Source organism: Nicotiana tabacum, chromosome 6, assembly GCF_000715075.1.
Source record: "Nicotiana tabacum cultivar K326 chromosome 6, ASM71507v2, whole genome shotgun sequence".
NCBI classification, from domain to species: Eukaryota; Viridiplantae; Streptophyta; class Magnoliopsida; order Solanales; family Solanaceae; genus Nicotiana; species Nicotiana tabacum.
This window is the reverse complement of record NC_134085.1, coordinates 169,653,507-169,797,685: the sequence shown is the minus strand read 5'-3', so window position 1 is coordinate 169,797,685 and position 144,179 is coordinate 169,653,507. Positions and strand designations below refer to the sequence as shown.

Genomic DNA, 144,179 nt, shown 5'->3' with positions numbered 1-144,179 from the left:
TCTTGCTCTACTTGACCTCTCCGGCTCCAAGCACTCTGTTGTGAAGGAAAATGATGATGCTTCAAGCGATGGATCCTCCCCACTTACACCACATAGCGTGAGCCAGTCAAGGATCAATCTGTGTGAAAATCCATGCTACTCTCCGTCATCGACGACAATCATGCAAGCCATGGTGACAAGCACTTCATCTATGGAGGAGCAGTTGGCAAAGTTGACGGAAGCAATCGTTGGCTTGACCAAATGCATGCAAAATCAAGAGGCTAGAATTGACAAACTAACAGACAGGGTGGGAATCTTGATGGAAGAAGAATCTACCCATGCACCCGGCAAGCTCCCAGAAGTTCTAGAGAGTGACTCTCCCCCAAGACAAGAAGCATCCACTAAGGCTATCTCTGTCTCATCTGAAGGGATGATTCCAATCGATCAACTGAAGGAGTTCATCGAAGGAACCATTAAGAATAAATATGAAGTTTCTATCAAATCCTCCCTTACATATGCAAAGTCGTACACTGCAATGGTCGATATGTTGAAGATGCCTGCTGGCTATCAACCTCTGAAGTTTCAACAGTTTGATGGTAAAGGTAACCCAAAGCAACATATTGCGCACTTCGTTGAGACGTGCAACAATGTTGGGACTTATGGAGATTACCTCATCAAGCAGTTTGTTCGCTCGTTAAAAGGAAATGCTTTTGACTGGTGTAAGCACGTGATTTTTGCCTATATGAGAATTACTCCGAAAAAATTCAAAATAAAACAATTTTCCTTTGTGTGTAATTTTTGAATTTTCGTGGCATTTTTGGATAATTATTTGTATTTTTTTGCGCATGTTTATTTGTTATATTAATAAAAAATATAAAAATATGTCGCATTTGCATTTAATATTTAATTCTACAGTTAGGAGTAATTAAGTTTTGTTTTACAAAATGAAAAAATCATAAAAAATATGTATTTTTGCATTTTTAGCATTTAACGTCCAAATTGTGTGATTTTATCGTTAATTGCTATTTAATTGTGTGTTAATTGTTATTAGGAGCTAATTAGTATTTTTAGATAATTTTGGGTTTTTATAATTTAATCTTAGCATTTTTAGCTTTATTATTTAGGAAATTGAATAAATAGAAAAGAACAAAAATAGAAGAAATCGGATTGGGCTTTTTCTTTAAATCTTAAACCAAATACCCACCCTTCCCCTACGACCCGGTCCATTTCAAACCGGGTCGACCCAGTCCATAACCCCAAAGACCCAACACCCCTATCTCCCTATCTTTCATTTCACAAAACAAACCCTAAACCTAAAAGAAACCATCCGCCCACCCCTTTCTTTATTTTCTTCTTCAAGCTTCCAAAAGACCCCTCCAATGGTTGCCTCACCATCATCCCCAAACGACCCCTTCAACACCCAAAACAAACCCACCGCTGTTGCTTCAACCATCCACGTCCAAACGACCATCTTCTTCATCGTCCTCACGACCTCCAGCTCGAACACCCAGACCACCCTCATCATCGCTATAGACTCCTTCTGTTCGTCACTACATCCGTCAACCGGACGAGCTCAACCTCACTATCCCAACCAGATCATCCTCGTCATCCTTCTTCCAGTCGACAACCAATCAACCAGCCCCACGACCACCGGAGCCCTGTCGAGCAGCAGTTGTTGTTGTTGCTGTTGCTTCACGTTCTTCTCCTTAGAACACCCAAACCACCATCGTTCAACTCCAAGCCATGAACGACCACAGTCGCGAGCTCCAGCCACTACTCCTCCAGTCGCAAGCTCCAGCTCCACCACGCCTGAGCTTCGTCCTTCACCTCCAGCCAAACCCAGCAACATCACACGCCCAGTCTGTCTCCCAAACACCAGCCATCCGAGGTCTGCTCAGTTCCGTCGAGGTTCAAGCTTTGGTCCGGTAAACTTTTGATCGAGTCTCTTGTACGTCGACTCGGGTTGGTCATTCAATGAAAGGTTCCGTTTCTCTATTCTTAATTCCTGCTACTTGCGCTTCCATGACAAATGTGTTAATTTGTAAATGTTTTACATAAAAATGATATTCTTGTTGCACCCCCGATCTGTTTGGATTTGTTGGATATGTTGATGAAGGTGACAGATTCGTGCTCATTTTGTTTGGAGTTTGTTAGTTTTTCATCAAATGATTTAATGTCGCGTGTTTATGTGTTGGTCCCAAGTGTTTATTTTAGTTCAAATCATTTATCTTTATTATGATGTTGTTTGATTTAGTTTGAGTTCAACTGATGTTGAGTTTAGTGATTTAAATCTACTTGTTTGTCCTGTTAAGTTTGTTGATATGAATCTGACTCTGCTAGTAATTCATGAATGTTTGTTAATTTGGCAAGTTTATTATGCAGAAGTTGATTATTTGTTGTTGAAATTTGATTAGGAATTAGTTATAGCTACTATAGTTTGGTTAATTGATTTAGGAGGATTGGATATAGCTGATGGGGGTAGAATGGTAAATTGCAGTATTTTCAGGGGTAGAATGGTAATTTCAGTATTTTCAAGGGCATTTTCGGGATTTTAAAGGAGTCTTAAAAATAACTAATGAGTGCTCTGTCCACTAAGTATTAAATAATATTAAAATAATATGTAGTGGGGGACAAGACATAAGTTAGTGGGGAGGTGATATATTTATTTAATATAATGGGGGACAAGACACAAGATAGTGGGGGAATAATTCTTTAGTTTAATATAGTGGGGGACAAGACACAAAATAGTAGGGAATAATTCATTTGTTTAAGGTAGTGGGGAACAAAGCATGCAATGATGGGAATATTTCGGGGAGTGGTTCAAGACAAGAGTCTTGTTATAAATAGAGTCATTTTGTGACACAAAAGGGGGGGACTTAGAGAGAGACTTTTGGGGAGAGACTTGGAGGACTTTGAAGAAGAAAAAAGAAAGTTGAGAGAGTTGACTGAATTTTGAGAAATCAGAATTTGAGAGAAAAAGATAAAAACAAGTTGAACTTTTACTTGAATAATTTCTGTTTGCCTTTCCTTGAGTGTTATTCAAAATCAGTAAACTACTGCATCTTGTATCTGTCTCTCTTCTGCTTTGACTGTGATTGCATTCTGGTACTGCTGGTTTTCAATCTGTTACTGGGTTATTCTACTGGTCGTTACTGGTTTTGCTGTGTTGCTGAACCTGTTTGTTGTTGTGTATTTACACTACTGCTGCTTCTACTGATCTTCATCTTCTTTCCTTGCTTTCCAAATACCAGGTACACAAACTGATACACTGGTACATCTTGTAAGTTACTCGAAGCATGAATGCAAAAAAAATGGAAAAGATTTGAAGTTGTAGTTTAATGTAGTCTTTTTTTTCTTTTACTGTCTGTATTTAGAACATTCTATGCGTTGCCCATGTAAACTCTTTAAACAACTCACTTTCGAAACTCAACTATAATAACCCGTGAGCATGTAAATAAGTTAGAATTCTTTTTCTTTCATTATAGAGACAAACGAAATAGAAAACATATTCATTATAGGTCGATCCTTTTAAAACAAAAATGAGGCATGCCTTGCCAAACAAAAATGCAAATTGCGGGGCCCTCAATAATTGGTCATAATAAAATACTTAGAATTTGGGATGGGCCGTTTAGCGAATTTTTATGGCCTTCCTCAAAGATAATAACGCGTTAGACTTTTAGGCGCTATTTTTAATTAAATTACATTCTTCAATTCGGGTGCGCATTTATGCGACCCAAATCCAAATCTCAACGAAATCGGAATGTATTAACAACCACGGGTGCATTGATTGCGACGTGGTTTGAGATGCATTTTCATGACGTTGCAATTCCATAAAAAAATAATAATAATAATAATAAAAGCGGTTTAAACCTAATAAAAGCACACAAGTTATAACATGTATTAAAATCAGATATTTAGCCATTATAACAATTTAAGTGACCGTGCTAGAACCACGGGATCCGTGGGTGCCTAACACCTTCCCTCGGGTCAACAGAATTCCTTACTTAGAATTTCTGGTTCGCAAACTTCATTTGGAAAGTCGAAAATTTCCTCGATTTGGGATTCAAGATAAACCGGTGACTTGGGACACCAAAAGCCAAACCTTTCCAAGTGGCGACTCTGAATTAAATAAATAATCTCATTTCAAATATTGTCACTTAAATTGGAAAAACTCCCTCTGCGCCCTTGCGGCGCGGGCGAAAAAGGAGGTGTTACAGTTCTGGCGACTCTGCTGGGGATCCAAACCCAGAACTTCGGTTCAGGGTTCAAGAATTCGAGCTTAGAATAACTGTTATAGTTGGCTAGTTTTATCTGATTTTTGCATGTTGAGCCTAATGTGCTAACTAACTGCTTTTACCTCTTTGATATTTTGTGAACTGTATATAAACTGTGCCGAAACCCATCTCCTCTTTGAGTCTTCTAAATCATGAAGAAGGGTGCACTTCGTGTGACTTCTTTTCTGTTTAGAGTCAATCCCATTTTTGAAACGAGTTTCGGAAAAGTTGCAAAGCTGGGTTGAGCTTCTGTATTCCCGGTACGCTGCCCCCCCTCGGCTCGAGCTGTCCGCTCGGGTAAGCCAGGTCTAGAACAAACACCCAGGTTCTGAACCTAGAATAACTCAACTTCATGCCGGATCCCTAGTAGGAACGCTTATCTGCATCATGTGCATTTTTGACTTAGGGGACTCAACACAGGGGTTGGGTCCGTCTAGGAATAGCAACCTGAAACAGAAAAGACCATCCTGATGCATCCTACTTACTGCTTGTGCATTTTATTTGCTTTGGACTTGCATGTTGACCGGTTTTGAATATTGGGAAAATTTGAAAAAAAAAAGAGAAAGAAAAATAGCAGTGTATAGGGTTAATCTTCTGCTTTGAAAAATAACAATGTCCAAATAGTGTCGAAACTCTGCCGAAATTTAAAAAAATATTTTATTTTTAATAGTTTTTTTTACTAAAAGCAAAGGAAAAATAGAAAAAGAGTCTTTATTTTTGGAAATTGTTCGCAGAAAAAGAAAAAGAAAAGAGTCTTTATTTTAGTTTGGGAATAGGTTGTTTTATTGTTTGTTGAAAATGAAAAGAAAAAAAAAGAGTCGTTATTCTGTCTTGTTTTCAAAAAATAGAAAAGGAAAATAGTCTGTCTTGCCATGAAAAAAGAATATGAAAAAGCCTTTTTTTTTTAAAAAATAATTTTTCTTAATTGTTTATGAAATGCCCAAAAAGAAAATGAAAAGAGTCGTGCTTTGAAAGTGGTTTGTTATTTGCTTATGAAATGCCAAAAATGAAAATGAAAAAGAGTCTTGTATATTTTTTTTAAAAAAAATATAGTTTGTTTTATTACCGAACTATGCGGGTCTGATTCTCACCTAATGTGAGATACGTAGGCAAACCTCATCGGTTCCGACCCCAATTTTTAAAAAATCCAAAAATATTTTCATTTAGTTCCTTCTTTAGAAATATTTCCTTAGAAAATTCAAAAAAAAAAGAAGACGTTTTTAAACTAAAAAAAAATAGTTTCCTTCTTACTAAAGTCTTTCATACGGAAAAAAAATCAAAAAAAAAATCAAAATCCAAAATACGTATTTCCTTTATTTTGATGTATTTTTTTCAAAAATTAAAAAAAAAAGGAAATGAAAAAAAAATCTTTTCCTTGTTTAAAAGACTTTCTTCAAAAAAAATGAAAAATTGAATTCCAAAAATATTTTCGCTTTTCTTTAGAAGTGCTTTTGTAAATAAATAAAAACTCAGAAATCCAAATCATTTTCTTAAAAGTCCCTCTTTCAAAAATTAAGAGGCAACATCCAAAATCCAAAAAAAATATATTCTTTCTTCCTTAGAAAAGGGTAAAACAAATAAAAAATCAAACAAAAATATTTTCTTTTCATTTTTAAAAATTCCCAAAGTTCAAGGCAAAAGCAAATAAATTTTTAGAAGTCTTTCTTTAAAAAAAATAAAACAAAATCAAAATAAAAAAATATTTTCTTTCTTATTTTAAAGCATTTCTTTCAAAAATTCCAACAAAAAAAAGGGTTAGTTTATTTACTCCATTTTCGATCTTCCCGAACTACGCAAGATCTGATTCATGCGGGGTCATGATACGTAGGCAATCCCCATCAGATTCGATCATAGCCATAAAATAATTGAGTAAAAAATGAAAAAAAAAGAGAATTTTTTTTTTAAAAAAAAGACTGTGGTGTCATTGCAAAATCAGTAGAAGGATCGAAGCGACCCAAAGTTTCAACCCTCTAGGAAAATCTTCTCTCTAGGAAGAAAAGCAATAGTAATTTCGTCATTACTTTCCGGTCATAACTCCGGCAGCCGGTGGTGGAATTAACCAAACTTGGTGTCAAAAGATACATAATCTCCTTACGAATAATACCCAATTGGTTTCAACTTCAGATCTATAGTCAATTTTTGTAAATCTTAATTTCATTTTCACGAGCTACTGTAGCAGAAAGTGTTCTTAATTCAATTTCAGCGATTCAGCTAATTCCAGCGCTACTTTTCAGCACAACAGCCTGTTTTGATAACGTGAAAGTGTTCTCTTCTCTTCTAAGATTGGTTTGAATTCTAAGCTTCATTTTAAATCGAATTTACTGTAGCATAAGCAATAAATAACTTGAAGCTAATTCGAAGTACAATTTACTGTTCTTTACAATTTGGACTGTGAAATTGGATTCACAGCCATAAGCAGTAAATAACTTGAAGCTAATTCGAATTACAGTAGCATTGTTTTCTTGCAAAGCTGTTGCACCTGTGTCATGTAAGTAATCTGCTAAACAATTTCAACTGTAATGGACACACAGTCAGGTGGCCAGCCACATTTGGAGGCTGCGCTACCTAAACAACCTCCTCCAGTCATTACACAAACATCAGGGAACACAAATACCAACAAACAGCCGATGGATTACTCCAAACTACTGAAACCTTGCACTTTAAATGCTGTAATACAGGAGCAACAGGAAGTTGAGCCAATTCCTATTCGTCCACCTACAATATTAAATGGAGAACATGTTATTCAGTTCACAGAAGCAGAAGTAGAAAGAATGGATATCATCGAAGAATTACAATATGCAATAGTTGGTAAATGTTCTTATGGAAGCCCAGAAATTCAACAACTGCGTAAGTTAATACCAATTCAATGCGGAATTAAAAGTGAGTGTAACATTGGATTTCTAAGGGATAGGCACATTTTAATTAGAATGACTTTAAGGCAGGACTATCTACATTTCTCATCAAAAACTCATTACATAAAGGATATGGATGACTATCAATATCAGCTTAGGCTATTGATTTACGACTCAAAGTTTAGAGCAAATGAAGAAACACCAAAGGCAATGGCTTGGATTTCATTCCCAGGTCTATTGCCAACCTTTTTTGTGAAGGAATGTCTATTTTCTCTAGCTTCAGCAGTAGGTAAACCTATGCATCTAGACATGGCAACAATTAATAAAACTAGACCTAGTTGTGCTAGGGTGAAGGTACTAGTTGACTTACTTGCAGATCTGCCTAAAAAAGTGAGGATGGACATAGTCAATGAAGCTAAAGGAACAACAAGAACTGAATGGGTGAGAATACAATATGACATGCTGCCTAAATATTGCAGACATTGTAAACTGCAAGGGCATGATCAATTTGAATGCTGGAGGATACACCCTGAACTATATGTGGAGAAGGAGGAGAATGATAACCAAGCAGATACAGCTAAGAAACAGGTCAAAGGGAACTCACACCCTATAATGATGTTATCTAGTGGAAAGGTCGTGAGTAATGTGAATGTTACAGCAAAAGAGCAATGGAAGGAAGTGAAGGACAACAAAGTTAGAAATGTAGTAAATCCAAATACTAGTCTCACTAATAATGGATTGGAGATGGCACCAGCTAAGCAGTTGGAAAACAATAAGAACAAGGAGGGTACAAGCACTGTAGAGAGACAAGTAGAAGCACATAGCAACAGTGGTAAGGATTTGGTGGCAGTAGACAATGAAGATAACGATCATGTTCAAGTAGCTAACAAGTTTGCATTATTACAAGGGATGGATGAAGAGGAAGAACCTGTTAATCAATTGGCAATGGTGGCAGCTAATGTAGCAACAAACAGTTCAGCACTTCATAACCAAGCATCTACAAACCAAAAACCAAAAAATATGGTCAATAATGAGGGAAAGTTAAATCCAGCAGCATAAGCTTTTCATCTTAACTCATCGGGGATTAGTTCGACTAATGGTCTAGTCAATGGAAAGGAGGCATCAAAAGAAAAAAACGATACCGCACAATGGGTAGAAAGAAGCTTCAAGGATAAAACAGGAGAAGGAATAGTTAAGATCAATAAACCATGCAAGGAAATCCCATCACAAGGTACATTAGTGAACAAGGTACTTAATAAAAATCCGAAGTCTCAAGAAGAAGGGTCAAAATCGTCTACATTTAAAGAAAGAGTGCAAAAATGTCGAGGCAGGCTATGGGAGGCACAAAGGGAATAGGATTCAGAGGAGAACGAAGTACCACTAGGAGCACAAGCTGATGAGGAACCAAATGAGAATGACAAAGAAGAAGATGAGCAAAGTGTAAATGGAGAGATCCATGCCAATGACACCAATACAACTGGTAATTATTTAATAATGAAAGGATCATAAAATGTTGAGCACATCAATAATTTGCAGACAGCAGAAGTCGCAGAAATTAGTAACTATGAAGGAAGAGGCCCAGAGGTAAATGATCCTGGAGGAACAGAAGATGATCAACTTCAGAAATCACAAGAAGACCCACAAGGACACAACACAACAGAGAAGGAGAAACAACCAAAACAAAAAACAGAAATAGTAAATAGTACTGTTACATTGGAGAAAAACCAGTTGCAGCTATTTAAAAGAGGCGAAGAGAAAGCATTGGTCCCTAAAAAGAATTCATTTGGAGCTACATCAGGAGGGAATGAAGACAATGAAGAAGGAGAAGAACCTGGTAAATCAGGATACGACATGGATCAAGAATCAACTACCCAACACCTTATGAATGCTGCAAGGAAAGGTGACTTATCACCTACGCAAGTGGAAAAGGCAAAATCAGCAGCAAAAGGAAAGAAGAAGCAACAAAAAGATAATTTTACAGCACCAAAAGATGGGGTGCACACAAGGAGAACGATAACTAAATCAAACAATCAGTGATGAATGCTCTCATTTGGAATATAAGGTCAGTCAATACACAGCAGGCCTTTGAAAGGTTGACAAAAATACATAAGCAAAAGCACTATGATTTTGTAGGATTAATGGAGCCAAAGCAACAAGCAAAAAAATTGGAAAGGTACAGAAACAAGATAGGACTTGCACAGGCAATTTCAAATGTATCCAATAAGATCTGGGCTTTTATAGATGAGGTATTTAAGGTAACTGTTATGTACAATACGGTGCAACAATTAACACTAAGGTTGTTTCATACTGAATCGCATGTGGAGTTTGTCCTAACATTGATATACGCAAAATATGATGCAATTGAGAGGATAGAATTATGGGATTCATTATATGCAATGGCAAGGGATATGGAAGCACCATGGCTTGTAGGAGGTGATTTCAATGTAATATGGGAAGAAGAAGAGAAGTTTGGTGGGTTACCTGTGTCATTGAATGAAATTGATGATTTTCGACACTGCACTAACACTTGCAATCTTTTCGACCTTGGATTTAAAGGCAACATATTTACATGGTGGAATGGGAGAGCAGAGGAAGACTGTATATTCAAAAGACTAGATAGATGTTTGGCAAATGTTGAGTTCCAACAAACATTTCCAGGAATAGAGGTGCAGCATTTGTCAAAGACTGGTTCTGATCATAGTCCGATGGATTTGAAGTGTGATATTGAGACTCCACCTATAAAAAAACCTTTTAAGTTATTGAATTTTTGGGTGGAACATGCGACTTTTAAAGATGTGGTGAAAGAGAACTGGTCTGCTGATTTCAGTGCAAATCCTTATATTTTTTTTAATCACAAATTAAAAAAATTAAAGAAAGCCCTTTCATTGTGGAGTAAGGCTATATTTGGAGATATTTTCCAAAAGATAGCAAGTATGGAGGAGGTAGTGATGGTTCATGAAGCAGTATTTGAAGCAAATCCTACAGGGATGAACAGGGAAAGACTCCAAAAGGTTCAGGCAGAATTGATTAAATGTCTTGCACTAGAGGAGAAATATTGGCAACAAAAGGCAGGCATGACTTGGTTCAAGGAAGGGGATAGGAACACAAAGTTCTTCCATGCACAAGTGAGAGGTAGGAGGAAGAGACTTCAGCTTACAAGAATTCAAAACAGTGGAGGAACCTGGATTGAAGAAGAACAAGAAATTGCAGAAGAGGCTATCAAATTCTACAAGGAACAGTTCATAGAAGCATCTAATCCTTCATCATTTGATATCGTAGAGCATGTTCCTAATCTGATTAACACTGGTCAGAATGCAGATTTGATTAAGCAACCAACAAAAGAGGAGGTTCAAATGGCAGTACTTGGACTTAATGGTGATAGTGAAGGAGGGCCAGATGGTATGACAGGAAAATTTTATCATTCTTGTTGGGACTTAATAGAGGATGACATGTACGACATGGTGATTGTTTTTTTCAATGGTCATGAGCTACCAAAGTGTGTAACACACACAAACCTAGTTCTGATACCAAAGAAAAAAGAAGTTACCACCTTTTCTGATTTAAGACCAATAAGCCTCAGTAATTTTTCTAACAAGGTTATATCAAGGGTGGTACATGAAAGGCTAGTAAAATTTCTCCCAAGTCTGATATCGGAGGAACATGCGGGTTTTGTTAAGGGAAGGAATTTAGTAGAAAACATCCTTCTAACTCAGGAGATAGTTACTGACATTAGGCTTAGAACTAAGGCTGGACCTAATGTCACCCTGAAGCTAGATATGACCAAATATTATGATAGAATATCTTGGCTATTCCTAACCAAAGTACTAAGAAAGATGGAATTCACAGAAAGGTTGATAGGGATTGTTTTTGGTTTAGTTTCAAACAACTGGTATTCTATTCTAATAAATGGTCAAGCTCATGGTTTCTTTAAGTCCTCAAGGGGAATAAAACAAGGTGATCCTGTATCTCCAACTTTGTTTATATTGGCAGCAAAAGTATTATCTAGGGGTCTCAATGCACTACATACTAACCTGTATTTTTATGGATTTGGGATGCCAAAGTGGAGTCCAAAGATCAATCATTTGGCGTATGCAGATGACATGATTATTTTCTCATCCTCAGACGAAACATCTTTGATGTTGATTATGCAAGTGTTGAAGGCATATGAAGATGCATCTGGGCAGCTTGTTAACAAGAACAAATCAGCTGTGTACCTGCATCATTTAACAAACATGGAAGTGGTCAACAAGGTAGAAAGGATCACAGGCATTCATAGGAATGATTTCCCTATCATATATCTAGGTTGCCCGATATTTTATGCAAGAAGAAAGCTGGAATTCTATCAGCCCCTAATTACAAAGGTAATGGACAAACTGCAATCATGGCAGGGCAAGTTATTATCAGTAGGGGCAGGGCAGTTCTCATTTCCCATGTATTGCAAAGCATGCCTATGCATCTACTATCAGCTGTAAACCCTCCAAAGTATGTCATAAATAGGTTGCACAAATTGTTTGCTCAGTTTTTCTGGAGCAGCACTGTAGGAGGAACTAGTAGGCATTGGGCTTCATGGAATACTTTATGCATGCCAGTTGAGGAAGGAGGAATAGGTTTCAGGTCACTACATGATGTAGCAAAGGCATTATTCAGCAAGTTATGGTGGAATTTCAGAAAAAACCAAGCCTATGGAGCTCTTTCGTATGTCAGAAATACTGTAAAAAATTAAACTCTGTTATTGTTCCGTGGAAAAGGGGTCTCACATATGGAGAAAAATGTTGGAATGCAGAGATCTGATTGAACATCAAATCCTTTGGCAAACAAAAATGGGATCCTCACTATTCTGGTATGAAAACTGGACAGGTCTTGGGGCACTATATTTTTTAGTTCCTCAGGAATTTGGCATTGATGAAAATATACATAATGTACATGATGTTACCTTAGATGGTGAGTGGGATGTGGACAGGCTATTTGAAATACTTCCTGAAGACTTAGCAGTACACATTCTGGAGAAAATCAAACCACCTTCAACCATGCAGGTTCTTGACAGGCCTTTTTGGATGCTGGAAACAAGAGGATATTTCAGTGTTAAGTCAGCATGGGAGTATACGAGAAGAAGAGATAAACCAAGAATAGCTTATAGAAAGATTTGGGTAAAGGGACTGCCTTTTAAAATATCGTTTTTCATGTGGAAAGTGTGGAAAGCAAAGTTACCTTTAGATGATTTCTTGAAAAGGGTAGGTTACTGCATGCCCTCAAAATGTTGGTGTTGCGTACAGCCTGACGAAGAATCGCTTCAGCACTTATTTTTTAGATCAGAAACTGCAAAGACAACTTGGAAGTATTTTCTATCGAGGGCAGGAATAGATGTGGAGGGACTTACATTGCACCAAGAAATCACAAAATGTTGGACTGCAAATGTATGCTTAAGGTTAAAACCAGTAATGCAAGCACTCCCCTCATGCGTAGTATGGGAACTTTGGAAAAGAAGAAATAGTATGAAGTATGGGGAGGCGGTGACAACTAGCATGGTGATTTATCAAGTTTCATCAAATCTACAAGCACTGGTGAAAGTGAGAAAGCCTGGGATGGATATGGTCCCTCACAAATGGCAAGATCTATTAGCTATGATGGAAAATTTCACTCCTAAACTTAAGGTTACAAAAGTCATGTGGGAATTTCCAAGTGCAGGATGGCTAAAAGTTAATACGGATGGTGCATCAAGGGGAAATCCAGGCAGGAGCTCAATAGGTTTTTGTATAAGAAATGAAAATGGTGATATAGTCAAGTCAGTAGGCAAAGAGATTGAGGAGACAACAAACACAGTAGCTGAAGCGAAGGCCATGGTAGAAGCACTAAGGTTCTGCAGATTTCAACAATACTCTCATGTATGGCTTCAAACTGACTCAATGTTATTAAAAAGATAATGGATGGGATCTGGAAACCACCATGGATCATATCAGAGGAGGTAGAGGAAATGATGCAACTAATGAATGGGGGAAATTACATAGTTACTCATATTCATAGGGAGGCCAACAAGCTGGCAGATCACTTGGCTAATTATGCATTAGATAATGGAGAAATAGATTGCCAACAATTCTGGCATCTAGATGCACATGGAAGGAGGTTAGTTAATGAAGATAAGCTGCAATGTCCAAATCTAATGGTGAGGGTGAACAGGAGATAGGAAGCAAAGAGATAAGGAAGAGCAGGAGGCATAACTTAATCGACCAATATTTTCAAATCCTAAGGGAGGAGGATATAAGGACAACCCAACTAGCATGGGGTGAAAGCGTGCTTTTAGTTCATTGGATATATAACCAGAATGATGCAAAAGTTTTGGAATATCACACGCATGGTTCAGTTACAAACAGAATCTGGGAATATAAAATTGATTACTCCTCATTTCGAGCAAAACAAGAAGCAAATGGTATTGGAATCACAACTAGCATGTGCAACAAATATGTCTTTCGAGAAAAGCAGGCAACAAAGGACAATGTGTTATTAACACATGCATCAATCCTCTTTTGGTTTAAATAATATTTTAATGTGCACACAAGGTTTAATGTGGAAGACATGGTAGACAACTCATGCTGGTGAGCAAAGGAATCAAATGGAAAAGTGGAATGCACATGGAAAGTTATCTAGGATACATAAAAGCATGCAATACTCTAGGATGAAGGCAATATGGGATATACTTCTTTATATTACTTTATGATGATGTTGTAGGTGGAGCTCACGTGCTTCCACAAAGCTGTCTTCATGTCAATGAAGAAAATTGAACGCAGCAAGGGGAAACAGGAAAGCAGAAACGGGAAAACTGATCGCAGCAAAATTAACGCAGCAAGTCGTCAAATTGTGTGCTGATTTTGAGATTTTGGGAGTGGAAATTACAGCAGGAACAACAACAACAAGAATGGGAATAGGTGCATAATGCTATCGACACTAACAGAAGTAATGCACACGCAAAGGAAAGGAAACACAGCAGCTGGAAGTGTTAAGCACGAAAATAAGGCAGCTACTTCGAAATGTGCTTTGTAGCTTTTTCTGATTTATAATAATATTAATATGGAAGGCATGGCAGACATGTAGCTCACTTGCTTCAAAGCAGTCTTGAACTAGGCATCTTCGATGTCGTACTACAGCAGATGTGGGTAACGAGCAGATGTCGTGCAATGCAACCAGCATGGACGAACGGATAATAGCAGCTGAAACGTGATCAAACATGGAGGAACGATAGTTGCGAATGGATTTGCATGCCAAGACAAGTTGATAAACGTACCTCGAGGAGAGCATGTGAGTCTACTATGGAGAATGGAGGGAACTCGATATGGAATCAAAGTACAGAATGATTTAAAGAAGGAACGCTGCGTTGTGCTTTGCTTAATAGCATTAATATGACGTCAATGTTGAGGGCAAAACTCAATTTTGATAATAGGATACTTGTTAAGTTCAAACTTTATTTCTTTCTTTCCGTTCATAGGATATCATAACATTGTATTTCGTATTTTATATGGTTATAAATAAAAATAGCCCTAGGCGATTGCCTAGCGGATTGGAAAAAAAAAGAGCGGCAAAAACAAGATCAAGAGTGGTTAAAGAGAGGCAGGAATAAAAGAAAAGAGGTACATAGTGAAAAGGGCTAGTTTAAGGCCGGGATGAAACATGCAACCCGTTCAAACACATGGTAGAAGCGTTTAACTGTTTAGGTGCATTGCATCCCAACGTGCGATTTCCTATATGTTAAATGCCTCAAAACTAACAAGGTTGTGTGTGTGAGTAAATTAGCTAGGTTCTGTTCAGGTGATTGGTTTTGTTGGTATGCGTTAATGAATGCACAGCCTTACACGCGGCCACAAATATTATCCACAAAATTGAGCTCCAATTCCCAGAAATGTCCATCCTTACCAAGCTCCATATAATCCTCAATCAGATGTTCCCCGGTACAATCCTCGCCCAAGAGAGCCTTTCAGAAAGAATCAGTTCACCCCTATTGGTGAATCGTATTCAAGCTTGTTCCAAAAGCTGATTAGGCTAGATCTATTGCAGCCAGTGGATCGAATTCGGCTGAACCCCGAGTCCCCGCCGCACTAAGATGACACTATATGTGAATACCACTCTGGAGCAGTGAGACACTGTACAAAGGACTGTTGGTCATTGGACCCTCAAAATGGCAGTTGAAGACTAGATTGAAGCTGAAAGAATCGTTCTCCGGGATGAAAAGGTTCCTAATATGATGAACATTCCCCTGCCCACTCTCACAAACGGGACAATAGACGGAATGATCTATGAAGCTGAGGAATTTGATCCGGCACTGAAGGCTATTGCAGCCATTGCCAAGACAGAAGAAAAGCCAAAAAACAATTGCCAAGCCTGAAAGTTCCCCATCATACGGGAGTCTCGGTAGCCAGTCTTGCTATCCTTTCTACATCTGGATTATCTCAGAGTATGATCCAGATGTTTTACTTTATTGTCTTACTTTCCGATGTAAACCCTTCTATCTTCAAAAATTAAAAAAAAACAAAAAAAAAATCAAATGAAATTGATATTTCATTTTCCCGGAATGTCTCTTTTCTTAAATCTTGTCAATTTTCTCATTCTCTTTTAGTTCTGTTAAATGCAGATTTCAATAATATGATATGCTTGCAGACTTCATGCCCGAATCTTAAAACTCTGTCAGATCTCGAAATAATGAATCAAGAATTAGGTCGCAATGAAGAATAGCTTAAGGAAACAAGACAAAGAGTTGGAACAACTAAAGGAAAATTGGTTCCCAAAATTGGAAAGGTCTATACATTACAACAAGAGTACTGCCAAAAGAGTGCGTTGTACTTGGGACACATCGAAGGAAATGCCCTTGAAATAACTGTCGATGCAAATACAGTCAAAAGGTACTATGTTGGATCCTACATATAGTTCTAGTATTTTCCGGTTGAGATGATGAAGGCTTTCATTCTCGCTACCCAAACACTATCAACCCTTTGCAAACCCATTTGAGCTGGTTACTCTTCTTTGATTACCCTCTTTGGAACCTGAAAGTATTATTGAAAAATAAAATGAAAAAAAAGAAATTGAAATGAAAAAGAAAAATGAAGAAAAAAAGAAGAAGAAAGAATTGGAAAAATAAGAAAATATATATACAAAAAAAAGGAAGAAAAGACAATGAAAAAATGAAAAAAAAGGGAAACAAAAGGGAAGAAGAAAGTGAAAAACAAAACAAATAAGAAAATCAAAAACAAAATGTTTGCCTGAACTACGTCTGACTTGATTCCGAAAGGATATGTAGGCAACCTCTCTCTGGGGTTCAGTCGCACCAAAATAAAAATTCAATTTCCCCTGAAGTTGAAACTGGGGCAGATGTTATAATGTTTCGACCACGGGCACACCAAATGATTCTGAAAGTTGTAATTCCATCCAAGCTCATTTTACCCCAAATCCTGTTCAAGTCCTTCCGATCAATCGGTAAGAATGTTCAAGGATCAGAGAATGCAGTTACTTATATCCTCACAAGCAAAATAAGAGAAATAAAATGAGAGAGTCTTATTGGTGAAAACCCACACGAGCATCGTAAGGCGACGGTAAGTAAAAAAAATGAAAATGAGAGAGTCTTGTTAGTGAAAACCCACACGGGCACTATAGGGCGATGGTAAGAAATGAAATGAAAAATGTCAGCTCGTGAAAACCCACAAAGGGCGCCCATGATCGAAAATAAGATCCTCACAGACATCGGCATCAACAGAGTCCTGGCAAGGTTCCTCGGTATTCAAGGCAAAGTTGTGATGAATTTTTGAGAGTCGGACGGTTTACACAGATCAGGCATCCATTCCAAAAGGCATGTCATGTTCATTGAAGTCCGCATGTACTCCAGATAAGTCCTTCTCTCCTTTCCCCGAAAGGGACACTTCTAGTTTTAAACTCATTCCATTCAATTATTTGTTTTCTTTGAATCCCTTTCGGTCTAACACTCTTTCGAAACTGAGACAAAGAAAGGATGACAAGATTGATTTATAGGGTTCTCATTTGGTGCGGGCTAATGTGCAAAAGATACCCGGCCTCAGTAGGTGCATCAAGTCGACCTCGATTGGCCATGGCGACCGATGCTCAGGAATCAAAACTCTTGGAAGGAGAAAATCAAATTAAAGCGCCTATAAAGGCAATTGAAGTTGAAAGGGTTGAGTTTCACATGGCTAATTGCCTCAGCGAAGTTGAAGAAACCAAGGTACCCCCAAATGCTCTAAAATTGAAGTTGGAAGAAAGAAGACAGAAAAGAGAGGCCTACAAAGGCAAAATAAAGTTGGAAAGGTTAATTCCCACGCGACTAGACATTGCAGTTAGGTTTGAGGATCAAAAATTCCCTGATGCTCCGAAAAAAGAAAAAAAAAAGAAAGACCCACATAGGCAAAGTAAAGTCAAAAAGGTTGAGTTCCACCAACCAACCATCATGGCAAGTCTGGAAAAACCATAAGTTCTCAGGGCCTGAAATGAAATCGGTCCCCAGGAAACAAGCAGTTGCAATTGAGTTCTTCATCAAAGAAGTCGGGCCGGGATCAAAACAGTGAAGGCCACAAAACTAACCACCGTTTCATACTAACAATTGTTCTTTATTTGAAAACAGGAAACGGGTGCAATCCAAAGGCGACCTTGCAAGAAGCAGGTACAACCAAAAGGGAAAAGAAATGTCCAAGTGCAAGAAACAGCTTTGCAGCAAAGAATCAATCCTAAAAGGGAAGTTTCCTCCAAATTCTTTCCTGCATTTTTACTAAACAAAAAAAAAAAAAATGAAAAGAGAAATAAGAAGAAAATTCCAAAAAAAAGGGTTTTGTTCAGAATCCCCGATATCAACATTTTTTTGCCAACATTAGGGCTCCAATCCCAAAGTTGAGATTTTAGACATAGGGCCTCCATTCCCTAGTCACCTTATTGTCGACATTAGGGCTTCAATCCCTAAGTTGAGATTTTTAGACATAGGGCCTCCATAACCTAGTCGCCTTTTGTCAACATTAGGGCTCCAATCCCTAAGTTGAAATTTTAGACATTAGGGCTCCAATCCCTAAGTTGAGATTTTAGACATAGGGCCTCCATTCCCTAGTCGCCTTTTTGCCGACATTAGGGCTCCAATCCCTAAGTTGAGATTTTTAGACATAGGGCCTCCATTCCCTAGTCGCCTTTTGTCAACATTAGGGCTCCAATCCCTGAGTTGAGATTTTTAGACATAGGGCCTCCATTCCCTAGTCGCCTTTTGCCAACTTTAGGGCTCCAATCCCTAGTTGAGATTTTAGACATAGGGCCTCCATTCCCTAGTCGAAATTTTTAGACATAGGGCCTCCATTCCCTAGTCGCCTTTAACAATATTAGGGCTCCAATCCCTAAGTTGAGATTTTAGACATAGGGCCTCCATTCCCTAGTCGCCTTTACCAATATTAGGGCTCCAATTCCTAAGTTGAGATTTTAGACATAGGGCCTCCATTCCCTAGTAGCTTTTACCAATATTAGGGCTCCAATCCCTGAGTTGAGATTTTAGACATAGGACCTCCATTCCCTAGTCACCTTCGCCAATATTAGGGCTCAAATCCCTAAGTTGAGATTTTAGACATAGGGCCTCCATTCCCTAGTCGCTTTTGCCAACATTAGGGCTCCAATCCCTAAGTTGAGATTTTAGACATAGGGCCTCCATTCCCTAGTCGCCTTTTGCCAACATTAGGGCTCCAATCCCTAAGTTGAGATTTTAGACATAGGGCCTCCATTCCCTAGTCGCCTTTACCAATATTAGGGCTCCAATCCCTAAGTTGAGATTTTAGACATAGGGCCTCCATTCCCTAGTCTCCTTTACCAACATTAGGGCTCCAATCCCTGAGTTGAGATTTTAGACATAGGGCCTCCATTCCCTAGTCACCTTTGCCAACATTAGGGCTCCAATCCCTAAGTTGAGATTTAAACATAGGGCCTCCATTCCCTAGTCGCCTTTTTCCAACATTAGGGCTCCAATCCCTGAGTTGAGATTTTAGACATAGGGCCTCCATTCCCTAGTCGTCTTTAGCCGACATTAGGGCTCCAATCCCTGAGTTGATTGATTTTTCTTTTAGCCAACATTACGGCTACAATCCCTGAGTTGAGAAATTTTCCTTTAGCCGACATTAGGGCTCCAATTCCTGAGTTGAGCGATTTTTCCTTTAGCCGACATTAGGGCTCCAATTCCTGAGTTGAGCGATTTTTCTTTTAGCTGGCATTAGGGCTCCAATCCCTGAGTCGAGAAATTTTTCTTTAGTCGACATTAGTTTTCCTTTAGCCGACATTAGGGATCCAATCCCTGAGTTAAGCAAGTTTCCTTCAGCCGACATTAGGGCTCCAATCCCTGAGTTGAGCAAGTTTCCTTTAGCCGACATTAGGGCTCCAATCCCTGAGTTGAGCAATTTTTCTTTAGCCGACATTAGGGCTCCAATCCCTGAGTTGAGCAATTTTTCTTTAGCCGACATTAGGGCTCCAATCCCTGAGTTGAGCAATTTTTCTTTAGCCGACATTAGGGCTCCAATCCCTGAGTCGAGCAATTTTTCTTTAGCCGACATTAGGGCTCCAATCCCTGAGTTGAGCAAGTTTCCTTTAGCCGACATTAGGGCTCAAATCCCTGAGTTGAGCAATTTTCTTTTAGCCGACATTAGGGCTCCAATCCCTGAGTTGAGAAATTTTCTTTTAGCCGACATTAAGGCTCCAATCCCTGAGTTGAGCAATTTTTCTTTAGCCGACATTAGGGCTCCAATCCCTGAGTTGAGCGATTTTTCTTTAGCCGACATTAGAGCTCCAATCCCTTGAGGTTTCCAATCCCCTCATCAATTCTGTAGATTTTTATGGCAATTAACTCACGAAATTTTCCTAGTGAAACTGGGGCAGAAAAATTTCGTTCGTTTGTTTGTTTTGTTGTCTGAGCAGGCTTGACCTCGAGGCACAGGGATCGAGATGACCTACGGAGGGAGTTTCAATCCAGAATAAAGGAAGTAAGAAAAGAACAAAAAGAAGATGAGCCCAAATACTGGAGCAAACAAAGTGCGGATCGCTCAAGATCTGATTGAAGTCACGAGCTCCGCCAATCCCGCTTCACTCAATGCTGCAGAAATAAACAAGCGCCTACAACTTGTGAGCATCAAGATTCAGATCGAAGTCTACAAGCAGAATCAGCTAAGACTCAAGATCAATTTGCGAAAGAATTATAGATAGGAATCTTGTAACTAGTAGTTGATAGGCATAGCTAGCTTAGTTTTAATTTTCCTTTGGTGTAATAAGGAGGTAGGTAAAGCAGTAGTAACAGCATGCAATAGCAGTAACAGCAACATTACAGTCCCATGGTAGTCTCAGCTACCAAAACTTCCCGAACTACATTGACCTGATTCCTGTTTAGCCCATGATATGTAGGAAACCTTTGAAGCAAAGGTTCGGTCAAATCTTTTTCAAAAAAAAAATGCTTCACACGGAGCACTCGGATGGGCAAAAATCGCTCACTTTATCTTTGCACGAAAACTCTTCGTGTTTTCGGACAAAGAGGGGCAGCTGTAAGCATGTGATTTTTACCCTACATGAGAATTACTCCCAAAAAGTTCAAAATAAAATAATTTTCCTTTGTGTGCAATTTTTGAATTTTCGTGGCATTTTTGGATAATTATTAGTATTTTTTTGTGCATGTTTATTTGTTATATTAATAAAAATATAAAAATATGTTGCATTTGCATTTAATATTTAATTCTACAGTTAGGAGTAATTAAGTTTTGTTTTACAAAATGAAAAAATCATAAAAAATATGTATTTTTGCATTTTTAGCATTTAACGTCCAAATTGTGTGATTTTATCGTTAATTGCTATTTAATTGTGTGTTAATTGTAATTAGGAGCTAATTAGTATTTTTAGATAATTTTGGATTTTTATAATTTAATCTTAGCATTTTTAGCTTTATTATTTAGGAAATTGAATAAATAGAAAAGAACAAAAATAGAAGAAATCGGATTGGGCTTTTTCTTCAAATCTTAAACCAAATACCCAGCCTTCCCCTACGACCCGGTCCATTTCAAACTGGGTCGACTCAGTCCATAACCCCAAAGACCCAACACCCCTATCTCCCTATCTTTCATTTCACAAAACAAATCCTAAACCTAAAAGAAACCATCCGCCCCCCCTCTCTTTCTTTTCTTCCTCAAGCTTCCAAAAGACCCCTCCAATGGCTGCCTCACCATCGTCCCCAAATGACCCGTTTAACACCCAAAACAAACCCACCGCTGCTGCTTCAACCATCCACGTCCAAACGATCATCTTCTTCATCGTCCTCACGACCTCAAGCTCGAACACCCAGACCACCCTCATCGTCGCTATAGACTCCCTCCGTTCGTCGCTACATCCGTCAACCGGACGAGCTTAACCTCACTATCCTAACCAGATCATCCCCGTCATTCTTCTTCCAGTCGACAACCAATCAACCAGCCCCACGACCACTGGAGCCTCGTCGAGCAGCAGCTGTTGTTGTTGTTGTTGCTTCACGTTCTTCTCCTTCGAACACCCAAACCACCATCGTCCAGCTCCAAGCCATGAACGACCACAGTCGCGAGCTCCATCCACTGCTCCTCCAGTCGCAAGCTCCAGCTCCACCACGCCTGAGCTTCGTCGTTCACCTCCAGCCAAACCCAGCAACATCATACGCCTAGTTCGTCTCCCAAACACCAGCTATCCGAGGTCTGCTCAGTTCTGTCGAGGTTCAAGCTTTGGTCCGGTAAAGTTTTGATCGAGTCTCTTGTACGTCGACTCGGGTTGGTCATTCAATGAAAGATTCCGTTTCTCTATTCTTAATTTCTGCTGCTTGCGCTTCCATGACAAATGTGTTAATTTGTAAATGTTTTACATAGAAATGATATTCTTGTTGCACCCCCGATTTGTTTGGATTTGTTGGATATGTTGATGAAGGTGACAGATTCGTGCTCATTTTGTTTGGAGTTTGTTAGTTTTTTCATCAAGTGATTTAATGTCGCGTGTTTATGTGTTGGTCCCAAGTGTTTATTTTAGTTCGAATCATTTATCTTTGTTATGATGTTGTTTGATTTAGTTTGAGTTCAACTGATGTTGAGTTTAGTGATTTAAATCTACTTGTTTGTCCTGTTAAGTTTATTGATATGAATCTGACTCTGTTAGTAATTCATGAATGTTTGTTAATTTGGCAAGTTTATTATGCAGAAGTTGATTATTTGTTGTTGAAATTTGATTAGGAATTAGTTATAGCTGCTATAGTTTGGTTAATTGATTTAGGAGGATTGGATATAGTTGATGGGGGTAGAATGATAAATTGCAATATTTTCAGGGGTAGAATGGTAATTTCAGTATTTTCAAGGGCATTTTCGGGATTTTAAAGGAGTCTTAAAAATAATTAATGAGTGCTCTTTCCACTAAGTATTAAATAATATTAAAATAATACGTAGTGGGGGACAAGACATAAGTTAGTGGGGAGGTGATATATTTATTTAATATAATGAGGGACAAGACACAAGATAGTGGAGAATAATTCTTTAGTTTAATATAGTGGGGGACAAGACACAAAATAGTAGGGAATAATTCATTTGTTTAAGGTAGTGGGGAATACAGCATGCAATGATGAGAATATTTCGGGGAGTGGTTCAAGACAAGAGTCTTGTTATAAATAGAGTCATTTTGTGACACAAAAGGGGGGACTTAGAGAGAGACTTTTGGGGAGAGACTTGGAGGACTTTGAAGAAGAAAAAAGAAAGTTGAGAGAGTTGACTGAATTTTGAGAAATCAGAATTTGAGAGCAAAAGAGAAAAACAAGTTGAACTTTTACTTGAATAATTTCTGTTTGCCTTTCCTTGAGTGTTATTCAAAATCAGTAAACTACTGCATCTTGTATCCGTCTCTCTTCTGCTTTGACTGCGATTACATTCTGGCACTGCTGGTTTTCAATCTGTTATTGGGTTATTCTACTGGTCGTTACTGATTTTGTTGTGTTGTTGAACCTGTTTGTTGTTGTGTATTTACACTACTGCTGCTTCCACTGATCTTCATCTTCTTTCCTTGCTTTCCAAATACCAGGTACACAAACTGATACACTGGTACATCTTGTAAGCTACTCGAAGCATGAATGCAAAAAAATGGAAAAGATTTGAAGTTGTAGTTTAATGTAGTCTTTTCTTTCTTGTACTATCTGTATTTAGAACATTCTATGCGCTGCCCATGTAAACTCTTTAAACAACTCACTTTCGAAACTCAACTATAATAACTCGTGAGCATGTAAATAAGTTAGAATTCTTTTTCTTTCATTATAGAGACAAACGAAATAGAAAATATAGTCATTATAGGTCGATCCTTTTAAAACAAAAATGAGGCATGTCTTGCCAAACAAAAATGCAAATTGCGGGGCCCTAAAAAATAGGTCATAATAAAATACTTAGAATTTGGGATGGGCCGTTTAGCGAATTTTTATGGCTTTCCTCAAAGATAATAACGCGTTAGACTTTTAGGCGCGATTTTTAATTAAATTACATTCTTCAATTCGGGTGCGCATTTATGCGACCCAAATCCAAATCTCAACGAAATCGGAATGTATTAACAACCACGGGTGCATTGATTGCGACGTGGTTCGAGATGCATTTTCATGACGTTGCAATTCCATAAAAAACGGTTTAAACCTAATAAAAGCACACAAGTTATAACATGTATTAAAATCAGATATTTAGCCATTATAATAATTTAAGCGACCGTGCTAGAACCACGGGATCCGTGGGTGCCTAACACCTTCCCTCGGGTCAACAGAATTCCTTACTTAGAATTTCTGGTTCGCAGACTTCATTTGGAAAGTCGAAAATTTCCTCGATTTGGGATTCAAGATAAACCGGTGACTTGGGACACCAAAAGCCAAACCTTTCCAAGTGGAGACTCTGAATTAAATAAATAATCCCATTTCGAATATTGTCACTTAAATTGGAAAAACTCCCTCTGCGCCCTTGCGGCGCAGGCGAAAAAGGAGGTGTGACAACTGGTACACGGACCTCGAGGCTGGATCTATTGACAGTTGGGATCAACTAGATCAAGAGTTCCTCAATCGCTTTTATAGCACAAAATGCACAGTGAGTATGATAGAGCTTACAAATACTCGTCAACAAAAGGGGGAACCAGTTATCGACTTTATCAATCGTTGGAGGAATACAAGCCTCAACTGCAAAGACAGGCTTAGTGAAGCTTCAGGCATAGAGATGTACATCCAAGGCATGCATTGGGGATTGCACTACATCTTGCAAGGTATCAAGCCTACCACATTTGAAGAACTTGCAACTCGTGCCCATGACATGGAATTGAGCATGGCTTCCGCTGGAAATGAAAGGCTACCCATCTATGAAACTCGCAAAGTGAATGACAAGCAAGAAGTCAGGAAGTGGGGCAAGTTCGTACCCAAGTCTAAAAGAAAAGAAGCTATGAATGTCAATACGTCACTTGTGAAGTTCACGATGAAGGAGAGCAAGAAGCAGAGTATGAAATCCACTTCGTTTCAAGATAAGCCAAGTGGGAAGATGACTCTAAAAGAAATGCAAGAGAAAGAGTACCCATTCCTGGATTCTGATGTGCCAGCCATTTCCGAAGAACTCCTCGAGTTAAATCTTATCGAGCTTCTGGAGATGAAGCGACCAAATGAAGATGGGAAAACAAATGACCCAAACTACTGCAAATATCACCGACTTGTAAGCCACCCTCTAGAGAAGTGCTTTATATTCAAGGATAAAGTCATGGACTTGGCTCGCGAAAAAGAAGATTGTGCTTGAAGAAGAGAAAACAAGCGCAAACCAAGTCTCTATCACCTTTGGCACATTCAGCCCCGATGAATTATGTAATTTTAAAGAAAGTAAAAATGAAGAATTATTGGAGAGAGACAAAGCTGAAGTCAACCAACCTGATGATGATGAAGGTTGGACGTTGGTGACTCGTCGTAGGCGCCACAAAAGGAGCCCACAAAAAGAATTAGTGGAACAACCAACAAGGAAGATGATGGTAAAAAGACCAATAAAAAAGAATCTAGTTAGGCATTTGAAGAAAGCAAAAGTGGAGATGTACCAACCTCAAAAGCCACGAAATCCAGTGACCTTGGAAGAGTTTTTACCAAGTTGGTTTCGCACGAAGATTTCCCATGAGGGCATTGATGCCTCTTGTTGCCATGCTGACAAAGGGGAAGAAAAGAGTGATGACCTACCGTTGGCACCATCTTCGGAAAAGCCCATCGAGTCCACTCCTCAAGAAGTTAATGCTTGTGAGGATAAGGTCATGTTCACAAATGATGATCTTTTGCTAGGTGACACTCCTCATAACCGCCCATTGTACCTGGTTGGCTATATGTGCGATGAAAGGGTAAATCGGATTTTGGTTGATGGAGGATCCTCAGTGAACATTTTGCCAATCCATACTGTGAAAGAACTTGGTATTCCCATGAACGAACTCTCAGAAAGTCGTGTGATGATCCAAGGATTTAACCAAGGGGGGCAAAGAGCCATAGGCGCGATCAGGCTGGGAATCACTATTGAAGATATGCAATCAAGTGCATGGCTGCATGTGATCGACGTGAAGACTTCATACAATGTTTTCCTTGGGAGGCCTTGGATACATGAGAATAAAATTGTTCCATTTACCTACCATCAATGTTTAAAATACTATGAGGGTGAAGTCGAGAAGACGGTAGTTGCCGATGATGAGCCATTCACCGAGGCTGAGTCACACTTTGCCGATGCAAAGTTCTACTTGAAAAACCGCATTGTGAAAGAGCTGAAAGTTGATGATGGTACGAAAAGCAAGAATGACGAACCCATAACTAAAAGAGCTAATGTGACTATTGGTAAAGCCAAAACTGTTACTGAGGAGGTACCTGCCAATGTGAGTAAATCTCATAAAGGGGGTATTGCGTCTTATAGAAAGAAAGTAAGTCCCGCGCTCCAATATGTCCCTAAAAGGAAGAAAGATGAGGGCGGATCACATAATCTCCAAACCAAGATGCTAAGGGAGTTAACTCTTCCGGTAAAACAAATTGAGGCAGTAAAGTTGTCCTCAAAGCCACTTGCAGGGTTTGTAGCCCAAAATCGTTTGCAGAATGTGGCACTCCCTACAAAACGAACAGATGAAGGTTTCGATCCTAACGCTTACAAGCTATTTGCAAAAGCTGGATACAATCCTAACGAGCCATCAAAGTTAGGGAAACTCCCATCAGAAGCTGCAACTAGGCAACCCCATGAAGGTCTGGGGTACAAGCAACCGTCACCAGTGCGCATCTCAATAAAAAGGGCAAGTAGCAATTATATCTCAATAAGAAGCCCAAAATTCAGGAGATCTCTAAGGATTTCCAAAGTTTGGTTCCTTCCAGAATGAGGCAACAAACAAAACTGGTGGTTTTATGTGAAGAAGTACTGAAGGTAAAGCCATATACTGTGGTCTACACTAAGAAACGTAACGAAGATGAAGAAAGTGTAGGTTCTTCGTATCATATAACTTTACAAGGCGAGAATGGTGTTTCGTCTTCGACGGAAGATAATATGTAATTGGAGGATGTTTCGCCGTGTTATCACATATCCTTCAATAATGGGGACCCTCAAGAAGATGAAGATGCGAAAGATGCTCCACCTGAACTTGAAGAAGGAGTGAAGACGACAGTTGATGCCTTAAAAGAAGTTAACCTTGGCACCGATGAGGAACCAAGACCCACCTACCTAAGTGCTTTACTAGAAGTTGATGAAGAGAGCACTTATATTGAGTTACTCAAAGAATTCAAGGATTTCTTTGCTTGGAGTTACAAAGAGATGTCTGGCTTGGACCCGAAAGTAGCAGTCCATCACCTTGCATTCAGAAATGGTGCTCGCCCTGTCAAACAAGCTCAAAAGTGTTTTAGACCAGACTTGGTTCCCCTGATTGAAACTGAAGTTAACAAACTCATTGAAGCTGGATTTATTCGGGAAGTTAAATACACAACATGGGTTTCAAGTATTGTCCCTGTAAGGAAGAAGAATGGCCAGATTCGAGTATGCGTTGACTTCAGGGACCTCAATAATGCATGTCCCAAAGATGAATTCCCGCTTCCTATTCCAGAGCTGATGATCGATGCTACTACTGGTTATGAGGCAATGTCTTTCATGGATGGTTCGTCGGGCTATAACCAAATTCGCATGGCACTAAAAGAAGAAGAGCTTACTGCATTTTGCACCCCCAAGGGTATTTATTGCTACAAGGTAATGCCTTTTGGCTTGAAGAATGTTGTTGCTACTTACCAAATGGCTATGCAGAATATATTCGATGATCTTCTCCAAACGAATGTCGAATGATATGTTGATGACTTGGTGGTGAAATCAAGAGAGAAGAGCGACCACAGGAAAGACTTGAGGATGGTATTTGAATTGCTCCGGAGGTACTAACTTAGGATGAATTCGTTGGAATGTGCCTTTGGAGTTACTTCTAGAAAGTTCCTTGGTTTCATTGTCCGACATCGAGGGATCGAAATTGATCAAGCCAAAATGGATGCCATTTTGAAAATGCTTGAGCCTCGAGATATCCATGAATTGAAAAGTCTGTAAGGAAAGCTAGCATACCTTAGAAGATTCATATCAAACCTGGTCAGGTGCTAACCATTTAGTCACCTCATGAAGAAAGGTGTTCCTTTCAAGTGGGATCAAGCTTGTAGCAATGCCTTCGAAAGTATCAAAACCTACTTGATGAAGCCTCCAGTTTTAACAGCTCCTATACAAGGAAAGCCATTGATACTATACATTGCGGCGCAGGAAAGGTCTATTGGAGCACTGTTGGCCTAAGAAAATAGTGAGGGGAAAGAAAACTCTTTTTACTACGTGAGCAGGATGATGACACCTAACGAGTTGAACTATTCGCCAATTGAAAAGTTGTGTTTGGTGCTAGTCTTCTCAATTCAAAAGTTGAAGCACTACTTTCAAGCTCATGTTGTGCATCTTGTTTCTAAAGCAAATCCCATCAAGTTCGTGATGTCAAAACCTATTCTTAGTGATCGACTAGAGAGATGGTACCTCCAATTTCAATAATTTGAGAATTTGTACATCCCTCAAAAGGCTGTAAAAGGACAAGCATTGACAGACTTCTTGGCAGATCATCTGATATCTGATGACTGGGAGCTAACTGATGACTACCTGATGAGGACGCAATGGTCGTTGAAGTTCAACCTCCATGGAAGATGTACTTCGATGGTGCTGTGCATCGTGGGGGGGCCGGGGCTGGCATAGTATTTGTCACTCCTCAAGGTGAAGTCTTGCCCTACTCTTTCACCTTGACACAACTGTTCCAACAATATTGCTGAATATCAAACATTAATACTTGGGTTTGAAATAGCCGTTAATATGAAGCAATTGCAAGTCTTTGGTGACTCCCAGTTAGTGGTCAATCAGCTTTTGGGTAGTTACGAGGTCAAGAAGCCTGAACTACGCCCATATCATGATTATGCAAAAAATTTGATGGGGTGGCTCAGCGATGTGACTATTCAGTATGTACCAAGGAAAGAAAATAAGAAGGTTGATGTTTTAGCTGCTCTAACTTCATCATTAGCCCTGCCTGACCAAACACAAGTTACTGTCTGCCAAAAATGGGTAGTACCGCCGCCAAATGAGGTTGAAGGTGAAGATAACGAACTCAAGCATCTTGTTGTTGTTTCTGAAGTTGAGAAAGAAGAATGGCAACAACCCATTATCGACTACTTATGCTATGGGATACTTCCAGAAAATCCGAGGAGAAGGACTAAAATCCGTCGTCGTACACCTCACTTCCTTTACTATAAGGATACTCTATACAGAAGGTCGTTCGAGGGAGTACTCTTGCGATGCCTAGAAGAAGAAGAAGCTCTCCAAGCTTTGCAAGAGGCATATTCTGGGGTATGTGGGTCACACCAGTCCAGACCAAAGCTCCACTTCCATATAAAAAGGATGGGATATTATTGGCCAATGATGGTAAAAGATTGCTTGGACTACGCTAAAGATGCAAGGCTTGTCAATTCTATGCGAATTTTATTCATCAACCTCCTGAAGTGTTGCACCCGACTGTTGCATCCTGTCCATTTGACGCTTGGGGATTGGATGTTGTTGGACCACTGCCAAAGTCCTCTAGTGGGCACCTATACATCTTGGTTGCAACTGACTACTTCTCAAAATGGGCTGAAGTTGTTGCTCTTAAGGAAATAAAAAAGGAAAATGTTGCAAGTTTCATCCGAGTAAACATTATTTATCACTTTGGCATTTCTCGTTACATAATAACGGATAATGGAAAGCCATTCGATAATAGGTTGATGAACAGAATTTGTGATCTCTTTGGCTTCAAGGAACGTAACTCTTTGATGTACAATGTTGCCACCAATGGTCTAGTTGAGGCATCCAATAAGACTCTATGCAACTTGTTAAAGAAAGTTGCCTCTAAATCCAAACGAGATTGGAATGACCGTATGGAAGAAGCTCTATGGGCATATAGAATGACTCATCGCACGCCAACACATGCGACTCCTTATTCACTCGTTTATGGAGTCGAAGCCGTCTTGCCACTTGAGCATCAAATACATTCGTTACGACTGACTATTCAAGAAGGGATCACTGATGAAGAAAATGCTCAACTTTGATTAGTAGAGTTGGAAGCTCTTGATGAAAAGAGATTGGAAGCTCAATAGAGTCTTGAATGTTATCAAGCTCGATTGTCTCGCGCCTTCAATAAAAGAGTTCGTCCGAGATCCTTTCAAGTAGGAGATCAAGTCCTTGTTGTACGAAGACCCATAATTGCTTCCTATAAACCTGTAGGGAAGTTCACTTCAAAATAGGATGGGCAATATGTCATACAAGAAGCTTATTCAAGTGGGGCTTACAAGATGGTGGATGCAGATGGTATGAGAATCGGCCCTATCAACGGCAAGTTTTTGAAGAAGTATTATCCATGAAGTTGCAAGTCATAATGCTCCTCGACATACGAGCCTAAACTGCAAGTCATGATGTTCCTCGACATACGAGCCTAAACTGCAAGTCATGACGCTCCTTGACGCATGAGCCTAAACTGCATATCACCACACTCCTGGACCGCAAGAGTATAAATTGTGTACGACCCCAAAAAAAAGTCCGCTAGGTTGAAAATCTCGAAAGAGGCAGCCTAGGAAAAAGTTAGGACGTAAAAAATAACTACCCAATCTAAACTACGGTATGACTTGATCCTCTTCACCGAGGTACGTAGGCAGCTTAGAGTTTCATTCTAAGTTCAGTCGCATAAGTTCAAAAGATACATATTGCCCCAAGTGTTGTTCGAATGAAGTATGAAAGAATGTAAGATCAAGATGAATGCCATCCTCCTACTGAACTTTGACCTCATTTGATTTAAAGGGGGAAACCCTCCATGGTAAATTGATATCTTCGATGGGCCGATTTTAGGAGGATGTCAAGTATTTGCATTGAAGTCTATGGATTCTCTATGTCTTCAGGTTCGCCAAACCTTCAAGTTTGTTGGTCTCTAAGTCCGCCCTCTGCCTTAAAAAAAAGGGAAGAGTAGAGAGACATCAAAAGGAAACACAAGTCTAAGGAAAGGATTACTTGGCACAACGTTTCAAATTCAGTGAGACTTAAGTCTAGTTTTCTTGAAATCAACAAAGTTGAAGTCTTCAAATCCGTTGATCATCAAGTTGAAATATTTAGGCCCTCAAAGTCTCAAAGTTGAAGTCTTCAAGTCCGTCAGTCTTCAAGTTGAAGTCTTCAAATTCGATGATCTTCAAGTTGAAATATTTAGGCCTTCCAAGTCTCAAAGTTGAAGTCTTCAAGTTCGTCGGTCTTCAAGTTTCAGTCTTCAAATTCGTCGGTCTTAAAGTTGAATTGTTCAAGCCCTCCGAATCTTCGAGTTGAAGTCTGCAAAGTCCACCAAATCTTCAAAGTTTTCCAAGTGTTCAAGTCGATGTCGTCTTCGAGTTGAAGCTTTATAACTTTCCAATCTTAAGGTGGACATATAAGTCCCTTTGCACTTTAAGTTGGCCTCGCCGATAGTCGAGCCACATTAAGAGGGGTCGTCAAAGTCCAAATCAAGAATATTAGAATGGGTACAAAGGTCTAAATGGATGAAATGCTCTCCAAGAATCGGGCCATTTTGAGAGTAATCTCTCCAAGAATTGGGCCACATTGAGAGTAATCTCTCCGGTAGTCGGGCCACTTTGAGAGTAATCTCTCCAAGAATTGGGCCACATTGAGAGTAATCTCTCCAAGAATCGGGCCATTTTGAGAGTAATCTCTCCAAGAATCGGGCCATTTTGAGAGTAATCTCTCCAAGAATTGGGCCACATTGAGAGTAATCTCTCCAAGAATCGGGCCATTTTGAGAGTAATCTCTCCGGTAGTCGGGCCATGAAAGTAATCCCTCCGATATTTGGGCAGGAATGAGTGCCCATCACCTCACACCCCAAGATTATCTTCTTCATGCGTGGATCATCTTGTTGAACAAGAATATATCTTTCTCGCTTGACTTACAAAAAAAAGAAGAAAAAAAAGACAACAAAACAAGGAAAGCACAAGAAAAGAAGAAGAAATTACCTTCGCGTCAATGCTTCCAAGTCGTCAAAAGTAGACTCAAAGTGGTTTGCAAACGCTGAAAGTGATGCTAATACAATAAAGGATGTATGGTATTTATAGATGTCAAAAGGTGGTCGTGAAAGGAATAAATACCGATGTGGGAGGTAGATTATACAATTGGTCTCCTAGAAGGATTCGGCTACATGCAAAAGTCTTAACTAATTTGAACATTGTCGGATTATGACAAAATAATGTCGGACGTGGTAAAGGGCGTGAATTTAAGGTCTTAGAAGTCTACTTGAATTAGAAAAGTTGGAAAGTGAGTCATTGGTGAAATCCCACGTTAATACCTAACTTAGTTTAGAGTTTAACATTAAAGTGTGAAGGAGTTTTGCTTTTTATGGAATGTACTTGCAAGCCAAGTTGCATATTTGTTCTAGTGTACTAACGTGATTCGAGGGCTTTCAATATCTTGCGACTGGTAAAAGAAAGAGCCATAAATGATGTAAACATCTATATTTTTTTGAGCTGAAATGTAACTGAAAGTGTAAATGATGTAAACATCCATCGTGTAGCCTGTACTTTTCTGGCCCTGATATGGGCCTTGATGAAAGAATCTACGAGCATTTAAAAAGAATCTATGGAATGCTCGGGTAATAGCGAATACCACATCAAAGCTCCCATCATGAGATTTTCTCCAAATTTCTTTAACAACACAGATTTAATTTCGTGAGGAGCTAGATCATTTCTTTTTACCGCCATTGTGTAGGTGGTAATATGCTCCTGAGGGTCTGAAATTTCGTCAAACTTTGGCACTTCGGGCATTTTAAATCGCTTCGGGATTAATTGTGGTGCAGCGCTCAGCATATACAACAATTGAGTATACCTTTTAGATTCCGGGCCCTTCAGTACTGGTGGCACAACTGGGATTTGGTCCATGTGAGAGTTTACTTCCCTCATAAACCGTAAAAGTTCATTATTGAAAGGATCGTTCTCATTATTGAGACCGGATCCACTCCCTCCAGCCCCGTCGAAGCCAGTTTCACCCCTGGGAGTGTTGATGTCGATCCTCTGCGTTCTTTGGTTTGCAGGGACACCGGGAGGAATTGGATTTTGTCTATTTGCATTATTTAAAGCCCCCGACAGCGCCTGCTTCAACTCTATCATAACCTTTGGCCTAGAATGATCGCATGTTGCACTTGCAAGACCCTTACCACATCGACGACATGCTCCTCATCAACATCATCGGGAGTCATCTACCGAACATGTCAAGGATATTGCCTGTCATGCATCAGAGTGGCGTCATTCCCCTCATTGTGGGTATCACTGATTGAGTCCTCGAAGTGAGGTTGATCTCCTCGAACCTCGGGGTTGTGCGTGTTGTTCGCAGTGTTATCTGTCATTTCTTATGATCTTTTCTAAGATAAAATACTCAAAGGATGTTAGTAAAAAGGAAAGGATCAATTTAATTGCACGACTGTCTAGGCCCTACGGTAGACACTAAACTATTTACCCGTAAAATGGTACAGTTGAATTTATTCGTGATTTTCAAACAAGTGAACTATTTTGATCTTGAAATAAAGAAATAACTGAAGAATTATGCAATACTTAGCCTTGAAATATAAATGAAACAACAGAGATGACAGTTCCGGAAACAGGGTTTCCGGGGACAGTGATGATGGAATCAAAAAGTAAGAAAACAAGATTGTACTAAGCTTGTATAAAATGTAGTGTAAGTTTGCTAGAAAATTCATGTCATTTACAATGATAGCTAAGCTCACTATTTATAGGTGTGTCTAGGAAAGGAGGTCCTAGGATTGTGCCCTCCTTTAATGTCAATTATGAGGGTCTATATTATAGCCAGTTAACCCATTTTTTTGCCCATATTAAATATACGTTGGATAAGATATTTTATCCATTTTTGCATTAATAAATTTCGACACGCTCATATCCGATCGATCCCGCCTGTTTGCCAGCTTAAGCGCAACTAACCAGGTGTTACATCCTGTGAGTTTAACAATATTGACATCATTATATATGGTATTTTGAGTGGAACATTTTTATAAAATAGGTTTGAAAAATATGATTTTATATAGTTATTAATATTACTACTTTCAAATATGCTTTAAATTATACACATAATATGAGAAAGTTTATGAGATTTTCTTTATTGTAAAGATAGAAATTATTTTCTCAAAAGAAAAGAAGGATATCTTTTTACCATTTTAAGAATTAAGCGTACGGATTTTTTTACTCTTTATATGAGATTAGAAAAATTAGAAGTAGAGAAAAAATATATATCTTTACATGGATGTTTTAATGTAAGTATTTTATTTATTTATTTTTAGTACCACATGACCATGATAGTAAGTTATATAATGTGTATTAAAAGTGAGTAGTATTTTAAGTAATTTGAGATAATTCTTAATTATACAGGTAAATTTATAATTATCTAAAATGGTTGGAATAAGAACATCACGTGGAAGCATGTGTTAAATTTTAATTCATCCTAAGGTGACTAATCATGTTGTGAGTCTTGGTGGCATCTTTAGAGGAATCTTGGCTAAAGCCATAAAAGATTTAAATTCTTAAAAAATGGAAAAAGGCAACGTTAACTTCAACAAAGTCATGAAAGAGTTCTCTAATTACACAAAGTCATATGAGATTTGGATAAAATTCACAAAAGAGATATATGCATAGCAACGTAACAAGCTTTAGCAGGAAATTCATACGAAACTTCTGAGCATAATAGCAATGGGATTTTACGATTCTAAGGGAGTACGGTGCAATCTTTCCCAAGAATATCATATAGATTTTTCCTACTCCAAGTATATTAAGGCTAATCCTTCTTTCTTTTGGCATGATCCAAGTAACGATACGTAAACGTAATGTTATTCCATAAGTGATTCTACTCTTAACATTAAGAATGTCTATATTAGTTATTCCTGTAAAATGATATTCAAGCATGTCTAAATATGTCCCTAATGAGGTATATGATAGAGATGTTAATGTTTATAATATAGTGATACATGTACATGCATCTTCATGCATTTACCACTGTGCTACGGCCGATCGGGTAGTTACCACCAGTTGGACAGTTATGTATCATTATTTACCACCGGTTGGGTAGTCATGCATATTCATTTACCACCGAGCTACGGCCGGTCGGGCAGTCATGCATTTACCACCGAGCTACGGCTGGTTAGGCCGTTACCACTGATCAGTTGGGCAGTCATGCATCATAAGATCTGGATAATAGTCTCAAAGAGAAACATAGTATTATATATGTAAGTATAATAAGTATGCATATACGGTGGCACTTCAGAGATTCAGGTTGATTCTTATATGTCTTTAATTAATGTTGATTTATTGTTATGTTTCAGTTCTGCCTTACATACTTAGTACATTATTTGTACTGACGTCCTTTTATTAGGGACACACTGCATTCATGCCTGCATGTAAGATAATCAATTTGATGAGCCCTCATAGTAGACGAGATTGGCATTCAGCGAAGGATCGGTAAGACTCCACCTCATTCGGAGTGCAATCAAGTTTTATGAGAATCTGAACACCTGAGTGAGGAGAAAGCCATATGGTAGCCCACGATTCCCACCTTTAAAGTTTGCCACCTTTTGCATATGATCTATCATGATTGCTGGAAAATTGATTGGGATAAACTCATCAAGCACTTCTATTAAGACCATATCCGATTTTGTAGCAATAGATCGCCTCTCAGAACGAGGTAAGAGCACCTTATTGACCAGTTCAAAGAGAAGCTGATACTTAGGAAGCAAAACCTTCTTATGCACCTGTTCCCCCTGCTGAATTGCTTGCTCCTTCATGATGGCTCTCCTGAAGTTTATACCACAGACACCCTTGACTGAGAATATCCCTTCACATGGAATTCTGAGAACCTTTCTCAATGTTGAGGCGTCAAGTACAATGTCTACTCCATTTACTAGCGCACAAATGTGAACCCCCTCAACAGTGAAGAGAGATGCGTAAAAAGTTTGTACCGCATCTTCGTACACCAGAGGCATGCTTCCTTCAAACAGGTGTTCCCATTGTTGAAATTCCATAATCTCCAGAATTTGTCTCATAACGGCCGTCTCCGAAATTGTTAAATCAAATATATGACCCCACAAGACTTTCTGAGTTCTTAATCTCTGCTGCTAGAGACCACTATCATAGGGCATGATCCTTAGTGCACCAGGTGTTGTAAGAGTTTTCTGTTTCCATTTGCTAGACCCTTTAACAGACTTTCCTTTCCAGCTATGTATTCATATTTTAAGAACGATGGTTCATTGATACCGTATTGGCCCACTTACAGTTATACATTATGAATTGTGGTCATGTTAGCCCATGATAGTTACAAAAGGAATGAGTCCAGCTAACTCGACCTATCTATGTTTTAGTTTTGGTCGAATGATCATAAGTTATAGAGCGGTTCGCTCGGGCCAGCTTGGCTCCGGGTACCAGCCATGCCTCCCCAGGTTTGGGGCTTGACAAAGTGGTATCAGAGCGGGTCGTGTCCTAGAAAGTCTACAAAGCCGTGCCTAGTAGAGTCTTACTTATGGGTGTGTTGCGCGCCACATTTATAACTGAGAGGTTATAGAACATTTAGGAAATATTACCCTTCTTCTGTTTCTGGATCGTGTCATAGAGCTAAGCCGTAAGAAGTCAGTATGAAGTTTTCGCCAAATTCTGTATGCACCAGAGGTGCAGGTATCACAATAGAGATTTATGGTGTAATTTCCACCTATGTGGAAGGGAGGTTATGAAAGAAATAGAAGATACGATGCGAGATTGAGAGGTAATTAAGGTAAAGGTGAGGAAGATACGGCTTACTCAAGTACGAAAGGCTGTGAATAGTTGAGACTTCAGATATAGTTTGGGTTTTAGTTTAATTTACAGAGGAGACTCTAGTAAAAAATTTGTAAATCTCTAAGAGTTAACATTCAAGGACGAATGTTCTAAAGGGGGGAAGGATGTTACATCCCGTGAGTTTAACAACATTGACACTGTTATATATGGTATTTTGAGTGGAATATTTTTGTAAAATAGTTTGTAAAAAAATATGATTTTATATAGTTATTAATATTACTACTTTCGAATATGCTTTAAATTATACACATAATATGTGAAAGTTTATGAAATTTTCTTTGTTGTAAAGATAGAAAATATTTTCTCAAAAGAAAAGAAGGATATCTTTTTACCATTTTAAGAATTAAGCGTACGGATTTTTTTACTCTTTATATGAGATTAGAAAAATTAGAAGTAGAGAAAAAATATATATCTTTACATGGATGTTTTAATAAAATAATAGTGTTTTTTTTTTTGGTACCACATGACCATGATAGTAAGTTATATAATGTGTATTAAAAATGAGTAGTATTTTAAGTAATTTAAGATAATTCTTAATTATACGAGTAAATTGGTAATTATCTAAAATGATTGGGATAAGAACATTACGTGGCAACATATGTTAAGTTTTAATTAATCCTAAGGTGACTAATCGTGTTGTGAGTCTTGGTGGCATCTTTAGAGGAATCTTGGCTAAAGCCATAAAAGACTTAAATTATTACAAAAATGGAAAAAGGCGACGTTAACTTCAACAAAGTTATGAAAGAGTTCTCTATTTCAACAAAGTCATGAGATTTGGATAAAATTCACAAAAGAGAGATATATTCATAGCTACGTAACTAGCTTCAGCAAGAAATTCATACGAAACTTCTTAGCATGATAGCAACGAGATTTTGCGATTCTAATGGAATATGATGCAACTTTTCCCGAGAATATCATACGAATTTTTTCCTACTCCAGGTATGTTAAGGCTAATCCTTCTTTCTTGTGGCATGATCCAAGTAACGATACGTAAACGTAATGTTATTCCATAAGTGAATCTACTCTTAGCAGTTAAGGATGTCTATATTATTAATTCCTGTAAAATGATATTCAAGCATGTCCCTAAGTCTATAATGAGGTATATGATAGAGATGTTAATGTTTATAATATAGTTGTAGGCATATAAATTTTACTTAAATTAAACCCATAAAATAATTTGGACTATATTTTAAATTCAAGATATATTGGTCCAAATAAATATTATGGGCTAATATTATTGAATTAATTATATAAGTCCAATACATATGGGTTAAATAAATAAGTCTTAATCCATTGAGCTAGCCCATTTAATTGAGCTAAAGGGATGAGCCCACTTCATTAAACCCAAGACGACATCTTCCTAGAGGCCCAGTTTGGTGCCACGTGTCAAATGACGTGGCGTGACAAGTCAAGTGGAAGAGCCTATATGATCATGCCACGTGTCAAAATGACAAGGCATGCCAAGTCACACTAAAAGACCAATGAAATTGCGCCACATGTGCAAGTGACATGTTCTGGCCAATCAAATGCGGTCATGTCGCACTTCAATTTGATTGGTCGGAAATAGTTTGTTCTTATCATAACTCTTTCCTTCCACAACTATAAATAGATGTCTTCTTAACTCAGAAAGGACACCAGAAGTTATAACAACAAGCAAGAAAGAGCTCGTGGATCAAACACTGCAAATTTCTCCACAAGTGTCAAGCTTCAAGTTCAAGTTCAAGAAATCAAGTTCAAGTTCAAGAATAAAGAACAAATCAAGGTCAAGTTCAAGTTTAAGAACAAGATCATCGTTTGTGGCAAAAAATACATATTCAAGATCAAGCTCAAAGACCCTTGAATTTATTTACTATTGAAAAGAAGAATCAGAGGATTCATAGAGATTGTAACACTGAAATATTTGAAATAAAATACTACGATTGTTGCGATATTTTTAAGTCTTGATTTTATTTTCTCGACGCAAATTTATTGTCTACAATAGTGATACATGTACATGCATCTTCACGCATTTACCACTGTTCTACGGCCAGGTCGGGCAGTTACCACCGGTTGGGTAGTTATATATCATTATTTACCACCGATTGGGCAGTCATGCATATTCATTTACCACCGAGCTACGACCGGTCGGGCAGTTACCACTGATCAGTTGGACAGTCATGCATCATAAGATATGGATAATAGTCTCAAAAAGAAGCATTGTGTGTGTGAATATATATATATATATATGTGTGTGTGTGTGTGTGTGTGTGTGTGTGTGTGTGTGACTATAATAAGTATGCATATATAGTGTCACTTTAGAGATTCAAGTTGATTCTTATATGTCTTTAATTAATGTTGACTTATTGTTATGTTTCAGTTCTGCCTTACATACTCAGTACATTATTTGTACTGACGTCCTTTTATTAGGGGCGTTGCATTCATGCCTGAATGTATAGATAATCAGTTTGAGGAGCCCTCATAGTAGACGAGATTGGCATTCAACGAAGGATTAGTAAGACTCCACCTCATTAGGAGTGCAGCGAGTTTTATGAGTTATCGTGTCAGAATTTTGCTACAGACTTATGGGTAGGCCGGTACCCTGTGCCATTTGATGTCAAATAATCTTAGAGCCTTTATAAACAGAGGTTCATTTTGTACAGTATGTGAGAGGCCTTGACGACCCATATGTATTCATGTTTTAAGAACAATGGTTCATTGATATAATGTTGACCCACTTACAGTTGTACATTATGAGTTATGGCCATGTTGGCCCATGATAGTTACAAGAGGAATAAGTCCAGCTAACTCGACCTATGCATGTTCTAGTTTTGGTCGAATGATCATGAGTTACAAAGTGGTTCGTTCGGGCCAGCTCAACACCGAGTGTCAGCCACGCTTCCCCAGGTTTGGGGCGTGACACTAGGGGTGGGCATCGGTCGGTTCGGTTCGGTTATGAATATTATCAGTTTATCATATCGGTTATCGGTTTACAAATTTAATAAAGTGATAAACGAACCGATAAGATATTAGTTAATCGGTTATCGATCATTATCGGTTCGGTTATCGGTTTACCCAATAAGATAACTCAATCTAGAGTTAAGCAAAAAAGAGAAGACAATTCACTGGAGTTAAGCAAAAAAGAGAAGAATTGACATATAGTATACTACCCATTTTTGCGTTCTGTCCAGTGGGCACAACTGAAATAGTACTAATTCTTCAACAACAGTTGTCCAAATACATTAATAATAATACAACGTAGTAGCAATTTCACTTTAAAATTTACAAGTCCAAACATATAGTACTAACGGTCCAAGATAAACTGGATGTTGTTTGTCAAATGCCTAACGTGAAAAAAGAAATCATAGAGCAAAATCATGTTCTGTGCATGGGCAATACTAACACAGAAATGAAAAGCAGCTAGAAGGCATGTTATCCTGTTGTCAAAGCTCAGCGTACTGTATAGAAGAATAATGTTAAAAAATATACCCGAAACTGATGAAGATTGTCGATTGAGAATTGATAAGTGCGAAGAGAAATTGGTAGTAGGTATAGGCTGCACAACGTGAGCTTACAAAATTAAGAAACGAAAACGAAAAAAATAAAGAATCATTAACAGTAAAAATACCAATATGAAGATGAATTTTGTTATAGAAATTAAAAGCCTAATGTATAAGACTAAAGACTTATGCTAGGAGTGACTAGTAAGGTCTATGAAGAATGAAGATGAAGCAGCTGACGAGTGCGGCGGAGAAAGAATAGGAGAGAATGAATTGAAGCCCTAGCATATGTATAACTTAAGAGTAAAGTCGTAATTTTATTAATTCTTATTGAGTTATTGGTTAACCTATTAACAAAATTGGCAAACCAAGACCCGAACCGATAATCCAATAGTAAAAAAATTCTAAACCGTTATCGAATCATTAACCCAATAAATCGATATCGATAATCTAATAAATAATTAACGGTTCGATTTATCGGTTTTACCCGATACATGCCCTACAACTAACCAATCAAAAAGTTAATACACGGGGGTGCAACTCTATTTATCGTGCTCTTGCAAACAGATTATTATCGGTTCGGATAATGACTCAGAAGACTTTTTGGTTTCCTTAGCGCTGTTGATTTCTTTGGGAACAAGAAATAGAAGTATTTTAAAAAATAAAATTTAATAAATAATAAAAGAAAGAGGCAAAAAAGATATCTGAGCTCGCCCCAAAAAAGACTATAAAAGTGATAGTCCTGCGAAAACACACATAGCGTTGAGGTTTTAGTGAGAGAAGCGCGGCTTACGGATACGCGTGGAGTTATTTCGTGAAAATCTGGTTCTTGATTATTATCTCATCTTTTCTTTCACCGTTTATATCGCTCTACTTTGTTGAATTGTTCGTGTTGTTTCTCCTGAATTTCTAGGGTTAGGGTTTTATTTTCATCTGTTTTTATTGTAGTTTCGTACTTGGAATTTCTGCGGCTTACCTGGAACGCTACTCTCTAACCGATTGTCTACTGATATCTCACTCTACCTACCTATGGCTATGGAGTCTGCTATTGTGATCAAGGTTCGATTTTCTGAGTTTTCATTTTTTTTTTCAATTTTATGTTATTTTGATCGGCTTTCCTATCGTCTTTATGTTTGAGTTGATATGAACTTGTATCTCTTTTTGTTTTTGTTTATATACGTTGTTAATTTCGGCTTTGGTGTCATCTTTGTTTAACGGCTGAATTTAAGTTATTTCTTCTGCGAATCGACTGATTTGCGACTTTTTTTTTTGTGAACAGCAGTGATTAGTCAATATTTTACCACTTCTGCAAGTATTTTTTGTATTGATATACTGTTCTCGTCATAATTTTTGTGCTTATCCGTCTGCTCATTCAGAACAACCTTTAGTTTTCCATCGCTGAGACATGCAAAATATTTGGGGTTTCATACGGCTGTTATTGTTAAGTTGAGCTAGCATTTTGGGACATCTCTGTCTTCCCAAATTGGTAATTTAAGTTTTGCGGTTGGTTGAGCTTTCAATTTCATGAAGGAGTGCCCTTGTTGTGGTTTACTTTTTCCTACATCTCTGGCCTTTTTGTGCCTTCTACTTGGTAGAGTGTGTACATTTGTATATATCATAGTAGTTTGTTCTTCACGAAAACATAATGAACATCGTGGTATATGTTTTTAACTTGTGGAACAATATTGCTGAGCAATGGCAGAGCTGCTGTTTTGGGTTCTGGGGTCACCACTCTTTTGTGTGGCCTACTTTAACATCTTTTTGATTTGTAGGTCAAGTATGAAGAGACACTCAGGCGATTCAATGCTCGTGTCATCAATGAGAAACTTGATCTTAACATGGATGGATTAAGTGACAAGATCTTTCAACTTTTCAACATTGCTCGTGATGCAGAACTCATACTCACATATGTTGATGAGGATGGCGATGTAGTTACACTTGTTGATGATGAGGATCTGCAGGACGTTATGAGGCAGGACCTGAATCCCCTGCGAATATCTGTGAGGTTGAATGCTGCTGAAAGAAGTAGCAGGCCTTCATCTAGATCTAGTGGAAGTTCTACTCCCTTACGATCACCTCGGGTTCAGCCTCCGTTTCCTAACTTGAATTCCAGTGTTTCTGATGCTCTCAAGTCCGTGCCAGAACCTCTGCGTGAAACTGTAATGAAGCTCTATTCTGACCTGACTTCAAGGGCCTCATCCTCTGCTCCAATCCTTGCTGAGGTTGTTGATGGTATCTCTAAGATGGGGCTATCCTACTACCAGAATCAGCCTTCGGGGTCTCAGCCTGTCAAAGAAACAAACTTCCCTAGTGGAGCATCTAATGAAAATACTATGGTTGCTGATGGAGGTAATTCAAATGGTAAAACTGGGGTGCCATCCATAAACAAGAACGAGCCCCACACAGCACTGAATGATGCAGGGAAAATGGCTAAAGCTATAGAATCAGAATTCAAATATGTGGATGATGCGTTAGATGCCTGGGTCAAGCTAAGATCTAAATCGAAAGCTTTGGAAGCTGATCGAACTGAAACTGCGCCATCGTCATCCAAAGGTCCTAAAGCTCCCACATTGCTGGTAAATAGTGGGGAGGAGAAGGATAAGAAATTTGGTGCTTGTCCTGGTGGAAAGCCTCTTGCCTTCTCATATATTAGTGCCTCACCTGCTCCACCAGAAAAGCCTTCCGGGGAGAAGCCCAGCAAGAATCGTTCTGTAGCTAAGCCTGTTGATGTGGGTGGCTCTTCAAGTTTTGGCAAATTGAAACAATGCACCTGGGATTCCCGTAATGCAGATTCCAGTGGCAGTTCTATCAAGATGCCTACTTTACACCTAGTTCCAGTCCCTGCGAATGAGTGTCCATTTCCCCAGGTACCAAAGAACGCTTCGCGTCTAGTTCAGGTTCCTGCAAATGAGTGTCCATTTTCCGGGGTGCCAAACGACCCTGTCCCACCTCCTCTTGAGGTCCCACATAAAAGGAGTCATAATCACAGTGATGGGACTGGGACTATTTTCCACAGGGGTGTTCGTTGTGATGGTTGTGGTGTTCATCCGATAACTGGCCCTAGGTTCATATCTAAAGTGTAAGGACCCTGTAATTGTTTTTATTTGTAGTTTTTAACTAAGCTGACATTAACTGATACAGCCAATATCTTGTGTTGATGCAGACAGGAGAACTATGATCTCTGCAGCATATGCTTTGCTGAAATGGGAAATGATGCTGATTACATCAGAATGGATCGTCCTTTAACTTACCGGCATCCCTTGTCTTTCAAGGGTTTACATGATCTGGTACAAGGAGTTGTTTTTCAAACTTCTCATAGTGTTCTCTCTCTATTTCACCTCTATTAACTCCTTTTTTTGGGTGGTCATACATAGCATGCTGCGAGGTTTCGTATCCCAACTGTTCCACAAGTCTCTCGAGGCTATGGGGTGAAACCAGGTCGGCCAAAGTTGGACAGCCGCTTCATACAGGATGTCAATATCCTGGATGGAACCATCATGGCCCCCTTGACTCGATTTACCAAGATCTGGAGAATGAGGAATAATGGTAACCTTGTCTGGCCTCAAGGAACTCAACTTGTTTGGATTGGGGGAGATAGGTTAAGTGATAGATTCTCTGTTGAATTAGAGGTGAGAAGTTCTAAGAAAAATCCGTTTCTTGTGCTTGTAATTCCTGCTTGGTGACAGTTATTGAGTTAAGTATCTGGAGAGTTTTCATGACATGATGTCATATGCATTGCAGATAACTACAGCTGGCTTGGCTGTTGACAAGGAGCTTGATGTGGCAGTTGATTTTACTGCTCCTGAGCATCCTGGCAGGTACATATCCTACTGGAGGATGGCTTCGTCCTCAGGGCAGAAATTTGGCCAGCGTGTATGGGTGCTTATCCAGGTCAGAATGGTTTGCTTGCCTCAGTGTTCTTGATGATATGATGTTTTTCTAATTTTGACGTGAAGAATGTTCCCTCCTTGTGCATGCAGGTCGATGCTTCATCAAACCTTCCAAAAAAGGAGCTGGTCCACGAAGCCTTTCATGGGTTAAACTTGAATTTACCTCCTGCCGGCGATGACACATCTGGATCTGACATTATCAATGTGAATCCAGGACCAAGGAATGTCCTTCCTGAGCCTAAGAGTTCTAGCACAACGATAGAGTTGGTTGATTCAGTGGCTGATGTAAACCAAAACAAGGAGCAGGAGGCCATATTTCCTACTAATGATAGCTTGTTGGTTGGGTTTGGTGACAAGTCAAGTTCTTCTGCTCCCGGTTCATCAATTTCATATCCAATTATTGATTTGTCTGAGGAAGCACCAGCAGTTACTTGTGTGGTACCACCCGCTGCCGTAGATACGCAGGCAACCCCCCAGGGTGTTAGAGGGAAGAACGAAATTGAGGTGTCCCTCCTCCGTGAGCTGGAGGAAATGGGGTTCAAGCAGGTGGATTTGAACAAGGAAATCTTGAGGAAGAATGAGTATGACTTGGAGCAGTCTGTTGATGATCTCTGCGGTGTTGCTGAGTGGGATCCTATCCTCGAAGAGCTGGAGGAGATGGTAGGTTAATTTTAGAGGTCAAAGAAAAACTGGAAGTTTCAACTTCTCTTTTCACTCTTCTGTTGCTTGTGCAAGAATTATTCCAGGTTGACTATGGGTATTTTGTGAATGCAGGGTTTCTCCGACAAAGAAATGAACAAGAAGCTGCTTAAGAAGAACAACGGAAGCATCAAGCGTGTTGTCATGGATCTTATTGCTGGAGAGCAGTAGGAGAGATTTACTGTTTGTCCTACCTGGTGATGGATAGTTTGGGTTCTGAATAATTTGTGGGATGCAACAACAAGCTTTTGGTTACTTTTTGTCAAGTACAGTGGTTACTTGAACTAGTTGTGTAATATATGCTATGGTAGTGGTCGTATCTCGAAACACGTGATATTTAGTGCTTAATGCATATGAATGTTTTTCTTGGTAATAGCAAGGGGCCAGAGAAATTTACGTTCTTGTTAAAGATAATGCTCTATTCTGGTCCGGGCCTTAGCGGGCCTAACGGGCCGGGCTTCGTGGTCCTGGGCTCTGGCGGTCCCGGTTTTCGTGGGCTCAATGGGTGGAACCGGCCCGTGATGGGCCTAAGCCCACATGGTCCTGTGCTTAACGGGCCAGGCTCGTGGGCTTCGCGGGCCTAGCGGCGGACTTTTTTTTTTTTTAAGGCAATTTCTTGTAGTATCATGGCTATATTAAAAATATATATGTAGTATATATGTAGATCTAATTATTAAAGTGCTTGACGAAAAAGAAAATAACAAAACAATAGTAAAACACTAAATTGTCATGCATAATATATTGTCTTGTAGTATATATATTGTATCTTATGTATATATATTCGCATAATATATTGTCTTGTAGTATATATATTGTATCTTATGTATATATATTCGCATAATATATTGTCTTGTAGTATATATATTGTATCTTATGTATATATATTCGCATAATATATTTTCTTGTAGTATATATATTGTATCTTATGTATATATATTCGCATAATATATTTTCTTGTAGTATATATATTGTATCTTATGTATATATATTTTCGCATAATATATTTTCTTGTAGTATATATATTGTATCTTATGTATATATATTCTGCAATTCCAAAGTTTCTTCTTTCCGAGCGGATTCAATCTCTAAACAATACTGATTTTTCCAAGCTATCCCTCATAGACGCTCTATGATCACCTATTTGCAGTCTTGCTTGACTGAAAGCGCTCTCTGATGCAACAGTTGAAGCTTGAATTAATAAAATATCCCGAGCCATCCTTGCAAGAACAGGAAAATGTTTTTCCCTTGCCTTCCACCATTCCAAAAGATCAAAAGAGCCGTCTGGATTCTCCTTTTCAAGTCCCTGAGACAAATAAACTTGAAGCTCATTTAGATGTGAAGTTTTATCATAATTTTCACCTTGAGGACCCCTGAACTCCGTCCAAGATTTAAGAGCTTTTAAGCCCGCAACTCTTTTAGACGATTGTGAGCTAGACGAAGTAGGGGTTGGAATAGTTGGCCTAGCATGCTCTAAGGCAAGTTGATAAGCATTATAAACTGTTTGAGCATTAATCTTAATTGAAGCTTTTGCATCTGCAAGTGTAGCAATTTCCTCATTTGAAAGATCTAAAGCCTTATAAATATTTGAATACCAAAAATGAGGACCTCCCAATTTCATTGTAGGATTTAGCATTGCAGCAAGACCATAAATAGGAGGGATAGGAAAAAATATTTTTTAAACTTTTGTTTCATTTCATTTATAGCAAGTTCATAAATGTCCCCACCCTCACTAAATTCAACAAACAAATCAGATAGTGCTGCAATATAAACTAAACAGTTTGAAATAGTAGGATAATATTGCCCAGAAAATGCATTTGTAGCATTTTGAAAATGTTCTAAAAAATCTAAAAGAATTTTAACATTCGTCCAATCTTGAGTACTAAGCATTTTATCATCATCCTCACCACCTACCCGAGAATTAAACGTTGCATTAATTGAGTTTCTATATTCATATGCTACTACTAAACTTTCGTACATATAATTCCATCTAGTCGGGCAAGGTTTAGGAACCTTTCTTTCTCTAAGGTCATATTCATCACATTTTTTAAAATACTCTCTAAGTCTACTTCTACGGTTTGAATAAAAAAGCCAATTAAGAGCCATTCTAACCTTTTCAATTTCTATGTTTAATATTCGCATACCATCACCGACAATTAAATGATAAATATGACAAATACATCTAACATGAAAAATATTAGTAAATGCAGGATTTAGTGTTGTTGTAAGCATGCCTATAGCACTAGTGTTACTAGAAGCATTATCCATTGAAATTGCCATTATTTTATCGCTAAAGTAAAAATATCGACAAATAGCTGCAACAATGTTAGCTATAAACTTACCTGTGTGACGCGAATTAATTATTCTATATGCAATTATGCGTTTTTGCATTATCCATTCCTCATCTATCCAATGACTTGTAACAGTTAGATAATCACAATCATTACCACTTCTACCAATATCAGTAGTAATAGAAATCCGATTAGGTATATGAGTAAATAAATACCGCAAATATTGTTCATATTCATGTTTGAATTTATAAATATCACTCTTAACTGTTGCGCGAGGCCAACCTTTATAAGTAGGATTAAAAACTCTTCTAATATAATGAACCCAATTAGGATTAGATGCAAAAGTATAAGGTAAACACATAACAGTAATCATCTTTGCTAATTCTTCACGATCTCTATTTGGATCGTAATATAAAATACCTCCGGTGACAGTGTTAATTCCTGGTTGAACTTGATTTGAACCTGTACTAGGGTTAACCACAGAATCTACACTTGTCCCCTCTAGTTGCGCTTTCATTTGAAAAAATCTAGCCTTATCTCTAGGGTGTGTTTTTATGTGCCTAGTCAAACTACCCGTGCCGCTACGGTCTCCAGTATATTTATGCACCATTAATTTCCCACAAGTTTTACACTTAGCCTTATTTTGTTCTCTTACTTGAGTAAAAAAATTCCAAACTAATGATGTTTCTAGGCGTTTAGCAGGTTCTCTATTAAAAGTAGGAGTTTCTACAGGTGGGTCGACCGGTGCATCAGTTGGGTTATTAAGAGGACTAGTAGGTGTATCATCTAAATCCGGTGCTTGGGTTTCATCATCATCCTCATTTTCCTCATTATTTTCTAAGATGGTTTCATTAGGATAAAGAGCATTCATAATTTCATCATCTAATCTTTCACCTGGTGCAACATTATGGTAAAATTCACTATCGGTAAATTGAAAACAAGGGTGATCACTATCAAGAATTACGGAAGGAGGAGGACGTCTAGGTTGGCGACTACTTTCAACTTGCTTATCTTTTCTAGGTCGGGGAGCCGGGGGAAGGGTAGTTGGTTGGCTACTACTTTCACCGGTTTTATCTTTTCCTTTACCAAACATTTTTTTCAAAGTAAATGCCATATTAATTATAATTATGCAAACTAAACCACACAAAAATATATTCTTAAAACGTAAGAGTTGAAACGAGTTTACTGGATTGCCGAACAACTTCTTGAAAATTGAAAATCGTTGAACACTTGAAAACTTCAATTCAACAACTTCACAATTTTTCACGAAATTTCAACAATAAATTAAGTAATTGTAGTAGAGAGATTGAGAGATATTGATGAATGAGTGAATAAAAATGAAAGAATGAGGGGGTATTTATAGTTGAGAAATGAGGAAAAGTGTAATTATATAAAGTTTGGGGTTAAAATAAAGTTTGGGGGCCAAATGACCATTTTTTAAACTTAAAAACGGTCATATTTTCAGCCCAAACGGTTAGATTTTAAATATGGCCGTTGGAGAATTTTAATTTTTTTTTTAAAAAAAAAAATAGCCGTTAGGCCCGCCAGGACCGGCCCAGGCCCGCCTGACGGTCCCGGGCTAAACAGTCCCGGGATCGTGGGCTCAAACTAGAAGACCGGCCCGTCACGGGCTTCCCAGGACCACCAGGACCGGCCCACCAGGCCCGTTAGGACCGCGGGCCCGGTCCGGTCCGGTTCAGGCCCGGCCCACCGAGCAGCCTTAGTTAAAGAGAGAGTGACTCTCATCTGAAATCTAAAATTTAAGGCTCTCTTTTAGTGACATTGGCAAGCACCAAGCAGTTTTAATAAAATATCTCTGGTTAATATTTCTTCTGAACCGTCAAATATCAAACATGATTAATCATGTTAACTAGTTTTACGTGATTTTAAGCCATCTAGATTTGGCAGGTGGTGTTGCTACTCTTGCCCCGATCCCGGAGCAAAAAGAGCGCAAGTAGTACCGTACTTAAATGCTAACGGATTAGAAAATGTTTATATGATTATGTCATTGGGAAGTTAGAAGGTAGGCAAGTGTTTAAGCTTGCCTGAGAAGAAAAAAGGGTGTTTGGAGTACGCCAAAATTTATTACTAAGTTAAAAACAAGTACGTTACATACCTATAATGACTTCAATGTCTAGTTATTCTCTACTCCCAGAACACCTTTGGTTGACATTGACATTTGATCCACCATTTGTGCTTATTGTGTTCGCAACTACAACAATATACTTAAGTGTAATCCGATATAGAGTAGTGTGTACACAAATCTTATCCCTATATTGTGGAGATAAAAAGGTTGTTTCCAGTTGATCCTCGGCTCAGAAAAGCATAAGCATAACATTGAAAAGAAAAATGGTAAGAAACACCAGTGAGAAGCTATGGAAAAGAAGCATTAATAACAACAAGATAGTAAAATGACCGAAATGAAAGAAATAACTAGTAGTAATAGAAACCTAAGACCAATAAAATACAAGAGTACGTACTAATACTACCGGCGTGAACAAGGAAAACATTCGGCTACCTAACTTTCTACTCTAATCTTCGACCTCCACACCTTCCTATCAAGGGTCATGCCTTCAGTAAGTTGGAGCAACGCCATGTCTAGCTTAATCATCTCTTCTCAATACTTCTTCCGCATACCTCTACCTATCCTCAGACTCTCCAAGGCCAACCTCTCACACCTTCTTTCTGGGGCATCTATATGCCTCTCCTCTTTACATGTCCGAACCATCTATGTCTCGCTTCCCGCGTTTTGTCGACTTAGATGGTTTGAACACGTGAAGAGGAGATGCACAACAAATTTTACAAGACAGAATAGAGTAAAATCTTGCTCGTATTAATGTAAACAACAGATTCGGCTGAGACATCTATCCTGCCCTCAACATACGTTTCTATAGGAGTAACATTTTTCACAAACTTCCCGATGATGAGTGGATCATTCTCCTCTTTCAAATGCCCAAAGGATAAACATGTGAAACACATCTTGTAATAGAACTATTAAAGAATAATATCAACTGAGTCTACTGTTTTTTAAGTGGGAAATCTTTGAACATATAACATCTGTTCCTAGATACTTACAAGGCCCCCATTAAGAGCATTAGGACTTCACGTCACATAATAAGCTATAGATAATGGTGAACTATTTGTTATACCATCTATATATATATAGAAAAGAGGGGAATAGAAAAGTGAAATGGCATCTCTCTTTGGCCAGCATTGGTATTTATCTTTTTGGTCAAATTTTGGCATTTTTCTCTTATATTCCCCTCAAATATTTGCTGCAAAATGAAAAGACTATTAAAAAGTCAACAAGTCTAGATTGATTGCTCAATTAAAAGGGAAAGACATTTAAGAGAATGAAGTCTATGAGTTTTCCAATTCATTATCATAATTTCTATTTGTATTAATATTCTTGCGTTTTTATGCCTTTTATATTCTTAACCTCCAAAAATTTAATGTGCAAGTTAATGACATGATTGTATGTATTTCTCAATCTTTGCACAATTCACAAGCCAAACAACAAATCCATACTGAGTGGCTCTCCCATTACCGAAGACGTGAAGATCCGAGAAAATATCTCATGGTCATAGGAATAAACACTGCCGATCGAAATTAACTACCGTTACTCGTGGGGATAGATACTCCAAGGTTGGATGCATACTAAGCATTTTGATTCTTGATTTTCGGAAACACATGTGATAAGCGACTTAGAAAGAAGCTAGGGGAAGAAAAGGGCGTTTTGTGATCGGTCAGTGGGTGATATAACTGATAGTTGATATTCTCAAGGTGTTGTCGACGAATCGTCTTTATATTGTTGTTAGATCTTGATAAATTTTGGTTTGGTGTTTTTTTGTAAATGGAGGGGCGACTATGTTAAAGCATGTATCGGAGACGACAAAAACAATATTTTATTTGTATTTTCACAATTTTGCCTAATTTATATTATATTAAAAGGAGAGTAGTTTGCAATGCGGTTAAGCCAAGTGACAAACTAAAATGAAGTCATTTGGCAATTTTAAGACAACACAAAAAATTTGGATTATAAATGGAAAAATATTTAATGAAAGTAGTAGTCCAAGATTTTTTGTAAATTGAATTTCATTCTTTAATAAATCAAAAACAATTATTGGAACATTTAAACTAAAAATGTTTTCTTTTTGAGAATCTGTTGGACGTACACAAAGAGGGATACAACTTTCATTAAGCAAACAAATATATTATAGCTATAGATGTCTTTACTTAAATTTGTGTATATTTCAGTTATGGTAGGTATCATTTTTTGAGAAAGAATCAACTAAAATTTCGTTTTGTATCTTACACATTAATTTTAAGTTGAAATAATAATTTTATATTTAGTACAAGCTTTGTATCTGACCTTATTTGCTAACAATATACATTAATATAGGTATCATATACATTAATATAAGTATTTTTAATTAAATTTTGTGTATAATTTATTCTTTTTTAAACTAAAAATGTTCTCTTTTTGAGAATATGTTGGACGTACACAAAGAGGGATGCAATTTCATTAAGCAAACAAATATATTATAGCTATAGGTATCTTTACTTAAACTTGTGTATAATTCAGTTATGGTAGGTATCCTTTTTTGAGAAAGAATCAATTAAAATTTCGTTTTGTATCTTACACATTAATTTTAAGTTGAAATAATAATTCTATATTTAGCACAAACTTTGTATCTGACCTTATTTGCGAACAATATACATTAATATAGGTATCATATACATTACTATAAGTATTTTTAATTAAATTTTGTGTATAATTTATTCTTTTTTAAACTAAAAATGTTCTCTTTTGAGAATATGTTGGACATACACAATGAGTGAAAAAGAATCAATTAAAATTTCGTTTTGTTATCTTTACTTAAATTTGTGTATAATTCAGTTATGGTAGGTATCCTTTTTGAGAAAGAATCAATTAAAATTTCGTTTTGTATCTTACACATTAATTTCAAGTTGAAATAATAATTCTATATTTAGCACAAACTTTGTATCTGACCTTATTTGCGAACAATATACATTAATATAGGTATCATATACATTACTATAAGTATTTTTAATTAAATTTTGTGTATAATTTATTATTTTTTAAACTAAAAATATTCTCTTTTTGAGAATATGTTGGACATACACAAAGAGGGATGCAATTTTCATTAAGCAAAGAAATAATTAAATAAACATTTTTTATTTATGAGTTTTGGTATCTTTATTAAATATTATGTATAATTCAATTATGGTAGGTATCCTTTTTTGAAAAAGAATCAATTAAAATTTTGTTTTGTATCTTACACATTAACTTTAAGTTGAAATAATAATTCTATATTTAGTACAAGCTTTGTATCTGATCTTATTTGCGAATAATAAACATTATTATAGGTATTTTTAATTAAATTTTATTTATAATTCAGTTATGATAGGTATTCTTTTTTAAGAATGAAATGATTAAATAAACATATTGTATCTTATATTTATATTATATTAACGAAAATAGTATTAAAAAAACAAACAAGAGGACAAAGGAAAAAGACAAGAAAAATTAAGGTTTGGTGGTTAACAAATTTTAATTAACCACAAAAAAAAAACATTGAAAATTAAAAAAAATGCCAAAAACTAAAAAATAAAAGATTCTGTCACACCCCAACCTTGTGAGGTGTGGCTGGCACCCGATGCCCGAAGGCCCGAGCGAACCAACCATGAGATATGATCCGAAATATAATAACCTGCAGGTAGAAGAGCCCAACACGACATATATATATATATATATATATGTCTGGTGTTGGGCTTGGGAGGCCACTATTCGAGTCAGTAATTGTACATCACTCCGCATGTCTAGGTCCTGATCAGGAACAACTGGGAGAGGGACTGGAGGTATGTTAGCTCCTCTACGCCCTTCCGGGGGTGGTGGGGGTACTGCCCCGGAAGCCTGAGAATCAGCCTCATTCTGTGGCTCATGTTGATCTACATTAGCAGGTGGCACCTGACTTGTGCCCTCTCCCGCCTCCTCGTCCAACCTCTGAATAAATTTCATAGCCACTTGTTGTCTCCTAGTGTTAGGCATCACTGAGAAGGTAAACAAAAAAAAAGAATTAGGAATGAACACTTATGATTAGGCTCTATTGCACGATCTAGATCAAGAAGAAAGTAATAATCCTAAATGCCCAATAGCCTCATGTTTATAAGTGTGGTGCACAACACACCATAAACAAGACTCTACTAGACACGGCTTGTAGACTCCCTAGGACTGACCTGCTCTGATACCAAGTTTGTCACACCCCAACCTTGTGAGGTGTGGCTGGCACCCGATGCCCGAAGGCCCGAGCGAACCAACCATGAGATATGATCCGAAATATAATAACCTGCAGGTAGAAGAGCCCAACACGATATATATATATAAACTAGGCCAACAAGGCTGTAACAACAGTATAACAGCTATCCAGAAGGCCGATAGGGCGATACGAAAAATATATATATACAATGACCGCTAGTCTGCAAGCCTCTAAGAGTGTAAGACAATCTCAACAGGGCGGGACAAAGCCCCCGACATGCCCAAAACCACACATATACATCTGTAATAGTACCTATGGACTCAAAGTCAGCAACTCCGAAGAAGTGGAGTGCGAAACCCAACGCTGATCCTGGGGGTCCTACTGAGGAGGCACACCACTCTGTCTATTCGAACCTGTGGGCATGAACACAGCGCATAAAAATGCGTCAGTACGAAATATGTACTGAATATGTAGGGCGACAAGTGTAACATGAAAAATGTAATTAACAAGAGAAGAGACATAGAGATAATTTAAATTCTGAAACTAGCCTCGGTAGGAAACTAAAATTCAACATGGATATAAATGTATGCTCGTGACACCGTCGTTCACTATCGCTACTTATAATATATCACATTATATAATAATAAATCCCTCTGTGGGGCTATAATATCCATAACATACCCGGCCATAATAAAGGCTCGGTAGAATCGTACCCGGCCACGTGAAGCTCGGTAATCCCAACTGATCAGTGGTTACACAATATGTGTCATACCCGGCCGTCTATAATGCGGCTCGGTAATGAAAGTAAATACATACATATACTAGATCATAAATTATATAGGTGCAATGCGAAACCAACCTTAAAAGACGTATTCTAAGAAGAGTCGAAGTGGCCTATCATCATTCTTCCCCGACTATCATGGTTGTGGCTAAAAATATTTAATTTTCAACTACGAGCCAACAAGTACTAAGAACATGAGAGTTGTGTATTATGAGTACCTTTGAAGTAAATGTTACTTATTCATGATTTATATGAACGTCGAAAGGAGAACGAGTAAAAGGCTCTAGTTCTTTTTAAGCAAGGAACAAGGAAATCCGAGAATTCATAGATATCCTCTAGAGTAAGCAATCTATGAGAAAAGATCAGGTCTAAGCATCTTTATAAGTTGAAGGTGAAATAACTCGAATCCGACGAGACAATTCGATAAACGTTTATTCGAATTCTAGTCATGCCGAAAAGTATAGCGAAAGCCCTACATACCTTGTCGATGGAGTTATATACTGTTTCCAAAACCTCAAAAGCCTTAGGAATGATTTCCTACATAATACAAACCATTCAAAATCAAATTCAAGCTCATAGTTTAAATAATTCTTCATTTAGACATTTACGCGAACAACTTGTGGCCATGAATTTGTAGACTCTTTTGTAGATTAATTTCCCCCCAACACACCACAAAATTTTACTTTACTACATCTCCTCATCAACAGAATTCCATCCATGTCTTCACAGATCCAAACAACACAATAAAATCATATAGAACAGCCCCAACAATCAAGCCATATTAAGAGAGGTTTCTAAAAAAATCAAGAATATTTCTATAGAGGTTTCAACTATTTCTTAAGAATTCTTACGGTAGAAGTTTACAAAGATCAAAGAGGAAGTTAAATCATACCTTATGTGACCAGAATTACTCAAAATTCAAAATTACAAGACGGAGTCTTGCTATGAAAAATGAAACACCGAAGAATTCACGATTCCGAAGCTACCATGATGTTCTCCATCTTGAGGATGACTAAATTGTTGTTATGCTTGGCTAGATGGATGGGAGAAGTTTGAGAGGAAATCCCTAGGTTTTTGGTTCTGTTTTGGAGAGGATAAAACGTAGGGGTTCTGTTTTAAAAATTGACTTAAATAAAGAAATTTTGACTAAACCCGACTAGGCACACTGTTCCCGTAACAGTGTGCACCCCTGTATGAAAATGTTAATATCTCTCTACTCTGAAGTCGTATTAACAAACGGTTTGTTGCGTTGGAAACTAGACTCATAGACCTTCGATTCGGTAGGTAGAACACACCATAACTACCAGTATATTGAGAGAAAAGGTCATCAACATTTTATCCAAATTTCAGTGAAATTTAAACCCGTAACTTGCGCGCGATCTTTGTCGAATTTTTAATCACAACTCAAATGACTTCCAATCTTAACGTATAAATATCGCATCATTTAAATATCTCATAGAAATTATCTTCCTACCGAATTATCCCATTTACAGCATGATAACGCCGAATACACAAGGTGTAACATTCTCCCCTCCTTAAGAACATTCGTCCTCGAATGTTAACGGTTAACCTAACTTCTGAATTTTTATTTTTTTAAAAAAAAATTCGCCAGAGTTTCCCCTATAAATATGAATATCCAAAACCTGCCATCAGCCCAAACATACATATCTAAGGCCACACAGGGCTACACATCATAATAATAACATCAACTTGGCCTCACCCGACCATTTACTTATACAATAATGATAATAAGAAGGTTAGCCATAACTTAATTACCTTAACTGTCACTGGTTGATATATGTGCAACACCTGCCATGTTTGTCTCAGGCATATCACCTGAAGACTCAAATAAATGAGGGTATCTGGACTTCATGTCCTCCTCGGCCTCCCATGTCATTTCCTCTACATTATTGCTCCTCCAAAGTACTTTTACTGAGGCTACCTCTTTAGTCCGTAGCTTACGGATTTGACGGTCAAGAATGGCAATAGGTATTTCTTCATATGACAAGTTCTCGGAAACTTCAATATCCTCGATAGGGCTGATGCAAGAAGGATCACCTAAGAATTTCCGAAGCATGGAAATGTGAAATACCGGATGGATTGCTTCTAATTCTGGTGGCAGGTCAAGTTTGTAGGCTACTCGCCCAATTCTCTGAACAATCTGATATGGCCCAACATATCTAGGGCTGAGTTTTCCTTTCTTACCAAATCTCATTACACCCTTCATAGGCGACACTTTCAAGAATACCCAGTCTCCCACAGCAAATTCCAAGTCTCGACGTCGGTTATCTGAATATGATTTCTGTCGACTTTGAGCTGTACGCAACCTTTCCTGGATCAACTTTACCTTTTCTACAGCTTGCTGTACCAATTCAGGTCCTAGCAACTTTGTCTCACCAACATCAAACCAGCCAATAGGAGATCTGCATTTCCTCCTATATAGTGCCTCATAAGGTGCCACCTGAATACCGGCATGATAACTGTTATTGTAGGCAAACTCAATAAGCGGTAAATGATCTTCCCAACTTCCCTTGAAGTCTAAGACACAAGCTCGCAACATATCTTTAATTGTCTGAATAGTGCGTTCGGCTTGTCCGTCGGTCTGCGGATGAAATGTTGTACTAAGGTTAACAAGAGTACCCAAACCTTCTTGAAAAGACCTCCAGAAATTAGCTGTAAATTGGGCACCTCTATCAGATATAATAGAAAACGTAACTCTATGTAGCCGAACTATTTCCTTGATATACAGGCTCGCATAGTCTTCAGCTGAATAGGTGGTCCTAACTAGGAGAAAGTGAGCTGATTTCGTCAGCCTATCCACAATGACCCAAATAGAATTGAACTTACGGCGAGAATTGGGCAATCCTGTAATAAAATCCATATTAATCGATTCCCATTTCCAAGCTGGAATCTCAATATTTTGAAGTAGCCCTCCAGGTTTCCGGTGTTCAGCTTTAACCTGCTGGCAGTTGGGACACTGAGCCACAAATGTGGCTATATCTTTCTTCATGCCGTTCCACCAGTATAGCTGACGAAGATCATGATACATTTTGGTTGAACCAGGATGAACTGAGTACCGAGACTGGTGCATCTCTGTCATAATTTGCTTACGAAGCTCCCCAACATTAGGTACACACCATCGGCCTTTATATTTTAGAATTCCATCATCAGATTGCTCGAACAACTGCTTCTTCTGAAAAGGGATACTCTCTTTAATTTTGACTAACTCCGGATCCTCAAATTGACGCATTTCTACCTCAGCTACCAGTGATGACCCCGCAATATTTTGGACTACTACACCCTGGTCACCTGTATCATGTAGCCGTACACTCAGGTTAGCCAATTGATATATCTCTTTAGTCATTTCTAATTTCCCAGCTTCTACATGCTTCAAGCTGCCCATGGATTTACGACTCAATGCATCAGCTACCACATTCGCTTTTCCCGGATGTTACAAAATATCCACATCATAGTCCTTCAGCAATTCAAGCCATCTTCTTTGTCTCAAGTTCAAGTCTTTCTGCTTAAATATATATTGTAAACTTTTGTGATCTGTATAGATATCCACATGAACACCATAAAGATAATGACGCCATATTTTTAAGGCAAATATAACGGCTGCTAACTCAATATCGTGAGTCGGATAATTGTATTCGTGCTTCCGCAACTGCCTCGAAGCATATGCAATAACTTTTCCATACTGTATTAGAACACATCCCAATCCAACCCTGGATGCATCACAATATACCACATAACCTTCAGATCCTTCCGGAAGTGCTAGAACAGGTGCTGATGTTAAGCGTTTCTTCAACTCATGAAAGCTCCTTTCACATGCATCAGACCATTGGAACTTAACGGCTTTGTGTGTCAATTTTGTCATGGGAGCAGCAATAGAAGAGAAGTTCTCAACAAATCTCCGATAATAACCAGCTAAGCCCAAGAAACTACGAACTTTCGTAGGAGTTGTAGGTCTAGGCCAGTTTTGTACTGCTTCAATTTTCTGACCATCTACCTTAATACCTTTATCGGAAACGATATGCCCAAGGAAAGCCACTGAATTCAACCAAAATTCACATTTGGAGAATTTAGCATATAATTTCTGATTTTTCAAAGTCTGCAACACCACACGCAAATGATCCTCATGTTCTGCTTCTGATTGAGAATATACCAGAATATCATCAATGAAAACAATTACAAATATATCTAGAAATGGCTTGAAAACCCGATTCATTAAATCCATAAAAGCTGCTGGCGCATTAGTAAGACCAAAAGACATCACAAGAAATTCATAATGGCCATATCTAGTCCGGAAAGCCGTTTTCGGAATATCTCTCTCCTTAACTCGCAATTGGTGATAGCCGGATCGAAGGTCAATCTTTGAGAAATATTTGGCACCTTGCAACTGATCAAACAAATCATCAATTCTGGGTAAAGGGTACTTGTTCTTGATAGTCACTTTGTTGAGCTGGCGATAGTCAATACACATTCTTAACGAACCATCCTTCTTACGAACAAACAACACTGGTTCACCCCAGGGAGATGTGCTGGGCCTGATAAAGCCCTTATTCAAAAGATCCTTCAATTGGGCTTTCAATTCTTTTAACTCAGCAGGAGCCATTTTGTATGGAGGAATAGATATTGGTTGAGTGTCTGGAAGCATATCAATAGCAAAGTCGATTTCTTTTTCTGGAGGAAGACCAGGAAGTTCATCAGGAAATACATCAGGAAATTCATTCACGACGGGAACCGATTGAAGGGTTGGAGATTTCACCTCCATATCATGCACTCGTACCAAATGATAGATGTACCCTTTTAAAATCATCATTCGAGCTTTAAGGTAAGAAATAAACTTTCCCTTAGGCGTTGAAGCATCACCTTTCCATTCAATAATAGGCTCACTTGGAAAATTAAAACGAACAATCTTTGTCCAGCAATCTACATTAGCATAACAAGAAGCCAACCAATCCATACCCATAATGATATCAAAATCGACCATTTCTAGCTCATGCAAATCTGCTAACGTATGGCGGTCATGAATCTTCACGTCACAACTTCGATATACCCATCTAACTACAACAGACTCACCCATTGGCGTAGATACCTCAAAGGACTGTTGCAACAATTCAGGCTCTCTATCCCATTTACTAGCAACGAAGGGGGAGATATACGACAATGTAGAACCAGGATCTATCAAGGCATACATATCGATAGAAAAGACAGATAGTATACCTGTAACCACGTCCGGAGATGACTCTAAATCCTGACGACTCGATAAAGCATATATGCGATTTTGCTGACCTCCTGAACCAGAAGCTCCAAATCTTCCCCTACCCCTGCCAGCTGATGTCTGCATACTCTGTCTAGGAGGACGTACCGAAGAAGAAGAAGCCCCTGCAGATGCCGTACCCCCTCCACCTGTCATCGGACAATGTCTCATAATATGACCTGGCTGTCCACATGTATAACATGTATCAGAACCCTGGCGACATGGTCCAAAATGATTTCGGCCACATCGATCACATCTAGGAAACTGAGGCCTCATCTGACTGAACTCGCCTCTAAACTGTGGACCTAGGGTCCGTGAACTCTGACCTGGACCAGAATAAGTGGTCCGATCCTGGCGCTGTCCCTGAAACTGTGGCGGTGCACTGGCTGCCGGATAAGACTGACGTCGGGGAAACTGTGGCCTAAATCCACCTCGAAACTCCCCTATGTTACCTGCGAACCGCGCCCTCTTCTGCTGCCCTCTATCATGCTCTCGATTGGATCGTTGTTGCCTCTTGCGATCCTCTAGACCCTGTGCATATGCTTGAATACGGGCAATATCCATTCCTTGGTTTAGAGAAGCTGTAGTGCACTCATTTATCAAGTGTGCCCCCAAACCACTAACAAACTGGTGTACCCGATCACTCATATCAGCAACAATCGTAGGAGCATACCTAGCCAAAGAGTTGAACTGCATGCTATATTCCCGAACGCTCATATTACCCTGTTCTAAGTGTAAGAACCTATCTCGTCGGGCTCTTCGAAGCTCGATTGGCAAATATTGCTGAAAAAATGCCTCAGAGAACTCCTTCCATGTCACTGGTGGCACATTAGGCCCCCGAGTTTGCTTCCAAGTCTCATACCATGTCACAGCAACATCACGTAGTCTATAAGAAGTAAACTCCACTGACTCAACATCCGTGGCATGTATAATTTGTAAGGTCCGTTGCATAAGATCCAGAAAATCCTGTGGGTCAGCATTAGGATCAACCCCTGTAAATACTGGAGGATCCAAGTTGATAAAGTCTCGAACTCTCGCACTCACGGACCTATCAGCAATACCGAAGGTCTGGTGTTGGGCCTGGGAGGCCACTATTCGAGTCAGCAATTGTACAACACTCCGCATGTCTAGGTCCTGATCAGGAACAACTTGGAGAGGGACTGGAGGTATGTTAGCTCCTCTACGCCCTTCCGGGGGTGGTGGGGGTACTGCCCCGGAAGCCTGAGAATCAGCCTCATTCTGTGGCTCATGTTGATCTATATTAGCAGGTGGCACCTGACTTGTGCCCTCTCCCGCCTCCTCGTCCAACCTCTGAATAAATTTCATAGCCACTTGTTGTCTCCTAGTGTTAGGCATCACTGAGAAGGTAAACAAAAAAAAAGAATTAGGAATGAACACTTATGATTAGGCTCTATTGCACGATCTAGATCAAGAAGAAAGTAATAATCCTAAATGCCCAATAGCCTCATGTTTATAAGTGTGGTGCACAACACACCATAAACAAGACTCTACTAGACACGGCTTGTAGACTCCCTAGGACTGACCTGCTCTGATACCAAGTTTGTCACACCCCAACCTTGTGAGGTGTGGCTGGCACCCGATGCCCGAAGGCCCGAGCGAACCAACCATGAGATATGATCCGAAATATAATAACCTGCAGGTAGAAGAGCCCAACACGACATATATATATATATACAATGACCGCTAGTCTGCAAGCCTCTAAGAGTGTAAGACAATCTCAACAGGGCGGGACAAAGCCCCCGACATGCCCAAAACCACACATATACATCTGTAATAGTACCTATGGACTCAAAGTCAGCAACTCCGAAGAAGTGGAGTGCGAAACCCAACGCTGATCCTGGGGGTCCTACTGAGGAGGCACACCACTCTGTCTATTCGACCCTGTGGGCATGAATACAGCGTATAAAAATGCGTCAGTACGAAATATGTACTGAATATGTAGGGCGACAAGTGTAACATGAAAAATGTAATTAACAAGAGAAGAGACATAGAGATAATTTAAATTCTGAAACTAGCCTCGGTAGGAAACTAAAATTCAACATGGATATAAATGTATGCTCGTGACACCGTCGTTCACTATCGCTACTTATAATATATCACATTATATAATAATAAATCCCTCTGTGGGGCTATAATATCCATAACATACCCGACCATAATAAAGGCTCGGTAGAATCGTACCCGGCCACGTGAAGCTCGGTAATCCCAACTGATCAGTGGTTACACAATATGTGTCATACCCGGCCATCTATAATGCGGCTCGGTAATGAAAGTAAATACATACATATACTAGATCATAAATTATATAGGTGCAATGCGAAACCAACCTTAAAAGACGTATTCTAAGAAGAGTCGAAGTGGCCTATCATCATTCTTCCCCGACTATCATGGTTGTGGCTAAAAATATTTAATTTTCAACTACGAGCCAACAAGTACTAAGAACATGAGAGTTGTGTATTATGAGTACCTTTGAAGTAAATGTTACTTATTCATGATTTATATGAACGTCGAAAGGAGAACGAGTAAAAGGCTCTAGTTCTTTTTAAGCAAGGAACAAGGAAATCCGAGAATTCATAGATATCCTCTAGAGTAAGCAATCTATGAGAAAAGATCAGGTCTAAGCATCTTTATAAGTTGAAGGTGAAATAACTCGAATCCGACGAGACAATTCGATAAACGTTTATTCGAATTCTAGTCATGCCGAAAAGTATAGCGAAAGCCCTACATACCTTGTCGATGGAGTTATATACTGTTTCCAAAACCTCAAAAGCCTTAGGAATGATTTCCTACATAATACAAACCATTCAAAATCAAATTCAAGCTCATAGCTTAAATAATTCTTCATTTAGACATTTACGCGAACAACTTGTGGCCATGAATTTGTAGACTCTTTTGTAGATTAATTTCCCCCCAACACACCACAAAATTTTACTTTACTACATCTCCTCATCAACAGAATTCCATCCATGTCTTCACAGATCCAAACAACACAATAAAATCATATAGAACAGCCCCAACAATCAAGCCATATTAAGAGAGGTTTCTAAAAAAATCAAGAATATTTCTATAGAGGTTTCAACTATTTCTTAAGAATTCTTACGGTAGAAGTTTACAAAGATCAAAGAGGAAGTTAAATCATACCTTATGTGACCAGAATTACTCAAAATTCGAAATTACAAGACGGAGTCTTGCTATGAAAAGTGAAACACCGAAGAATTCACGATTCCAAAGCTACCATGGTGTTCTCCATCTTGAGGATGACTAAATTGTTGTTATGCTTGGCTAGATGGATGGGAGAAGTTTGAGAGGAAATCCCTAGGTTTTTGGTTCTGTTTTGGAGAGGATAAAACGCAAGGGGTTCTGTTTTAAAAATTGACTTAAATAAAGAAATTTTGACTAAACCCGACTAGGCACACTGTTCCCGTAACAGTGTGCACCCCTGTACGAAAATGTTAATATCTCTCTACTCCGAAGTCGTTAAACGAACGGTTTGTTGCGTTGGAAACTAGACTCATAGACCTTCGATTCGGTAGGTATAACACACCATAACTCCCAGTATATTGAGAGAAAAGGTCATCAACATTTTATCCAAATTCCAGTGAAATTTAAACCCGTAACTTGCGCGCGATCTTTGTCGAATTTTTAATCACAACTCAAATGACTTCCAATCTTAACGTATAACTATCGCATCATTTAAATATCTCATAGAAATTATCTTCCTACCGAATTATCCCATTTACAGCATGATAACGCCGAATACACAAGATGTAACAGATTCGTATCATTTCTTCAGAACTCATACATACAAATTCATTTACATATGTCTTTTTTAAATATTAGGATTTCATATACATAAAAATTGATTTACTATGATAGTCTTTCATAGAAATCTTTATTTAAGCAACTTTTCTTTAGGGTTGGCTTCTCTACATTGCTTAGGATTTAGCTTCCACACAAACTTCTGCAAAGTATGGCTTCAAACTATAACTATATCAGTAAACTATCAATGTCCAAAATGAGTTGGAATTTAAAGGTTCGTGTTGTTAGATTATGACACATTCCAGACCGTGAGAAACTAGAAAATTCTAATTCAATTGAATTAATTATTCAAGATGAAAATGTGCATACTCTTTTACATGTTGTTATTTTTTTCGAGTTGTGATGTATTTTCTTCAATTTATGCGCCTTAATTACTAACTTAAATTTCTTTCCACATTTTTTATTTTAGGGAGATCGAGTTCATGCAACTATTGGAAGAGCTGTTATGCATATTTTCAAATTAAAAATACATGAAATGAGATTGTACGTTATGAAAAACTTTGTGGTTGGACCAAACAATCTGAAAATTAAGACCAGCAAGCATAAATTGAAACTGAAAATTACAGGGGTTCCATCAATTTTTGATATTGGGAACAGATTGAGTTCCCAGTTGGTATTCTATTGTTTATATCCATATGAAATATATTATTATTGTTTAAGTTCTCACCTCAGCATAATCAACCCTTCCACCGATTTCATCTATGGTTTGAATAGCTAAATTTATCAGCTCTCCGCAATTGACCTGTCCCTTTTCTGCCTCAACTTTGGCTTTAGACAGTGTTAGGCTAATAGACAAAGCTTATGGAATGGTAGAAAGAGTAAAAAGTTTCAATTACCACAAATGCCAGACAATAATAAAGAGAGAGCCTTAGCAGGAAATCAGTTTTTGCATATGCATTGCCGCATATATTTTGATTATGAATAAGCTAATGTTTGACATAATTCATGTTCCTTCATCATTGCCTCAATACAAAGGACAACTTTTGAAAAATGCACTGCATATATCATGAGCAGTTGCTACAAAAATGTTCCCTTAAGCACATGTTTCATATCAAGCAAATTGTATAACATCATTATTTTTCGTGGAACATTCATATCAAACAAATTGTATAGTATCATTATTTTTTATAGAACATTTATTAGGAGATGGAATGAAAATTTTACTGGAGTCTTAAAATATTTTTAATGTTGGTTGTAAAGATGGTATTAATACTAACATATTAAACTTTATGGTGTAGATAATTCTTTTTGATTATCCGCGTATCGCGCGGGTACTAATACTAGTATAATTAAAGACTCAGTACTTAAAAAAGATGCGGGAGTAGCCGATATTTTATATTTCTCCTACTAACGGGGAGGTGTTTGTCTGGATATTTACTTACTTGTGTTTTAATTTTCTTTTAATCTTTTACTCATCTAATTATCCACTTAATTTTTTTTTTTATAGAATCAGCTTTGTAAGTATATACATACATGGAAATTTTGATCTCCTCAGCTACCTAAACTAAAGTTACCAAAAAACGATTATAAGCTTACTTAGGACTTTTATACCGTGTGTTTATGTGTATTCTTGTCTTGATTGTTTGCTATAGATCATATTTTGTATTCTTTGTATTAATATCGTAAAAATATAAAATAACAAAAATACAAAGAGTTGAGCATTAATTAAATATTATAAAAGTGATATTTTCTCAATTTTCATTAAGTGTTTTAAAAGTTATATTTTCTCTATTTTTCCTTTAATATCTTATTTTGAAAATTCAATAATATTCCAAATACAAAAGTAGAGAAAAAGAATGAAAGTGAAGGGTAATGCAAAGACAAAACCTTGTATTGAATTTTTATATATTTATTACTCTTTTATATCATAAAATATTACTGTAATATATAGAAGAACTATTTGTTGTGTTAAATTTTTATTTATTTATTAATCTTTTATATCATAAAATATTATTGTAATATATAGGAGAACTATTTGTTGTGTTGAATTATAAATTTCAGTATATATAACATATTTTTGGCAGATCTTTTGTTTAATAGTAATGATATCGTTCTTTGGCATGATGTAGGATATCATTAAATATGACAAATAGCACAATAAAGGACTAATATCAATAGTTATTGTTTACCCAAGTATATTGCCTTAATTAATTATTTAATTTTATTTTCATCGATAAAAGAAGATTTAGTCCTGCAATTTGAACATTCAAATTAACGTGATGAAGTTCTTGCAAGGAGCAAAGTATATGCTTCCATGTATATAAAAAATAGAGAAAGTGAGTCTTGAAGATTGTAGAAAAAAGTAATCAACCTTAAAAATATAATTAGATCACAATTATGATTTATGGTTGAATAATATAAAAAAAGATAAAATTAAATAAAGAATAAGGATTTTTTTTTTGATTTTCAAAATTTTAACAATAAATTTTCATTCATATTTATCTTTTTAAGACCGCGCGAAGTGCGGGCAAATTAACTAGTTTACCTATATAGTTGGTGTCTCTTGGCTCGATGGATTAAAGCTTAGAGAATAACTTGAGGTAAATGTGATCACTATTATTATTTTTATGAATGTTAAATTTTGCAGAATACAAAAGTTTACTCTTTTGATTCTCTGCCGAAATATCAATAGAATCAACTATTGGATACAAGACTAGAGAGAAGGAATCTGATTCAAATATAAATATAGGCATCTGTCCTTTTTGGAATATTTAAAGCAGTGTGTTTGGGCCTTTAAAATCTGTTGCTCAAGCTTCAACTACTCTGCAGAGAACAAGCAAGGGCTAATTACATAAGCAAATCAAGAAAATATGAGATCTATTCAGTATTGGGAACCAACGTCTGACGATGAATTCCTCGATCATATTAAAAGAATGGAGAAAGCCCCAACCATGCACCCTGATATTCCTCTCTACCCAAATGTTTATTCTGTTTTCAAAAACAAAGCAAGCTATGATCAACAACAAAAATCTAGCTTGAATCATCAGAAGGAACCGTCCGCAGAATCCCTGAAGAAGGTTCAGTTTGCTGAATTCAACAAGAATGAAGAGAAGAACATCAATACTCAGGCTGATGCATACATCAACCAGAAGCACAAGAATTTTGAGCTACACAAATGGAGGACCTTCAAAGTGTCATGTTAAATGGTTTCAATCTTGTTGGCTGCAGGCAGCTGTCTGGCACTGGTGTTCTTCAATAACCTACGTAATATGTTACTCTGCGTTTGTATCCCACAAGAATAAGGGGAAAAAATTTCAAGATATCGTTCATGTTTACCTTATATTTCCTATAGAGAGTAGTACATTTGCACTGTGATTTGTTCTATCTAATAAAAAGTTGTCTATTTACTTTTCTGCAAACACTTCTATTAGCGGTTTTTCTGAGTCTACGGCTTTTTATCATTTGCCTTCATAATTATCACAATAAAGCTACGCATAAATGTGTCCTAATATCATTTCATCAAGGAAGTAGATTGACAAGCTCAGTGGCTGAAAGCATTCACCCTCAGCATATCTAACCTCCTGTTTGATTTAGACAATAAACTTCAACACCAAGCAGAAGCCTTTTCTTCTCCTTGTTTAGATCCCTTCTAATACCTTCCATATTCTAAGTTAAGTGTTTGTTCCTCAATGGCTCAATTGGTGGGACGAAGACCTATGTGTTCAAAGAATATCACTGTTCTTAGCGAGTTAAACGCTCTTTTTGGTCATTTCAGGAAATAAGACACTGAAATGAAGTACGAGTAAAATAAGACATTGATCCTTCATTATTGATTTTTAAGTAGTAATAACTGCTAAATAGCAACTATGATGAATGTACGAGGCTCTCTTGTCATGTCAAAAGAGAGGATGACCGAGAGCAAGAAGAAAAAACTAATGGAGGAAAAGTGGCCAAAGATATAAGAAGATGACAGTACTAAAGCAGACCTGAGTGGTAAAATTGCTGGTTGAGGACAAAGACAACTGACATGGAATAATTTAAGGGATTAATATCATGCTATATATGTATTTTTGACAAGTTCAGATAAAGGAGAAATACAGTGTAGGAGACAGCAGTTGGAAGACGAAGACAATTTAGCTAGTTATATTGAACCTGAAGTTTGAGAGATCATTAAACACTTTTATAACCTTTACTGTTTCCCCACAAAAGTTGGAAAATGTAATTGGAATACTCTCGACTAGGATAGACTCATTAGGGAATAAATATCGCCAATGTTATGTTTTAAAAGATCGAAAAGTGAGGAGGTTCTCTATTATTGGGAATAGGAAGATAGAACATTGTTTCTAGCTGTAGATTCTTACTAGTATATGATAACTCTTTTTTATCTTATTTTCCACATGAAGCTGAATGGAGTCTACTGTTACTATTATAGCTCAGTTTCAAACTCGAAAGCGTATAAATTACAACATGTTTGTTCTTCCAAGAGCCCAAGATCTGCAATCTTCTTGTCGGATGGATGGTACTGATATTTCCCATTACCACAAAGTTCAAAAATTATCAGGAAAATTTTTTAAGCTCTACAGTAGGCTTATTCTTCTCTACTCACTGGAATATCCACTGTTGACACAGACTAAAGGCAAGGCATCCGATTCAAGGGCATCTTGCTTGCTCATAACTTATCCTATATGAATACCAACACACCTATTTTGTCTATAAAATGCTGGACTAGTTAAGGCAAAGCATATCAATCAAACAAAAAAGGAAAAATGAATAGGATACCACGTGGCCCTTACATTCAGCCCAATTGGGAAAAATCTATCGAGGATTACCTTGCTCGCAGAACAAGAATGGAGAGGATGCAAGTAGTTGAATCTGCTGTGTTCGAGTACCCCAACGCTCACTTCAAAATCAAAGAGGAGAGAGCCAGTGAAGAACCGGGCAACATGTATTGGAATAGGTACAACCACAGCTTCCCTAGTGGTTATCACCATGCGTCTCGTGCCCCTGAAACTCACAAGAAAGTCCACTTTGTGGAGTGTGACAAAACCACTGAAGTTGATAGGAATGGAAAATATGAAGTCACAGAGGAAAAGGTTGATAATGAAGCTGATAGCTTCATTCAGAGGAAACACAAGACCTTTGAGCTTGCAAAGATGGATACTTTTAAGGTCTATTGATAGACTATTTGCATGGCAGACAATACATTTCCCTCTGACTGTTAGGTCATTGGTTGAATCACTAGTATAATAAAAAAAATTGTCTGTCGTATACACTTGACCGTAGACTGTCTTTACAGTTGTATGCGAGTAGTTGATATGTACTGAAGTTTGAAGATATTAGTTATTTGCTCATCCTGTGCAACTTGTTCGTCAAATAGGAATGGCTTTGGTATCATCTAAATAACAAAGCTTATCTTTTGTTCTAATTTGCACCACCATCTTTTAATCCTTATAAAACTTAGAAGAAGCAAGCCTCATTCTCCAATTAGTGAAAGAGTCCAGATCCCTGAAAAAGATGGTCCATTTTACTTGACAAATCTTCAACTTTATTCTGTGGCAAGACTGTATAAGAAGTGTTTAGCAACTATGAACTGTAGTCTTCTGCGCAGCCCGATGCACGAAGCATATGCATTTACGCAGGGGCCGGGGAAGGAGTGTGATGTAGGCAGTCTACCCTAATGCAAGCATTAGTGGTTGATTCCACGGGTTCGGTATTAACATAATTTGCAGACACCTGCTTAGAATTTGTACACTGCCACGATGAGCTGGACTATATGCTTTTAATTGTCAAAATGAAGACATGCTATACTGCAAGTATCCTGTACTCTTTAGCGAAAGCTAAGAGAGAAAGCAGAATTCGTCGAGTCTCGAAAAAAGAAGAAGAAAAGAAGAAGCAATAAAGCAACTAAAGACATAGAACTTGCAGTTTTAGTAGTAATAGTTTGTTAACTAGGAGAGCACCCTCCTGTTCCACAACAATCCCTTCAAGTTCCAATCTTGTAAGAATTTTTCAAAACAAGGTACAATAATTCAGTTGAGGAAAAGAAAAACCATAATGATCTCCAATCGCTTTGGCATAAGATTCGTTTTTCAAATATTGTAGTTCAATCTTTTAGGTGATGTTAAAAGTGCAAGGACTTTGATTTGGTGGAAGGAAATCAAAAACCAAAACATACCCGTGGCTAATTGCTAGATATTTGGCCATCACAATGACTACAAGCTACTCTTGTTTTTCATATATTCCACTGGTGGCTGTAGCTTCAGGCTTCTTGTGCTGCCCTCAGCTAAATGATGTCATGGATAGGAAAAAGAAATTTCTAAATGTACAGAAGAATCAGCTGCTTTACCACTTGGAAGCTCTAAATACCAAGTAGTCGAGCAGAATCACTACAAAAGATAAAACCTTTTGTTTTCATTTCTTTCTTCCTTATCTATTTCTTTGAAAGGTAAGTGCGCGTGGAACATTTGGACCCCGAAATTCAGCATTCTGTAAACAGAATCAGAGAAAGAGAGCTCTTTGGGCTTCTTTTAGAAAACGAAACCAAATTTTACATATTACTACAAGGATATCAGCTATAGCAGTAATGGAAAGAAACCAGTCAAAAATTAACCATCGTTAACCAGATAACCATCGTTATCTGGTGTTAAATCAGCTTCATTATATCTTCTTGAGGACACCCTATTGAACAAGCTTCTTAAGCTATTCTTACTCTCTTTTCGCTTCTGCCCAATTCGAGTTGTCTCGTCCAATCCAGAAAATGAATGGTCTAACGCTAACCCAGCTTCTAGCTTTTTAGACAAGTTAACAATCTCATAAGAATCCCAAAGGGATTGGCTGAAATCCCAGCTTTCTGTGCCACCATAATATTCCCTGGATGTTGCCTTGCTCATAGCTTCAAGCTTGAATCTTGACGGCTTGTTCTTGAAGTTGAGACGGTGGGCGTCGAATTCGGCGGTGGTTCTACGGCTGCTGGAATGGCCGTGCCAGGCCTGAGCCACGGCCTTAAGGATTTCAATATCATGTTCATCTTGATAAGGCTCCAGCTGCTTGTTGCTCTTCATAGTCAGTTTCGAGTGAGTTGTCTAAGTCTGGGTCTTGTCTTGTATGGGCCACGTTATCTTGAGAAAAGAACAACCTCATGTTCTTTTGAATTGGAAACTTGTGATTCATAACTCTGTTTAGTCTTGAGGCGTGTTACGTGGCCTTCAGCTTAGGAAGACTTACTCCTCTTCAATGTGGGAGGTAGAGATTAATAATTTGGCATGTATATGTTATTCTAGTATTGGTTTTTCAGAAAATACTTACTTGGCACTTAATTTCATCACATATTCAAGGCACTAAATTAGCTCCCATGTGGCCATAAATTTTGACTTCATTTTTTCATTTTTTTTAAAAACATTATTTGTTTATGGAATATGATCATATGTTGGGAGAAGGTGAGCTTTAGCGTAACCGGTAAATTTGTTGTCATGTGACCAGGAGGTCACAGGTTCAAGCCGTGAAAACAACCTCTTGTAAGAATGTAGGGTAAGACTGCAGACAATAGACCCTTGTGGTACTAGCCATTTCCCCGACCCCGTGCATAGCGGGAGCTTAGTGCATCGGGCTGTCCGATCATGTTTTGGGAAAAAAAATGAAAAATTTTCAAGTTCCCAAAAACTGGTTTAGGGCTTTTGGGTGAAATTTTTTCTTTCATATTCACACAACTTCAACTTTTCTCAAATAAAACACATGTCCAAACAAAACTTCAACTTCCAACAATTATTTTTCAACAAAAGTTCAAAAACTCTTTTATTCAAGTTTCAATCAAATGTATGTCCATACGCTAGCTTAGTCAGACCATGTATGCTTGTGAGATATATTTTTGATCTGACATACTGGTATCCCAATATTAAAATAACTAAACGGTAAAAAATTTAATTCACCTATAGTTGGTATATTAAAAGTTTATATATAATAAAAGCATTAGGGGTTTACGAGTTTTTAAAATGAATTTGTTTCCAAGGACAAAATTCATTGACAAATAGATCATGATTCAAACTGCATAATGAGTATGGATTTCAATAGCCTATTGGATTTTTCCCCACTCCTTGTTAAGTAATACTTTAAACACGTGGAAAAAAAGAATCTCAAGTCTAGCATTGACAAACACGAACCAGCAATGAGCGCAACAAACAACACCAATCACCATGCATACCTCAACGTAGTGGTGGCAAAATGGATTGAATTTTTTTTGTTATTCATCCATATTATCTACTAAAAAATAGGTTGAATAATGAATTTTTTAAAAACGGATCAAATATGGATAAGAAACATATTATCCACTTGAAAAATGAATAACCAATGGATAACTAATAGATTTAACTTTTACATTTGGAAAGACTCAAATTGGGGGTTCCTCAAGCTTGGGAGACTAGGAATTATCCCAAAAGTCATCATATTAAAAAAGCATGAATAATATGGTTACCCATAATATCCGCCGATTAACCTATTTTCTTTCTGTATTAAATAGGAAAATTTTCATAAAACACTATCTTTTAGTAGTAATTAGCCATCTATAGATACCATTTGCTATATTACGGATTCTAGATAGCTTTCTGTGGTTATAAGATGTATTTGATGTATTTAAGCTATTGTATTCATGAATACAGTAGCAAAAATAGGCGTGAATCAGGGAAGTCCAACTAATCAGCTGTTGTATTCGAGTGTATTCAACTTTATTCATGGAGTGAAACATGGAATTACAGCTGAACAAATTATTGTATTCGACTGTATTCGCGGCGTGAAATAGGGGATTAGACTGTTTTTAAAACGGAAAGTGAATCAATTAACATACTAGACTCCTAATATAACTCAACAAACTCAATTATAACACACAAATTTTGTATTTTCAGTTATCAAAAAGATTCTCAACCGAAAAATACCCCAAAAACATAATAATCTTCAGAGAAGTTATATAATACATCTGAATACATAAATTATATTAATTAAAAAATATATATGAATACATTCATGGCATATAGCAAGAGTGAATAGTGAATACAATGAAATACATAGAATACAGCAGGATACATTGAAATACAATGAAAAAAAGATAGTGAATACAATGAAATACATGGAATACAACGAGATACATTAAATTACAATGAAAAAAAAGACAATGAATACAATGAAATACATTGAAATATATTAACAGAAAATCAAGTTGCTCAGCCCCAAACTCCGTCGTCTTTGTTCAAGAACAAACCCTAATTTCCTTCACCATTGATGACATATTCTTTTCGAATTGCTTTACTAGACTCATCATCGTCACTAGCAAAAACAGTGAGGAAAGCGAAGTTACTCAAGAGGGCATAGTGATTAGCAGTGACTGAGAAAATAGATTCAGATTTGTTGAATCTAGAGTAGTCGGTTGGATAAAAATAGAGACAGAGGAATTTAGTGACAGGGGAAACGATGAAATTGTAGGTGAATTGAGAATGGAAAATACGGGCACTCATATAATAAACTCTAGTGAACAACCCTAATGAGAGAGAGGGGATAGAGAAAAATCTGAAAGAATGAGAGAAAAATAATACAAAGAGTATTTTATGGCTTAAGGGTAGGAGATAACCATAAATAGATATTTGGCTATAAAAAGCAAAAGGTAGCTATGGAATATAATTTTTTAAAAGGGTATTTATTTAAAATAAATAAGGTATCAGCCTTTGCTACAGGAGGTAAAAATTCCTATTAAATATGGGTCGGGCCGGATAAATTATCCGTTTTAATTACCCGTTTTCGATCCGCTCGTATTCGACTGACCCGACCCCGTTTGCCACCATCTCAATGGGAAGTAAATTGACAAGTGACAAGCACCAAACAATGCACAAGGATGGTCCATAGCAATATCACTGCACACCAATGGTCCTCTGCAATAGCTATGGGGAACTCTATTCTCATTATCTTAAATCTTTTTTGAAGCTTAGATGTTTCAGCATCACCTGCCAAAATCACTAGCATCCCAAATTAACTAGCTCTTTCACAAACCAATGTTCCCAATATTGAAAAGAATCAAGATCAGTGGAATTGATAGAAGGATTAGTGTGAATAAGAATTTGGTAAAAGATGTTGATACACTGCTAGATAATAGAGGCCTTGTAAAAAGAACAAGGACCTACTTTTGCCTTTTGTAATGTACATGTGGCAACAGGAGTTGCACTTGCTTGATTCAGAACAAAATGATTGCAAAGCTGCAGTTCATCGGGGCCATAAAAGCTCAGTCAACAGCTTGACTTATACCACTTAAAACAATAAACACCAAAAGTTATAGTAACACGAAATACATGCTATGACCTTGTTCATTTTCACCAGATCCTACAAAGAATCAACTCCACATCAGAGTTTGAGACCAAGATCCTACTATTTGGCCAGAAATAGATAACCGAACAGTCAAATCCACTTAGTCATTCATTATCTCAGCTTAGTAAAACATGCTTCCTATTCCTACCTATAACAGTCAGCGAAAACATCTTTCAAGCATGATTACAGGAACAACGATGACAGTCACAACCCAGCCGGACCAGGATTCAGTTCTTTCACATCTCTGAGTCCTGTGATTAAAATCGTAAATGCTGATCAGAGCGCTACAAGTATAGATAAGACAGTCCTTTGCTTCAATTATACTCTTAACCTTTCTTTATGACTCCACATTTCTTTATGACACAGGCAATGGCAGTAGAAAGGATGGAAAATGCAGATGAACGAACTTGTGAGCTCTTTTCAAAGAACTAACTGCACCTTGTGACCTAAGCAGAATTGAAGCTCTTTCTGGGGAACCTTTTCGCTTTTCCGTTGTTGGAATTTGGAGAACCAAAGAGGCCACAAATTGCTGGGTGTTGGCGTATATGATGTGGGCACTTGTAAAGCAGATCTTTTGCCTCAGAATGTCTACCTTCTGCAAAGAAGGTCTGAAAAACATGTTGGTACGCTGAAACAGATGGATAGTCCTTGACGCTCAACGCCTTCAAAAACTCCACTGCATCTTCCACTGTTCCTGACTTTGAAATATATTGATGAAAGGGTTCAGGAAAAGGTGGGTAATTGTGTTTCTTCATTCGACGGAGGAGATCTAGTGCTTCTTCCATTTTCCTTTCCCCTAAGAGCTTTTGAATGATAAGTTTGTATGTTGCTTGCCAGGGGCGCATTTGAAACCGATTCACCATCTCGATCAACAGCTGATATGCACCAAAAACTCTTTTCTGACTCAAAAAACCATTAAGCAGTACGTCCAACAGATCAGCATCTGTATCAACATTTTTCTCCATCATCTTAGCAAAACAAAACAGCGCCTTATCAACTTCACCAGCTAAACAATGCCCTTGTATCAGAACAGTCCAAGTCTTGATATCCGGAATGCATCCACATTCTTCCATCACATCAATCACTTTCGAGGCCTCCTCCAGCCTCCGAATTTTGCAGAGTCCATAGATTAATTGGCTGTAGGTAATATTGTCAGGTTCATATCCTGCATCTCTCATAGCTTCTGTTATCTTCTCTGCTTCCTCAAATCGCCCCAAGTTAGTCAAACACCTATGAATGACATCATAAATAATCTTTGAGCGTGAATGCCCTGCTGCCTCAAATTTTCCCACAACTCTAACTAGCAGATCAAGATCTGGGGGATTTGACTGTGCGATGGATCTTAAAAGAATATTACACTCACCAAGTGATGGTTTAAACTGACCATCCATCATCAGCTCATATAATTCTACTGCATCTCTCAACATCCTAATTTTCTGAAAATGTCTTGAGATCTTTATATATGTATCAAGATCTATTTCAAAACCCACGCTCTTCATTTCTTCTACTACACTCCAAAACTCTTCAATCGATTCTTCTCGGCAAAGAACCCTAAGAATCCCATTATAAGTAACGGTGTTGTGCTGAAAACCTAAACTCCTAGCAACCCATTTGAAAAAGTTGAAAGCTTTAAGCGGATATCCTATTTCCCTAAGTTCCTTCAACACCCTAAGCACAAAATTATCCGACACCGACAATTTCATCTCCCGTAATTCTTTCTCCACCTCAAATCCCCATTCTTGTTTCTTAATCAATTCAGACACATCTCTCGCCAAATCACCCATAGCATTTTCTTTAATCATCCTACCATAGAAATGCTTCAAAGCAGTGGCATCAGTTTCCAATTTCAAATTCCTAAATATGGAATGAATTGATTTATAAGTTTCCTCATCAATATAAAAACCCTTCTCTTTCATTTCCTTAATAGTAATCCAAAAGTCCTTCATAGAATCTTTATTGGCATAAATTCTGAGCATCAAACTGTACATAGCAGAACTAGGTTCAAACCCCTTTTGCTTAATGACCCATTTCAAGAAATTTCCAGCCTTTTTGGGGTCTTTGTCAAGTTTCTTCAACAGATACATAACAGCTTCATGGGTCACTGGAAAATCAAGATTTCCTAAATTCTTTTCTAAGTGTTTGGACCATTCGTTGGATAGTATAATGTCTACAAAAGATTCAGGTTTTGATGAAAAGGAAACATTTTGGGGGGCGGCGAGTATAGTAGCAGAAGTACAAATTTGTGTGGGAAGGGAAGGAGAAAGGTAAAAGTAGCGAGTCACCTGAGGGTTGGGCGAGGGAGCTCGAGAAAGCTGAGTAAGAAACAGCGAATTCCTCAGTCGAAGCGAACTCAGGATACTCTTGCCGTGATTCATGGCTGCCGTGGTCTCTCTCTTCAGATACTACAAGGGAGATGCAAAACCCTTGAAAACCCCCCTCTCTAGGAGACTAGGAATAAGGCTTAATTAGTGTAGGAAAGGGGTGGGACAGGAATTTGTTACATACAATATCAATTGCCTTAAAAAAAACACTTTTGATGAAAAATAAAAGGTGCACAAAAATTAGTACACTCTAATTCAATTTTTATGCATTCATTTACTTCATAATCTAAGTTTTGATTTATATATTTTTTGGTTAACCTAGGTACTCGTGCTTTACAGGTCCGATGATTTCGTGCCACGCAGCAGCGGCCCGTCCATAAAGCAGGTAAAAAAGTCACTTATTATGGACCGGAGAAAGTAGTAGACAAGATTATTTTTTCACTTTAAAATAAATTTGAACTATGAAAATATTTTTGATTTTTTATTCAACGGTAAAAAGTGAGATTACTAGATGATGGAAATTTGAAAAATATTGCCTTCATCTTGAATGCTTCTTAAATCATAATAATCAACCCACTATCGATAGTTTAGATTTATTTTCTGGATTAAAAATATTTTAAAAAATAGTACAATTAAAAGATAACAGTTTAATTGATATACTCAATCAAATAAAAAGATTTGATTTTTCAAATGCCTATATTACTTATAGAATAATGCCATAACTCCTATTACTGTTGCTTCAACGGAAAAAAAGTGTTTCAAAATTGATAAAATCTTACTTAAGATCAACAATGTCTCAAAGATATTAAATGAATCAGCTATATTGTCAATTGAGAAAGACTTATTAGGAGAAATTGATTATAAAAAATTAATAATAACTTTGCATCTAAAAAAGTTAGAAAAATAACCTTCAAACAAAAACAAAATATTTTTTATTAATAAAAAAGTTAAGGCCCCTCATAAAGTTTGGTTTTAGGCCACGAAATTGGTCGGGCCGCTCCTGGTTCGGAGTGAATTAAATAACACCCTAATTGGAGGAAAGTGAGTTCATAAGAAAAATATTTTCCAAAACATTTAAGCCAACCAAACATGGGAAAAGGAAATTGTGGGGCTATTGAGATTGGCCTTCGTGAACACGATGTGTGAGATGCGAACACGGTGAAGAACTTGAGGGACCTACCGGAACGTGAATGGGCAGTCGTGAACGCGTAGAAGGAAGTGAGGACTGGGCCTGATCGCTTGGCCTATGTGAACGCAAAGCAGTGAGGGCGGAAGGCTCCGCGAACGCGTCGTGAGGAACGCGAAGAAGGATTTCTAGGCTTGGGCTGGCTGAGCTTCGCGAATGCGAAGGGATTTCCGCATTCGCGAAGAAGGGCAGTGTCATTTTAAAGACGTGATTTGGCCATTTTCCTCCATTTTTCATTTGGTTGGGCGATTTTTGGAGCTCTTGGAAGGGAGATTTTCGTCATCTATGTCAAGGTAAGTGATTTCCACCTATTGCAAGTTAAATACTTGGATTGTGTATGGATTTAGACATGAAAATTTGTAGAAATTAGGGATTTTGAAGAAAACCCTAGAAATTTATATTTTTGGATTTTGACCACGAAATTGGACATGGAATTTGGAATAAATTATATATTTGAGTTCATGGTGTTATGGGTAAAGTTTGTCTTTGAAAATTTTCTGAATCCGGGCACGTGAGCCCGAGGGTTGGTTTATCAACTTTTCGAGCAGAGTTGGGAATTGATGTAAATAGGATTATAATGAGTATTAGAGTATATATTTATGGATTTGCTCATTTATTGACTAGCTTTGGAGCGTTGGGCATCGGTTTGAGTTCTTGGAAAGGTTTGGGAGTCGGCTATAGAACTCCGGAGCGAGGTAAATCTCCTTTCTAATATTGTAAGAGGGAATTAATCCCATAGGTGAACCAAATTAATATGTGCTTCTAATTGTGGGGGCTACGTACGTACGAGGTGACGAGAGTCCGTACGTAGCCACTAGCTATACCTATGTCTGGGTAGTTTTAGGTTTACATCATGCCTCATTGATATTGCTATTTGATTTATGGTTATTGTTCGTCTTGAGAAGAAACGAGATTGAGGTTCCATAATAATTGTGTTGAAAGGAATTTAAATTGAGAAATTTAAGATTTTAAAAGTTTTCATTTGAATTTCGTATTTTCAAAAGAGAAATGAGGAATATTGTAATAACTTAAGAAATCTATGTGTAACCGCGTCACAATTATATTCCGCGAACGGGCAGGATCAATGTACCACACTTTCATGAGAGCGGGTCGTTCGCCTCGGCAGGTTAATAGATGCATCTATGATTCATGTCGTTCGACCCTCGACATTACACAGTTTAATTATTATGTTGGATCGGGTCGTATGCCTCGGCATGTCCTATATCATATCCTTATGGAATCGTACGTAATATTCGGCAAGCAACCAGTGTATCCGTGAGTTTTTCGGATTTGAATTTATGGTAATCTACTTTATGGGGTCCAATTCATTGTTTGTGTGATCATATGTATTAAAGGAAGGAAGTGATTTAGGTTCTTAAATATGGTGAATACTTGTTCAGTTATTTCTTTTTATGAGTCTTATTGTTTTATATCATGCTTAATTTGAAATTCATATTATCATATTATTGGACCACTAGTAAGTGTCGGAGTCGACCTCTCGTCACTACTTCTTCGAGGTTAGACTGGATACTTACTGGGTACGCGTTGTTTTCGTACTCATATTACATTTGCTATACATTTTGTTGTACATGCACCTGTATGTCTAGTGGCCTTGTGGGCGCAGCAGCGCGGTTAATACAGGGATTTAGGTGAGCTGCGTCTTATGTTATGGTCTGTAGCCAGCAGAGTCTCCTTTAGAGTATTTATATTCTCTCTCTCTCTCTCTCTCTCTCTCTCTCCTGTCCAAGTCGTATTCCGGACAGATGATGCATTTTATTTTATTTTTCCTAGTTGATGCTCATGCACTTGTGACACCGGGTTCTGGGATGATTACAGTTTATTCAATATTGAGATTGTGAAAAATATTATTATTTACCCTAAATTTTTCCACCTTCTACTATTTAATTGAAGTAATACCATGATTTCAACATTATTAAAGGGAAACCTAAATTAAGTATTTAATTGTTGGCTTGCCTGACAGCGGTATCCAGCGCCATCATGACCTTTAATGAATTTTGGGTCATGACAACAAATCCAGAACAAACTACAGATAAGGGTCTAGCACTACAAGCTCCGTCTAAGACGGTATTAAATTTCGATTACTTTCTCTATTTTCTTTTCTGGGTGTGTTTAGTATGAAGGATTTTCCATGGAAAATATTTTTCTAGAAAAAGTTTTTATGAAAAATGAGTGGTTTTATTACTTATTTTCCTTTATTTGGTTGGTGAGTGGAAAATATTTTCCGAAAAATATTTTCTAGTGTTTGGTTAGAGAGTAGAAAATATTTTTTTAGGAAAATATTTTTTTATGCTACTCTCCTCACCCCTCCACTTTCCTCTTCCCCCAAGTCTCTAAAAATTCATACAAATTCAAAGGAACTAATGTGCTGCTTTACATTTTTACACAAAAATAACATTGAAATTTGTGCTCAATAACTAAAAAAAATACTCTTTTTTGGTTAAAAAAGAAAGTACTCTTTCTACAACATGAGAATAAAGTACTCACTCTATTGAAAAAAAAAAATACTTTTTCTACATCATGAAAAGAAAATATTTATTTTGTTGAAATGAAAAAAAAAACTTTTTTTACATCATGAAAAGAAAATATATTTTTTGTTGTAATGAAGAAAAACACTTTTTTTATATTGTCACACCTCCTTTTTCCGCGCCCGGGAGGCGCAGGGGGAGTTTTTCCAATTAAAGGACAATCGAAACGGGATTGGTTTATTAATTTCAGAGTCGCCACTTGAGAGATTTAGGGTGTCCCAAGTCACCAATTTTAATCCCGAATCGAGGAAAAATAATGACTCTATATTACAGTCTGCATACCAGAAATCCGGATAAGGAATTCTGTTAACCCGGGAGAAGGTGTTAGGCATTCCCGAGTTCCGTGGTTCTAGCACGGTCGCTCAACTGTCATATTCGGCTTATTTATCTGATTTTAAATACAATTATGAACCAATGTGCCAATTTTAACTTTTTACCGCTTTATTACTGTTATTTCAAAAGAATGTGAACATCGCTTAAAACACGTCTTTGGATTGCGTCACATGAAATGCACCCACAATCCGGAACGCATCTTATTTGATGTTTTGGGATCGGGATTTGGGTCACATGAAATGCACGCCCAAGTTTAAGAAAATAGATTATTAAACACGCGCCTAAAGAGACTATCGTGTTATTATTTTGGGAAGGCCACGAAATTCACTAAGCGGCCCTCCTGAATTCTAAGTAATTTAAAACGAATATTTACTGAGGGCCCCGCAATTTGTATTTTTTATTCGGCGAGGCTCATCTCATTCTTATTTTTAAAAGGATATCCTATAGCAACTACGTTTCTTGTCGTGTTCGTCTCTATCAATTGAAAGCAGTAGATAGCCCTAATTAATTACATGTTTGCGAATTGTTCGTAGCAACATTCAGAAAAGCTTGAAAATCAAAAATGAGGCTGCATGTGCAATCAGCCGAACAAATAATCATGGGCCCAAATCCAGCCCATGCGTGAAAGGCCAGACCTGGGCCACTGCTTGTCCGATGCGGATCTGCCCGGTCTGTTTTGACCTGGGCTCGACCTTTATGAGGTTGAGGCCCTGAATTTGTGCTCTTTATCTTAAAACATGATCTTAAGGGTTATACATGGCAATTTATTAGAACGGAAAGAACCTATTTACAGTATACGGATGTCATGCTTGGACTATATCACAAGCTCATACTATACCATTGAACTAAATAGGAGATACCACCTACTGCCTTGGGCATACTCTCATCATCAACCTATATGCACATTCTAGCATTCAACTACCATACATTGACATTTATAGGCATGAAGACTATCTCTAATACCCAGAATAAGATGTAAAAAAAAACTATTACACATTACATGAATATTTAATATAACAATCTATGTGCAAGAGTCATCCTTCAAGTTTCTTCATTTTTGCATTCATACTCATTTTTCAATTACATTTCTTGACAGTGCATTGGTTGTGTACCTGGTATAGAGGACAAAGAAGAAAGGGATGATCAGCTGGGCAGTATGCAGTAAACACAGCAACAGCAGATTCACAGCAACAACACAGCAACAACAACCAGCCAACAATGATAAAGCCCAGCAAGGAGTCGAGCAACAAATAAACAATCCCAGAAAAACAGAGTAGGGAATAAAAGCCCAGAATGTTGAATGTAACAGCAACAGAAATCCAATGACCACAAGAAAGCTTGGCAAACGACAGAAAAAGCAAAGCCACAAAGACAACCTGATCAAACTGGACTATTACACAGTTTCTTCTAGACAATACTCATTCACAATGTTCTGAAATTTATTCCTGTTTTTTCCTTTTCCAGTTTTCTTACTCACAGAATCTCCCAAGACTCGAAAAATGAACTCCCTTTTCTAATGGAAGGTCTCCTCTTTTATAGCCTAACCTTAACACTTTACAGTCTGTTTTACAACTCAAAATTGCCCCCCTCTGTTGTTTTTCCACTCACTTGTTTTAAATAACCAAGCTCCCATGAAATCCCTGACAGCCCCTCTCTTTTTGGTTGTTAAAGTGTACTGATCACTTGTTTATTTAACCAAAGTATGGGCAGTAGGAATATAATCTGACAGCACATGATGTCCAATTATTTTAATCCATTAAAGCTAACCATACACATGCTGCCCACGGTCCAAACCAAATGGCATTGTGTTTTAAAACCAAAATCTGAATCTGCCATTATAACCTTTCCCCTAGATGTTCTTTTAATTCAATTTGGACCAAATCAACAGGCAATACAATTCAGTTCCTAATGAGACTCAAATACGATCACAGCAGAAATAAGCAATACGAATCAAGTTGTTACCATTAACGATTGAAACTAATTGACGACATATATCGACTCGACTATATTAATCGTAACACATAACAATCAATCGTTCATATAAACAACACGTATAGAGTCCCGAATGGCTTCAGACAAATTTGTTCAAACACTGGGAACTTATATGAATTAAACTCGCTTGACGATTAATCTAATTGATGAGCACGTATATCACAGGGTATATTCAGAACACAAACAGAAGACAATTGACCAAATAAAAAGCCTTTAACATAGATGGAAGAAATCCGAATGGAAAATAATAAAAGAAAATAACCAATCATACACAATGAAACGTGCTGACAACTTGACTAGCAGTTAAATAAAACAAAAAGGAAAAGAAAACTTACCAAAAAATGTCCAAACAAAACTGAACCAAATCTGACTCAACATTGAACTTTTGAGGCCGAACAAACTTTAATCAGGGTGTTCTCACATGAGAACACCTTGATTAAGGTCCATTAGACCTCAAACCCCCGTTAAGGCTAGCCGGATTCCCCATGTGCATGTGTTCTAAAGTCTGGATTTTCAGATCTGGATTTTTGGGAGTTGTGGGTAGATTCGGACCAAACCAAGCTTGGTTTGGTCACGAGGACGGTCAGGGGGTGTCTGGTATGAAGATGGGGTGGTTTGGCATAGATCGAGTTTTGTCTCGAATCTTCAAATCCAGATTCGAGACGATAGGAGGTGATTCGAGGTTCGTGGTTAGTGGATTCGTGTTCAGGGTGGTTGGATGCTTTAGGGGTGTGAAGGGGGTGGTCACCGGCGTTCGTGCCGCCGGGTTTTGGTGGAGGGGAAGCTAGGGCGGCTTGCTAGGGTTTGGGGTTTCAGCTTGGGGAAGGAGACGAGTGAGGGGTGGGGTTCGGATAGGGGGCGTGGGGTGAAGGGTTGAGTTTATATATGGGGAGTCTGATTGGATCTGAGCCGTTAGATCAGATGATCTCAACGGCTTGGATCTGAGGATGAGACATGAGACGGGGTCGTTTGGTAGTTAAACGGGGTCGTTTGGTTTAAGTGAGGGGTTGGGTCAGGCTGGTTATTTGGGTCGGGTTTGAACATGGGTCGCTGAAAGAGGTCCTGAACCGTTAGATCGGCTGGGACGGACGGCTCAGATTGATTTGCCTGAAACGACGTCGTTTCAGGAGGTGCCTGGGCAGGCCTGGTCTGGACTGGGTTGAGTGCTGGTTTGGGCCTGTTTTTGTTTCATTTATTTTGGGCCCAACCGATTTTCTTCCCTTTTTGTTTTTTCTAGTTTCATTTTTCTTTTAAAACAAAAAATAAAATAATAGACAATAAAATAATGAAATTAAAACTAAACAACAATGGAACATTTTAACACAATTATCACCAAATATTCAAGTAAGTTAACTAAAAGCCTAGAACGAACGATGCACACATATATATATATTATTTTTTTGAATTTTCTTTTACTGACACATATTTTTGTATTTTTGTTTGATAATGACTAGATGCAAAATGGACAGACCCACAAATGACCAACAACACATGTTACGGAAAGATCGAAAAATTGTACAGCGAAATCATCCGTCACTATTTTTATTTTTTTTATTTTTGTTTTCCTTTTGGAGTGATTGCTCGTGAAGCAAAAATCACGTGCTTACAGCTGCCCCTCTTTGCCCGAAGACACGAAGGGTTTTCGCGCAAAGATAAAGCGAGCGATTTTTGCCCGTCCGAATACTCCGTGTGAAGCATTTTTGAAAAAGCTTTGACCGAACCTTTGCTTCAGAGGTTTCCTACATATCCTGGGCTGAACAGGAATCAGGTCAATGTAGTTCGGGAAATCTTTGGTAGCTGGGACTACCGTGTGACTGTAGTGTTTGCTGTTGTTGTGCGCTGTTGTATGCTGCTGTAGGATGCTACTGCTCAATCGATCTCCCTATTACACTACTCTAAAAGGAAAACAAGAAGCTAAGCTAAACTGAGGATCCTGAAATCTTATCCATCTTCAACTTGTTCTTGTTGCCTTGCTTCCTTGTCGGCTAACGCTTTCCTCTGATGCCTTTATCTTGTGACTTTGGGAGATGATGCTGGTCCTTTGCTGACGTTTGAATGCCAGTTTTCATCACTTTGCTTGATCCGCTGGGACACGGCTTCCTTCTTTAAATCTTCCAGTGGTTTCTTCAGTGGTATGTTTCTTCATCAGCATCGTCATACTGGGCATGCTACAACGTTCCCAAACTGCTTCTTTTGAGACGCGTTCCTTTTTCCTTTTGAATTGTGCGCTTGCCTCTGCAGTTGTCTGCTTCTTGGTGCTGGGGATTTCATTGTTTCCCGTTTGGGGATCTCTGTTGCAATCTTCCTTCTTCAGGTGGGGCTATTGATTCCAAACTCTAGAGCTAAAAGTATTCCCGCATTATACTGGTGGGCGACCTAGAACTTAAAAGTATTCCCGCATTATACTGGTAGGCGACCTAGAACTTAAAAGTATTCCCGCATTATACTGGTGGGCGACCTAGAACTTAAAAGTATTCCCGCATTATACTGGTGGGCGACCTAGAACTTAAAAGTATTCCCGCATTATACTGGTGGGCGACCTAGAACTTAAAAGTATTCCCGCATTATACTGGTGGGCGACCTAGAAATTAAAAGTATTCCCGCATTATACTGGTGGGCGACCTAGAACTTAAAAGTATTCCCGCATTATACTGGTGGGCGACCTAGAACTTAAAAGTATTCCCGCATTATACTGGTGGGCGACCTAGAACTTAAAAGTATTCCCGCATTATACTGGTGGGCGACCTAGAACTTAAAAGTATTCCCGCATTATACTGGTGGGTGACCTAGAACTTAAAAGTATTCCCGCATTATACTGGTGGGCGACCTAGAACTTAAATGTATTCCCGCATTATACTGGTGGGCGACCTAGAACTTAAAAGTATTCCCGCATTATACTGGTGGGCGACCTAGAACTTAAATGTATTCCCGCACTATACTGGTGGACGACCTAGAACTTAAAAGTATTCCCGCATTATACTGGTGGGCGACCTAGAACTTAAAAGTATTGAAATTGTTTCCCCGTTCTTCCGAGAAAATTTTCGACAATTGGCAGAAAATTTTCTGCCCCGGTTTTTGGTGACTTCCATGGCGGTGCATCTTGCTGCCATCATCAATCCTTTGTTTTCCTGCAGCAGACAAAAGGATTTAATCAGTTTTAATCGTGGTGGTAGAGGGTGCCTTTCTGGCGAGCCGTCTTTCTCTCTTCCCCCTTTCTTGCTCTTTGTCCCCATAATTGGTTGGCGGGCAAAGTTGCCTGTTGGGGGTCTCTAGCCTGCTGGGGATTGGTTTTCAACTTATCCCCTTTTCTGCTTTCTCTTTAAACACATGATGTGGGAGTCTGCTTCTAACTCCCGAAACCACTTCCTTTTGGAGCTTACTTCTTCCAAAATTTCTGGGCACAATCGTTGCATTGCTTGGGACCGGCCCTTAAGACTGTTTGTATTATCCTGCATTGGGATGAATTCCCCTTCGGTTTCTGGTAGTAAGCTTTGAAAAATCCTTTAAAGACACATTTTAGGAAAAGAAATAAAGATATGGAAAGGAGAAAATCTTTCTGAACCAATATTTTGTGGGAGGAGATAATCAAAAGAACTTATCTGGAGGACACAACTGGTCCCCGTGATCATGGCGTGCACCATAGATTCCGACCCAGTCTATTTGTATCAATTGATCTGCTCGATGGTTTGACTTGCTGGGGATGATAAAGGAGTGTTCATTTCGTTTCGAATGTGGTAGCTTTGCTGATCTGTCTTGTCGCCTCATAGTGCCCTTCGAGGGGTTTTCACTAATGAGACTCTCTCTTTTCTCTCATCTCCCGGCGCCTTATGGTGCCTGTGAAGGTTTTCACCAATAAGACTCTCTCATTTCATATCCCTCATCTTACATCGCCTCTCGGTGCCTGTGAAGGTCTTCACCGATAAGACTCTCTCATTTTATTTCTTTCGGGAAATCGGGGTGTTGTAGATACGTCCCTCCTTTCTGGAGATTCCCTTGACCATCAACTCATTTCCAGTCTTACGATCCTCTTCTTTGCTTGGGATCAGTGTATTATCCTCGGCCTTATTCGCCGGACTTGGCATCTCTCGAACATTGATCGGGAGGTCTTTTGGAGGTTGATGTTGGTTTTGGTGTGGGATTGAAGAAAAAGGCTACAAAAATGAAAACAATTTGAAGGGTGATGTGCTACAACTTTTGGAATCAAACCTTTGTTGGAACTTAAAACATAACCTCTGCCCCAGTTTTCTTGCTTGGAGAATTTATTTTTTTATGCTTATGTTGAGCTATGTGCGTTACGCACATTGTGCCTATTATGCACACTATGTACATTATGCATCCTATATTTGGTATGATGCATACTATGACCGAGCCGTGAGGCGCCTACGTATCCTCTTTGAGGAATCAGGTCAAACGTAGTTCCCACGGTTTTGTTATTCCTTGATTTTTCTTTTCTTTCTTTTCATTTTCTTTTCCTTTTCTTTTTCTTTTTCTTTTCTTTTCCTTTCTTTTCTTTTCTTTTTTTTTCGTATCTTTCCCATTAGTGATTCCAAAAGAGGGGTTTTGAAAGAATTTGCTTAAGGCTCAAAGGGGGGAGCGAGGGTTAAAAGTGTTTGGATAGAAGAAAGAATTGCCTCCGTCATCTCATTATTCAACAAATGCCAAATACAAACAAATAAACCAAAATTGCCATAATTTAAAGAAATTACGCGTAATATCTCTTGACTGCATCTGAATTGATAGCCATGTCGACACATCTTCCCTCGACATCTGTCAAACACAAAGCACCATTGGCCAAGACTCTGGTCACGATATAAGGCCCTTGCCAATTTGGGGCGAATTTGCCTTTTGCCTCGACCTGATGTGGGAGGATCTTCTTCAATACCTGCTGCCCTACTTCAAACTTCCTGGGGCGCACCTTTTTATTATACGCTCTTGCCATTCTCTTCTGGTACAGCTGACCATGGCACACTGTTGCCAATCTTTTCTCATCTATCAGGCTCAACTGTTCCAAGCGAGCTTTGATCCATCATCATCATCAATTCCGGCTTCAGCGACAATTCGGAGGGACGGAATTTCGACCTCCGCTGGTATCACGGCCTCAGTTCCATACACCAACAAATAAGGAGTTGTGCCTATGGAAGTCCGGACGGTAGTGCGGTAACCCAACAAAGCAAAGGGTAATTTCTCGTGCCACTGTCTGGACCCTTCCACCATTTTTTGCAGTATCTTCTTGATATTCTTATTGGCTGCTTCGACTGCTCCATTTGCCTTAGGACGATATGGGGTGGAATTGCGGTGTGTAATCTTGAATTGTTGGCATACCTCTCTCATCAAGCTGCTATTAAGATTCGCACCGTTATCCGTGATGATCACTTTTGGGATCCCAAATCTGCAGATGATATGGGAGTGAACAAAGTCCACTACTGCCTTCTTGGTTACTGATTTGAAGGTTTTAGCCTCAACCCATTTGGTGAAGTAATCAATGGTCACTAGAATGAACCTATGACCGTTGGACGCTGCTGGCTCGATGGGCCCAATGACATCCATGCCCCATGCTACAAACGGCCAGGGTGCTGACATCGTATGTAACTCTGTTGGCGGAGAGTGAATCAAGTCTCCATGTATCTGGCACTGATGGCATTTCCTCACGAAAGTGATACAGTCGTGTTCCATGGTGAGCCAATAACACCCTGTTCGAAGGATTTTTCTTGCCAATACATATCCACTCATGTGTGGCCCACAAACTCCAGCATGTACTTCTGCCATAACCGACGTTGCTTGACTGGCATCTATGCATCTCAACAATCCCAGATCCGGGGTTCTTTTGTACAATACTCCTCCACTGAGGAAGAAACCATTTGACAAACGCCGAAGGGCTCTTTTTTGGTCTCCAGAGGCATGTTCCGGATATATCCCCGTCCTGAGGTATTCCTTGATATCATGAAACCAGGGTTTGCCATCTGCTTCTTCTTCTACGGCATTGCAGTAGGCGTGCTGATCACGGACCTGGATGTGTAGAGGATCAACATACATTTTGTCAGGGTGGTGCAGTATTGATGCTAAGGTGGCTAAGGCATCCGCAACCTCATTGTGAACTCTCGGGATGTGTTTGAACTTTACCGATCGAAATTGCTTGCTCAGATCATGCAAGCATTGTCGGTATAGTATGAGCTTTAGATCTCATGTTTCCCATTCACCCTGAATTTGATGTACCAAGAGGTCCGAGTCTCCCAAGACCAAGACGTCTTGGACATCCATGTCAGCAGCCAAGCGCAGACCTAGAATGCAAGCCTCATATTCGGCCATATTGTTGGTGCAATAGAAGCGCAGTTGAGCCGTAACAGGATAATGCCGTCCTGTTTCAGAAATGAGTACTGCTCCTATTCCAACCCCTTTTGCGTTTGCAGCTCCATCGAAGAAAAGCTTCCAACCCGGTTCCTCGGGTAATTCCAACTCATTCGTATGCATCACCTCTTCGTCAGGAAAATACGTTCTTAAGGGCTCGTATTTTTCATCAACAGGATTCTCGGCCAAATGGTCTGCCAGCGCCTGGGCTTTCATGGCCGTCCTCGTCACATAGATGATATCAAACTCTGTGAGCAGAATTTGCCATTTTGCCAACCTTCCCGTGGGCATAGGTTTCTGAAAGATATACTTCAATGGGTCCAAGCGGGATATGAGATAAGTAGTATATGAAGACAAGTAGTGCTTCAACTTCTGAGCTACCCAAGTTAGGGCGCAGCACGTTTTCTCGAGTTGAGTGTACTTGACCTCATGCACTGTGAATTTCTTGCTAAGATAGTAGATGGCCTGCTCCTTCCTCCCTGTGACATCATGTTGCCCCAGTACACAACCAAATGAATTTTCCAAGACCGTCAGGTAAAGGATTAGAGGTTTCCCGGGCTTAGGCGGGACCAATACGGGTGGATTAGACAGATACCCTTTGATTTGGTCGAAGGCCTCCTGACACTCTGCTGTCCAACCTACCGCAGCATCCTTTCTCAGCAACCGAAATATGGGCTCACAAGTTGCTGTGAGTTGAGCGATGAACCTGCTAATATAATTGAGTCTACCCAGCAAACTCATTACCTCTGTTTTGTTCCTTGGCGGTGGCAAATCTCGGATGGATTCAATTTTGGATGGGTCTAACTCAATCCCCCGTCGACTGACGATGAATCCTAGCAACTTTCCTGATGGAACCCCGAATGCGCATTTGGCCGGGTTAAGCTTGATATCATACCTCCGGAGTCTTTGGAAAAATCTCCTTAGGTCTGCTACATGGTCCTCCTGACGCCAAGATTTGATGATCACATCATCGACGTACACCTCAATCTCTTTGTGTATCATGTCATGAAACACAGCAGTCATTGCTCGCATGTACGTTGCCCCGGCGTTCTTTAACCCGAACGGAATTACCCGATAGCAGTAGGTTCCCCATGGCGTAATAAACGCTGTCTTCTCAGCATCCTCTTCGTCCATTAGGATCTGATGATAACCCGCATAGCAATCTACAAAGGATCCGATCTCGCGCCCAGCGCAATTATCGATCAGGATATGAATGTTGGGTAACGGGAAATTGTCCTTGGGACTTGCTTTGTTGAGGTTGCGGTAATCAACGCACACCCTGATTTTTCCATCCTTCTTTGGGACTGGTACCACATTGGCCAACCACTCGGGATATCGAGTGACCCGAATGACCTTCGCTTGTAACTGCTTAATCACTTCTTCCTTGATCTTTACACTCATTTCTGTTTTAAATTTCCTTAGTTTTTGCTTGACCGGAGGGTATGCCGGGTCAGTGGGTAACTTGTGAACCACTAAATTGGTGCTTAATCCAGGCATATCATCATATGACCAGGCAAAAATGTCTTTGAATTCCCTGAGAGTTTTGATCAATTCTGCTCTGACATTCGGCTCAATGTGGATGCTAATTTTGGTCTCCTGGACGTTATCAGCGTCTCCTAGGTTCACAGCCTCAGTGTCATTTAGGTTAGGCTTGGGTTTCTCTTCAAATTGGCACAGTTCTCTGTTTATTTCTTCGAAGGCTTCACCTTCGTCGCATTCAGATTCGTCGTCACAAACGACCTTTTGCATCATTGAGTCGGTTTCAGATTGATTTATTAGACTAGGTCGAAGATCCGCTGTGCATGCCATGTCATTAGAACCAGTAAAAAGAGAACTGTCCAGAAAGAAAAAGAACAAGACAAAAATTAAAATGAGACAAAAGAAAAGAACTTTATTAAATTTGCGGGATAAAAAGGGTTCACACTTTTACAAAACGAAAGTAAAATTTGGATTACACCCTTGAATAATCCGATCAAACAAACAAACAAACAAAACATTAATCAAAGCCTACTACTAAGACTCCCCTCGGACAGGAAGAGGAGTAACCGTCCAATTGTTGGTCTTGGCCTCAGGCCCCACAAATTGTATCTCTGCTCTGCTGGAACCTTCTCCAGCTTCCACCATACTGACATCCGTGAACAGCCTCTCAAAACTCTGATTCAGGTCTTCATTTATACCGATCAAAGGTCCTCGAATCTTTGGGATCGCTGACCCCTTGGCACTTGCTTTAACAAAAGACCTTGAGAGGCGTGGCACTGGTTTAGGCAGAAACCAGACCCTCTTCTTCATTCTTCGCGCCTCCTTCCTGTCTGATGCGGTTGGTTTGAACCCCAACCCGAAGGTTTCCAGATTCTTAGGGAGGGAAACAGGTTGGACTATCCCTTGAAGTTCAACTCCCAGGCCTTTTCCCGGCACAAATCCATTACCCAGCATTTCTGATACCATCATGACTGTTGCGGTAGCTACCCTAGGGTACGGGATGATTTCTCCTTCAGAAATCTTGTTGGCCGACCCTGTATCGAGAATCTGGTAGACCTAGGGACCCTTGTCATCAGTGGTCTCTATGAAAGGCACAATGGTTCCGCCCATGGTGCATGTTGTATCCTCGCCGTGCAACACGACCTCTTGTCTTTCCCACTCGAACTTCACTGTCTGATGTAGGGTGGAAGGCACCGCTTTAGCTGCATGAATCCAGGGTCGTCCTAACAGCAAGTTGTAAGATACCGTGGCGTCCAATACCTGGAATTCCATGGTAAACAGGACCGGACCAATGGTCAGTTCAAGTACAACATCCCCCACAGTGGCTGTTCCGTTTCCGTCAAACCCCCGGACACAGATGCTATTCTCCCGGATTCTTCCACGGTCAATCTTTAACTGGTCCAGGGTGGATAATGGACAAATATTGGCGCTTGAGCCGTTATCCACCAATACTCGAGTTACCACCGAGTCTTCACATTTGACAGCTAGGTATAGAGCTTTGTTATGCTCCGTACCTTCCACCGACAGGTCATCATCTGAGAATGTTACCCTGTTCACCTCGAAAATCTTGCTGGCGATGGTTTCCAGGTGGTTTACAGAAATCTCACTGGGTACATGGGCCTCGTTCAATATCTTTAACAGGGCCCGACGATGTTCCTCGGAATGGAGGAGTAATGACAATAGTGAGATCTGGGCAGGTGTTTTTCTCAGCTGCTCAACCACAGAATAGTCTTGTACTTTCATCTTCCTCAGGAAGTCTTCAGCCTCTTCTTCTGACACTGGCTTCTTGGTTGCCACTGGGTTGGTTTTTCTTAACTCCACCGGAGCAAAACATCGACCTGATCGAGTCAGCCCTTGCGCTTCACAACTGACTTCTTCCACCTGTTTTCCTTGGTACGTCACCACTGCTTTTTCATATTTCCAGGGCACAGCCCTGCTGTCAATCATCGGCAGTTGGACCACCGGCTTTATGGTCACCCGTTCTCTACATACCCCTTTCAACATGACTGCCGGTGTGGGCAGGATCCCAGGTATTACCAACTTGCTTGGCTCGGGTTTGCTTGCTATGACGGACGGGCTCTTCCCCCATATTACTACCGGCTTGACGCCTTCTCCCTGCGACTGTACATTTGTTCCTCCACTGGTTAAGACTTCTTTTGGGGCAGCTTGGATCATCATCACTGTTTGTGAGGGTTTTCTTAATTCTCCTCCTCACACACCAACTCAATCATGTGAGTTTCGTGGTGCGCTGGCAGTGGGTTTTGGTTGATGTTAGGAGCCTCCGGTGTCTGGACCTCGATCTTATTGGTGTCAATAAGATCCTGTATGGCATGCCTTAACTTCCAGCACTTCTCGGTATCGTGCCCGAGCATCCCTGAACAGTATTCACAACTGATTGAACGATCCAAATTCTGAGGCGGGGGATTTGGTTCCTGAGTATGGACAGGACTAACCAAACCCAATTGCCGCAGCTTGTGGAACACAGCGGTGTAGGTTTCTCCCAGTTCGGTGAAGGTTCTTTGCTTCCGCAACCTGTCATTTCTGGCATCTGGATTTCCCCGGAAACCTGCCCCTGAAGGATTTCTATATGCCCTTGGTGGAGGGTAAGTGTTTTGTGGTGGTGCATATATGTTCTGGGGAGCCGGTGCGCGCCATTGTGGGCGAACCGGAGGCTGAGTGTATACCTGGGCTTGGTGTACGGAACAATGTGGTTCTCGAGGTGGGTAGAAATTTTGTGGTGGGTTGTATGGGTAGTTTGACCTGTGAGGCCTGGGTTGGTTGTAGTGCGGCCTGCCAGCCCTGGACCAACTGCCTGCCTCGATCGTGGCAACCTCTTCTTTCTTTCTTCTTAGCGCACCTCCCGTGCCGCTTTGAATAGCCTGGGTTGTGGCCTTAAGTGCCGAATAGTTTAAGATCTTGTCCGACCTCAAACCTTCTTCTATCATGACCCCTATTTTGACCACCTCGTTGAAAGATTTTCCAACCGTTGTCACCAAGTGACCAAAGTAGGTTGGATCCAATGTCTGCAAAAAGTAGTCTACCATCTCTCCCTCTCTCATGGGAGGATCGACCCTAGCTGCTTGTTCTCTCCAGCAGAACCCGAACTCGCGAAAACTTTCCCCGGGTTTCTTCCCAGTTCTCAATAACGTGAGACGGTCAGGGACTATCTCTAGATTGTACTGGAAATGACCTGCAAAAGCCTGCGCCAGGTCATCCCACGTGTACCACCTGCTGAAATCCTGCCTGGTATACCATTCCAGTGCAGATCCGCTCAGACTTTGGCCGAAATAAGCTATCAAAAGCTCATCCTTGCCTCATGCCCCTCTCATTTTGCTACAGAATCCCCGCAAATGTGCCATGGGATCACCGTGCCCTTCATATAAATCAAACTTGGGCATCTTGAACCCAGCCGGGAGTTGGACATCTGGGAAAGGGCACAGATCTTTGTATGCCACGCTGACTTGATTGCCCAGCCCGTGTAAGTTCCTGAAGGATTGCTCCAGGCTTTTGAACTTTCTCAACACTTCATCCTGTTCAGGGGCCTTAACTGGCTTTTCAACCTCTGCCGGTACTTCCAAATGGGGATTGTAAGCCTGTGGTTCGGGTGCATGGAATGTAGGATCAGGGGGATAGTATTGGGTATCGTGAGCCTGAAACAATGGCTCACTGGTCGTTCGCTGCAAAGGGGCTGATGCAGGTCCCCCCAAAATGGGAATGTTGGGTGTTGGGAGAGGTTGATGGGGTGGTGGAGCTTGGGAATCGTGAGGGCTTCTTTCTTGATGATAGAGGGGATTTGGGCGGCTTGGGGAAGGGCCAGAGTGCGGGTATTCCGGCATGTGTCCCAGTGTCTCAGGGCTCTTTTGTGTTTTGGCCAGGGCTAGCTGCATTGCATGCATCTCTAGTCCCATCCTTTCAATCTTTTCCATTGCCTCTTTTAGCAATTGGCTCATCGGCCTTTCTTCCTCATTGCTATTCTCCGAAGTAGTCATGCTTGATGCTATCGGTCCTTTGGATCTGGTTTGGTATGAATGTGTTGCCAGAATTCTTTAACAACTAACTGTCTGGTATCAGACAACAACAAACTTTGTTAGTGTTAGAGCTTAACAGATTTGATCATAACACATAGAGGATGCAATGCACCTAGGCAGTTAACCGTTTCTACATGCCTTGCTTCAAACCACATGCGTCATCCCGGTTTGTTCATTCGTCTCTTTAAAGTATTTTGCGAAACCCTGCGTTTTATTCTATTTACATTTTCTTTTCTTTATTTTATTAAAAGCGGTCGAATCTTATGGGGATTGCCTACGTATCACGTCCCCGCGCGAATCAGACCAGGCGTAGTTCTGCCTCAAAGCAAAGACACACAGTAATTCTTCTGGAGTCACTTAATTTCATTATCAAAATTTGCTATTACACAGTACTTAAAATAAAAATAGCAGAAGTACAGACTTCACGGTTTTAAACTTGGTTTGATGAAAAGAAAACAACATATGGAAAAACAACCAAAGCCAAATAAACAGGACTTGACCAAAACTAATTCTCCAATTTAAGGGCCCGCGAGGCATCATTCGGCCTTTCCGCGGCTCTAGGTGTAAGGTCTCTTTGCAGGTTCTTCAACTCGTTCATAATCCGGCGGACGCAGCCCATGATGGAAACAAGGAGGGTCTTCCGAGGTGTTCGCTCACATGCCAAGCATTTCATGTAGATGTAATGCCCTATTTCATCAATCCTTGCTTGAATGCTATCTCTTTCACTGAGCAACTGCCTGATTTGTTGGTTCTTTAACCCCAGTGCCTGAGCATCGTCAGCAAGTTGATCCTGAAACAACTCCATTTGTCTTTCCATGCAGGCCATTGCATCGTAGCACTGTCTTCTGTCGGCCTGGGCGTCTCGTGCTTGTTTGACGATCCGATCATGTAGAGTGGAGCTCGTCTCCCTTAATATTCTGACGCTCATTTCATAATCCCTTATGACCTGTTGCAAATGCTGCTTCCGGGCCATTGCGTACTTTGCCCCTCTGACCTTCATCATTGTTATGCAAGCTCTTGATTGTTCTAATTCTTCTTGGCCTTGGATGACCTGATTTCTCAAACTTGCTATCAATCTTTCATCAGAGCGACGCTTCTGTCGGTCAACGTTACTCTTACTGGCTTGGCGAAGGCGGGCCTTCAAGGTTTGGTTTTCTTGGGCTAACTTGTTTCTTTCAGCCTGCTCCGAGGCGACTTGCACATTGTTCTCAAATACAAGCCTTTCAACTTGTTGCTTTAGCTTCCCGATTTCGACCCGGTAACCTTTCTCCCTTTTTAACCATCCCCATTGCTCTTGTGAATCATCGGTGAAGTGTTGGACGTGGGCCCTTTTAGCAGGTTTTTGCCGAGTCTGAAACCTTCTTTCAAACCAAGCATCGTACTTTGGGTCTACCTCACCTTTAGCTAGCTCTCGTACCATGGTTTTGGGCTCCAAGAATCTACATTCATGCCACAGTTTTCTAATCTTCCCCTCGGGGAATATGACTCCCGGGCTTAATTCCAAGGCATGCTTGCTCAGATTTTCATCATTAGGGACTACTTGAAACTTGCCCAGTTGTCGTAATACCCGATGAGGGGCATATGGCTGGATGCTGCGAAGCCCCATTAAGAGAACATGACATTCTTCAGCCGACATGTAGATAACCTCAGTATCAGTCAACCAACCAAATGCCCATTCAATTTGGTCAGATGTTGTTGACCTTAACCGTGTAACCCATTCTTCGACACCTTCAGGAAATCTGGCGCCTGTCATGCGCTTCTTGAATCCGCTGATACAATTCCTCTCGGTCAACCCGTGGTTCATGTATCCTACTCGGTGATGGAGGTGTTCCTGCATCCATAGCTGAAGTAACAGGTTGCAACCTTGGAAGAACGTACCTCCTTCTCGGCATATAGTTAGAGCCCGGTAGATTTCGGACAAAATCAAAGGAACCACAGTACTATTGGTTCTTTTGATTGCCACGTCGGCCATCCCTACCAGACCTATCTCTATCTTTTTGTCCTTCCTTGGGCAGACCATTACTCCCAAGAATGCTGTGATAAAAGCCAAAGTACGTCTTGCTTCCCATTTGTTTCTGTTCCCTCCGTGAGTTAGCCCAAGGTTTGGTTCCTCGAAACCCTGCAGGGTTCCGTACCGCTGATACAAGAAATGGAGATCACAACACCCTCTCGATAAATCGTCATGTTGTACCTTCCGACTAATGCTTAGTAGATCCAGAAACGCATGCAGGGACACTGGCCTTGGCGAAAGCGAATATTGCCCTCTTAACTTCTCATTCAGTCCTGCATATCCGGCAACTTCCTCAAGTGTCGGTGAAAGTTCAAAATCAGCAAAACGGAATACATTGCAGGTGGGGTCCCAAAATGGTATTAGAGCTTCAAGAATATCTGTCCTCGGCTCAACACCCAACAAATTTACAAAACCTCCCAATATTCTTCCTATTACCCCTTTGCTATCGGCTTCCAAGTCATTCCACCACATGTGGAGTTGTAGAGGGACCTCGCTGAGGGCTGAGAATGGTTCATTTTGCTCTGTGTTCATCCTGCACATTTATTAGGGTGACCTTTTAGGTGAAAACAAAAACCTTTATTTGACTTTAACCAAAATCTTTGGACGAAACAAAAAAAATTTATTTATATACATGTGTATACATATATAACTATGCTTTATGGTATACCATTTTTGGTAAAAACGGGAAAAGAGTTGGACCCTATGAGGGTTGCCTACGTATCTCACATCCGGTGAGAATCAAACCGACGTAATTCGGGTGATAAACTAACTGGTCTATTTATTTCTATTTTTTTTTATATATATATTTTTTTTTGTAAAAATTTCCCAACATTCAAAACCGGTCATCATGCATGTTTGAAGCAAATAAATGCACAAGCAGTGAGTAGGATGCATCAGGATGGCCTTTTTCTATTTCAGGTTGCTATTCCTAGACGGACCCAACCCCTGTGTTGAGTCCCCTAAGTCAAATGCACGTGATGCAAATAAACGTTCCTACTAGGGATCCGGCATGTGGTTTTGTTATACTAGGTTCAGAACCTGGGTGTTTGTTCTAGACCTGGCTTACCCGAGCGGACAGCTCGAGCCGAGGGGGGGCAGCGTACCGGGAATACAGAAGCTTCACCGGCTTAGCAACTTATCCGAACCTCGTTCTAAATTGGGATTTGACACTATACAGAAAAGAAGTCATACGAAGTATGCCCTTCTTCATGATTTAAAAGACTCAGAAAGTATAGGTTTCGGCACAATTTATATACAGTTTACATAATATCAAAGCAGTAAAAGCAACATTTAGCACATTAGGCTCAAAACATGTAAAAATCAGATAAAGCCAAATATAACAATTTATCTAAGCTCGAATTTCTAACCCTGAACCAGTGGTTCTGGGTCCCATTCCCCAGCAGAGTCGCCAGAGCTGTCACACCTCCTTTTTCCGCGCCCGGGAGGCGCAGGGGGAGTTTTTCCAATTAAAGGACAATCGAAACGGGATTGGTTTATTAATTTCAGAGTCACCACTTGAGAGATTTAGGGTGTCCCAAGTCACCAATTTTAATCCCGAATCGAGGAAAAATAATGACTCTATATTACAGTCTGCATACCAGAAATCCGGATAAGGAATTCTGTTAACCCAGGAGAAGGTGTTAGGCATTCCCGAGTTCCGTGGTTCTAGCACGGTCGCTCAACTGTCATATTCGGCTTATTTATCTGATTTTAAATACAATTATGAACCAATGTGCCAATTTTAACTTTTTACCGCTTTATTACTGTTATTTCAAAAGAATGTGAACATCGCTTAAAACACGTCTTTGGATTGCGTCACATGAAATGCACCCACAATCCGGAACGCATCTTATTTGATGTTTTGGGATCGGGATTTGGGTCACATGAAATGCACGCCCAAGTTTAAGAAAATAGATTATTAAACACGCGCCTAAAGAGACTATCGTGTTATTATTTTGGGAAGGCCACGAAATTCACTAAGCGGCCCTCCTGAATTCTAAGTAATTTAAAACGAATATTTACTGAGGGCCCCGCAATTTGTATTTTTTATTCGGCGAGGCTCATCTCATTCTTATTTTTAAAAGGATATCCTATAGCAACTACGTTTCTTGTCGTGTTCGTCTCTATCAATTGAAAGCAGTAGATAGCCCTAATTAATTACATGTTTGCGAATTGTTCGTAGCAACATTCAGAAAAGCTTGAAAATAAAAAATGAGGTTGCATGTGCAATCAGCCGAACAAATAATCATGGGCCCAAATCCAGCCCATGCGTGAAAGGCCAGACCTGGGCCACTGCTTGTCCGATGCGGATCTGCCCGGTCTGTTTTGACCTGGGCTCGACCTTTATGAGGTTGAGGCCCTGAATTTGTGCTCTTTATCTTAAAACATGATCTTAAGGGTTATACATGGCAATTTATTAGAACGGAAAGAACCTATTTACAGTATACGGATGTTTATGCTTGGACTATATCACAGGCTCATACTGTACCATTGAACTAAATAGGAGATACCACCTACTGCCTTGGGCATACTCTCATCATCAACCTATATGCACATTCTAGCATTCAACTACCATACATTGACATTTATAGGCATGAATACTGTCTCTAATACCCAGAACAAGATGTAAAAAAAAAACTATTACACATTACATGAATATTTAATATAACAATCTATGTGCAAGAGTCATCCTTCAAGTTTCTTCATTTTTGCATTCATACTCATTTTTCAATTACATTTCTTGACAGTGCATTGGTTGTGTACCTGGTATAGAGGACAAAGAAGAAAGGGATGATCAGCTGGGCAGTATGCAGTAAACACAGCAACAGCAGATTCACAGCAACAACACAGCAACAACAACCAGCCAACAATGATGAAGCCCAACAAGGAGTCGAGCAACAAATAAACAATCCCAGAAAAACAGAGTAGGGAATAACAGCCCAGAATGTTGAATGTAACAGCAACATAAATCCAATGACCACAAGAAAGCTTGGCAAACGACAGAAAAAGCAAAGCCACAAAGACAACCTGATCAAACTGGACTCTTACACAGTTTCTTCTAGACAATGCTCATTCACAATGTTCTGAAATTTATTCCTGTTTTTTCCTTTTCCAGTTTTCTTACTCACAGAATCTCCCAAGACTCGAAAAATGAACTCCCTTTTATAATGGAAGGTCTCCTCTTTTATAGCCTAACCTTAACACTTTACAGTCTGTTTTACAACTCAAAATTGCCCCCCTCTGTTGTTTTTCCACTCACTTGTTTTAAATAACCAAGCTCCCATGAAATCCCTGACAGCCCCTCTCTCTTTTTGGTTGTTAAAGTGTACTGATCACTTGTTTATTTAACCAAAGTATGGGCAGTAGGAATATAATCTGACAGCACATGCTGTCCAATTATTTTAATCCCTTAAAGCTAACCATACACATGCTGCCCACGGTCCAAACCAAATGGCATTGTGTTTTAAAACCAAAATCTGAATCTGCCATTATAACCTTTCCCTTAGATGTTCTTTTAATTCAATTTGGACCAAATCAACAGGCAATACAATTCAGTTCCTAATGAGACTCAAATACGATCACAGCAGAAATAAGCAATACGAATCAAGTTGTTACCATTAACGATTGAAACTAATTGACGACATATATCGACTCGACTATATTAATCGTAACACATAACAATCAATCGTTCATATAAACAACACGTATAGAGTCCCGAATGGCTTCAGACAAATTTGTTCAAACACTGGGAACTTATATGAATTAAACTCGCTTGACGATTAATCTAATTGATGAGCACGTATATCACAGGGTATATTCAGAACACAAACAGAAGACAATTGACCAAATAAAAGGCCTTTAACATAGATGGAAGAAATCCGAATGGAAAATAATAAAAGAAAATAACCAATCATACACAATGAAACGTGCTGACAACTTGACTAGCAGTTAAATAAAACAAAAAGGAAAAGAAAACTTACCAAAAAATGTCCAAACAAAACTGAACCAAATCTGACTCAACATTGAACTTTTGAGGCCGAACAAACTTTAATCAGGGTGTTCTCACATGAGAACACCTTGATTAAGGTCCATTAGACCTCAAACCCCCGTTAAGGCTAGCCGGATTCCCCATGTGCATGTGTTCTAAAGTCTGGATTTTCAGATCTGGATTTTTGGGAGTTGTGGGTAGATTCGGACCAAACCAAGCTTGGTTTGGTCACGAGGACGGTCAGGGGGTGTCTGGTATGAAGATGGGGTGGTTTGGCATAGATCGAGTTTTGTCTCGAATCTTCAAATCCAGATTCGAGACGATAGGAGGTGATTCGAGGTTCGTGGTTAGTGTATTCGTGTTCAGGGTGGTTGGATGCTTTAGGGGTGTGAAGGGGGTGGTCACCGGCGTTCGTGCCGCCGGGTTTTGGTGGAGGGGAAGCTAGGGCGGCTTGCTAGGGTTTGGGGTTTCAGCTTGGGGAAGGAGACGAGTGAGGGGTGGGGTTCGGATAGGGGGCGTGGGGTGAAGGGTTGAGTTTATATATGGGGAGTCTGATTGGATCTGAGCCGTTAGATCAGATGATCTCAACGGCTTGGATCTGAGGATGAGACATGAGACGGGGTCGTTTGGTAGTTAAACGGGGTCGTTTGGTTTAAGTGAGGGGTTGGGTCAGGCTAGTTATTTGGGTCGGGTTTGAACATGGGTCGCTGAAAGAGGTCCTGAACCGTTAGATCGGCTGGGACGGACGGCTCAGATTGATTTGCCTGAAACGACGTCGTTTCAGGAGGTGCCTGGGCAGGCCTGGTCTGGACTGGTTGAGTGCTGGTTTGGGCCTGTTTTTGTTTCATTTATTTTGGGCCCAACCGATTTTCTTCCCTTTTTGTTTTTTCTAGTTTCATTTTTCTTTTAAAACAAAAAATAAAATAATAGACAATAAAATAATGAAATTAAAACTAAACAACAATGGAACATTTTAACACAATTATCACCAAATATTCAAGTAAGTTAACTAAAAGCCTAGAACGAACGATGCACACATATATATATTATTTTTTTTGAATTTTCTTTTACTGACACATATTTTTGTATTTTTGTTTGATAATGACTAGATGCAAAATGGACAGACCCACAAATGACCAACAACACATGTTACGGAAAGATCGAAAAATTGTACAGCGAAATCATCCGTCACTATTTTTATTTTTTTTATTTTTGTTTTCCTTTTGGAGTGATTGCTCGTGAAGCAAAAATCACGTGCTTACATATATGAAAAGAAAGTATTTTGTTAAAATAAAAATATTTTTGTATATCATGAAAAAAAATACTCATTTGTTGAAATGAATTTTTTTTTTTATCTATAATATGAAAAGAAAGTACTATTAATAATATTTTTATTTAGGATGGGTTGGGTTGGGTAGGTGGGGGTGGGGCGGGGTTTGGGGTTGGGTTGGGTGGGGTTGGGTGGGTGGGGTTGGGTGGGTGGTGGGGTGGTTTGGGGTGGATTGGTGGGGGTTGGTGGGGATGGAAAATAGGGTGGGAAAAGTTAAAGAAGGAGTTTTAGAAAATGTTTTTCCTTCTCTTGATAGGGTAAATATTTTTCTCCAATTGAAGAAAAATAAGTTCATGAGGAAAATGTTTTCCAAAATATTTAGGCCAACCAAATATAAAAAAATTGAAAAATATTTTCTTTCCTCCCAAACACACCCTCTATTTTAGTTTACTTTGATCAAACTTCCCTCTCATCTCCTTCTCCAAAGTGTAAGCAGGAGAAGGATGTAGTATTTTCTTTTCTCACATGCCAATAACTCTGAATGGCTGACAATGTTTGTTGAAGTGGTTTGAATTTATAGACTATAATTTGTGTATACTTTTATTTGATCTTATTTATGAGGCAATAGTGGTATTCGATCCATCTTGTATGTATTTTTACCATTTACAAATACATATATAATATGTTAGAAAATATTCAAGGTTAACAAGATACTTTTGAAAATCATCACCTAGTAGTCAATTTCATCAGTAATTAAGTGGAACATCACAAATAATTTCATACGTTTGAATAGTTTTAGTACGTCTTGAAATAAACCAAATAGCTTCATAAATGATTTTTTTTTTTAAATTTATCATCATCTAGTGATTAAAAATCTTTACCACTAAGTAGAATGTCTATAATATGTCTCATTCATTTAAATGATTCAAATCTATTTTGGAGTGAAAATGGCTTAGTCCACTTGAACTTTCAATTTATGAGAATTAGCAATTGCTTTAGTAGCCTTAGGCTTGAGCGAGTCTCTTTCTCTTTTTCTCTCTCTCTTTGTGACTAATAAGCTTAAACCTAAGACATTTTTATTCAAGGGTATATTAAGGGGTGTTCATGGTTCGATTTAGTCAGTTTAAACCAGACCAATTAATTTGATTTTTTAAATATTAATACCAAATCAATTAAGTTAATTTTTTATTGGCTTATTTTTTTAATCGATTTTGTCAGTTTTTCGATTGTTTGTGGGTTTTTCCTTAAATATAAAAGACACACGGTCAAGTACAAATTCCGGCGCTTATGTTCCGACATAACACTATTAGATCAATTATCTTTGAGGAAATATATATATTTACTGATATATTTTGATGATAATTGAATTAAATATGACTGAATCTTAAGGAATCAATTATAGACAAGTTATTTTTAAAAAGGAATAGATTCCTGGACTTAAAAAAATAAATATGACCTATCAAACTAGAATATAAAGATAAGAAGTAGATTATAAAGCAAAAGTGTAAACGATTAATATGTATCATAAAAATTAATAAAAAATATACATATATGTGTCTAATAATTAGTTTTAAATAGATATTTTATAGTCATTTTGGTTTGTCTTTTTCCCGCTTAAAACCAAAATCAAACTAAATTTGATAAGTTTTTAAAATTCAAAATCAAAATATTATTGCTTTTTTTGTCGATTTGATTCGATCCAATTTTTCGTTTTTTCATGAACTCCCCTCGGTATATGTTTAGTCCTGGTAAAAAATTGATCGAACCGTTAATTATTGCGAGACTTTTTTAAAACAAGCGGAGAGCAGTGCACTATTTACTGTCCCCAGAGTTGACTGACGATGTGAAGGACCGCATAATCTTTGGATTTCAGTTTGTTTAAATCTTAATTAATTCTTCACCCGATAGATAGCTATCGTTCATATTTTGCAACACAAGCATGGAATTAAATCGTGCTGGTATAATGCTGTACTCTTATTTTTGGAGTACAATCTCATGACTAGCTAGTAACATTTTGAAGGTCTTGAATTATCTCCTCTCTTGTTTATATATCCCGCCCCCAACCCCCCATCCCCAAAAAAACAGTAGGAAAAGAAAAGAAAATCGAGTAAGATACAATTTGAAATGTTTTACTAAAAATAAGAAATATATAAGACGTCTAGTTAGCCGTTATTAAAACAAATGTAAGTGCTTGGACTAAATTCGTAAAGAGAAATATACATATGGTTTTATGACTTAATAACTTTCATATGTATATTTTTCAAGTCGATCAAAGTTCCTTGCATAAAACATAAATTCCTATGAATCACCCTTTCAATAGATTGCTAATAACCAAAATAATATCAATAAGTCCTTGAAGTTTGTCACTTGCATCTTTTAGTTGTGGCGATTCAGCGGGTGGTGTTTCTGAAAAATTGTCATCGCACGTAGTAGGACCATCAAAAGCAGCAGAAGCATGAACATTCAAACCGAGATAGTCTTTGGATTTCAAAAACCCTGGCAATTCTCCAAGATCATCAACAGCGTCGTTATAATTCTCCAAACACGAATCGTATCGCGTCTTTAATTTTGGATCCGTCGCCTGTTTAAGCAACGTATTAACCAGATCACGCACGGTTTGTGCATTCTTTTGTGATATGTCTATTGAAATAGTCGCTAAACCTTCGAGATTTGCACCTTTGGATCGAGGGTCCGCATTTAAAGCCGATAAACATAGAGCAGGTTTTTGTGCTTTGGAGCAAACGTCGCCTATCAGATCGGCTTTCGCGATTGTTAACGTGAAGGAGATTGATAGCAGAGAAACTATAAGAAATATAGCGGGGTTATATGAGACTGCCATTTTGTATGGTCAAATTAGCGTTATTGTTTCATAAGTTGTGCTGTGATAAGCAATTTATATAGCTGTGTTTTCCAATTGAAGACCATATTGAGAAAGGTATGAAATCAAAGCGTGCAGGCATTTATGGAAGAAAAATTAAGTAAGAATCAAAGCCATATTTAATTTCGTAAGATTTCTCAGGCTTCTTGCTTCATAGTCAATGGTAGGAGACACATATTTGCGCTGTTTCCGTCTAAAACAATTGGAAAATTTTATTAATACTCAGGCAATCAAACAAATCTCTCTATTTATCATTACCAGAAATCAGGTGATTTTCGTCCGCAATCGGTCGGAAATTAACAATTTCCGACTAAATTCCGACCGATTTTAATTAGGCGGAAAAATGATGGTCGCAAATGTGTACCGACCTCAATTGGTCGGAAATTTCCGACCGAAATCGGTCGTAAATAATGATTTGCAATGGTCCCAAAACTCTGTGTTTGTGGCTAAGACAATAGAATAGAGGGGAGAGAAACTTATCAAAAGCCAGTAGTTTTTTGTGGCTAAACAATATATATACTAAGTGTATAGTATATAAGATATATAAGATGTACATATAGTATAGTATATAAGATATATATATATATATATATATATATATATATATATATATATATATATAAAAGCTATATTCGATATATAAGATATTGATGAATATTAAAATTTAAGATCTTAAATCAATTAAATATTATGTACATATATGTATATATATACATATAAAATGTCACAATTGCGAATATGGACTGGGCAGGGAGACCTTCGCATTTGCGAGATTCAATGTCGCAAATGCGACCTCAACAGGTACCGTAATTGCGAATGTTTGTTTGCATTTGCGAAGAAAGCATGGGGAGGCCTACCTTCGCATTTGTGAAGCCTGGACTGCATTTGCGAGTTTGCATTTGTGAACCTGGCATCGCAAATGCGATATCCGTACCTGTGCAAATTATAACTTAGACGAAATTTCTTCATTTTTCAAACTCTCTCAAACCCTAAGCTCTCTTGGGCAATTTTTCAAAGAAAAGCTCTTCTCCAAATCAATTGTAAGTCACTTCTAACTTATTTTCTTCAATCTATAATATCTTTTCACATGATTTCAATTCAAAATCAAGGTTTTCACGGGGAAATTGGGTATTTTTGGGTAGAACTTAGGATTTTCAATTTTTGGGGATTTGGACCTCGATTTGAGGTCCGATTTCAAAATAAATTTTATATTTGAGTTCGTGGGTGAATGGGTAATCGGGTTTTGGTTCGAACCACGGGTTTTGACAAAGCAGTCCCGAGGTCGATTTTTGACTTTTGGAAAATCATTAGAAAACCTATTTTCATGCATTAGAATTGATTCATTTAGCATTTATTGATATCGTTAAGTAAATTGTAACTAGATACAAGCGAATTGGAAGTGGAATCGCGGGGTAAAGCGATAGCTGAGGCTTGATTGTGTTCGTGGCATTGAGGTAAGTGTTTGGTCTAACCTTAACTTGAGGGATTAGGAGTTGTGTCTTATTTGCTATGTGTTAATTGTTGAGTACGACGTATAGGTGTGGTGACGAGTATCTATACGTCGGTGTCAAGCATGCCCATGAGTCTTATACTATGATTGATATGACTCCATTTTGTATTGTCCATGCTTAATATGATGACTTCTAATGTTGAACAAGTCTTATGGAAGTATTCTTGGTAATTGAACATTGTAGAGCATTGGCTCAAGTTGAGAATTGAGTTGTGAAGTAATTGTGAAAAAGAGAAGAGGTTTGTGATATTGTCTCCCTTGCTGAGATGTTATTGCTTTGATATTGTTTTCCTTTCCCGGATGTTATTGCTCATGATATTGTTTCCCTTGCGGGGATATTATTGATATACTATTGTTCCCTTGCCGGGATTCTATTGTGATTATATTGATTCCCTTACCCACATTTCTTTTTATTGTTGCTTGGGTAAGGAAGAGTGTAAAAGCACGAAGTGTCACGACCTAAAATCTCACCCGTCGTGATGGCGCCTATCGTGGAACTAGGCAAGCCTCAACTCGACATCTCAATATAGTAGAACTTTTAAATAAAGGCGGAAGCAGTTAATATTCAAGAAATCCTTTTTAAAAAAAATAGATTATAACTCCAAAATTACTATACAATCCATCCCCAAAACCCGGTGTCACTGAGCCTAGGTTACATAGGTCTCACGAGTCATGAGCAGGTTTAGTAGAGTCTCGCGGATTGGTACAGAGACATCTATACTTATCCTCGGGAGGCTGCAGAACCTTTAGGAAAAACTTCACATTCTTGAATTCTTATCGTGCGTCCTTGATTGAGCTTGAAATGTAATTCTTTGAATCCTTCCACGCGTTCGTATGCACACATGAGCGCTTGGTATCAGCTGTGCATTGGCGGCTTGTGATTCCCTGATCGAGGGGTGAGATATGATCTCTGAGTGTTGATGTTGGGTCAGTCTGGAGGACTTGAGGCCGGATTTTGCCTATAGCTTGAGCTCTGAGGCGTTGATTATGTGAGCATGTGCTTTTGGATCTATATGTCCGATAGTGCCCCTATTAGTGGGAGTGATGACTGGATAGCTACATGACAGGTGTGATGTGACTGCGAGATGTATTCATATGAATTGAATGAGACGAGAAGGGTCTGCCTGAGGACAAAAAGGACTATTTGGTGCTTGATTTCCATCTTGATTGATGTATAGCCCCGAGGTATGGGAGTGTGAAGAATCTTTTTATGTTTTCTAGTTGGGGAGTGACATAAATTTCATGTTGTGACATGAGTTCGGACTCAGGAAGATTAAGAGATTGCGTAATGTTTACGACGGTGGAAGGGTATAAAGAGATGTTAGTTTAAGGCGAAGCAGGTGGATTATCTCCCGCGGGTGTTCTGAAGTTTGTGCGATCCTTATGTTGTCTGTTGGAAGATCTCATTTACAAGTGAAATATATGTGTTGCAATTTAAATTTGAGTCGCTTAAGAGAGTGGATTTAATTGTTACAAGAGTGAATGCGAGATTTGCAGAAGATTTAAAGTACTAGATGGTCTGTGTTTCACGAGCTTATGAAGGAATGAGTTTAACCTCACTATGGTATTATGGCAGTAATAGAGTATATGCATTATGAGTTATTGTGTGTGTTTTATTCTATGGCTTTGAGCCAAGTGGGAGAGTCTGCTATTGATTAGGTGATTGCACGATTATGTGCTATGATGGTTCCAGTTTGAGACGTACTGGTGAATTAGTTATGGCTTACAGAGGTTGAGACCAAGAATGGCTCGAGTAAAGGAAATTTCAATAAAGGTTATGCTATGCTTTATGGGTGTATGAGAGTCACGGAATGACTTGAGTTGTTATTGGTAAAGGATGATCGGTGCATAGAACAAGAAGTTGCTTGGTTGCATTAAGGTGAGTTACATTCTGCAGTGTCGGGGTGCTAGTGGAGCACAGGTCGTCGGCCCATTTGATCGGTCTAATTGCTGTTTGAGTAGAGTGGGTGACTCTCGAGAATGGTTCTAAGGGGTTCAAGATTTTACATGTAATAATTGAAGACTTTCAAGTTGTATATATTTGGCTAGAAACTGAGGTTTACATTGGAGGGTTCCAAGACTTGTGTCATTTCTATATCAATTATGGGATTCTATATATCAGTATCAGGAAGGTAATGGCTTCGGATTCACATGAAGTCACTTCAGGGTAGGTATTTGGAATGTGGTCCATTTGGGAATATCTAGGAGAGTATCCAACGGCTTATGAGCCTTAGACGGTGTAGTTTTATGCTTGGGTCTCGTGTGGTGAGTCGGGGTTGAGGAATTGTGGTATTATAACAAGAAGAAGTATCAAGTTGAAGGTAAATTAGAAGGAACTCGGATAAATGGGATAGCTTGGTAGTAGGCCAAATTGGCATGGTAAGAATATGATTAGTTCTTTGGATGCTTACAGGGTAATGAGTTTCTACAGGTGTTTCACGGCAATTCTCTTGGGTTTTAGTGACTTGCGTAGCTTGGTGGAGTTAGAAGGACTCAGTCCCGACGGTTTAGTTTTGTGCAAATGGAATTCGGAGAGTTCTTGATGGTTTCTACCACGGTTAGAGATGTAAATTTTCTACGAGCGCTGATTGGTAAGAGTTGAGTCATGAGTGACTGAGAGGCTTACCCGAGGGGATATATATATATATACATGTACATGAGTGATGTTTTGCCTGAGAGGCCTGTTTATGGACTTACTATTTTTCACTCCTCCTTAAAGTGAGTTCTATTGAATATGTTGATTTAATTTCTTCTTTTCACTCATCTTTAGACCGAGCCTCTATTGAAAATGTTGAACAAATGTTTTACACAACTTTCATTTAAACTGAAGTTTTTTTTAGTTATGAAATGCTATGAATTTCTGTTATGCCGAGGGGCTGTATACGAGTTATGCTTTGCCTGAGGGGCCGATTATGATTTCCATCATATATATATATGATTCCTTAAACCTCTATTGAAAAGGTTAGAAAGATATTTTCCAAAGGATTTTTGCGGAAGTTGGAAGTTTAACGAAATGATTTAAATGGTATCCTGTTTTGGGAATATGCTGTAATCACTGTGGTACTATGACGTGGTCTACGTGATTTCTTATAGCTATGTCTTTATTTACCTTTATTACTTACTAGGTTGGAGTTCTCACATTACTCCTTGCACCTTGTGTGCAGATTCAGGAAATTCTGAGCTTGGTAGCAGTTTCATCGGAGTTAGCAAGGTAGCTGCCCGACGATCGCGGCTCTGCTTTCTCCCTCTTTCTTCTTCCTTATGTATTTCTTGTGATTTTCCCGATCATATTGGTCATGATATGGTTAGACAGTTGTAGTAGATGCTCATGACTAGTGACATCCCGATGTCAGGCTTGTATATTATTTCCGCACTATTCATGTAGACTAACATTATGAAATATTTGTTTAATTAAAGGCTTAAAATGATTCTTATTGATCAATGGTTAATTTGGGTGTTGTGTCGGCTGGCTTTGTCTTCACGAGAGGCGTCATCACGACCAGGTCTGAGTTTAGGATCGTGACACGAAGGGTGATGCCGTGCCGATATTGTAAATATAAAAGCACGAAGGGTGATGCCGTACCATGATATGAGTGATAATGCATAAAGGATAACACGTGCTACAAATATGTGAGGTAAAAGCACGAAGGGTGATGCCGTGCCGATTATATTGATTCTTATGGTGAGAATGAGAGTAAAAACACGAAGGGTGATGCCGTGCACTTGTTATTGATTTCCTTATTCTTGCTTATAATTGAATTTTGGTGTTCTGTATGCTTTTACTGAATTTCTGCTGTACATGATATTTCCCCCGAGCATGTCCTTTCCATCTTTAACTGCTAGTTTATGTCGTTATTACTTGCTGTATATGATATAACTGCAGGTTTATTTGGTAGTCTTGTCCTAGCCTTGTCACTACTTCGCCGAGGTTAGGCTAGACACTTACCAGCACATGGGGTTGGTTGTGCTGATACTACACTCTACACTGTGTGCAGATCCCAGTGCTGGAGCTTTTGGACCATAGTGAGGTTATTGCCTTCAGTCCATCAGGAGACCCGAGGTAGTCTTGCAGGCGTCCGCAGGTTTTGGCGTCCCCTTCCTATCCAGTTTTTCTTCTGTTCTTTACTATTTCAGAGACAGACATGTATCTATTTTGGTCAGACCCTATTTGTAGTATTCTTAGATAGTCTGTGAGATTGTGACACCAATTCTGGGTGGTTTATGTTTATGGATTCGTATCGGTATTATTTTAAATTGTTACATATCATTCTTCCGCTTTATTATTTCTGCTGTTTATAACATGTTAACTCACAATTGTTAAGGTATTAAAAATGAAAAGGATAAAATAATTGGAATAGTTGGCTTGCCTAGCTTTCACTAGTAGGCGCCATCACGACTCCCGAGGGTGAAAAATACGGGTCGTGACATATATATATGAAATAAGTATTAAATATTATTTATTTAAAAGCTATTTATTATTTACTCACACACACACAAAATATTAATGAATTTATACTTTAATTATTTTAAAATTATTTTCCGACCGAAATCGATCAGAAATATTTAATTATAACTTATTTCGGTTGGTTAATTAAATATATATAATTTTTTGTCTTGGCGGGAAATAATTATTTCAAACTTTCCGACCGATTTCGGTCAGAAATTTGGAAAAAAATTTAATAAATAAGTATTTTTGTACATTATATACACGCATGACCAAATATTTGACCAATTTTCGACCAAAATCGGTCAAAAATATGGAATTTTTTTAATAAATAATTATTTTTGTACATTATATATACGCACGACCAAATATTTGATCATTTTCCGACCGAAATCGATGGGAAATTTGGAAAATTTTTAATAAATAAATTTTTGTACATTATATAAATATTTGATATATTTCCGACCGAATTCGGTCGGAAATTTGGTAAATTTTCAACAGATAATTATTTCTGTACATTATATACAAGTATGACCAAATATTTGACCAATTTCCGATCAAATTCGGTTAGAAATTTGGTAACTTTTCAATAAATAATTATTTTTGTACATTATATACAAGTATGACCAAATATTTGACCAATTTTCGATCGAAATCAGTCGAAAATTTGGTAAATTTTTAATAAATAATTATTTTTGTACATTATATACAAGTATGACCAAATATTTGACCAATTTCCGATCAAATTCGGTCAGAAATTTAGTAAACTTTCAATAAATAATTATTTTTGTACATTATATACAAGTATGACCAAATATTTGACCAATTTTCGATCGAAATCGATCGAAAATTTGGTAAATTTTTAATAAATAATTATTTTTGTACATTATATACAAGTATGACCAAATATTTGACCAATTTCTGACCGAAATCGGCCGAGAATTTTATTTTTTTGCTGTCAGACAATTTTTGTTGACTTTTGTGACCAACTACTCTTATTTCCGACCGATTTCGGTCGAAAATTCTTGAACGGAAATGACCTGATTTCTAGTAGTATTTTGTATATGTATATATAGACATTGGACACTATTATTAGAGCATGAAACTGCGAGGCAAAATGTTGATCGATTTTTATATGCATTTCAGAAACCCAATTAAGTTACATTTCATGTTGGAAGAAAATGTGATTACAGTTAATTAATAATAAATATTTGGTATAACAAAAATTTAAGACCCTGGAATAAACTATCAACATATCTTTAATTTGGAAATTACATTCTATATAGTGTAAATTATACTTACAATTAATATTTTAAAGTTTTAGTTTGCAGATCATATTTAATGTCATTATTATCAATGATTTTTTTTCTAGGTCAATGTTATCATTGATGCTTATCTTTTAAGAAAATATAAGGGGCTCTATATTACTACATAAATATTTTTTCCCTTTAATTGAATTATGAAAGCATTGAATGCACTCTAAGCCTTCCTTTAATGCCCTTCTTTTTCTATTTTTACTGTTAATTATTCAGGAATTAGATAGACTTTATATGACATTATATAATATTTTCAAAAACAATTTCGTTCCATCTGGAAAAGATTTTTTCCCTTATCTTAAAAGATTTAGGATCACCTCTCCTTTTTTCCTTGGTTAACTTTTTAAAACAATTTAAATAAAGAAAGAAATTTCTTAGAGAGCAAGCATATAATAACTTTTTTTGAAAGATTTTTTTTATTATTATTATTTTTTTAAAATATTCATTTTCAAGTTACTATTCACACTGGCACACTAATATTTTTCTAATTCTCCCCCCCTCTCTCTCTCTCTCTCTCTTTCACACACACACACACAAACACACACTGATTATACCCAACTATGCCTTATAAAAGGACTTAGTGGTCGTTGCAAATATAATTCGGTTTACAAGTCTGGAGTCGAATCCCACAGAGAACTAAGGCTTAATTACAACTGTTCAATATTGCTAAGAAGATAAGCTTGAACAATTCCTATGATATAAATATTAAGATACTTATATCTAATTAACTAAATAATTAAAGTAGTAGATTAAAAACTAAAGATATTACGAGTTGGAAAAAAGATTAAGGAGGTCTAGAGTTATGAGATCCTTATATCGAAGAATGTTTTTATAAGAAATATTTGTTATAAGATCGATAAACTTCTCTTCCCTTTCTCCGCTTCCGGTCAATCGATCCATTTAGCTTGATCATTCAGATCTCTATATTATTCGATAAAATGCTGCACAGAATCTAGTTTCAGCTGCACAGTAGGTAAAATCACGTCATTTTTTTTGTAAAGAGCAATTTAATAAAATCACGGTCCTTCCTCCAGCTCTCGTCTTTAGAATCAGATCCAGCTCTGGGTCCTTCCTCCAGCTCTCGTCTTTCTATATCATTTAGCATCGCCCATTCACGACGAAGCTGGGTCGTTACCCTCAATCCCGTCGTGGCCGTTTTATCAGATCCAGAATCGTTTCGCTTTCGCTTTTGCTTCGCATTCACGCCCCTTTCGATAATTTTTCGTCAGATTTGACTCGATCTGCTTGGGTTTTCAGGTATAGCGGATCTATTTAGACAATACAATACTAAAATTTTACGATTTTTTTGAGTTTTCAGTGAATAACTGCTTTATTTCAGTGAATAACTGCTTGTTGGATATCTGATTTTTAGGTTTGAATTTATTTTCATACGTTTTCTTTTACCCTTTTTTCTCTACTCCACAGTCTAGTCGTACATTGTTGTTTCTCTTTTTGTTTTGTCCTTTTACTTTTAACATTCCTTTTAGGTTTATTGGTTTTGTCCTTTTGCGTCCCAAATCTGCCCCCACCCCCTTATATTCTCGTTTTCTTCTTCTCCTTTCTTGGTACATTTTATATTGTTGGGACTATACCAGTGGTAGCGGTGATAGCTCCTTCTGGTTTTTGAGTCGTGGTATTTTCTGTGTTTTCAGGAATTCTCGGAGTATTGGAGACAAGTTGGGCGCACGAGCACTGGCAAAGGAAAGCAACCTGGGCGAGTGTTAGCAAAGGGCGGTAGGAAGTGGTGCGTGAGCATACAACTACATCGAGCACAACAAATCAGCCACATGTTTTGTTATCGGGAGTTGGTACCTCCTGTTTTACTGTTTCCCTTTTGGTGTTAGCTAAATTACTGTTACTTTACTTCGCAATAGTTAAACCTTTCAACTAGGATACTAGTTACCACTTGTTTCCTTCTAGTTTGATTTGTTGTCTGTTGTGCACTAGCGAGTCTTTTCTAGATTGTTGTAGGTGTAGTGGCTGCAGTCTGGGATGATAGAATAAGGGCATGTCCTCGGGTGGGGCAGAGTGTGGGGCTGGGGTCAGGGGTGGGTCGGGTAGCAGGGGAGGTAGAGGGGGCAAGAGAGCCTATAGGTTGAGTATCGGGTCATGGAACATAGGTTCACTAACGAGTAAATTCATAGAGTTGGCGAAAATCCTGCAGAAGAGGAAGATTAATATAGCGTGTGTCCAGGAGACTAGGTGGGTCGGATCGAGGGCGAAAAACATGGATGAGTATAAGTTGTGGTACTCTGGTGTCCTGAGGGGTAAGAATGGAGTGGGTATCCTGGTAGATAGTCATCTTAGAGAGTCCGTGGTAGAGGTTAGGCGGGTAAATGATAGACTAATGACTATTAAGTTGGTGGTGGGTGAGGGTACTTTAAATGTCGTTAGCGCGTACGCACCTCAAGCAGGCTTGGATGAGGATATTAAGAGGCGCTTTTGGGAGGGGTTGGATGAGATTGTTCGTAGTATACTGCCTTCTGAGATGTTATTCATAGGAGGGGATTTCAATGGTCATATTGGGTCATCTGCAGGTGGGTACACTGAGGTGCATGGCGGCTTTGGTTTCGGGGAGCGGAACGGAGGGGAAATTTCGCTGTTGGACTTTGCCAAGGCTTTCGATTTAGTCATTGCGAACTCGAGTTTTACGAAGCGGGATGAACATTTGGTTACTTACCAAAGTTCGGTGGCGACGACTCAGATTGATTATCTCCTCCTCAGGAGATGCGACAGAGGTTGTGCGAGGACTGCAAGGTTATCCCAGGTGAGACCCTCTCAACGCAGCATAGGCTTTTGGTTATGTACATTTGTATTAGGATAAGGAGTTGGAAGGAAGGTTATCGGCAATGGGAGCTTGGAGAAGTAGTGGGGACGCAAACACAATGTGGTCGACGATGGCGGACTGTATAAGAAAGGCAGCGAGAGAGGTGTTAGGGATATCTACGGGCCACAATGGTGGCCACAAAAGAGATTAGTGGTGGAATGCAGTTGTCCAAGGTAAAGTGGAAGCAAAGAAGGCGGCTTACCTGCGGTTAGTAGGGAGAACTGACGAGGAGGAGAAGAGAGAGAACAGTCAAAGGTATAAGGTAGCTAGGAAGGAGGCGAAGATAGTAGTGACGGAGGCTAAGACGACAGCTTTTGCTCGTCTGTATGAGGAACTAAGGAACAAAGGTGGGGAGAAGAAGTTATTCCGACTCGCTAAGACGAGAGAGAGGACAACTCGGGATTTGGACCAAGTGAGGTGCATCAAATATGATGACGGCAAAGTTTTGATGGGAGATGACCAGATTAAGAGGAGGTGGCAGACCTACTTTCATAAACTTCTAAGTGAAGAAGGGGATCAGGATATTATACTTGGGGAATTGAGAAATGCCGACAGTAACCATGAATTAAGTAATTGTAGGGACATTGAGATCGATGAAGTCATGGAGGCAATGCGTAAGATGAGAAGGGGCAGAGCTACCGGACCAGACGAAATTCCGGTTGAACTGTAGAGGTGCGTGGTTAGAGCAGGCTTGGAATGGCTTACTGCATTGTTTAGTGTTATATTCAAGACTAATAGGATGCTTGAAGAGTGGAGGTGGAGTACAATGGTCCCGTTGTATAAGAACAAATGTGATGTCTAAAGCTGTAACAACTATAGGGGCATCAAATTACTAAGTCATACCATGAAAGTTTGGGAGAGAGTGGTAGAGATGAGAGTGCGAAGGACGATGTCTATTTCAGACAACCAGTTCGGGTTCATGCCGGGGGCGATCTACCACAGAATCTATCCACCTTATTAGGAGGATGGTGGAACAGTACAGGGATAGGAAGAAGGATCTCCACATGGTGTTTATTGATCTGGAGAAAGCGTACCGATAGGGTTCCTAGGGAGGTCTTATGGAGCTGCTTAAAGGATAAAGGGGTCCCGGTTGACTATATTAGGGTGATTAAAGACATGTATGCTGGAGCTAAGACTCGGGTTAGGACAGTAGGAGGCGACTCTGAACACTTTCCAGTTATTACGGGGTTGCACCAAGGGTATGCGCTCAGTCCATTCCTATTTGCCCTGGTGATGGATGCACTGACTCATCATATTCAAGGGGAGGTGCCATGGTGCATGCTATTTGCTAATGACATTATTCTAATTGACGAGACACAAGGCGGCGTCAACTAGAGGCTAGAGATTTGGAGACATGCTCTTGAGTCTAAAGATTTCAAGTTGAGCAGGACGAAGACGAAATACCTCGAGTGCAAATTTGGAGTTGAGCCGACGGAAGCGGGAGTTGAAGTGAGGCTTGACTCTCAAGTCATTCCCAAGAGGGGTAGTTTCAAGTACCTTGGATCGGTTATTCAGGGAATCGGGGAGATTGACGAGGATGTCACACACCGTATAGGGGTGGGGTGGATGAAGTGAAGGTTAGCGTCGGGAGTCTTGTGTGACAAGAAAGTGCCACCGTTACTAATAGGTAAGTTTTATAGAGCAGTGGTTAAGCCTGCCATGTTATATGGAACTGAATGTTGGCCGGTAAAGAACTCACACATCCAGAAGATGAAAGTAGCAGAGATGAGGATGTTAAGGTGGATGTGCGGGCATACAAGGATGGATAAGATTAGGAATGAAGATATTCGAGAGAAGGTGGGCGTGGCCCCCATGGAGGACAAGATGCGGGAAGTAAGACTCAGATGGTTCGGGCACATTCAGAGGAGGAGCACTGATGCACCGGTGAGGAGGTGTGAGCGACTGGTTGTAGTGGGCACGCGGAGAGGTAGAGGGCGACCTAAGAAGTATTGGGGAGAGGTGATCAAACAGGACATGGCGCGATTAGGATCACTGAGGACATGACCCTTGACAGGGAATTATAGAGGTCGAGCATTAAGGTTGTAGGTTAGGGAAAATTGTGAATATTTCTACAGCACAATAGAGTGAGACTAGCCAGTTAGGAGTTAGACTAAGAATATCATTGGTCGTTTATTGATGCAGGGCTTTACCTGCTAGTTTTACTATACCAGCCATCTATTTCGTATTTCGTATTCTGTATTTCATATCTCTTATATTGCTGTTATTTTATTATGCATTTTTATGGTACTAATATATCGGCTCCTATTGCTTTTTTTGAGCCGAGGGTCTCCTGGAAACAACCTCTCTACCCTTTGGGGTAGGGGTAAGGTCTGCGTACATATTACCCTCCCCAGACCCCACTTGTGGGATTATACTGGGTCGTTGTTGTTGTTGTTGTTGAGGTCTAGAGTTATGATTTTCCCAATTATCGGAATCCTTCCCGCTACGTCTTCTGTAATTTCACCTAAGTATTCTCTAATGATCATGAGCGCTCTGAGTGTCGTAACTCTCTCTCGAGTAACTACCGCAATTTACTAGACATATTCTCACGAATTACGCTTGCTAGCATTAAGTAAGGCTCACTCAGATTGCACCAAGGTTTCGTTATCCCTAATCCTGCCTTTAAACCCTCCTTATTGATCCCTCATATACGTTAGAAGTGATGTTGTTTAACAACCACCTAAATATGCACTCTTTCCCGAGTAATACACACTAAACAGGTACAGTTGATTGAGAGCTCTTCAATCAACCACAATAATAACGTAGTTGAACAAATAGAGAAAATACTACAACTCAATTATATAAAAACATAACAAGAATTTATCCTACAAAAGGTTCCATCAAAAGCCTAGATAACAAATTAGTTATTCATAATAGTATGCATAACTAGAATATTAGAATTCATAACCAGTAATATAAATAGGAAGAAAGAAGTGAGAAACTCGTAGAAGAATTCTTCGCCTTGCTCCTAGTGTGTTCTTGCCTCCTTAGGTCAAATCTCAGGTCTAAAGTGTGTCAAAAGTCTATCCTCTTTAAAAGTGGCATTTTTAGGTCTATTTATATGTGTAGGAAAAGACCTAAACGTGCAGGCCAAATCCTAGTCAAACCAGGAGACAAAATAAGCCTTCAAAGCCCGAAATGGATCTCGCCCCAAGCCTGGCGTCATCAGGCATAACTCCTGGTGGATCTGGCCCCAGGCCTGGCGTTGCCAGGTCTAATGCCTGATTAAGGTCTGGCATCGCCAGGTATAAAGCCTGCTTAAGGCCTGGCGTCGCCAGCTTTCTCCTTTTAAGTATCCCGTTTGCTCTACTTTCATCTTCAATTTACCTACACATAAAATAGAATTCATTACGCGCAAATAAAGTATAATTTATTATTAAATCATATAAAATGCAAGGCAAATAATGTACGAAACTATAATTATAGCCACACATTACACACACACTCACTATTAAAAAAGTCTTAAGAATTATCAAGAATAAGATCTTGATAGAACTGCTCTAATAGCAATTGATAATGGCTAGGTTGTAATCCAAAAAACTGAGAACAACTTGAATTTAATAGACACAAAAGCAAAACTAGATAAGAATTGAAAGACGAAAATAAAAATATAGAAAATAAATAAATAAATAATTCAAAGAAAAATCTTTTAAAAAATGTGCCAAATTAGATTCAAACTCGCGCTCTTGGAGAGTAACTTAACTCTTTACCACTAGCACCTTGCATTATCTTATTATTATGGGTGGCTGGATTAATATTTATTTTATTTTGTGTACATACTATGGGTGAAGAATTTCAACCGAGGTGGCCGGGTGGCATGGCACCCCTTCCCTTTACATAGATCCACCCCCTACAAAAAGACGTCTCTTTCTAAATACTTAACACGCATAAATTCATTTAACTCCTTATTGTCATCATTAATGTTGTTTTTCTTTGTTGATGTTTACCCTTGAAATGGATAACAATAAAATTTATACATGGTTTTAAGGATATGTGGATTGATCCAACACAAGTAATCAAGAATGTTAGACAAATGAATCAAAAGACAAAATGAATAACCAAACGAGTTATAACATTAAGTCTGAACTCAGATTCAAGCTTAACAATAGTTCTGCCCTCGATCGAACCCTCGATTCGGAGCCAAATGTGTATGAAGAGCTATGATTAAAATAAGAAATTCTCAATACTTAGAAAGCAAAGAAACAAGTTTATATTGCTTTGATATGTGTGTAACAATATCTATTGAATGAAAAAACATCCCCTTTATATAGTAGGAGAGTTTCATCCCTAGTACAACTCTAAAAAGAGGTAAAAAACTTCTCTTCCCTCGTCAATTACTAATAAGGTACCGACGTCGGCGAGATTCGCGTTGTGATATCTGATTGGGTGCGGATATTACGGCTTTCTATTAGTCGTGTGCAACCGTTCGTAGTGCTTTTCAGAGGTTTAGGAGCTCGACCTGGTTCCGGGGAGTGTTGTCTTGCTAGACCTGGTGGTGAGCACTCGGTTCGACCCCTGATATGAGATGCCCATAGCTTAGATTCTAATCCCATGTAGTCATATCTCTGCTTCGTTTGACCCACCGGGAAATCAAGGTATATGTTACCCTCTGTTTTATCCGAATACAGATAGTCCCCTCATTTTTTAGAGAGTAGGTTTGCCAAAATAATGGGAAACGATAGATGTTCCCCGGTTCCTTCCTTCTTATGTTACAACTGAGATGACGAATAAGCCGAAACATTCCATCAGTCACGTCGTTTTGACTTTGGACACGTATCAACCATCGGCTGGTCGCCTCCAAATGTGAAATGTCGCGTAATGATTACGTTTTCTCCTATAAAAGCTTCGACCTTTTGTACCTTTTCCACTTTCCGATCTTAGCTCTTATCTTCGAACTCCCTAGCAGCTTCCAACTCTTTCAAATCTTCATTTTTTTAACTTTAACCTTCAAATCTTCATAATTGTTCTTAATTTTCTATCTAGATATTCATACTACCTTCAAACCTTCATACATTTTCTTGGATTTTCAACCCAGAACCTCATATCTTCACTCTCACACCTCAAATCTTCATAAACTCTTTCCAAACTTCACATATCTTCTAGATTTGTGATGGCCAAAATTTCCAAATCAATTCCTCAGCAGGCTGCCTCTTCATCTTCTCATGCACCCACAGGTATCGAAGTAGCTATCCCCGAAGTATTTGTTCTCGAGACGGCTGCTCTCGAGGTGACTGCCGTCGAAGCGGCCGTAGAGCCCCCCATGAAAAGTTTTATTCCTAGGTAGGGGTGCTTATCAGACGGATAATTATGTGTAAAGGTTTAGCTTATCGGCTATCGGATTATAAATGTAGTAATATGTTAGACATCCAATAAGATAATGGGCAGATTGGTATCAGATTAATGATTATCAGGCAGTTATCGGACGATTTATCGGCTAAACCAAATAGAATTTTTTTGAACAATCCTAGTCATCTAAAGGAGTTGTTCATAATGGTATTTTCAACTTCCAGTAATAGTGGATCACTTTGTAATTGCAGGTGGGGATACCAAAGGTCCTTGGCTCTTGCCTGATACCTTGATCAATGTACGTAACTCCAATGATGATATTGTCATTGGAGTTGTATGTGAGGTGCTAGCGGTATGTTTATTCTGCACTAATTTGTCTTTCCATTAGATGACATTTTCTTTGCATACTCTGACCTGGGGATGTGTATGTGATTAATATTAATATGCATAAGGGTGGTCTTTCTTTGGAAAAGGTTGATGATACTCTTGATCTGAAAATATTACACATGGTAATTTTGGCGAAGTTAGTAAATGCATAGTGATGATCAATTCTAGTTAGTTTGTATGTTGTGGTTGATAGCAATAATTTGCATTTGAAATATATTTCTTGTTATGTTAATCATGAATCCGAGGCTAATCTTTATGTGTAATATTACCTTCAGATTCATGTGCTAATCATTACGTGTAATCTTTCCATCAGATTTACTGTCCTTTTTTACTTTGCTTTGTCATGTAATAAAAAGGACAATATTAACGCAACTCACATTTCCCCTGACAAATAAAAAGAATATAATCAATTAAAATTCATAGAGGTCATGACTTTCTCTAGAAGAAATCAACTACATAACAAGATACACATATTGTCATTCATAAGGAGGTAAAACTGTAAATATAAAAATTCTTAACAGGCTAACGGTTTATCCGATTAGAAATTTGAGTAATCCGTTCCCAAACCGTTAAGCCGTTAATTATAAAATCTCAATCTGTTCACCATTCATTACCCCGATAATCCGATATCAATAATCCAATAAGCCATCGGTTCGATCGGTTAACGGGTACGGTTTGTTTTTGAATAGTCATATTACTAAGGGTTTCTTCAATCTTAGACGACTTCAAATTTGAGAAAGCCTCATCAAAAACAAGATCGAGGTGAAGGTGCATCGAGATATATATGCTCTGTCATTGAAGATACCCTTCCCATTGTCCGAGAGGACTGTAATTTGGGAGGTAAGGACGTGGTAGTCCCCGGGCCTGAGGACGATATTACCACTCATGTGGAGGGGTATTTAAGTGTCTATACTTATTACTTCACACTGGGCCCGGTGGACTCTGTTGTTTTTGACTTTTGCAAGATATACGAGGTGTGCCTTGGGCAAATTTGCCCGTCTCTTTAGAGGATCGTGATTCTCCTCTATTACTTTGCGAATATCACCGAGTCTCATTGGTTCACCCTTGCTCCGTCTATATAATCCCAAAATTTTCTGAGGGAGACTAATCAAGCTCACTCGTCGGGCCAGCAAGGACCCCTTATCGAGCATTTATGAGGATCGAGAACGAGGCTGGCAGGGGAGCTTCATTCAAGTGAAGACCGAAGATTTAATCCTTCCCGAGTTTCTGCCATTCCCTGAGAAGTGGAATGCATCTCGTAATTATGCTATTTCCTTAATTATCGATTTTTCTTTGTTCCCTTTCTCACTGTTAGTATTTGTGATCGTGCAGCTATTGTTCGGGTTCCTAATGTGGTCCCCCAGCTCAAGGATTGGATGGAAGGCATCTACAGGCAGAGATAGTATTTAGAGCACTCATGGTGCAAGCTTTCGAAGGACCGATGGGAGGCCCATTCACATGGTAAGGCTACTCCCAAAACAGTTATTATTGTGAGCACGTGATTTTTGCCCTGTATGAGAATTACTCCCAAAAATTCAAAATAAAATAATTTTCTTTTGTGTGCAATTTTTGAATTTTATGGCATTTTTAGATAATTATTTGTATTTTTGTCTGTGCATGTTTATTTGTTTAAATTAATAAAAATATAAAAATATGTCGCGTTTGCATTTAATATTTAACTGAATTTGTTTTACAAAATGAAAAAATAATAAAAAATAATGTACGGTGCATTTTTAGCATTTAACGTCCAAATTATGTGATTTTATCGTTAATTGCTATTTAAATGTGCGATAATTGTTATTAGGAGTTAATTAGTATTTTTAGATAATTTTGGGTTTTTTGTAATTTAATCTTAGCATTTTAGCTTTATTATTTAGGAAATTGAATAAATAGAAAAGAATAAAAATAGAAGAGATCGGATTGGGCCTTTTCTTCAATTTTAAATCACAGGCCCAAAGATACCCAACCTTCCCCTACGACCCGGTCCATTTCAAACCGGGTCGACCCAGTACATAACCCAAAAGACCCATCACCCCTATCTCCCTATCTTTCATTTCACAAAAAACAAACCCAAAAACCTAAAGAACCTACCCGCCCCCCTCCCTCTTCTTCTTCTCCAAAACCAAACCCCTCCAAGCCCTAGCAGCCATGGCTGCCTCCTCATTGCCGACCACCTGAAGCAGTCGCCTCACCATCACCAGCCTAGTCGTCGACCACCCTCGAGACTCCAGCTCCCATAGCTGCTCGCTTTCGTCTCCATCAACACACACATGCAGCCATGGCTGCTGTTTTTTCTTTTCCGTCAGTCGAGTTACGACCATCTCCAGTGTCCGCCGATAACGAGCAGCAATGCTGCTGCGTTTCTGCTCGTCGAGCATCTGCTTCACGTCCAAACCACCATTGCTGCTGCTTCTTCTTCTTCGTCATAGCCACTGCCTCGTCGACCTCCAGCAAACCCAAACGCCTCACGTCCCATGGCTGCCCTTTTGCATCTGCTTCACGTCCAAACAACCACAGCTGCTTCCTTCTTCAGTCGACCACCCAAGTCAACCCCCCTCACGTCCGGCAGCCCCACGACCACCATGACTGCTGCCTAGTCTGCGACCTCCAGCTATGAACGATGAACCACCACAACACACACACACACACAGTGGGGCGTCCAAACAACCTACTGTCTCATCGTTCTTCAGGTTCCATCCGTCGAGGCCGTCATTTATCGTTCTGAGTTCGTCGAGGTTAAAAGAGAAGGTGGGTTGTCGTTGAAGTCAAGATCCGTTAGGTTGTTGGCAGTTTTGGTTCAAGTTTTCCATTTCCGTTCGAGTTCGTCGTTGTTCCGATTTGGTTATTTGGTTTAAGTTTCATTTCTGTCCGTATTTTATTTGATATTCTCGGATCTTAAATTAGTATATGTTTGATTCTTTTCTTGTTTGTTGTTTATCATTTCTTGATTATTTCTTCAGTTTGTTTTTATTCATTTGTTCTTGTTTAGTTTTTATATAGGAATGTGTTAGATTTAATTCGGGTTCATTTTTTTTGTTTGAAGTTTGTTAGTTTTTCATCAAGTGATTTAATGTGAGTGTTTATGTGTTGGTCTTTAGTTTTTGATTTAGTTTGAATCAATCATCTTTGTTATGATGTTGTTCGATTTAGTTTGAGTTCAACTGATATTGAGTCTAGTGATTTAAATCTACTTGTTTGTCCTGTTAAGTTTGTTGATATGAATCTGACTCTGTTAGTAATTCATGAATGTTGTTAATTTGGCAAGTTTATTATGCAGAAGTTGAATATTTGTTGATGAAATTTGATTAGGAATTGGTTATAGCTGCTATATTTTGGTTAGAATTGATTAGGTGAATTGGTTATAGCTGATGGGGGTAGAATGGTCAATTGCAGTATTTTCAGGGGTAAAATGGTAATTTCAGTAATTTTAGAGGCGTATTCTTGGAATTGAAAATTTGAACAATTATTTAATAGGAGTGCTCTGTCCACTAAGTATTCAATAATATTAAAATAATATTAAAATAATACGTAGTGGGGGACAAGACATAATGGTGGGGAATTAATACATTGTTTAATATAGTGGGGGACAAAGCATGCGGTAGTAGAGAATAATGGAATTAAATAAAGAAAAGATATGTGTTAGTGGGAACTAATATATTTGTTTAATGTAGTGGGGGACAAAACATTAGGTAGTGAGATTAAAAAGGGGGATGGGTGGAAGATAGTGAGATTTAATTTAAATAAGGAGAGTTTGGCTATAAATAGAGGGGCTGGATATTGAGAAAAGGGGAGACTTCCGAAAAATAGAGAGAGGATTCCGAAAAATATTGAAAGGGGATAAGGGATTGTCTGAATATTGAGAAAACATTTCGAAGGAGATTCGAAAGAGAGAGTAGTATACACCTGATATACAATCTGCATACACTGAATATACAGAGGGGTCAGAATTTAAGGGTTAAACATTAACTGGTCTTTCAATCTAAAAAAGATTCACTTTGTTTCTGCCCGTTGATTGTTGTTGGTGTTTCTGGATTTTCGTTTGATTTGTTCCTTGAGTTTGGTTGGTTGTTTGCCACTACTTCACTGGTTTGCTGGATTTTTTTTGATTTTAAAATCTGTCACTGGTTTCTCGTTGCTGGTTGTTACTGGTTGCTGGGTGTTGCTGTTGTTGTATGCTACTGCATTTCTGCTGATCTTCCTTTTCTTTTGCTTCCAATATCAGGTACACAACTGACACGCTGGTTACTGTAAACTGAAACATGAAGCATGAATATGAAATGAAGAGTTGAAGTTCTGAATTTATCTTAATTATATTCTGAATTTTATTTGTATATATACATTATTTAGCTTACTCTAATCAGAATCATGTAGTTGTTTAATATATATAGTGGAACATCTGACGGTAGCTTAGCGGACGAACTGCCTATGTATTGCCTAATAAATAAATAAATGGTGTAGTAACTCTGTCTAGTTAATTCGTTATTGTTGGATGATTATCATGTCTCAAAAAGAATGTTAGCTGATTTAGACTATTCTTAAACATTCAACAGTTAGTTCATTAAACGAATAGACCGTTTCGGAACTTGTAGGAATATTGTTTAGCTAAATACTATTGGTTAATTTTAGCATGTAAATGGTCTAGGATTAAAATTAGATTGCCAAGTTTTTTTTTTTAATTTGACAAACTGTGAGCATGCCTAGTATAATGAAACTAGGTAGTAACATGTGAATGAGATGGCCCGGGTCCAGTTTTGTACCATACACGTTGGGTCTGGGCCCGCATTGGCAACAGACTGCCCTGCTTGCATCATTTTCAGATTTTACAAATCATATTCGGAACCCAACTATAACAACTCGTAAGCATGTAAATAAATTAGGACCTTTTCTCTTTCATTTTTAGAGACAAATTTAATAGAAAATATGTAGGCACTTTAGGATTATCCTGTTAAAATAAATGAGATGAGCCTCACCCAATAAAACGTATAAGTTGCGGGGCCCTCAATAAATGGTTAATAATTGTATAGACTTCGGGATCAGTCATTTAGCAAATTTCACGGCCTTACCCCAAAATAATGATATGCTAGTCGCTTTAGGCGCGCCTTTAATAATTTATTTTCTTAAACTCGGGTGCACATTTATGTGACCCAAATCCAAATCTCAACAGAGTCGAAATATGTCGATAACCACGGGTACATTGATGTGACGTGGTTCGAGATATATTTTCATGATGTTGCAATTCTCGATAAAAATAATAATAATGATAAAAGCGATTAAAAGTTAAAATTTGCACATATGTTCAACATGTATTATATCAGATAATCAAGACGAATATGACAGTTGAGCGACCGTGCTAGAACCACGGAACTCGGGAATGCCTAACACCTTCTCCCGAGTTAACAGAATTCCTTATCCGGATTTCTGGTGCGCAGACTGTTAAACAGAGTCAATATTTTCCTCGATTCGGGATTCAACCGGTGACTTGGGACACCATAAATCTCCCAAGTGGCGACTCTGAAATAAATAAATAAATCCCGTTTCGATTGTCCCTTAATTGGAAAAAACTCCCTTCCGCGCCCCTTTGCGGGCGGCGCGGGCGAAAAAGGAGGTGTGACAGCTCTAGCGACTCTGCTGGGGAACAAATCCAGAACCATTGGTTCAGGGTTAGAAATTCGAGCTTAGATAAATTGTTATATTTGGTTTTATCTGATTTTGTTACATGTTTGGGCCCAATGTGCTAAAAGCTGCTTTTACCGCTTTGATATTATCTGAACTGTATATAAACTGTGTCGAAACCCTTCTATTCTTACCTCCGGGGATGTGCTTACTGGTTGAGACTCCCTATTCTGTCAGTGTCATACCCTGAAATAAAAGAGGCTCGGAAAGTTTCTAAGCCGGCTGGCCTTTTGGTTCCCGGAAAGGAGCTCCTTCCTCAACTCGAGTTGTCCGCTCGGGTACACTGTCTAGAACACCGACCCAGGTTTTGAACATAGAATAACGTGACTTCATGCCGGATCCCTAGTAAGAACGCTTATTTGTATCACGTTGCATTTGACTTAGGGGACTCAACACAGAGGTTGGGTCCGTCTAGGACTAGCAACCTGAAATGAAAAGACCATCCTGATGCATCCTATTTGTTTTCCGTGCATTTATTTGTCTCGCGCCCGCATGCTGACCGGCTTTTGAATATCAGGAATATTGTGAAATTGAGGAAAAGAAAAAAAGAGAGAAATAGCGGTTAGGGAGTTAATTGTTTATTTTTGAAAAATCCAATGCCCAAATACTGTCGAAACTCTGTCGAAATTTTGAGAAAATGAAAAAAAAAATGTTTTATTAGTTTGTTTTACTAAAAGCAAAGGAAAAATAGAAAGAAAAAAAAAGAGTCGTTGTTCTGTCTTGTTTTCAAAAATAGAAAAGGAAAATAGTTTGTCTTGCCATGAAAAATGAAAATGAAAAAGAGTCTTATTTTTAAAATAGTTTTTTTATTTGTTTATGAAAATGCCAAAAATGAAAATGAAAAGAGTCGTGCTTTGAAATGGTTTTGTTATTTACTGCCAAAAATGAAAATAAAAAAAAGTCATGTTTTAAAATAGTTCAGTTAATTTGGGCGAACTACGCCGGTTTGATTCTCACCGGATGTGAGATACGTAGGCAACCCTAATCGGGTCCAACCTCCCCTTTTGCTAAACTAGCCAATAAAATAAAATAAAATAAAATGTCAATTGTAAAGAGAGTCATAAGTAAGTCGGGTGATGCAGTTTTTGTCAAAAATAGCCGAATGTTCCCGAAAGGGACGCCGGAAGGCTGACTTTGCATAAACAGTCACCTTTGGGTCATTTTTTAAGATTTTTGCCAGTTGACCCACGCAGCCTTAAAATCTTCGCCGCCGAGGCGCTGAAAGGCCGTGTTTGCAATATCGGGTCTTCTATTTTTAAATAAAATAAAATAAAATAAGAGAGTCATAAATAAGTCGGGTAATGTTGTTTTGTCAAAAATAGCTGAATGTTCTCGAAAGGGGCGCCGGAAGGCTGACTTTGCATAAACAGCCACTTTTGGGTCATTTTAAAAGATTTTTGCCAGTTGACCCACGCAATCTTAAAATCTTCGTCCTCGAGGTGCTGAAAGGCCGTGTTGGCAAAATCAGGCTTTAATTTGAAAAAAAAACAAAGAAAAAAAAAAGAGTCAGTGGGCGATTGAATGCCGTTTGGATTTTTTTATCAAAATAAGCCGAGCCAGCTTCGGCAATGTATTAAACCGTTCTTGCCGAGATAGCCTTGGAGTATCTTTCAGTTGTCGAAAGGCTATTTTCGTAAAAGAACGAACAAATTTGTAAAGCACCATAAAATAGAATCTCCCCGGCCTCAAAATTCATGTGAAATTGGGAAGGGGCCACATTTGCAAAAACAACCATTTGGTTAAAATTAGCAAATAGGGAAAGGAATCTGGCCGTTTGTTTTTGTGTTTGTAATTCTTTTGATTAGGGTATGGTATGTTTTGATTTTCAAGTCTGTAGATCGTCTTTTCGTCAAAGTCTGTTAGTATGGTCAGTTTTTAAACCGTTGTAATCATGTTTGTTTTGTTATGAAAATTGATTTTTTTTATTGTTGTTTATCTTTTATCAGGCAGAACTTCGCAAGGTCTGATTCATGCGGGGTCATGATACGTAGGCAATCTCCATAAGATTCGACCACCACTGAAGAAAAAAGGAATAATAGAAAAAAACAAAAAGAGAATGAGAAATAAAGGAAAGTGCGGGAGATTTTCAAAGGGGCACAATTACAAGAAGCCGGAACGACGCACGTAACTGAAGTGAATGCATGATAGAATGGTTTAACTGCTTAGGTGCACTGCATCTCTGATATATGATTATCTGTCAAATGCCCTAACACTAACGTGATGGCTTCACTTTGCTGTGTTCATATATAGAAAAGTGGTTGGTTGTGGTAACTCCTCCCTGCAAAGCAAAGTCAAAGGACAATGACACAGAACCTCAGAACCGAGTGGGTTGGTACCGATGACCGACAACAACTGGTCGAGCGGAACAACGGGTTGGTAGAAGAAGTGAAAATGCTGAGACAGCATGTGGCAGACATGTATCGGGCGTGGATGGCTCGGAAAGCACCACCCCCGCCACCACCTAGCTTCCTGGAATCTGTCCTTACCCGAACACCGAGCACAATGCCAGACGCTCCCCCACACTCTCCATATATAACCGCCTATCACAGCTTTCCCAGCCACCCGAGTAGCTCCATCACTCGCCCTCTAGCTATGTTTTCTCAATGCTTCTCCCCTCCCCAACACCACTTCTCTCTTCGGGACCCTAAAAACCATACTTCACTTTCCAGGTACCCGGCTCCACAAAAGGCCTATCCACCCCCTCAAGCATACCGGAAGCCTCCTGGATCAGGTTTTAAGCCAAATCAGACATTTAGGAACGAGAGGTTGCTGAAGCGAGGAAAAGCTCTTACCCCTATCGGAGTATCTTATGCAAGTCTGTTTGAATGGCTAAGGCATGTTGGCCTGATTGAGCCACTCCCCGCATATACTCTAGATCCACGTGCAAGAAGCTTTGATCCTGCTGCACGATGCGCATACCACTCCAATGTCAGAGAGCACAACATTGAGAGCTGTCGTAATTTGAAATGGGAAGTAGAAAGAATGATCCAAAAAGGGCGGATTGTGATCGATGACAGTGACATGGAGCACTCGAATCCTATTGGGAACTTGTTGACTGAGGTTGATGATATTGAAGTTGGTAATGGTCTTGGCAATATTGATGCGAAGCTCAGTGGCTAAGATGCCATGTTTGATAATTGGGAGGACGCTCCGTTCCTTGGTTAGCAGGAGAGAAGCTTTTGGTGGCTTATTTTGTTGTCATTTCTGTTCTCCGGATTATTCTTAGGGTTGTAATTCGGATATTGTCTTGTGTCAAACCTTCTTATCTTTCCATTTTTGTCATAGCGGTTTGTTTAGTTTTGTCCAGATTTGTTTCGAGATTGTATTCTGGTTTGTTTTGTTTGTCTTGTTATTCAAACCATTTCACCGTTAGTCTAGTGCAAAATCCGGTCTTTTATTATTTCCAGTCATCTTTTCGTTTAGTTCTTTTATCATTTTGTTCAGCGCCGATTCTAGTGACATGACATGCGCGCACAGTTTGGGCCTAATCTTAAAAGTTAATCATAAAACCAGTGTAAGATGAGCGGGATATTTAAAGGAGATAAGAACGATTTGAGATCATTTGAAGCCCAACCCATGAGAAATTGGGGCAAGTAAATGGGAGTGTTGCCCAACGATGTTATGTATGGATATGGTTATCTTGGTGCAATCAAAAGATGTTACCAATGTTTTCGGCGGTTTGTTTAATTGTGTTGTTTGTACTTGGCGTGTTTTGGAGATTGGAATGACGAAGGCATTTTGTTCTGCTATCCAAACACTTTATCCTTCGTTAGCCCTTTGAGCCTTATTTATTTTTCTTTCATACCTCTCTTTCGGAATCAGTAGCAAAGAGTAGAAACACAAACATAAAAAGATAAGAAAAGAAAAAGAAAAAGAAAAAACAAAAACAACAAAAAGAAAAAAGAGAAGAGATAAAGAAAAGGAAAAATGACAACAAAAACAAAAGAAAGTCACAACAAGGAATTGGGAACTACGTTTGACCTGATTCCTCAACAAGGATACGTAGGCACCTCACGGCTCGGTCATAGTATAACAAAAATTAAAAAAATCCCCAAACAAGAAACTGGGGCAAGGGTTCCGCTTGTTGTAAACAAATATGGTTCTGAAGGTTGTAATTTTGAACCCCAAATTGATTTGTTTTTGAGCCTTTAATACCCTTTCTTTCTAGCCTATCCAAAATCCCACATTACGGTCCAAAGAAAGACCTTCTGATCAGTCTTCAAAAGATGCCAAGTAAGACAAATGAGAGTCTTACCGGTGAACATAACACTCTGATCCACAGTAGAAAGGACTCTGATCCCCAACAGAAAAGAAATAAAAAGAGAGTCTTATGGGTAACACCCCAATCCCCAACTGGAAAGTAATACAAATGAGAGAGTCTTATCGGTGAAGATCTTCACGGGCACCATAAGGCGATGAAAGCTGAGAGAAAAACCAAAATGAGAGAGGCTTGATAGTGAAAACCCTTCGGGCACTACAAGTCGAATAAGATTGAGAATCAGATGGGGAATCGCCAAATGAAAATCTTGAAAGACGATTGACGACAGAGGATAGGCCACATGTGCATGTCATGACCATTAGAGTAGGTATCTGCGTTTGATAGGTTTTTATTTATAGTTTCTCTTGTTAAAGAGTCCTCTTTTTCCTTTGTCTTTTATTCGGTTCCTTTTTTTTTCATCTTTCTCCTTTCATAGAAAAATTCCCCAGTAGAGTCTGTTTGGTCAGAACAAGTGAGAAATGACTTCAAAATCTGCCATCAGCTTTCCAATTATGCAAGACCAGATCTGATTAGAACATCCAAATGGTCTAAGTCAGGAAGGAACAAGCGCGAGGCCAGTGTCAAGAAAGATATCCCCAGCAAAAGGAGATTGACAAAAGGATGGACGAGTGTCAAGAGAGATATCCCCGCCGAAATCAAAGGTTATAGACCTCAAGGCCAAGGCCCGTGGACAAATCAAGAAAGAACAACACGGAGAGCAATTGGCATGATTTGGGAAATTCATATGAGACTAAAAGGTCGTGGAAATGCCAGTTTCCGAGCTATGCCACAAAAGAAGAGGGATATCCCTAACAAAAAAGGTTGTTTTCAGTGGCACGAATGAACAAAGAATGTGGTTTATTAGCAAAACATTGAAAAATCCTCAAGGGGAATAAACTATCATGGAAAAGATACATGGTCAGATGGAAAAACAACGTTGAGAGGTTGGTGAATAAGGAATCGACAATAAGGTCGGAAGTTATCACCCAAGTTTCAAGATAGTTGAACGACGCAAAGCAGGGCAAGTCGTTCTAAGACCAGCAGGAATATCATCCCCAGCAAATAATATCATCCCAAGCAAGTTTTGATAGTGTAATAGGAACGCAGAGCAGGGAAAGAGAAAGGGAAAAGCCATCCCCAGTAGGAGTATCATAACCAACCACCACGTTTTAAACTAACAAATTTTGTTTGATTTGAAACAAGTAAAGGAAATGGCATTGATGACGGAAATGCATGCCACAAGAGAGATTATCAAACTGGGCCAGAAAATTTTCCTTTCATTTAGAAAATTTTCTGGAAGTCAGATACCCATTTGGGGAAGAATAAAGATAGCACCAGTCTCAAGGGAAGTGGTCTTTGAACCAGTGTTACCCCTAGCATAACAAGTTTTAATGAAGGAAGTTCTTCCCAGCGGACAGAACAAAAGGATGAAACTTGTGCTCGGAAAGAGCAAAAGGCCAGTGTCATTCCCAGTAGCCTTCAGAAGAGTGAAGCACTAGTTTTGAAAGAATCAAAATCCCCCAGCAGTGTTATCCTCAACAGCGTTATCCCTAGCTGATAACATTTTATCCCCAGCAATGTTGAGAGAGAAAAGTTTTGAAGGAAGTAGTTTTGGAAAAAAGGGGAAGAAAAGAGATTCCCCCAGTAATATTATCCCCCAACAGGTAAGTAAATAATTCCCCAGCAGTGTTATCCCCAGCAGTTTCGAGGGAAGACAACACAAGTTTTTAAGGAAAGCAGTTCTGTAAGAAGATAATTCAGGAAGAAGGAAATGGTTCACGCATAGGAGACGCACTTCCTAAATTAAGATTTCATGCATAGGAGACGCACTTCCTAAATTAAGATTTCATGTATAGGAGACGCATTTCCTAGTTTAAAATCATTAAAGTTTTACCCATAGGAGACGCACTTCCTAAGTTTATTTTTACCCCTAGGACACGCACTTCCTAAATTAAGATTTCATGCATAGGAGACACACTTCCTAGTTTAAAATCATTAAAGTTTTACCCATAGGAGACGCACTTCCTAAGTTTATTTTACCCATAGGAGATGCAATTCCTAAAAGTTTGTTTTCATCATAGGAGACGCACTTCCTAAATCAATAGTTTAGTCATAGGAGACGCACTTCCTAGTTTTAGTCACTGAAGTTTTCACCCATAGGAGACGCACTTCCTCCTAAGTTTATCTTCACCATAGGAGATGCGCTTCCTAAATCAATAATTCAGTCATAAGAGACGCACTTCCAGGTTGAGTCATTGAAGTTTAAATTTTTCGAAGTTGTTGAAATCTCGCCCGCCTGAAGAAAGGAATGGCGATTTATTTTTCAAAGTTGTTGTTGAGGTCAAGAGCCCCCCTGAAGAACAGAATGGCGATTTATTTTCGAAGTTGTTGTTGAGGTCAGGAGCCCCCCTGAAGAACAGAATGGCGATTTAAATTTCAAGTTTTGAAGTTGGGAGCCCGCCCATATAACAGAGAAATACATTTTAAGTCAGTAAAGCAGAGGAATACAACCGAAATCCCCAGCAGGAAACAACAAGAATCCCCAGCAGAGGAAGGGAGTCCAAGACTCAATGAAAAATAATGCGAAGCTCCCGAGAAGGACATAAGCAGTTCGAGATCGGCAGTCAAGGGAGAATGCAAGACAAATCGGAAGTAAAGAAATACCAGAGGAGTCACCGAGACATCAAAGCAACAAGAGACACAAGAGCATGATCTAGATAAGATTTTGTAATTCCTAGTTTAGTCTAACTTCTTGTTTTCTTTTGGCACGGTGTAATAAGGAGATCGAAAAGCAGTAGCAACAACATGCAGCAATAGTAACGGCAAAATTGCAAGTTCCATGGTAGTCCCAGCTACCAAAACTTCCCGAACTACATTAACCTGATTCCCTTTTAGCCAGGGATATGTAGGAAACCTTCGAAGCAAAGGTTCGGTTAAATCTTTCAAAAAATGCTTCACACGGAGTACCCGAACAGGCAAAAATCGCTCGTATCCGCTCACTTTATCTTTGCACGAAAACTCTTTGTGTTTTCAGACAAAGAGGGGCAACTGTGAGCACGTGATTTTTGCCCTGTATGAGAATTACTCCCAAAAATTCAAAATAAAACAATTTTCTTTTGTGTGCAATTTTTGAATTTTATGACATTTTTAGATAATTATTTGTATTTTTGTCTGTTTATGTTTATTTGTTTAAATTAATAAAAATATAAAAATATGTCGCGTTTGCATTTAATATTTAACTGAATTTGTTTTACAAAATGAAAAAATCATAAAAAATAATGTACGGTGCATTTTTAGCATTTAACGTCCAAATTATGTGATTTTATCGTTAATTGCTATTTAAATGTGCGATAATTGTTATTAGGAGTTAATTAGTATTTTTAGATAATTTTGGGTTTTTTGTAATTTAATCTTAGCATTTTAGCTTTATTATTTAGGAAATTGAATAAATAGAAAAGAACAAAAATAGAAGAGATCGGATTGGGCCTTTTCTTCAATTTTAAATCACAGGCCCAAAGATACCCAACCTTTCCCTATGACCCGGTCCATTTCAAACTGGGTCGACCCAGTCCATAACCCAAAAGACCCAACACCCCTATCTCCCTATCTTTCATTACACAAAAAACAAACCCAAAAACATAAAGAACCTACCCGCCCCTCCCTCTTCTTCTTCTCCAAAACCAAACCCCTCCAAGCCCTAGCAGCCATGGCTGCCTCCTCATCGCCGACCACCTGAAGCAGTCGCCTCACCACCACCAGCCTCGTCGTCGACCACCCTCGAGACTCCAGCTCCCATAGCTGCTCACTTTCGTCTCCGTCAACACACACATCCAGCCATGGCTGCTGTTTCTTCTTTTTCGTCAGTCGAGTTACGACCATCTCCAGCATCCACCGATAATGAGCAGCAATGCTGCTGTGTTTCTGCTCGTCGAGCATCTGCTTCACGTCCAAACCACCATCGCTGCTGCTTCTTCTTCTTCGTCATAGCCACTGCCTCGTCGACCTCCAGCAAACCCAAACGCCTCACGTCCCATGGCTGCCTTTTTGCATCTGCTTCACGTCCAAACAACCACAGTTGCTTCCTTCTTCAGTCGACCACCCAAGTCAACCCCCCTCACGTCCGATAGCCCCACGACCACCATGACTGCTGCCTAGTCTGCGACCTCCAGCCATGAACGACGAACCACCACAACACACACACACACACATAGTGGGGCATCCAAACAACCTACTGTCTCATCGTTCTTCAGGTTCCATCCATCGAGGTCGTCATTTGTCGTTCTAAGTTCGTCGAGGTTAAAAGAGAAGGTGGGTTGTCGTTGAAGTCAAGATTCGTTAGGTTGTTGGCAGTTTTGGTTCAAGTTTTCCATTTCTGTTCGAGTTCGTCGTTGTTCCGATCCAGTTAGTTGGTTTAAGTTTCATTTCTGTCCGTATTTTGTTTGATATTCTCGGATCTGAAATTAGTATATGTTTGATTCTTTTCTTGTTTGTTGTTTATCATTTCTTGATTATTTCTTCAGTTTGTTTGTATTCATTTGTTCTTGTTTAGTTTTTATATAGGAATGTGTTAGATTTAATTCGGGTTCATTTTTTGTTTGAAGTTTATTAGTTTTTCATCAAGTGATTTAATGTGAGTGTTTATGTGTTGGTCTTTAGTTTTTGATTTAGTTTGAATCATTCATCTTTGTTATGATGTTGTTCGATTTAGTTTGAGTTCAACTGATGTTGAGTTTAGTATAGTAGAATTAATACATTGTTTAATATAGTGGGGGACAAAGCATGCGGTAGAGGAAAATAATGGAATTAAACAAAGAAAAGATATGTCTTAGTGGGAACTAATATATTTGTTTAATGTAGTGGGGGACAAAACATTAGGTAGTGGGATTAAAAAGGGGGATGGGTGGAAGATAGTGGGATTTAATTTAAATAAGGAGAGTTTGGCTATAAATAGAGGGGCTGGATATTGAGAAAAGGGGAGACTTCCGAAAAATAGAGAGAGGATTCCGAAAAATATTGAAATGGGATAAGGGATTGTCTGAATATTGAGAAAACATTTCGAAGGAGATTCGAAAGAGAGAGTAGTATACACCTGATATACAATCTGCATACACTGAATATACAGAGGGGTCAGAATTTAAGGGTTAAACATTAACTGGTCTTTCAATCTAAAAAAGATTCACTTTGTTTCTGCCCGTTGATTGTTGTTGGTGTTTCTGGATTTTCGTTTGATTTGTTCCTTGAGTTTGGTTGGTTGTTTGCCACTACTTCACTGGTTTGCTGGATTTTTTTTGATTTTAAAATCTGTCACTGGTTTCTCGTTGCTGGTTGTTACTGGTTGCTGGGTGTTGCTGTTGTTGTATGCTACTGTATTTCTGCTGATCTTCCTTTTCTTTTGCTTCCAATATCAGGTACACAACTGACACGCTGGTTACTGTAAACTGAAACATGAAGCATGAATATGAAATAAAGAGTTGAAGTTCTGAATTTATCTTAATTATATTTTGAATTTTATTTGTATATCTACATTATTTAGCTTACTCTAATCAGAATCATGTAGTTGTTTAATATATATAGTGGAACATCTGACGGTAGCTTAGCGGACGAACTACCTATGTATTGCCTAAAAAATAAATAAATGGTGTAGTAACTCTGTCTAGTTAATTCGTTATTGTTGGATGATTATCATGTCTCAAAAAGCATGTTAGCTGATTTAGACTATTCTTAAACATTCAACAGTTAGTTCATTAAACGAATAGACTGTTTCAGAACTTGTAGGAATATTATTTAGCTAAATACTATTGGTTAATTTTAGCATGTAAATGGTCTAGGATTAAAATTAGATTGCCACATTTTTTTTTAATTTGACAAACTGTGAGCATGCCTAGTATAATGAAACTAGGTAGTAACATGTGAATGAGATGACCCGGGTCCAGTTTTGTACCATACACGTTGGGTCTGGGCCCGCATTGGTAACAGACTGCCCTGCTTGCATCATTTTCAAATTTTACAAATCATATTCGGAACCCAACTATAACAACTCGTAAGCATGTAAATAAATTAGGACCTTTTCTCTTTCATTTTAGAGACAAATTTAATAGAAAAAATGTAGGCACTTTAGGATTATCCTGTTAAAATAAATGAGATGAGCCTCACCCAATAAAACGCATAAGTTGTGGGGCCCTCAATAAATTTTTAATAATTGTATAGATTTCGGGATCGGTCGTTTAGCAAATTTTACGGCCTTACCCCCAAATAATGATACGCTAGTCGCTTTAGGCGCGCCTTTAACAATTTATTTTCTTAAACTCGGGTGCACATTTATGTGACCCAAATCCAAATCTCAACAGAGTCGAAATATGTCGATAACCACGGGTACATTGATGTGACGTGGTTCGAGATATATTTTCATGATGTTGCAATTCTCGATAAAAATAATAATAATGATAAAAGCGATTAAAAGTTAAAATTTGCACATATGTTCAACATGTATTATATCAGATAATCAAGCCGAATATGACAGTTGAGCGACCGTGCTAGTACCACAAAACTCGGGAATGCCTAACATCTTTTCCCGAGTTAACAGAATTCCTTATCCGGATTCTGGTGCGCAGACTATTAAACAGAGTCAATATTTTCCTCGATTCGGGATTCAACCGGTGACTTGGGACACCATAAATCTCCCAAGTGGCGACTCTGAAATAAATAAATAAATCCCTTTTCGATTGTCCCTTAATTGGAAAAAACTCCCTTCCGCGCCCCTTTGCGGGCGGCGCGGGTGAAAAAGGAGGTGTGACAATTATTACGCCCCAAATATACATAACACTGACCCTTTCTCTTTACTTTGCAGGTTTGCCTAAGACCACTAAACTTAGGCTGCTGAAAGTGGGCGAGAATGCATCCATCTCCGTTGATCCCTCTAGTGTAGGACAACCAAGGGCTATTGCAGAGGAAAAAGAAGAAAAGGAAAAGAAAGTCCTCGTGCTCGAAGGAGTCCGAGGTGAAGAGAAAAAAGAGGTCGGCCACTCAGGCCCGCAGGTCCAAGAAGAATATTGGGTCTCGGGTACCGAACTTTGATTTGCTTTACCGGCTCAGGTATGAGCCTGAAGAAGATGATATATTTGTTTCCAAGGGATCGAACCTTGCCGAGGAGCAGGCGACAACCGAGGAGAAGAGCCATGAGGCCAACCTCGAGATACCGAGATGGAGACGAGGGCTGAGACCTCCCGGAAAGTTGCTTCCGCTCTGAAGGAGGCACCTGGTGTAATAGACATCATGGAGACGCCTTCCTACACTGAGTCCATGCTTGAGAAGGCCCAAGCAGGAAAAGAGAAGTCAAGTGTAGGGGTTCATGGCACAGACGACCCCCTTCACTCCTTCTTCGATGGCATGGACTTGTCCGCTTTGGAATACTTTTTCGGGTTGGGCGACTTGGAGTTCCTAAAGAAAGATGTGTCTTTGAAAACTGGTGGGCCGAGCTCGAGCCCCAAATTGGTGAAGTAGTTTCCTTCTCCGAGTGTCGTCCCCAGTTGCAAGAGAGTAGTCATTCTTACAGTCCCGGAGGATGCTCGAGTTTTGTCTGCTCCCGTGGGCATAGCCAGCTATCTCCGATGCATGGTAACCGAGGAGGACCAGGCAAAGATGAATGGGTGGGCATGCCATGTCTCTTCAACGAGGCTCAACAGGTGCTGAACCGGGTAAGGCATCAATACTCCTTTGCGGATTCCATTTAGGTTTTAATATCTCTTATTGTTTTTGTTGCTTTGTAGGCCTTGGTGCTTCACCATGAGAGCTTCCTCAGGTTTTGCTCTAAGATCACCCAGCTCGAGTTTGTGTTCAAGGAGCAGGCTCGAAAGAAGGATATGTACAATCTCCTTAGTGAGCAACAAGACGGGGCCATCAAGGACCTTCGGGACGAGCTGGACAGGGCTCAGAGGGAAACTTTGTCCCCAAGGTGGTAACATGCCGACTTGGTCAAAAAGGTAAAGGTCTTTGAAGTTAAAAAAGAAGAGCTAGTTGTAGTGGCTAACAACAAAACCTCGCAGGTCCAATAGAAGATCGACCAACTTGGAATCGAGATGAACGAGGTCCAAGCCATGACCGATGGGTGAAAGAGCAAAATGGATATGCTGGCTTTGGAGAAGGAAACTGCCAAGGCAAAGATGGCATCAGTAGAGATTCAACTCCAGGTGGTGAAGGAGAAAGCTGACAAGTGGTCTCATCCAAATGATAATCTTCGAGCACAGCTAATCTCGGCTGTCACGGAGTGGGACGCCCTCGGTAGAGAATACGAGGCAGTGAAGTCCAAGTTGGACAAAACCTCTATCGACACTGATGAAATAGTGGCGCAATACAAGGCCAATGTGGAGGCAACCAAAATTCACCTGAAGGCAAAAGCCGAATATATGAAGCAGTTATCCCGAAGAGAGACTCTCGAGGAGATCCATGCATGAGGTTTTGATCTATTGGCTGAGATTGAAGAAGCCAAAAAATTTGAGGCTAAGACAAAGAAGCTTTACGAGCCCGAAAGTGTCGAAGGCTCTGAGGTATCCGAGGGTTTGGGGGATTCGAAGGTTCCGACGGCTCTGGCAAGAAGTCAGGCCCTGGCGAAGAATAGGCGTAGATGCCTTAGTACCTTTTTAATTTTTTATCTTATGTATATTTTTGTTTATTTTGAGGCCATTTAGCTTGTGACTCTATAAGTATATTTCGGAACATATATAGAATCTGCCCTTTCTGGAAATTCCGAATCTTTACTTTTTAGCAACTTTTAATAATTTATATTCTACAATACTCCTAATGCCTTAGCATAGAATCCAATGTAGTTATAAGGCGTCCATGTTTTTTTAGAAGTTCCAACGGAGCCTGACTTCGATGCAACTCTGTTTGCTCGAGGCTTTGAAAACTCGGTGCGATCGGAAGTTTTTTCAAGAAGCTTAAATGATTTAGCTTTTGCCCAGGGTAACCTTTTAGTAGGTTTTGAATTTTTATAAAGGCCTTTCTTTTGACTACGAGCTTCGGATGTCTTCAAGCCGTTTTTTGGGTAGCCTGATTTATCCAAACTTTTTTCGGATGACAGTCCCCGAATAGGGGTATCCCTTGGGCTCTTAAGATCTGAGTTTTAAGAGGCAAGAAAATACATAATAGCAAGGTGAAACTTTCTTTCATTTAAATATGCAAAGTACATGATAAAAATTTGTATCATGACTAAGGTGGGCCACGCAGGCACAGTTCTTACGACCGTTTGACCCTTAAAATGTATCCTAACCACCGAGCCTTAGCTACTCAAGTACTAAGTGTCCTCCTTTTCTTGCTAAGAACCTTAACCCGAGGATGATGGCCTAGTATTAGAGGTCGAGGTTGAGAGGGCTCGAATACTGTTGATGTGCCTATTGACGCCGGTTTGACCTTCAAATCTAAGCTAGAATGATTTATTGTTGCCTCGTTAAAGACCTTACCGAAAAATCCATTGTGGGACAAAACCGATTCAAGGAAAAAAGAGCGCAATGCATGCTTTCAGACATAATAGTCACATTCTCCCTTGGCCACTGCCTTCAAGTGTAAGTCTGATTCATAATATTATTAAAGAGTAATTGAGATCGTACATTTGCAGTAGTACCGCTTTAAGTAAGTTACGTTTCAATTGTTCGGTAGTTGCACACTGTTTCCTGCTTCGAGTTTGTATAAGCCTTTGCCGTTAACCGACTCGATACGGTCCTTCCCAATTTGGTCCTAGCTTCCCCTTGCTCGGGTCCCAGGTGTGTAATGTTACTTTCCTCAACACCAAGTCCCCAATCTTGAAGTGTCGGAGGTTGGCTCTTCGGTTGTAGTATCTTTCTATCCGTTGTTTCCGGGCGGCCAACCGAAATAGGGCAGCCTCACGCCTTTCATCAAATAGTTCGAGGCTCAGGATCATGGCCTCGCCATTCGACTCTTTGGTCGCATTTGGAACCTGAGGCTCAGTTCTCCCACTGTGACGATTATTAAGGCTTCGGCACCATAGACCAGTGAGAACGGGATGGACCTGGTACTAGATTTCGAGGTTGTACGGTACAACTACAGGACTTCGGGAAGAATTTCCTTCCATTTCCCTTTGGCATCGATCAACCTTTTTTCAAGTTTTGGAGAATGGTCTTGTTCGTAGATTCTACTTGTCTGTTTCCACTCGGTTGGTAAGGTGTTGATAGTATTTTCTTAATCTTATGATCTTCGAAGAACTTATTTACCTTGCTGCCAACGAATTGTTTCCCATTGTCACATGCAATCTCGGCTGGTGTCCCAAATTGGCATATTATGTGGCCCAAAATGAAGTCATATGACTTCTTTTTCCCGAACTTTTCTCGAACTCTTGAGCTTTAGCCCATTTAGAAAAGTAATCCGTCATGAATAATATGAATTTATCCTTACCAGGTGCCTATGGTAGGGGACCGACAATGTCTATTCCCTATTTCATGAACGGTTGTGGGGACAAGACCAAATAGAGTAGCTCTCCTGGTTGATAGATCATCGGTGCATATCTCTGGCAGCCATCACATCTTCGTAAAAAGTCCTTCACGTCTTTCTCCATGTCAATCCAGTAGTACCTGGCCCTAATTAATTTTCTAACCAAAGACTCCCGAATGGTTCCCCGAAGTGCCTTTGCGAACTTCTCAAGGCATATTCGATATCTCCCAGCACCAAATATATGGCCATTGGACCGTCGAACGTTCTTCTGAACAGAGTCCCTTCAGATAAACTAAACATACACCCTTCTTACGCAGAGCTCTCGATTCACTTGGATCCGAGGGCAATTTCTCAGTCTTCATGTAATCTATGTACTTGTTCCTCCAATCCCAAGTTAAACTCATGCATGTCCTTCTTCTATCACCGACTTTTATGCGTTGTACTACTGTCCTCGAGCTGAACTCATCGTCATCAACTGAGGACCCGAAGTTAGACAAAGCATTGGCCTCGCTGTTCTAATCTCGGGGCATGTGTTGTAGGGTCCACTCCTTGAATTGATGCAACGTTACTTGTAACTTGTCGAAATACCTTCGCATTCATTCCTCTTTTACTTCAAATGTCCCGTTGACTTGATATTCCACAAGGAGGGAATCACACTTTGCTTCTACCACCTCGGCTCCAAGGCTTTTAGCCAATTCGAGACCTTCCTCTTCCCAGACTAAAACTCCATTTACCGCCACTTCGGGCACTGCTAAGTAGAGGTACAATTGCTCATCCGTCTTCGGAGTGTGGAGCAGGGGCGGACGTGAAAGGTATCGTTTGAGTTCTTCCAACGCTTGTTGGCATTCTGAAGTCCAGGAAAAGTTATTCTTCTTTTTTAACAGTGAGAAGAACCAATGGCTTTTGTCTGAAGACCTTGATATGAACCGACCTAGGGCAGCTATACGCCCGGTCAACCTCTAAACAACCTTGATGCTATCCACCACAGTGATGTTTTCTACGGCCTTGATTTTTTCAGGATTAATCTCGATCACCTGATTGGATACCATGAATCCGAGGAGCTTTCCCTATCCGACCTAGAATGCGTACTCTTCCGGATTTAGCTTCATATTATATTTTTTCAATATGTCGAAGGTTTCTTGAAAATATTTCAAATGGTCCTCTGCTCGCAGGGGCTTAATTAACATATCGTCAATATAAACATACATTGAGTTTCCTATTTGTTCTTCAAACATCCAGTTTACTAGTCGTTGATAGATGGCGCCTGCATTCTTTAATCTGAATGGCATTACATTATAACAGTAGGTGCCAAATTTAGTTATAAAGGAAGTTTTTTCTTGATTGTCCGGGTCCATCCGATTTTGGATGTACCCGGAATAGGCATCAAGAAAATTAAGTATCTCGCGCCCGGCTATCATGTCGATCATCCAATCGATGTTAGGGAAAGGAAAAGAATCCTTAGGGCATGGCTTATTCAAGTCTTTGTAATCTACACACATTCTTAACTTATTTCCTTTTTTAGGTACTACCACTATGTTAGATAACTAGTTCGGGTACTTAACTTCCCGAATGGATCATATTTTAAGTAGTTTAGATACCTCATTCTTGATGAATGTGTGCTTGACTTCAGATTGCGATCTCTTTTTCTTCTTGACCGGATAGAACTTCGGGTCCAAACTCAGCTTATGAGTGTTACCTCCGACGGGATCCTTGTCATGTCAAGATGCAACCAAGCAAAACAATCTATGTTAGCTATAAGAAATTCAATGAGTTTTTTCCTAAGCTCATGAGTTAACCCTGTGCCCAGGTATACCTTCCGGTCAGGTAGGTTTTCGATCAATATGACTTGCTCTAGCTCCTCGACCGTCGATTTGGTGGCATCGGTATCACCAGGAACTAAGAAGGATCTCAGAATTCCGTAATCATCCTCCTCGTCAGCTTCTTGATCCTCCGGTCCAACCGAAACCTGCATCGGTAATTGCTATTTGACTTCAGCCTTTCTGGTCAGCTCTATGCTCCTTAAAGTGGGGATGGTAGGCACCAAGAGTACTTCATTTGTCACGACCCAAAATCAACTAAAGGTCGTGATGGCACCGGACACCCTTGTCAGGCAAGCCAACAACAAATAACTAGTAACTTCTCATTTTAAATATTTCTGAAATCACTTCTTTTTTACGTTTCAACAATAAGAAATAAATTTTCACTGAATAAATAATGAAACATTTAACAATTTTAAATTTCTGAATAGACCCATAGACATCCCAGAACCCGGTGTCACAAGTGCATGAGCATTTACTAGGGAATAAAATAAAATATAGTAACTGTCCGGAATACAAGTGGACAAAAATGAATATACAGTACAATACTCTGAAGGAGACTCTGCTGGCTACGGTCATCTCGATAAATGCAACTCACCTAAGTTTCCGTATCAACCATGTCGCTATGCCACTAGCCACACATAAACTTGTGCAACAAAAATGCACAACAAGTGTAGTATGAGTATGAAAACAACGTGTACCGAATGAGTATCCCGTCTAATCTCGAAGAAGTAGAGACGAGAGGTCGACTTTGACACTTACTAGTGGTCCAATAATAATATATTATAAATGCGAGTAATCATGGATTTATTAAAAAAGGCAGTAATTTCAAATAAGTCACAAGCAGGTAAAAGTTCCTTTTTTTTTATTAAAAGTCTCCGGATTCATAATCTATTAATTTTTAATTATCTCAAATCTAGGAGGGCAAATATCAATATCAATAAATTTCAAAGCAACTAATACAAGCATGCGCAAATCATGCCGAGGCCGTACGACCCGTTCCAACAATATTTAAACTGTACACCGCCAGAGGGTTGAATGGCGCGAACCATAGATGCATCTATTTAATCTACCGAGGCGTTCGACCCTTTTCAAAATTAAACATACACAGACAGTCAATCAAGAAGCCAACAGGGAGCAATTATCCAAAGAAACACCAATTCTCTTTTAACAATTTTATAAAAATGAAGTTTAATCCTTTTAGAAATTCATTTACCAATTCGATAGGATTTAAGCAATTCATCTGTCAATAAGGTTACAAATATTCCAAGTATAGCATGCTTTTGGATCCTAGACTACCCGGACTTTCACATAATAGTAGCTACGCACGGACTCTCGTCACCTCGTGTGCACGTAGCCCCCACAATTAGGAGCACATAACCAATTATTTCACCTATGGGGACAATTCCCTCTTACAAAGTTAGAGAGGAGACTCACCTCGCTCCGAAGATCCATAACCGGCATTCCACGCTCTTTCGAACACTCGAATCGACGTACAATGCTTCAAAACTAGCCAATAATTATGCAAATCCATTAATATACGTTCAATTACTCATTACAATCTGATTTATAACAATTCCAAACCCCGATCGAAAAGTTGACAAAATTGCCCTCGGGCCCACGTGCCCGAATTCCTAAATTTTTCGAAGGTAAAGTTTACCCATGAACTCAGGAACTCAACTATATGATTTTCTCTTATTTTCAGACCCAAAATCGTGGTCAAAATCCAAGAATATCAATTGTCGACGCCCCCTTTTTCCTAAAGAGAGAAATCGGGTTTACGACATTATGGACAAAACAACTCTTATTCCCTTTCAAGGAATCGGGTTATGGAATTTGAAGAGTCGCCACCTAATGATTATAGTGAATTAGGACACTTTTAAAGAAGATAAGATTTTTTGAAAGATAAACCAGAGTTCGGGTAAGGGCTTGAGATTATCTCGAGGGGAAGGTGTTAGGCACCCCTCAAGATCCACTAGTGTGGTTCCCGACCGTGCTTAATTATGACTTTAAGAAGAGTAGGAATAAACAAGCAAAGTTTGCACATAACAAGTTGAAAAATTTTGAAAGAAGAAAGACACAAGTGATTTTAAAAGGAGAAAGCTTAGTTGAAGAAACATTAATTTAAGAAAACATCAATAACTAAAGAAGGAGAAAAAGGGTCCTAGGTTTAAATTTAATATGGATCACTTCAATGTAATATCCAGCAATCACTCCTCAGAAGAGGGGTCGCACGTGATATTAGCGCATCTGTCATCATCTCCATATTCTACCCTTCCCACCCCGTCAAGGTATTAAACACGATTAGTCTCGTTTTGCTTATTGCATGCTAGTACCCGTCCCGACCTATTAGTCCCAGGGTATTTGGACTTCTAATCCTAAAAGAAAGAAAGAGGTAGAGGTATATATGGAGTTTCAAAAGGATAAAATACTAGGCGTCAATCAAAACAAATAGCAGATAAGTGGGAAATAAAACAAATACTCAAAAGGCTCATACAAACCCCATAAATCACAT

General features: G+C 38.9%; 5 protein-coding genes across 5 annotated transcripts; 1 reads left to right on the top strand and 4 right to left on the bottom strand.

Moving 5' to 3' along the window:
• Positions 1-40,650: 40,650 nt before the first annotated feature.
• Positions 40,651-44,965, top strand: LOC107781766 (protein JOKA2). Its single transcript, XM_016602528.2, has 8 exons — positions 40,651-40,828; positions 40,952-41,062; positions 41,776-43,082; positions 43,167-43,290; positions 43,378-43,632; positions 43,745-43,894; positions 43,984-44,553; positions 44,668-44,965. Exons 2-8 carry the CDS (start codon positions 41,033-41,035, stop codon positions 44,761-44,763), a joined length of 2,532 nt encoding a protein of 843 aa, XP_016458014.1. The 5' UTR covers positions 40,651-40,828; positions 40,952-41,032; the 3' UTR covers positions 44,764-44,965.
• Positions 44,966-57,393: 12,428 nt separating this feature from the next.
• LOC142182177 (uncharacterized) lies at positions 57,394-60,564 on the bottom strand. The gene is made up of 4 exons (XM_075256198.1): positions 59,028-60,564; positions 58,440-58,877; positions 57,895-57,995; positions 57,394-57,792 (listed from the first exon to the last, which is right to left on the bottom strand). The coding sequence occupies exons 1-4, from the start codon at positions 60,562-60,564 to the stop codon at positions 57,394-57,396; spliced, it is 2,475 nt and encodes an 824-aa protein (XP_075112299.1).
• Positions 60,565-69,593: 9,029 nt separating this feature from the next.
• On the bottom strand, positions 69,594-70,049 carry LOC107814103 (uncharacterized). Its single transcript, XM_016639436.1, has one exon. It carries the CDS (start codon positions 70,047-70,049, stop codon positions 69,594-69,596), a length of 456 nt encoding a protein of 151 aa, XP_016494922.1.
• A 3,035-nt stretch (positions 70,050-73,084) lies between these two features.
• On the bottom strand, positions 73,085-75,843 carry LOC107814104 (pentatricopeptide repeat-containing protein At3g48250, chloroplastic-like). The gene has a single exon (XM_016639437.2). The coding sequence runs from the start codon at positions 75,702-75,704 to the stop codon at positions 73,776-73,778; it is 1,929 nt and encodes a 642-aa protein (XP_016494923.2). The 5' UTR covers positions 75,705-75,843; the 3' UTR covers positions 73,085-73,775.
• Positions 75,844-103,133: 27,290 nt separating this feature from the next.
• On the bottom strand, positions 103,134-103,667 carry LOC107773435 (pectinesterase inhibitor-like). The gene has a single exon (XM_016592855.2). It carries the CDS (start codon positions 103,665-103,667, stop codon positions 103,134-103,136), a length of 534 nt encoding a protein of 177 aa, XP_016448341.1.
• Between the last annotated feature and the right edge of the window lie 40,512 nt (positions 103,668-144,179).

Excerpts from the sequence above, each read along its gene's own strand:
- LOC107773435 (XM_016592855.2), bottom strand. The coding sequence starts at position 103,667 with ATGGCAGTCTCATATAACCCCGCTATATTTCTTATAGTTTCTCTGCTA.
- LOC107781766 (XM_016602528.2), top strand. The coding sequence starts at position 41,033 with ATGGCTATGGAGTCTGCTATTGTGATCAAG. Across the intron at positions 43,291-43,377 it reads TCAAGGGTTTACATGATCTG|CATGCTGCGAGGTTTCGTAT; the intron begins GTACAAGGAGTT and ends GGTCATACATAG. Across the intron at positions 43,633-43,744 it reads GATTCTCTGTTGAATTAGAG|ATAACTACAGCTGGCTTGGC; the intron begins GTGAGAAGTTCT and ends TATGCATTGCAG.
- LOC107814104 (XM_016639437.2), bottom strand. The coding sequence starts at position 75,704 with ATGAATCACGGCAAGAGTATCCTGAGTTCGCTTCGACTGAGGAATTCG.
- LOC142182177 (XM_075256198.1), bottom strand. The coding sequence starts at position 60,564 with ATGCCTAACACTAGGAGACAACAAGTGGCTATGAAATTTATTCAGAGG. Across the intron at positions 58,878-59,027 it reads TGAGGTATCTACGCCAATGG|ATTGCTGGACAAAGATTGTT; the intron begins GTGAGTCTGTTG and ends ATGCTAATGTAG. Across the intron at positions 57,996-58,439 it reads GTTTGTTCGTAAGAAGGATG|TGGCTTTCCTTGGGCATATC; the intron begins GTTCGTTAAGAA and ends GGTTGAATTCAG.
- LOC107814103 (XM_016639436.1), bottom strand. The coding sequence starts at position 70,049 with ATGAAGAGCAACAAGCAGCTGGAGCCTTATCAAGATGAACATGATATT.